At 44.8% G+C, this 144,179-nt stretch overlaps 1 long non-coding RNA gene across 1 annotated transcript; it reads left to right on the forward strand.

The window, feature by feature from the left end:
* Positions 1 to 21,311: 21,311 nt before the first annotated feature.
* On the forward strand, positions 21,312 to 105,150 carry LOC130355640 (uncharacterized). Its single transcript, XR_008888603.1, has 4 exons — positions 21,312 to 21,371; positions 21,498 to 21,626; positions 104,321 to 104,404; positions 104,792 to 105,150. It is a non-coding gene; the product is annotated as an uncharacterized LOC130355640 (long non-coding RNA).
* Positions 105,151 to 144,179: the final 39,029 nt, after the last annotated feature.

Raw genomic sequence — 144,179 nt, forward strand, 5'->3', positions numbered from 1 at the left:
AACACTCTGATTCTCTATTATCAAAGGGACTGTAACAGCTCAGCAACAATTCAATAAAATGATGTATTTGGTTGAGTTATTCCAATCTTCTGTATCCTGAACCATAAAAATCACAGGAATGAGTCTTCTGCCCCCAAGTGTTAAGTATAGGTGCATTGTGGTAATTCTCCTATTACAATCTACAGGGCTATATACAATATAAACAATTTAGAGCGAGAATATTTATCATTATGAAGATTTCTTCAGCTATCCAGCAGCATAAACCATATCTTATAGCCAATCTATCAACTTAGATTGGTGAAAGGAACAGATGTGAGTGAAGATAAGCTCTTTACAGCACGGTAGAGTATGTTGGCACTATACAAATATAGGAATTCTTCTTCTATGTTCTTCTTATATTAATTATTATTATTGATCAACTAGAATAGGGTAGAAAATCAAATACTGTACATACAGTAAACTTCAGTTCAACCCATGAGTGTCCAGACTCCATTTCTTGCATCCACCATCACAGGTCTCTGTGTGTGTGTTTCCATTTATAGACATAAAATAAACAGCTACTGGGTTAGTTTTGTCAGTGTATCACTAATCTTTATCCTAGGTTTTGTTGCATTTATATCATTTTAAAACGACTGTATCACCTACTAGCAGAGTCCCAAAGTTGCCCAGTCTTTCTACCTAAACCTTGTTGGATAGGAAAAGCAACAATGACACTCTTGTCCTCATATCCTTCTTGTCCTCATATCCTGTCCTCATATTCCAAACTCAAATCCTGTTTTCACATCCTGACCTCATATCCCGACCTCATATTCCTTCCTAATATTTAGTTATTTTTCTTTTCTCATATGCCATCCTCACATACCAACCACATATCCAGATTGTAGGCAAAAAATAGAAGGGAGTGTGGCTTTGTGAGTATGGCTTGTAGGAGGAGCATGGCTTGCAAGCTGGATCGACCCATTTACCCAGAGATGCGGAGCATGTAGAGTAAGATGGGACTGAGCTGTGATGAAAAGATTGTGGTTGAAGGACCTGTGATGTGGGTGTATCGGCAAAAAAGTTTTTTTTTTCTGCCTTGAGCTAAAATAAACAAATGGCAAAAATAGAAGGGATGTAGCTTGTGGGAGGGATGTAGCTTGAAGGAGGTGAGTAGTTTGCAAGCAGAACCGACACATTTTACCTGAAGATGCAGAGCGGAGCTTGTGGAGTAAGGTACCAGAGTCCCATAGACTTGCAAGTCCCATAGACTTGCATGAGACTTTAGACCAAAAAAAAAAAAAACACACTTGCAAATGGGGTGGATTAGGGACACGTCTGGCACTGCATGATTTGAGTCCCTGGCAGGTTAGTGTGTTACTGATGATAGCCTTTGTTACTTTGGTCCCAGCTCTTTCCAGGTCATTTATTAGGTCCCTCCGTGTGGTTCTGGGATTTTTGCTCACTGTTCTTGTGATCATTTTGACACCACAGGGTGAGATCTTGTAAGGAGCCCCAAATCGAGGGAGATTATCAGTGGTCTTGTATGTCTTCCATTTTCTAATAATTGGTCCCACAGTTTATTTTTTCACACCAAGCTGCTTGCCTATTGCATATTCAGTCTTCCCAGCCTTTGGTTTTGTCCATAATGTAGTTTGGAGTGTGACTGTTTGAGGTTGTGGACAGGTGTCTTTTATACTGATAACAAGTTCAAACAGGTGCCATTAATACAGATAACGAGTGGAGGACAGAGGAGAGTCTTAAAGAAGTTACAGGTCCAAACCCTCCTTGAGCTGCAGCATCAGAACGGTATCCCCCAACATAGTCTGATTTGTGACATTGCGGCACATTCGAATTCTACCCTCCATATGTTGGGCCGACTGTATGAAGAGAGAAAAGCCATCACCGATTTCTTGATGATCCAAGCGGATAGGGGTACTCCCCTGTATAACTTCAATGTGAACCAGTGGCAGCTCATACGTGACACCTGGTGTTTGCTCAGGCCCTTTGAGGAAGCCACATTATTTGTAAGGCACCAGGATTACAGGATGAACGACCTATTCCACTGATTCATTTCTTACAACACGTGTTTGTCAGGGCACTGGAGACGTGGCGCCTACATCTCATGGCCACATAAGCCCTGTGGGGTCTGAACTGGAGGAGGGGGAGGGGCACAGTGGAGCACAGTTTAGGTTTCGCCAAATGTGTGGTTTTTCTAGTAATCTGACAGGAGAGGAGGAGCAGGAGCAGACAGAGGAGCTAGAGGGTTATTAGGAAGGTGAGACAGAGGACCCAGATACACCATGGCAGTATGCAGTGGAGATGGAGGCAGGGAGTCCCTCCGAGTCACTTGCACATATGGCATGATGCATGCTCACTTGCTTGTGTAGTGACAGCCCAATTGTCACCATTTGGCAACGGGATGACTTCTGGCTCTCCGCCTTATTGGACCCTCGCTACCGCCACAAAATAGGGACATTTTTTACACCCAGTGAGAGGGAGGACAAAGTGACCTACTACAGAGGCATCCTATGTAGTCAGTTGGCCGATGCCTATCAGCGCCATTGTCCATCCTCTCGCAGGTCTGACTCGGGGGCCCCTCTGCGCTCACCTTTCACTGCCGTGGCTGCTGGGGATGGGTGGGGTGGCAGGAGCAGTACCAGCTCCATCAGCAGCAGCGTGAGTATACAGTTGCTGAAGAGTAGCTATTTTCACCCACATAGTGAAGCAACTCATTAGCAGCAGGTAGACATGGAGCAGGACCTGAACCAGCAGGTGGTAGCATACCTTACATGCCCATGCCAACACACCTTGTATATCCGCTGGACTTCTGGGCATCCAAACTGGATTTGTGACTGCAGTTAGCAGAGTTTGCCCTGGAAAAGCTGTCCTGCCCGGCCAGTGGTGTGCCATCAGAGCGGGAGTTTAGTGCGGCAGGGGCCATTGTAACCCCAAGGAGAACTCATCTGTCCACGAAAAATGTGGAGAGACTGACCTCTGTGAAGATTAATCAGGCATAGATCAGCCAGGATTTCCAACCACCAATGCCTGATGCATGAGAGTAGATTGACCATGGTGCCACACCAACACTTCACAAATATGGATAGTGCCAAACAGATTTAACCCCTTAAGGACCAAGGACATACCGGTACGTCCTTGGTCCTGCTCTCCTGATATAATGCGGGGTTACACGGTAACCCCGCATCATATCACGGCGGGCCCGGCGTCATAGTGAAGCCGGGACCCACCACTAATAGCGCGTAGCACCGATCATGGCGCCGCGCGCTATTAACCCTTTAGCCGCGCGCTCAGAGCTGAGCCACGCGGCTAATACCGAAAGTGAAAGCTGCCGGTTAACTCAGTGGGCTGTTCGGGATAGCCGCGGCGAAATCGCAGCATCACGAACAGCTTACAGGACAGTGGGAGGGCCCCTACCTGCCTCCTCGCTGTCCGATAGCCGAATGACTGCTCAACGCCTGAGATCCAGGCATGAGCAGTCATGCGGCAGAATCGTTGATCACTGGTTTCCTATGAGAAACCAGTGATCAATGATGAAGATCAGTGTGTGCAGTGTTATAGGTCCCTATGGGACCTATAACACTGCAAAAAAAAAGTGAAAAAAAAAAGGGAATAAATATCATTTAACTCCTCCCCTATTAAAAGTTTGAATCACCCCCCTTTTCCCATAAAAAAAAACACAGTGTAAATAAAAATAAACATATATGGTATCACCGCGTGCGGAAATGTCAGAATTATAAAAATATATCATTAATTAAACCGCTCGATCAATGGCGTGCGCGCAAAAAAATTCCAAAGTCCAAAATAGTGCATTTTTGGTCACTTTTTATATCATTTAAAAATGAATAAAAAGCGATCAATAAGTCCTATCAATGCAAAAATGGTACCGTTAAAAACTTCAGATCACGGCGCAAAAAAAATGAGCCCTCATACCGCCCATACACGGAAAAATAAAAAAGTTATAGGGGTCAGAAGATGACAATTTTAAACGTATTAATTTTCCTGCATGTAGTTATGATTTTTTCCAGAAGTACGACAAAATCAAACCTATAAAAGTAAGGTATCATTTTAATCGTATGGACCTACAGAATAAAGATACAGTGTCATTTTTACCGAAAAATGTACTACGTAGAAACGGAAGCCCCCAAAATTTACAAAATGGCATTTTTTTTTAATTTTGTCGCACAATGATTTTTTTTTCTGTTTCACCGTAGATTTTTGGGCAAAATGACTGACGTCATTACAAAGAAGAATTGGTGGCGCAAACAATAAGCCATCATATGGATTTTTAGGTGCAAAGTTGAAAGAGTTATGATTTTTTAAAGGCAAGGAGCAAAAAACGAAAATGCAAAAACGGAAAACCCCCCGGTCCTTAAGGGGTTAAGGCGCTGCTTCTCAGTTACAAACATTCCTGCGCATCAGACCTTTTTTCACCCACCTTCACCCACCCACCGCCAACTCCAGGCTGTGCCATTAAGCCACTATATGGTCTCCTTATGTTGATGCCACCTCCAGGCTCTGTCATCGTGCTGCTATGTGACATGTGACAAAATCTTAAATTTCAATTTAAAAATCTTAAATTTCTATTTAAAAATCTTAAATTTCAATGGTCTCCTCATGCTTCAACCAACTCCAGGCTGTGTTATTCAGCCAATATATGGTTTATTGATGCTGCTGGGCCTGGGCCAAAAATTTTTTATTGTAGCACTAGCTACCCTGTATCTTCAATTAAAATTTAACAATTCGTCTTTTAATCATAGGGATTGTGAAACCCTAGTTTCTACTCATGCTGCTGCCAACTCAAGGCTGTGCCATTCAGACACTATATGGTCTCCTGATGATTCAGCCAATTCCAGACTATGTCATTCAGCCAATATATGGTTTACTGATGCTGTTGGGCCTGGGTCTGGGCCTAAATTTTTTTTTATGGTAGCACTAGCTATCCTAAATCTTCAATTTTGAAGCCCAATGCATGGGTCCTCAAACTATGGCCTGTGGGCCACATACGGCCTGCCGAAGACATTTATCCGGCCCGCCACTGCCTAAGGACATCCATGTGTCCCGAAGGATGTTTTCGGGACACAGGGATGCGCTCTCGGCGGTCCCGCGTTTACTTTAAAAACGCATGGACTGCTGGGAGGTAGCGCACGCAGGGACGTCACTGCGTGCCCCCATACTGCACCTAATGTGGGGGAACTGTACTGCACCTAATGTGGGGGAACTGTACTGCACCTAATGTGGGGGAACTATACTCCACCTAATGTGAGGGAAGTGTACTGCACCTAATGTGGGGAACTATACTGCACCAAATGTGGGGGAATTATACTGCACCTAATGTGGGGGAACTGTACTGCACCTAATGTTGGGGAACTGTACTGCACCTAATGTCGGGGAACTGTTCTGCACCTACTGTGGGGGAACTGTACTGCACCTAATGTGGGGGACTATACTGAACCTAATGTGGGGTAACTATACTGCCAACTAAATGTGGGGGAACTACAACCTAATGTGGGGGAACTATACTGCCTACCTAATGTGGGGGGAGCTACAACCTAATGTGGGGGAACTACAACCTAATGTGGGGAACTATACTGCCTACCTAATGTGGGGGAACTATACTGCCAACCTAATGTGGGGGAACTTTACTGCCAACTAAATGTGGGGGAACTACAACTTAATGTGGGGGGATCTATACTGCCAACCTAATGTGGGGGGAACTATACTGCCAACCTAATGTGGGGGAACTATACTGCCAACCTAATGTGGGGGATCTATACTGCCAACCTAATGGGTGGAGAACTACAACCTAATGTGGGGGAACTATACTGCCAACTTAATGTGGGGGGGGGGGACTATATTGCCAGCCTAATGTATGTGGGGGAACTATACTGCCAACCCAAAGGGGGGGAACTACAACCAAATGTGGAGGATCTATACTGCCAACCTAATGTGGAGAACTATACTGCCAATCTAATGTGGGGGGAACTACAACCTTATGTGGGGGGAACTATACTGCCAACCTAATGTGGGGGGAACTATACTGCCATCCTAATGTGGGGGGAGGGGACTATATTGCCAGCCTAATGTGGGGGACTATACTGCACCTAATGTGGGGGAACTATACTGCCAACTAAATGTGGGGGAACTATACTGCCAACTAAATGTGGGGGAACTACAACCTAATGTGGGGGAAACTACACTGTCTACCTAATGTGGGGGAACTAAAACCTAATGTGGGGGACTACAACCTAATGTGGGGGAACTACAACCTAATGTGGGGGGAACTATACTGCCTACCTAATGTTGGGGAACTATACTGCCAACCTAATGTGGGGGAACTTTACTGCCAACTAAATGTGGGGGAACTACAACCTAATGTGGGGGAACTATACTGCCAATCCTAATGTGGTGGAACTACAACCTAATGTGGGGGATCTATACTGCCAACCTAATGTGGGGGGAACTATACTGCCAACCTAATGTGGGGGAACTATACTGCCAACATAATGTGGGGGAACTACAACCTTATGTGGGGGAAACTATACTGCCAACTAAATGTGGGGGAACTATACTGCAAACTGAAGGTGGGGGAACTACAACCTAATGTGGGGGGGAACTATACTGCCTACCTAATATGGGGGAACTAAAACCTAAGTGGGGGAACTACAATCTAATGTGGGGGAACTACAACCTAATGTGGGGGGAACTACACTGCCAACCTAATGTGGGGGAACTTTACTGCCAACTAAATGTGGGGGAACTACAATCTAATGTGGGGGAACTATACTGCCAATCCTAATGTGTGGAACTACAACCTAATGTGGGGGGATCTATACTGCCAACCTAATGTGGGGGACTATACTGCCAACCTAATGTGGGGGGACTATACTGCCAACCTAATGTGGGGGGAACTATACTGCCAACCTAATGTGGGGGGGGGGGGACTATATTGCCAGCCTAATGTGGGGGAACTATACTGCCAACCCTAATGTGGGCGAACTACAACCTAATGTGGGGGATCTATACTGCCAACCTAATGTGGGGGAACTATGCTGCCTACCTAATGTGGGGGGGAAATGTTGTGCGTACTTAAACGGTTTGAGGGACCGTGAACTGGCCCCCCCGTTTAAAAAGTGTCTACTCATGCTGTTGCCAACTCCAGGCTGTGCCATTCAGACACTATATGGTCTCCTCATGCTTCAGCCAACTCCAGGCTGTGTCATTCAGCCAATATTTGGTTTACTGATTCTGGTGGGCCTTGGTCTGGGCCTAAACATTTTTTATGGTAGCACTTCAATTTACATTTCAAAATTCGTCTTTTAATCTTAGGGATTGTGAAGCCCTAGTGTCTACTCATGTTGCTCCCAACTTAAGGCTGTGCCTTTCAGACACTATATGGTCTCCTCATGCTTCAGCCACACTCAAGCGGTGTCATTCAGCCACTATATGGTCTCCTCATGCTGCACACACCTCCACACTGTGTCATTCAGCCACTACTTGGTCTCCTCATACTGCCAACACCTCCACACTTTGTCATTCAGCCACTTTATGGTCTCCTCATGCTTCAGCCACATCCAAGCTGTGTCATTCAGCCACTATATGGTCTTCTCATGCTGCCAACACCTCCACGCTGTGTCATTCAGCCACTGTATGGTCTCCTCATGCAGCTAACACCTCCACGCTGTGTCATTCAGCCACTATATGGTATCTTCATGCTTCTGCCACATCCAAGCTGTGTCATTCAGCCACGATATGGTCTCCTCATGCTGCCAACACCTTTACGCTGTGTCATTTAGCCACTGTATGGTCTCCTAATGCTGCCAACACCTCCACGCTGTGCCAATCAGCCACTATATGGTCTCCTCATACTGATGCCACCTCCAGGCACATTCACTGTGCCGCTCAGCGGCAGTGATTCTAAAAGCGATGCCTGTAATCTGCATGTCTTTCTGAATAACAGTATTATTTCACTACCCCAGCACACTCCATATTCGTGTTAGAACAAAGCAAAGTGTTCTACATCCCTATTGAGGCTCTGTGTAGTCCTGAAATAGCCGTTTTTGATATAGATTCTTTGCAAATAAATTTGGATCGAAACTAATTTTTTTTAAAAATGTTGTAAATTTTTCAAATGTTCGCTCATCTCTAATATCTATTCCATATACGGACCATGTGTGTATAATTTCCCGGCCTGTCATACAGTATGTGTTGGGCTGAAATGTTCTATCGTAAGAGCTGGAAAAGATTCACTAGATTTCATAAGTTGTGGAACCAGGCGATAAAACACATCTGTGGTGAGGCACAACTTTAATATTTGGATAGTTATAGAACATTTCCCCTCTCATTTTAACCATCACTGAGCTGAGCTGATGCAGAAAATAGTAATTACTTTATACATACTGATGAGCAGCTAAGCGGCATCCAATGTTTGCTGTGCCAATAGTGTGAATACACATTTCTTAATAAACTGCAGTATTTTCATTTCATTTATTTTAAAGGGGTATTCTGGCCCTAAGACATCTTATCCTCTTTCCAAAGGATAAGGGATAAGATGCCTGATTGCGGGGGTCCCACCGCTGGGGACCCCCGCAATCTTTCATGCAGCACCCCGCTATCATCAGCCTCTGAAACAAACATTGTACCTTTGCCTGGCCCGGTGGGGTTCCCCTCAGGAGCGGGAGCGGCAGACAGAGCAGCAGGAGCGGTGGCAGCAGCGGCGGGGGTCCCGGCGGTGCAGGTGGCAGGATATTTCAGGAGGTGAGGCCTGTTCACCTCATGCTGTTGCTTAGCAACAACTCTCAGCATGCACAGCCAAAGGGCATGCTGGGAGTTGTCGTTTTGCAACCACTGGAGTTCCAATTACAACTCCCAGCATGCCCTTTGGTAGTCTGTACATGCTGGGGGTTGTAGATATGCAACAGCTAGAGGCACATTTTTTCTATGAAAAAGTGTGCATCCAGCGGTTGCATAACTACAACTCCCAGAATGCACAAACAGCCGAAGGGCATGCTGGGAGTTGTAGTAGTGTGCCTCCAGCTGTTGCAAAACTACAACTCTCAGCATGCCCTTCGGCTGTCAATGCATGCTGTGAGTTGCAGTTTTGCAACAACTGAAAGCGCAATGGTTGTGAAACACAGTTTGTGTCCTAGCTCAGTGTTTCACAACCAGTGTGCCTCCAGCTGTGGCAAAAATACAGCTCACAGTATGCACTGAGAGACCGTACATGCTGGGAGTTGTAGTTTTGCAATAGTTGCGAAACACTGAGTTAAGTAACAAACTCTCAGTGTTTCACAACCAATGTGCCTCCAGCTGTTGCATAACTACAATTCCCAGCATGTATGGTTTGTCAGTGCATGCTGGGAGTTGTAGTTTTGCAACAGCTGAAATTTTGCCCATTCATGTGAATGTACAGGGTACAGAGGGGTTTACAGCGAGTTTTCTGCTGCAAGTTTGAGATGCGGCAAATTTTCCGCCGCAGCTCAAACTCCCAGCTAGAAAATCACTGTAAACCCCCGCCCAGGTGAATACACCCTAAAAACTCTACACTACACCTACACAAAATAAAAAGTAAAACACTACATATACACATACCCCTTACACAGTCCCCATCCCCCCCCCAATAAAAATTAAAAACGTCTTGTACGGCACTATTTCCAAAACAGAGCCTCCAGCTGTTGAAAAACAACAACTCCCAGTATTGCCAGACAGTCACTGACTGTCAAGGCATGCTGGGAGTTTTGCTACAGCTGGAGACAACCTGTATGGGAAACACTGCCATAGGGTATTCTGGTGGCGGATGCAAATCCCCAATCTAGGCCTCAAATGCGCATGGCGCTCTCTCGCTTTGGAGCCCTGTCGTATTTCAAAATAAACAGTTTAGTGCCACATATGGGGTATTTCCGTACTCAGAGAAATTGCATAGGGCTTTTTATAAAAAAGTAAAGTTGGGGTCTACACCAGCATGTTAGTGTAAAAATAATTTTTTTTTACACTAACATGCTGGTGTTGCCCCATACTTTAAATTTTCACAAGCGGTAAAAGGAAAAAAAAGACCCCCAAAATTTGTAATGCAATTATTGAGTACGGAAATACCCCATATGTAGACGCAATGTTCTCTGCGGGTGCACAACATGGCTCAGAAATGAGAGCGCACTAAGTACATTTGAGATCTAAATTGGTGATTTGCACATGGGTGGCTGATTTTACAGTGGTTCTGACATAAACGCAAAACAATAAATACCCACATGTGACCACATTTTGGAAACTAAACCCCTCACAGAACGTAACAAGAGGTATAGTGAGCCTTAACACCCCACAGGTGTTTGACGAATTTTTGTTTAAGTTGGATGTGAAAATGAAAAAATATATGTTTTTCTTTAAAATGATGGTGTTATCCTACATTTTTCCTTTTCACAAGGTTTCCTTCTGAGTATGGAAATACCCCATATGTGGATGTAAAGTGCTCTGCGGGCGAACTACAATGCTCAGAAGAAAAGGAGCGCCATTTGGGCTTTTGGAGAGAGAATGTGTATGAAATTGAAGGCCATGTGTGTTTACAGAGCCCCCATGGTGCCAAAACAGTGGTTCTGTGAGTACTTTACATCCACATATGGGTTTACAAATTTTGGGAGGCTTTTTCTCCTATTACACCTTGTTAAAATGAAAAATTTGTGGTAACACCAGCATTTTAGTGAAAAAAATTATAATTTACACATCCGACTTTAACGAAAAGTCATAAAAAAAACACCTGTGGGGTGTTAAGGCTCACTGGACCCCTTGTTACATTCCTTGAGGGGTGTAGTTTACAAAATAGTATGCCATGTGGTTTTTCTTTTTTTGCTGTTCTGGCACCATAGGAGCTTCCTAAATGTGACATGCCCCCCAAAAACCATTTCAGCAAAATTTGTTTTCCAAAAGCCAAATGTTACTACTTCTCTTCTGAGCATTGTAGTTCGCCCGCAGTGCACTTGAGGTCCACACATGGGGTATCACCATACTCAGAAGAGATAAGGTTACACATTTTGGGGGGACTTTTTTTCCTATTACTCCTTGTAAAAATTAAAAATTTGGGGAAAACCCAGCATTTTTGTGAAAAAAAAATGATTTACACATCCAACTTTAACGAAAAGTCGTGAAACACCTGTGGGGTGTCAAGGCTCACTGTACCCCTCGTTACGTTTCTTGAGGGGTGTAGTTTCCAAAATAGTATGACATGTTGGATTTTTTTTTGCTGTTCTCGCAACATAGGAGCTTCCTAAATGCCCCCCAAAAACCATTTCAGAAAGACTAAGTGGGAGATTTATCAAAACCTGTCCAGAGTAAAAAATGCTGAGTTGCCCAAAGCAACCAGATAGCTTAGTTCATTTTTCACAGTCCTTTAAAAAAAAAAAAAAAAATGAAAGAAGCGATCTGATTGGTTGCTATGGGCAACTCAGCAACTTTTCTTCTGGACAGGTTTTGATAAATATGCCGCTAACTCTCCAAAATCCCATTGTCGCTCCTTCCCTTCTTAGCCCTCTACTGCGCCCGCAGAACATTTTATATACACATGAGGTGTTACCTTACATTTTGGGGGAATTTCTCCCTTTTTACCCCTTGTAAAAATGCAAAAATTGAGTCTACAAGAACATGCGAGTGTAAAAAAATTGGGATTTTGAAATTTCTCCTCCTTGCTGCTATTCCTGTGAAACACCTAAAGGGTTAACACACTTTCTGAATGTCATTTTGAATACTTTGAGGGGTGCAGTTTTTAATAATGGGGTCATTCATGAGGTATTTCTCATATGAAGGCCCTTCAAATCCACTTCAAAACTGAACTGGTCCCTGAAAAATTCAGATTTAGAATATTTTGTGGAAAATTGCTGCTGAACTTTGAAGCCCTCTGGCTAAGTTTCTACTTGTTTTTTTTTTTTTTTTTTCAAAGCCAAGAAAAACGGCAATTCTGCCGCATGGCGTTTTTGCGGCCAAAGAACGCTGCGGCCATATGTTAGCTGTAAATCAATGAGAAATCGCAAAATTCTTATTCCATTTGGCATTTTTCACTTTGGCGTTTTTTAAATCCTTTTGGAGTTTTTTCACTCTTTTTTGGCGTTTTTCAGCTCCTTGGCGGTTTTCCAAAATCGCAGCATGTTGAACCACTGGCGATTTTTATATCAAAATTGTGGAGTATAGTTCAGAGATGGGAGCGCTGTATAGAGCCGCTCTGCATCTCTGCTATATTATGGACGATCGCATTGGGTGTCACGACTGACACCGGGGCGAAATGTCTATTAGTACAGGTACTACTACTCCCAGTAGACATATTGTATATGTTAATCAATATATCATTTATTTGGTATGTCCATTTTCATTACAAGCAGAGAGCTTCGAAGTAAAAAAAAAATGCTAAATTTTCAAACTTTTCCTGACATTTAGGAATTTTCACCAAGAAATTATGCATGTATCAAATTTACCAGTATGTTAAAGTAGAATATGTCACGAAAAAACGATCTTGTAATCAAATTCAGAAGTTAAAGAATCCCAGAGTTATTAGTGCTTAAAGTGACAGTGGTCAGATGTGCAAATATTGCTCTGGTCCTTAAGGTCAAATAATTGGCTGTGTTCTTAAGGGGTTAAAGACATAAAAAGTTAAAAATTAAAAAAAATGTGCAAAGGAAAAATAAAGCAGTTGTCCACATCAAACAATCAGATATATCTTTTAAGGTACAAAAAAGGAATGGTTAAGATATAAGAAATAATATGATTGTTAGCAATGGCCAGCACCTCACAATTTAATTTGCCCAAGTTTGAAAAAATATTCGACAGTGATAATAACATAATAAAAAAAAATAAAATAAAAAAAAGGTGAAAGGTAAAAAAATAAAACCTCCGTCTCTCGAACAATAAAGTTTTTTTTTTTTTCCTGGCCTGCGGCAAGGTAAACCACTATTCAAATGTGAGGGAGACTCTCTTTGCAGACCTTCTTTTAGACATAAATTTGCCTTAAAATTAAAACTAAAACAAATATAGCCAAACAAACAGACAAACAAGCTCCTCAGAAGACAATATGATATATTTGGAGCAGCCCCGTCCCAAAAAAATGCATCTAGACAAACAACAAACATGATCTAGCTAAGACCTTTATTGATAAATAACCCCTGTGTCTTGTGCAAAGAGCTGTAGTTTTAATACATGTACATGGGGAACCAATAAAACGACAGCTCTTTGCATAATACACAGAGTCTTCCATTACTGGTGCTGTGGCCTTGGAACTTTGTTGATACTGGAGCACAGTGGATTGGTCCAGTGCTGTCTTCTACCTTCTTTGTTCTTCAGTGCTATACCTATGCGTAACACTGAACACTATGAGCAATCTAATAATTGCTATAAAAAGTCCCATATGGGGTCATTGAAAAAGGTGAAATGAATGGTAAAAAAAAATATGAATAAGCCCCTCCCCAATTAATATGTAATTGTCCCATTTTATGCAAAAAAGGAAGAAAAAAAAATAATAAACATATTTGGTATTGGCGCATGTGTAAAGGTCCGAACTATCAAAATATAATGTTAAAGGGGTACTCCGCCTGTAGACATCTTAACCCCTATCCAAAGGATAGGCTATAAGATGTCTGATCAAGGGGTCCCGCTGCTGGGAACCCCGCAATCTCTCCTGCAGCTCCCCCTGTCATCTGGTGCACAGAGCGAGCTTCGCTCCATGCCTGATGACTGGCTATGCAGGGTCCGGAGAATTGTAATGTCACGGCCCCCCTGAAGCTTGCTCCATGCATCAAGTGACTGGGGGTGCTGCAGGAGATATCGCAAGGTTCCCAGAGGCAGGACCCCCGCGATCAGACATTTAATCCCCTATCCTTTGGATAAGGGATAAGATGTCTAGGGGTGGAGTACCCCTTTAATGATCCCGTACAGTGAACAGTGTAAACGTTAAAAAAAAAAGTCAAAAATTGCAGCTTTTTGGTGACATCACATTCTAAAACAATTTAATAAAAATCTAATAAATAGTCACAGATAAACCTGTACATTATGGCTCAAAAACTGTACCTCATACAGCCCCCTATACCAAAAAATGAGAAAATGATAGGAGGTGAAAATAGGTCAATTTAAAACATGCTTGTATTGTAAAAAAAAAAAAAAAGTTTGAGTTTTTTTTTAAAGCAGTACAATAATAGAAAAGCATGTAAACATGAAAACATATTGATCCACAGAATAAAGAAAACATGGTAGTCTAATTAACCTCCTGAGCGGTATTCCCGAGCGTGACTCGGGGTTAATTTTCCCTGCCATTCGGGGGAATGTGACAGAGGGGGGGATGTGACAAGGGGCTGGGAATGTGACATGAAGGGGGGGGGGAATGTGACAGGGGGGGGGAATGTGACGACAGGGGGGGAATGTGACAAGAGGGGGGAATGTGACAGGGGAGGGGGAATGTGACAAGAGGGGGGAATGTGACAAGAGGGGAATGTGACAGGGGAGGGGGAATGTGACATGAAGGGGGAATGTGACAAGGGGGGGGGAATGTGACATGAAGGGGGAGGAATGCGACAAGGGGGGGAATGTGACAAGGGGGGAATGTGACAAGGGGGGGAATGTGACAAGGGGGGGAATGTGACAAGGGGGGAATGTGACAAGGGGGGAATGTGACAAGGGGGGGGAATGTGACAAGAGGGGGGAATGTGACAAGAGGGTAATGTGACAGGGGAGGGGGAATGTGACATGAAGGGGGAATGTGACATGAAGGGGGAGGAATGTGACAAGGGGGGGAATGTGACAAGGGGGGGAATGTGACAAGGGGGGAAGAATGTGACAAGGGGGGAAGAATGTGACAAGGAGGGGGGGAGAATGTGACAGGGGGATGTGACAAGGGAGAGGGGGAATGTGACAAGGGAGGGGAAATGTGATGGGGGAGATGTGAAATGGGCGGGGGGAGATGTGAAATTCAGTGCAAAAAATTGTACAGCTTTTGGTACAAAATTTCCAGAAAGAATCATACCGCCAGGGAGGTTAAGCACCATACCGGTGTGAAACAGCCGCTGTAATTACACTTTTGTGAAAATAAAACCCTCCAAAATTTGAAGAATTGCAGTTTTTGTTTCAGTTTGCACACACAAATAATATTTTGTTGGTTTTTCCAAACATTTTATGGTAATATGAGTGATTTTATTACAAAGTACAATTAATCATGCAAAAAACAATCACATGGGTTTGTGGATGGAAATATAAAAGAGTTATGGCAAAAATATAATAGGCTGTGTCCTCAAGGCCAAAATGGGCTGTGTCCTTAAAGGGGTACTCTGGTGGAAAACTTTTTTTTTTGTAAACAGATTTGTAAATTACTTCCATTAAAAAATCTTAATCCTTCAAGTACTTATTAACTGCTGAATACTATAGAGAAAATTATTTTCTTTTTGGGACACTGTGCTCTCTGCTGACATCTCTGTCGATTGTAGGAACTGTCCAGAACAGCATATGTTTTCTATGGGCATTTTATCCTACTGTGGACAGTTCTTAACCCCTTAAGGACCCAGGACATACCTGTACGCCCGTGGGAACTTCTGTCTCCGCTGCGTGCCGAGCAGGGACCGGACAGAGATGACTGATGATATCTATCAGCATGCATCCCGTGCAAATGCCAAGTGGGGTCCTGTCTGCAATCGCCGCAAATCGCCGGTGAATTCAGATGCGATGATTCTGGCTCATTCGAATCTCCAGTGACCCGGAAAATAAGGGGGATCGGGAGTGTCCAAGACACCCACGATCCCCCTGAAGGGATAGGGGTGAGGTGGCAAGGGTGCCACCCCTCCTATCCCTTCTATTGGTCGGTCAGAAGCGACCGACCAATAGAAGATCGGGGGCGGGGAGGTTACATTTTGGTTCCCCGTTTTGCCCACCCACAGTAGTGTTGGCAGAAGGGGGGAACTGTTCGGTTATCAGCACCGGAGGTCCACTTGCCATCGGCGGCAGCAGAGGCGACAATCGGCAGCAGCAGCGGGCAACGATGACGTCCAGCTGGCTCCCTGGTGCAAACTACGGAAGTCGGTGAGTTGCCTAGCAACATCTGGAGGGCAGCAGTTTGGAGACCGTGGTTTCTAAACTGTAGCCCTCCAGATGTTGCAAATCTACAACTCTCAGCCTGCCCAGACAGCTGTTTGGGCATGCTGGGATTTGTAGTTTTGCAAAAGCTGGAGGGCTACAGTTTGGAGATCACTGTACTGTGATCTCTGGCCCTCTAGATCTTGCAAAACTACAACTCCCAGTATGCCCAGAGAGCAGTTTGCTGTCTTGGCATGCTGGGACTTGTAGTTGTGCAACATCTGGAGGGCCACAGTTGGGAGATCACTGTGTGGTGGTTTCTAAACCATGGCCCTCTAAATCTTTCAAAACCACAACTCCCAGCATGCACGAACAGCAAACGGCTGCCTTGCCATGCTGGGAGTTGTGGTTGTGTACCTCCAGCTGTTGTATAACTACATCTCCCAGCATGCACTTCGGCAATCAGAACATGATGGGAGTTGTAGTTTTGCAACAGCTGGAGGCACACTGAAGTTTTTTCAACCAGTGTGCCTCCAGCTGTTGCAAAAGTACAACTCCCAGCATGCACGGTCTGTCAGTGCATGTTGGGAGTTGTAGTTTAACAGCAGCTGGAGGTTTCCCCCCCCCCCCCCATGTGAAAATACAGGGTATATTCACACTGGTGGGTTTACAGTGAGATTCCTGCTTCAAGTTTGAGCTGTGGCAAATTTTTCCGAAACTCACCGTAAAACCCCGCCCCTGTGAATTTACCCTAAAAACACTACACTAACACATAATAAAGGATAAAACACTACATATACACCCCTTACACTGCCCCCCCCTCCAATAAAAACGTATCGTACGGCAGTGTTTTCAAAACGGAGCCTCCAGCTGTTGCAAAACAACAACTCCCAGCATTTCCAGACAGCCACTGACTGTCCAGACATGCTGGGAGACATTGAGGCACCCTGTTTGGGAATCACAGGCATAGAATACCCCTGTGTCCACCCCTATGCAATCCCTAATTTAGTCCTCAAATGCACATGGCGCACACTCCCTTTGGAGCCCTGTCGTATTTCAAGGGAACAGTTTAGGGCCACATATGGGGTATTTCCGTACACGGGAGAAATTGCATTACACATTTTGGGGGGCTTTTTCTCCTTTTACCCCTTATGAAAAGGAAAAGTTGGGGTCTACACCATCCTGTTAGTGTAAAAGGTAAAAGGAAAAAAAATAATAATAATTTGTAACGCATTTTCTCCTGAGTATGGAAATACCCCATATGTGGGTGTAAAATGCTTTGCGGATACACAACAAGGCTCAGGAGTGAGAGCGCACTATGTACATTTGAGGCTTAAATTGGTGATTTGCACAGTGGGTGCTGATTTTACAGCGGTTCTGACAGAAATGCTGACATGTGACCCCATTATGGAAACTACAAAACTCCGCAACGTAACAAGGGGTATAATGAGCCTTAACACCCCATAGGTGTTTGATTAATTTTTGTTAAAGTTGGATGGGAAAACAAAAAAAAAATGTTTTAACTAAAATGCTGTTGTTACCCGAAATTTTTCATTTTCACAAGGGGAAATAGGAAAAAAGCCTCCCGAAATTTGTAACCCCATTTCTTCTGTGTAAGAACATACCCCATATGTGGATGTAAAGTGCTCTGCGGGTGAACTACAATGCTCAGAAGAGAAGGAGCGCCATTGGGCATTGGGCCACGTGTGTTTACAAAGCCCCCATAGTGCCAGAACAATTGACCAACCCCCCACATGTGACCTCATTTTGGAAACTACACCCCTCACGGAATGTTATAAGCGGTACCGTGAGCATTTAGGCCCGACAGGTGTCTGACAGATTTTTTGAACAGTGGTCCATGAAAATTACAAATTAAATTTTTCATTTGCTCAGCCCACTGTTCCAAAGATCTGTCAAACACCAGTGGGGTGTAAATGCTCACTGCACCCGTTATTAAATTCTGTGAGAGGTATAGTTTCCAAAATAGTGTCACATGTTGGGGGGTCCACTGTTCTGGCACCACAAGGGGGCTTTGTATATGCACAAGGCCCCCGACTTCTATTCCAACCAAATTCTCTCTCCAAAAGCTCAATTGTGCTCCTTCTCTTCTGAGTATTGTAGTGCGCCAGCAGAGCACTTGACGTCCACACATGGTGCATTTCCATACTCAGAAGAAATGGGGTTACAAATTTTGGAGGGCATTTTCTCCTGTTACCCCTTGTTAAAATGTAAAAATTGGGGAAAAACCTGCATTTTAGTGGAAATTACACATCCGACTTTAACGAAAAGTTGTCAAACAGCTGTGGGGTGTTAAGGCTCACTGTACCCCTTGCTACGTTCCTTGTGGGGTGTAGTTTCCAAAATAGAATGCCATTTGTTTTTTGTTTTGTTTTTTGCTGTTCTGGCACCATAGGGGCTTCCTAAATGTGACATGCCCCCCAAAAACCATTTCAGCAAAATTTGCTTTCCAAAGGCCAAATGTGACTCCTTCTCTTCTGAGCATTGTAGTATGCCCACAGTGCACTTGACATCCATAAATGGGGTATTTCCATACTCAGAAGAGAAGAGATGGGGTTACAAATTTTGGGGTACATTTTCTCCTATTACCCCTTGTAAAAATGCTACATTTGGGGAAAAACCCGAATTTTTGTGAAAAAAAATTTTCTTTACACATCCAACTTTAACGAAAAGTCGTCAAACATCTGTGGGGTCTTAAGGCTCACTGGACCCGTTATGTTTCCTGAGGGGTTTAGTTTAAAAAATATATATATATATGTATTTTTTTTTTTTTTTTTTTGCTGTTCTGCCACCAAAAACCATTTCAGAAAAACTCACTCTCCAAAATCCCACTGACGCTCCTTCTCTTCTGAGCCCTGACAGAGCACTTGACATACACATATGAGATATTTCCTTACTCGAGAAAAATTGTGTTACAAATTTTAGGGTGATGTTTCTCCTTTTACCCCTTGTAGAAATTCAAAAACTGGGCCTACAAGAACATGTGAGTGGAAAAAAATGAAGATTTTTCTCCTTCACTTTGCTGCTATTTCTGTGAAAAACCTAAAGGGTTAACACACTTACTGAATGTCATTTTGAATACATTGAGGGGTGCAGTTTTTATAATGGGGTCAATTATGGGGTATTTCTAATATGAAGGCCCCTCAAATCCACTTCAAAACTGAACTGGTCCCTGAAAAATTTTGATTTAGAAATTTTGTGAAAAATTGGAAAATTGCTGCTATACTTTGAAGCCCTCTGATGTCTTTCAAAAGTAAAAACATATCAACTTTATGATGCAAATATAAAGTAGACATATTGTATATGTGAATCAATATATAATTTATTTGGGATGTCCATTTTCCTTATAAGCAGAGAGTTGCAAAGGTAAAAAATGCAAAATTTTCAGATTTTTCATAAAATGTTGAAATTTTTCACCAAGAAACGATCACCAAATTTTACTACTAACATAAAGTAGAATATGTCACGAAAAGACAATCTTGGAATCAGAATGAAAAGTAAAAGCATCTAAGAGTTATTAATGCTTAACCCCTTAAGGACTCAGGGTTTTTCCGTTTTTGCACTTTCGTTTTTTCCTCCTTACCTTTTAAAAATCATAACCCTTTCAATTTTCCACCTAAAAATCCATATTATGGCTTATTTTTTGCGTTGCCAATTCTACTTTGCAGTGACATTAGTAATTTTACAAAAAAATGCACGGCGAAACGGAAAAAAAATCATTGTGCGACAAAATCGAAGAAAAAATGCCATTTTGTAACTTTTGAGGGGTTCCGTTTCTACGCTGTGCATATTTCGGTAAAAATTACACCTTATCATTATTCTGTATGTCCATACGGTTAAAATGATACCCTACTTATATAGGTTTTATTTTGTCGTACTTCTGGAAAAAATCATAACTACATGCAGGAAAATTTATACGTTTAAAAATGTCATCTTCTGACCCCTATTACTTTTTTATTTTTCCATGTACAGGGCGGTATGAGGACTCATTTTTTGCGCCGTGATCTGAAGTTTTTATCGGTATGATTTTTGTTTTGATCAGACTTTTTGATCACTTTTTATTCATTTTTTAATGGTATAAAAAGTGACCAAAATACGCTTTTTTGGACTTTGGAATTTTTTTGTGCATACACCATTGACCGTGCGGTTTATTTAATGATATATTTTTATAGTTCGGACATTTACGCACGCGGCGATACCACATATGTTTATTTTTATTTTTTTTTACACTGTTTTATTTTTTTATGGGAAAAGGGGGGTGATTCAAACTTTTATTAGGGAAGGGGTTAAATTACCTTTATTAACACTTTTTAAAACATTTTTTTGCAGTGTTATAGGTCCCATAGGGACCTATAACACTGCACACACTGATCTTTTGCACAGATCACAGGCGTGTATTAACACGCCTGTGATCAGTGTTATCGGCGCTTGACTGCTCCTGCCTGGATCTCAGGCACGGAGCAGTCATTCGCCGATCGGACACCGAAGAGGCAGGTAAGGGCCCTCCCGGTGTCCTGTCAGCTGTTCGGGACGCCGCAATTTCACCGCGGCGGTCCCGAACAGCCCGACTGAGCAGCCGGGTCACTTTCACTTTAGAAGCGGCGGTCAGCTTTGACCGCCGCTTCTAAAGGGTTAATACCGCACATCGGCGCGATTGGCGATGTATGGTATTAGCCGTGGGTCCCGGCCGTTGATGAGCGCCGGGACCGATGCGATATGATGCGGGATCGCGGCGCAATCCCGCTTCATATCGCGGGAGCCGGCGCAGGACATAAATATACGTCCTGCGTCGTTAAGGGGTTAAAGTGACAGAGGTCAGATGTGCAAAAAATGGCCGGGTCCTTAAGGTGAAAATAGGTCCTTAAGGAGTGAACATGGACAGAGATGTCAGCAGAGAGCACTGTGCTTGTGATGTCAGCAGAGAGCTCTGTGTTTCAAAAAGAAAAAGATTTCCTCTGTAGAATTCTGCAGCTAATAAGTACTGTAAGGATTAAGATTTTTAATAGAAGTAATTTACATATCTATTTATTTTTTCTGGCACCAGTTGATTTAAAAAAAAAAAGTTTTCTACCGGAGTACCCCTTTAAGAAGGTAATAAAGCATTGGTACGCTATTATATGGTTGTGTTTTGTTGTGCTCGATGAATATTACTCTTCTACTGTTAGTTTAATAAAATTGTCTGTTTTTTTGCAGCAATTTTTACAAAATTTCCTTTGAATCCACATAAGCAGCTTAATTATTATTAATAATGTATTAACAGGCATGGATATCATCTTGATCTTAGTATTTACATGTCATTGGGTTTGGACTTGTAAACAGAGAAACCTGCTAAGGTAAGTTTACATAACAGGGTTATTAAAAGGTTTGTCCAGTGGAATGTTTTGGTATTGTTCCCAGACTGCCTAAAAAATAAAAAATAAAACTTCAACTTACCTTCCTCTTCTCCCTCGTAACTTTAGGCTCAGGATGCCTCATCTCCATGGCAGATGTGTATCGCCTCGGCCATTGACTAGAGAACAGCACTGTCAGTTCCACAGACTGTAGAAGCTACCCTCTGCAGCTCGGATGGGATGCCTGGATGCCAGAAGGTGAAGTAAAGTTTGTATTATTTATTTAGGCAGGCTGGTGACGATAGAATAATAAATAAAATTCCCAGTACAACCCTTTACAATTCTTTAATTTGAGTTTCCTAAAAACAATTGTGTATATGCAAGATGTCATATATTGAACTAAGTTCATTGCTGATGTCAGGGCCTCTGTGGGAAAGTGAAACCAAGAAAGGGAGACACAGGAAGGAACTAAGTGAACACCTTATTCTTCTCCCAAAAATAACACACTGATGTCAGATTTTAACGCTAAAAAAAGAAGGGAAGGAGTGCCATTTGGATTTTGGAGGGCAGATCTTGCTGAAATAGTTTTTCACCTTTCCAGATCCCATGAGGTACCTGTACAGAGAAGACTACAAAAAAAGTGACTCCATGTTGATAACTACAGAACATCACATCAATTTAATTTTACTATGGATGTAGTGAGCATTTAGACTGTACAGATTTTTAACATGGGGCCATGAAAATGAGTCCATGCAAGTTAAAATAACATTTTATATAATATTGGGATTTACCCCCAAACTTTTTTTTTTCACAAGTGCCAATAAGAAAAAAAAGGCATCCGCAATTTGGTATGAAATTCTTTCTTCCTGAATATATCAATACCTTATTTGTGGACATAACCCACTGTTTGGGTCAATGACAGGCCTCAGAAGGGAAGCCAGTGACATTTGGTTGAAATATCAATGTACTATATGTCTAGATTACACATCCAAAATTTTCAGGTGCTGCTTTTTCCAATAGTTCCCAGGATACAGACACTTTAAGTTAAAGGATAACTCTGGGATATGAAGCTTATTTCCTTTTCTAAGGATAGGGGATACGTTTCAGATTGTGCTGGAGCCACCCGCAATCTCCAGTAAGGGGCCCTCGGCTCTTTGCCGAAATAGCGTGTTTCGACCACCACATGATGCAGTGGCCGACACGCCCCCTCAGTACATTTCTATGGCAGAGGCCGAGACTGGCGTAGAGATGTATTGAGGGGGGCGTGTCACCATGTCACGCGGTGACCGGACATGTCCCTTGGCCGCTTACTGCCGGGGCCCCGTATGAGAGATTGTGGGGGCCCCGGCGGTCGTACCCCCCCCCCCCCACGATCTGAAACTTATCCCCTATCCTTAGGATAGGGCGATACGTTTACTTATCCCAGAGTACTCCTTTGAGATGATAGTAGTACTTACCTGCCAGACAGATATGGACATGCTTAGGAGGGATCCAGGCTTGTCTTGGAGCTTAATGGCTGTATTCTTAGTCTACCATAACATTGCTGATATCTTTTTGTGAACTGGCTATTTTCTGTTGGAGTTCCCTCCCAACTACAAGTCCCATGAGTCCTTGGTTGTAAGTGTGAAGTCCCTTTTCTCCCTTCAACACATTAGCCACTCCACCCATTGAAGCACACCTGAGCTCCCATGCTATGTGGTAAACAATAGACCAGTGTTTTCTGATCAGGGTTCCTTCAGCTGTTGCAAAACTACAATTCACTGCAGAATGTTCTCCTTTCCACCCAACAGTTGCTCCACCCATTGAAGGCTAATTTGAACACCTGACTAGTGGTGTACTGTCTGAGGCTGCACTGCAACCGGAAAAAATTGGAGACAAGACAACACTTATTTTGTGTGCTGTTAAAAATTAACATTGTGGCAAAGATCACATAAGAATTGAGAGACCACTATCAAACACAGGTACAGACACTATACTATGAACTACACTAATTTTACAGCCCTTGTAGCACAGTCAAATTAAACAAATCCCATAAAACCCCTTTAATTTAATTGCACAGAGAATGTATTTAGAACCTGAATTAGAATCATTGTCAGACAAGGCCATTGCTAGGCCTGTAGCTACGCAGCGGGAAATACACTGTGTATGCGCTATGGACAGGCACACAAGGCTTTCCCCGCCAAAGCCCTCTGTGCTATAAGGTGCACAATTATGTTTATGCACTCGAACTGCCTCCGAACCTCACTGCAGACACAGGGCTGTGTTGGGTAAAGCCCTGTGTTTCTGCTCATAGCGCATACGCATCATATTTCCTGCTGCCCAGCAGCTTTATTTGAGTGTCAAGTTGCGTTCTGTGTGATTTTACCCTAAAAGTGATTAAAGCAAGGACAACTGGAGAACCAACCACATGATCATGAGTATCTAATGCCTACTGATGCACATAAGGGAGTAGCAGATGTATCGTAGCACAAATTGTTGAAAAAGTCAATGCTGGCTCTGATAAAAAAATGTCAGAACACACAATGCATTGCAGCTTGCTGTATATTGATGTGGTATCCATGTTTTGAAGGGTATTGACAGCAGGCTATTAGGCAATACAATACAATTATAGGCTTAAATATTCTAAAAGTTTTCAAATATCAAACATGCAGGTATAAAAAATACACTTTAAATGACCTATTTTATACAAAAATACTCTAGAAAGCAATAGTTTACAATATAGGTAATATAAAATGTAAAATAAAGAATTCTTAAATACAGAAGCAGAAGCTTTTTTTTAATTCTCTTTTAAAGTCAGTTAAGACGAATGTGGTTTAAGACAAGACAAGTTAGCAACAGAATTTAAATGAGTCACCATGAAAGGAAACTTTTCACTGTGCATAATTAGTGTAAGGAAAATGCGCATATATTTTCAATGTTCTTTTTTGCTTCCAAAAAATGCTAATTCTGGGTAGTATTAGGGAGGGTAGGATGACAGCAGTGAATTGAATATGTGACTTTGTGTATAATAGTAAAAGCATCTTCTTCAAATATTTATTTTTATGTTACATCTGACGTTACATTTTTTTTAATATTCTCCAATTTTTAGACATTGAACATTTTTGAAAACTATCTATCTATCTGTAAATATATCTCTGAATACTGTTGTTCTCTTTCCATTTTCTTAAAGACTACCTGTCATCAAACCATATTTTCTAAACTAACTCAGATTATATTCCCTAACTACTCCTAACACCCCTCCTGCCCTAAAAAAAAATTCCAAGCTCTTAAAAGCTGTGTATTCTACAGTTAACTTTTCTCATTATGTGAGCTCCCGGCAGGAGAAAGTGGACATTCCCCAGCAGGCGTGACGTCACTGAAACCTGCGAGAGCTGTGCCTCCTCATGCCCTGCATGCACTTCCTGAGTTTGGACTTTTGCAAGTCCGGGTGGAGACCTAACAAACTGTTTGACTTGCACAGGGAAAAGAATAGAGCCACCTATTGGCCATTTTTCAATCACATTAAAAACATATAAAGGTTGTGAATTTTAACAGCAAGTAAAGAGCAAAGTGTTTTATAATAACATAAGGCACAATATATTAAAAGTTTAGTTTGTTGACAAGTACTATTTTTAACCATTTGGCTCAGATGGCCAAGAAGACTTCTGCCAGCCACAAATTGTTGGCAGATGTCTTTGGATACATGCTTTTCCAGCACGAACTCCACCTAATATACCACCCTCTGCACAAGTAGGTAGGCAGCATAGTTCCCCACCCCCAGATAGGCAGCATAGTTCCCCCACACTAGGTAGGCAGCATAGTTCTCCCCACACTAGGTTGTCAGCACAGTTCTCCCCACATTAGGTTGTCAGCATAGTTCCCCCCACACTAGGTTTTCAGCATAGTTCCACCCACATTAGGTTGTCAGCATAGTTCCCCCACACTAGGTTGTCAGCATAGTTCCCCCCACATTAGGTTGTCAATAGAGATGAGAAAACTTTTGAAAAATTCAATTTGGCCGAATCGCCAAATTTTCAGAAAAAATTAGTTTTGGGTCTAATGTATTTGTGGTGAATCTGTATTAAAAATGGCTATTTCTGGCCTACAGGGGTGTAGAACAGATAAGCAGCAAAGAGGCAGAGCGTCAGGCACCACCAGTGTAAATGAGCCCTATGCGTGTAGACGAGTATATAGCCTGGAGTCCCTGCAAGCAGGTAGGTGGTGCTACGAGCAGTAATAAATCCTACAAGGCAATCAATAAGGAAAGAGACTCAGCAACTCCCCATTCCTGCAATTCAACTTCTTTATTCCAAGAAGAGCATAGTACACATCAAGGTAAGGGAGGGCTGGGGAGGAGGCAGGGGGTGCGGGTAGGACTGCACAGTTTTGTGCCGACCTGGCACTTCTTCTGGCTACTTGCACACTGACTCCACCTGAGCTAGCTGCTAATAAGGCAGGTGAGGCAAAGGGAAGGGACAGAAGGCTGATAAACAGGGGGAGGTACAACAGGTTAACCAACAATACATCAAAACGCATCACTTAGAAAAATTATTATAAAAACACACTCAAATCATTTCTATCATTGAGTCCAGCGGCCCCAAGGCACTTAATTTCAGAATCCAATGGGATTCTTTCTGCAAGAGTGTCCAATGATGATCCCCGCCTTGACTCAATACATTAACCGTTTCTAGACCTGCAAACTTAATGGATCTACCATTGCCCCCGTGGACTTCACACATATGGCTAATAAAACGAGGAGCACCGCTTCCCGTGACTAGGGGCCGCAGGTGTTCTCTTACTCTGACGAAAAGACATCTCTTGGTCTTGCCTATGTAGTAAAGTCCACGGGGGCAAATGAGCGCATAAACCACATACGTGGCACAGCAGGTAATAAGACATGGGATGAAGTCTTCTTTCCCTCCAATGAACAGTACTCTGCTGTTAATATTAACTGGGCAGAAGGAACAATTACCACAAGGTTTATTCCCTTTTGGGGTTGCTAGGGACAACCATGTTTCTTGTTTTTGTTCAAACTTTCTGTGCTTAATGTTGATTCTCTCTCCTACTGTGATGTTCTATAGGCTATTAGAGGTTTTTGACTGGTAACTTCTCTAAGGTCAGGGTCGGATTCATATATGTACCAATGTTTGAGCAAAGCCTTGCGTATAACATTGTTCATATTGGTATTGGTAAAGGAGAACGTAGAGCGTGGCGTACTGGAGCTAGACTTTTTCTTTTTGGATGCAACAATTGGTTTCTAGGGACAACGGCAGCTCTCTCAAATCCAGTTTCTATGACTCTATTAGGGTATGCTCGTTCCTGTAACCTGTTTTTAAGGTCTTCTGCTTGTCGTGCATAGTTTGCCTCATCAGAATTATTACGCTTTAAGCGCAGAAACTGCGAATAAGGGATGCCGTTTTTACAATGGTCATGGTGAGAACTAGTATAGCGGAGAAGGGGGTTTTTAGAGGCAGATTTCCGAAAATTAGAGGTAACTAAGGTATTATCTATAATCTTAATGTTTACGTCTAGAAATTCTATGGTTTCCCCACCAAAAGAAATAGTGAATAACATATTTTCTTGATTCTGTTCATTAAGGTACTGAACAAACTGTTGAAATGTCCACTCAGTGCCCTCCCAAATTACCAGTACATCATCAACATAACGGAGGAAACATTTTATATGTCTTATAAAGGGATTACGATCTGAAAAAATCCACTTCCTTTCAAAGACTCGCATACGTGCAGGAGACCGGTGTGCCCATTGCAGTGCCGGTCTCCTGTCGATACCATCTGTTCTCGAATCTGAAGGTGTTATGCTTCAAAATAAACCTCAAAGCATCCGACACAAATGCTGTGAAAAGTGGAGATTTATCGGTGCTCTCAAGGACCTCAGTGACAGCCTGCACACCTATCACTTCACGCAGATCTACTAAGACTTGTCTATCCGTATCACTCAGGTTGTCAAGGTACCCGAAAATGTCATCTGTATGAATTCTTCGAGCATCAAAATCCTTCAGAGAGGTGTGTCCTTCCAGAGGGAGAGAGTCCAGCCATAATAAGCCCACTAGGGTTCAGCCCAACCTGAGTGATACGTATAGACAAGTCTTAGTAGATCTGTGTGAACTGACAGGAACAGAGTTTAACCCTAGTATTGACCCTGATACGCAGAACTCCACATTCAGGGGGTGGTAATTCTTCGAGGTTTGTTCCTCCTTCCCTCCTGGGGAGTCCATTGGGCTTCTTCAAGAGAGCGGTGTTGCAGGATGTCAAGTCCTTGATTTACCCTAAGAAGGTGGACAATCTGCCCAGAGGGGAACTACAAGCCCTAGCATGGCTAGAGAGTAGGATTTGTAAGATTTGTAAAGCGGATAAAGGAGGGGCCACGGTAGTGATGTCTCTTCAGCACTACCGAGATGAAGCCATGAGACAGCTTCACAACCAGATGGTTTACTCCCCCCTTTCCAATAACCCCACATGGGCCACCATTAAAGAACTTAGGTCGCTCCTGCGAAACTACACAGATAAGGGCTTTCTATCCCGTAAGTTTGCAGAAAAATTGATTCCCGATTTTCCAAGGTTCCTCACCTGGTATTATTTTCCCAAGGTACAGAAGTCGCAGAGCCGACCCCCAGGCAGACCTATTGTTGTGGGAATCGGCTCTGCAACCGAACCCTTGTCTAAGTATGCAGAATGGCTGTTGCATCCCATCCTGCCACACACTCCCACCTATGTTAAAGACACCGGGGACCTACTTCGCCAATTGGATGGCATTGCGTGGTAGGATGGGTTTCGATTAGCTTCCCTGGACATTGAGAGCCTGTACACCTGCATCCCGCATGATACGGGTGTGCAGGCTGTCACTGAGGTCCTTGAGAGCACCAATAAATCTCCGCTTTTCACAGTATTTGTGTGGGATGCTTTGAGGTTTATTTTGAAGCATAACACCTTCACATTCGAGAACAGATGGTATCGGCAGGAGACCGGCACTGCAATGGGCAAGCCGGTCTCCTGCACGTATGCCAATCTGTTTCTCGCAGTCTTTGAGAGGAAGTGGATTTTTCCGATTGTAATCCCTTTATAAGACATATAAAATGTTTCCTCCATTATGTTGATGATGTACTGGTAATTTGGGAGGGCACTGAGCGGACATTTCAACAGTTTGTTCAGTACCTTAATGAACAGAATCAAGAAAATATGTTATTCACTTATTCTTTTGGTGGGGACTCCATTGAGTTTCTAGATGTCAACATTAAGATTATAGATAATACCTTGGTTACCTCTAATTTTCGGAAATCTACCTCTAAAAACGCCCTTCTCCACTATACTAGTTCTCACCATGACCATTGTAAAAACGACATCCCTTATTCGCAGTTTCTGCGTTTAAAGCGTAATAATTCTGATGAGGCAAACTATGCACAACAAGCAGAAGACCTGAAAAACAGGTTACAGGAACGAGCATACCCTACTAGAGTCATAGAAACTGCGTTTGAGAGAGCTGCCGTTGTCTCCAGAAACCAATTGTTGCCAGAAACCAATTTGCCCCTGTGGACTTTACTACATAGGCAAGACCAAGAGATGTCTTTTCGTCAGAGTAAGAGAACACCTGCGGTCCCTACTCACGGGATGCGGTGCTCCTCGTTTTATTAGCCATATGTGTGAAGTCCACGGGGGCAATGGTAGATGCATAAAGTTTGCAGGTCTAGAAACGGTTAATGTATTGAGACAAGGCGGGGATCGTCATCGGACACTCTTGCAAAAAGAATCCCGTTGGATTCTGAAGTTAAGTGCCTTGGGGCCGGCTGGCCTCAATGATAGAAATGATTTGAGTGTGTTTTTATAATAATTTTTCCAAGAGATGCGTTTTGATGCATTGTTGGTTAACCTGTTGTACCTCCCCGTGTGTATCAGCCTTCTGTCCCTCCCCTTTGCCTCACCTGCCTTATTAGCAGCTAGCTCAGGTGGAGTCAGTGTGCAAGTAGCCAGAAGAAGTGCCAGGTCGGCATGAAACTGTGCAGTCCTACCCGCACCCCCTGCCTCCTCTCCAGCCCTCCCTTACCTTGATGTGTACTATTCTCTTCTTGGAATAAAGGGGTGTAGAACAATTTGCTTTGTTCTTACACGAATAGGGAGTGTGCTGTGTTAGTGAAATAATACTGTTATTCAGTATGACATGCAGATAACAGGCATTGCAATTAGAATCACTGCTGCAGAGCATCAATGTGGCAGCAGAGAGACCACATGGTGTCAAAATTGAAGAGGATAAAGAGATTTTTCCATGTCATTTTTATTTGCTTTAATTAGAATTTATTTAATTTATTTGAGTACCCATTCTGGTGAGCATTGAGCTGGCGGTCCTAGCGAGATACCACCTGTTCCAGCCCCTGCTTCTCAGTGCCCCCCCCCCCTGACTATGAAAGTGTGAATGTTTCATTTAATCAGTTATGGTTTGTTGTTGTAGCTCCAAGCTGTTTCATTGGATTCATGTGATAATTCCACAGGGAACATGATTACATCGATTTATTTAAATTTAAGATTTATATTAGATTCCGAAGTTTAATGTCCCGGTGTTTTCTTTGAACTTACACTGTATGACTACAAAGCCCAATCTAACAAGTAGTCACATGGCGGCACCATGACAGAGCCTAAAGGTCGCAGCAGCATGAGGTGACCATAATCTGGCAGAATGACACAGCCTGGAATTGGAATTTAGGGTAATGTACCAGGCCCAGCAGCATCAATAAACTATATAGTTGCTGAATGGCACAGCCTGGAGGTGGCTGAAGCACGAGGAGATCATATAGTGGCTGAATCGCACAGCCTGGAGTTTTCAGAAGCATGAGGAGACCATTGAAATTTAAGATTTTGAAATTTAAAATTTTTTCATTGAAATTTAGGATTTTGAAATGGAAATGTAAGTGTCCCGGGCCCCGGCGTGTGGGTACACAGGACCAAATTTAACAAGGAGTCAAATGTCACATGGCTGTATAATGACAGAGCCTGGAAGTGGCATCAGTATGAGGAGACCATATAGTGGCTGAATGACTGCCTGGAGTTTGTGGCAGCATGAGAAGACCATATAGTGTCTGAATGGCAAAGCCTGGAGTTGGAAATTTAAATTTTTGACATTTAAATTTTAGCTAACACTTCCAAGTTTTAGTGTCCTGGGCCCCGGCATGTGGGTTCAAAGGGACTTGAGTTGGCTGAAGTATGAGGATACCATATAGTGGCTGAATGGCAAAGCCTGGAGGTGGCTTAAACATGAGTAGAACATATAGAGGCTGAATGACACAGCCTGGAGTTGGCTGAAGCATGAGGAGACCCTATAGTGGCTGAATGGCATAGCCTGGAGTTGGCTGAAGCATGAGAAGTACATATAGTGGCTGAATGGCACAGCCTGGAGTTAGTGGCAGCTTGAGGAGACCATATAATGTCTGAATGGCACAGCCTGGAGGTGGCTGAAGCATGAGGATACCATATAGTGTCTGAATGGCAGAGCCTGGAGTTGGCAGAAGCAAGAGGAGACCATTGAAATTGAAGATTTTGAAATTGAAATTTTAGCTAACACTCCCAAGTTTAGGTATCCTGGGCCCCAGTGTGTTGGTACAAAGGACCAAACCTAACAAGGAGTCACATGTCACATGGCAGCACAATGACAGAGCCTGGAGGTGGCATCAGTATGAGGAGACCATATAGTGGCTGAATGGCACAGCCTGGAGTTGGCAGAAGCATGAGGAGACCATTAAAATTTAAGATTTTGAACATGACATTTAAGATTTTGAAATAGAAATTTTAGCTAAGACTCCCAAGTTTAAGTGTCCTGGGCCCTGGCTTGTGGGTACAAAGGACCAAATCTAACAAGGAGTCACATATTACATGGCGGCACAATAACAGACCTGGAGGTGGCATCAGTAGGAGGAGACCATATAGTGGCTTAATGGCACAGCCTAGAGTTGATTGAAGCATGAGGATACCATATAGTGGCTGAATGGCACAGCCTGGAGGTGGCTGAAGCATGAGGAGACCATATAGTGGCTGAATGGCACAGCCTGGAGGTGGCTGAAGCATGAGGAAACCATAAAGTGTCTGAATGGCACAGCCTGGAGTTTGTGGCAGCATAAGGAGACCATATAGTGTCTGAATGGCATAGCCTGGGGGTGGCTGAAGCATGAGGATACCATATAGTGGCTGAATGGCACAGCCTGGAGGTGGCTGAAGCATGAGGAGACTATATAGTGGCTGAATGACACAGCCTGGAGGTGGCTGAAGCATGAGGAAACCATAAAGTGTCTGAATGGCACAGCCTGGAGTTTGTGGCAGCATAAGGAGACCATATAGTGTCTGAATGGCATAGCCTGGGGGTGGCTGAAGCATGAGGATACCATATAGTGGCTGAATGGCACAGCTTGGAGGTGGCTGAAGCATGAGGAGACCATATAGTGGCTGAATGGCATAGCCTGGAGTTTGTGGCAGCAAGAGGAGACCATACAGTGTCTGAATGGCACAGCCTGGAGGTGGCTGAAGCATGACAAGACCATATAGTGACTAAATGAGACAGCCTGGAGGTGGCTGAAGCATGAGGAGACCATATAGTGGCTGAATGAGACAGCCTGGAGGTGGCAGCATATGGCAGCACAATGACAGAGCCTGGAGGTGGTAGCATCAGCATGAGGAGACCATATGATGGCACAATAACAGAACGTGGAGGTGGTAGCATAAGCCTAAGGAGACCATAGAGAAGCATAATGACAGAGCCTGGAGGTTGTAGCATTAGCATGAGGAGACCATAGAGCAGCACAACGACAGAGCCTTGAGGTGGCCGCAGCAGCATGAGGGCCATGCCAACTGAGGATTGAGTCTGAGGAACCCACCGACTGTTGACAGGGGGTGTCGGATGTCACTTGGTATGAAGTGGATGACCGAGTGAACAGATTAATCCTGGCTGCTGGGTTGTTGGTTGCGACACGACTGCTAGCTGACACCGGGAGCTCAGACCTCTCGCTGCCATACACCCCTACTCTCCTGCAACCTCTGCCTGCGCCTGATGAATTTAGGCCTCTGCCACTCCTCTGTGCACGTCCTGGCACTACTCTTCCTGACATACTTATTGTATTTATGAGGGGAGTACAATACGCTTCACTATGCTTAAAATAGTATTTGTCTAGAACAGCAGCAGGTGTGTACTTTTGGCTGGCCTTTCATAGTGTCTAGGCCCTTGACAGATTATCAGGTACAACATAGTACACTACTTAGATGTTGGTATGTGGTATTCACTTATGAGGGCAGGAAAATGCTATACAGTATGCTTAAAAATACTTATTTTAATAAAACACCAGCCAGTGATTACTGTTCCTTGGCCTTTCACAGTATCTAGGCCCTTAAGAGTTTACCAGGTATAAAATAGTACACTACTTAGATGTAGGTATGTGGTATGCACTCATGAGGCCAATAAAAATGGGCTACAGTATGCATAAAAAACCATATTGGAGTCAAACTCCAGCCGGGGATTACTTTTGCCTGGAATTTCATAGTATCTAGGCCCTTGACAGATTAACAGGTACAAAATATTACACTACTTAGATGTAGGTATGTGGTATGCACTTATGAGGGCAGAAAAATGCGCTACAGTATGCTTAAAAATACATATTTTAGTAAAACACCAGCTGGTGATTACTTTTGTCTGGACTTTCACAGTATCTAGGCCCTTCACAGATTAACAGGTACAAAATAGTACACTAATTAGATGTAGGTATGTCGTATGTACTTATGAGGGCAGAAAAATGCGCTACAGTACGCTTAAAAATAGGTATTTTTGCACTGCACAACACCAGCAGTACACAGTTGCTGTGTACTAAACCCAAAATTGCACTCTCTCACTGACTATTAGTAATGGACTGCTGGGTATTATACCATCTACAGACTAGAATAACCATCAGATTTGTTATGGAACAAAGACACAGAATTGCGCTGAAAATGTATTCTGACCTCCTCTGCTAAGGTTTATGAAATTGAGGCAGCTTGTTGAAATGTATGAGGCAACACACAGCTTTCTGCCCTTCTCTGTAATACAATGCTGTAGAAAGTGACTGGGATGTTAATGGCTGCAGTAAAAATCCTTCTCAGTGAAAAAAAAGCACTGCTCTCTGGTGTGACTAAGAGGTGAAACGCTGTTGTAATAAGCTTTTCTGTGTAACACACACAGGCTGTCCGTTCTATCTCTCTGCAGTGTAATGAATGAAGTGACGAGCGCCAATATGGCTGCCGATTATATAGGGCTGTGACACAGGGGTAACTGGCTGCTGATAGGCTGCATCCTGCATGTGATTCAGGGTCATCCCGCCTATCTTCCTTCCCACCTTCCCAGCGTTCCTTGCCCATGTACTGACATATGGATCCGCCAGATGCCCTGGAGCCTGGACTTCACTAAATTAAGTTTAATGAAGTGATTTGCGCAATAGAATCGCAGTGATATTCGCATTCATTGCAAATAGAATTTTTCATTTTCATTCAAAATATATTTTTCAATCTGTTTTAGGCTATTTTCTGCTGAAATTTACTACACATTGTATTCAATAGGGATTCCACTGTCCCATTCACACGGTGGAAATTCCGCATTCTGGATTCTGCAAAAGATATAACACCTGTGTTTTGAATGCACAGAAATTCCGCCGGAAATCTGTCCAAATCCAAAACAGAATTTGAGCAGAATGGCAGAACTTCCACCGTGTGAAGATAAAAGAGCCTTAAAAGAATAAAGGAAAAACCCACATAACTCAACGTGTAGAAAATTCCTTGATGCCAGGTTATATCTTATCCAAAGCTATGTCCCCAAAACCATACTCTCTTTTCACACATTAATGCTAGATTCCAATTTCCAAGTAGCATACTGTTTTGAAATTCTGCTCAGATATTCGGTGCAGCAGAATCTTATTGCTCTCAATGGAATTCTAAAGCACAGTGCACACTACATAATTTTAGCAGAGGAGCTTCTGCCACTGAAATTCTGCCGTAAAAACAATGATCTTACTCATTCTTTCGGTATAATTTGCATGGGATACATTGCGGTTTATGCGGATGGCATGTATATGTGGTCCTATTGGAATCTCTAGCCGGAGATTTTGCGGTATGCGACCTGCCTAAATCTGCCTAAATATTTTTGGCTCAAAAAGGTGACAACCCTAAGGCTATGTTCACACAGTGTTTTTCAGGCATATTACATTTGTAAAAATGCATTTTTATTGGTCTGTATTTTTACCATTTATGTTCTCAAATGTAAGTCTATGTAGGTGTTATGTGCACACAATATGTAAAAAATTTGGATGCATTTTTACAGCCACGCAAATATCACATATTTACACATTGGTTACACTTATTTACACATTAGTAAAAATGTGTCTGCATTTTTACATATTCTGGGTTATTTACTAATGTGTTTCCAATGTTTTTTGTTGGGTTTTGCAGCTGAATTTAGGCGCACATCATGTGCACTAAAATTTTTGCCCCCAAAAAACTTCAAACCCAACATCACTCATTAAAAAAAATAAAAAAAATCGGCGTGCCCGCCCAGGGAAAGGAGTGTGTGCCTGACAAAAAGGAAATGGCCCTGACAAAAGGGGCATGTTCCTGGCAAAGGGAGCATGTTTTCACATAATATGCGGAGGATTTGAACTCTGGAAAACCTGACAGTGTAGAAATGTTGTAAAAAAACACACAGAAAACTCCACTCCACTCTTAGTAAATTAACCACATTGGGGGGGATTTATCAGTTTTATCAAAAATTTACCAGTTGCCCATAGCAACCAATCAGATTCCTTATTTCATTTTTGAAAAGCCCTTTGAAACATGAAAGAAACATCTGATTTGTTACTATGGGCTGCTTGTCAACTCTTCCTCTATATAAGTTTTGATAAATCTCCATCATTGTGTGCACATACATCCTCTTTCTTATAGATTCAAATTCAAAGTAATAAGACAGGTTTTCAACAGACAATAAGAGACAATGCCGTTACTTCTTCATATGTCAGATTCACATCTGCTTTTTGTAGCAACATCCTTCTCTCCTGGATCAGCTGATGTAATGTACTTCAATTCCCTTTGCCTCAGCTATCAAAACATCTTCACCTGATGGCAGTGTGTCAGGAGGGCTATGGGATTTTATGTCAGGTACACATATGCTCTGTCACTGTATGATCACGTAAAACCAGAAATGAATACATAAAAGCAATAAAAAATGTATATTGAGATTAATAAGCCTCATCCATGTTCTTTGTGAGCATGCTCAGATACTCAGATTGCCAAGTGTATTTATATTCACTTATTCTATTCTAACATTTAACCTTCAAAACAAACAAAGGGAAGCATCATACTATGTCCGCTCCTAATCCCTATTAAAGCATCCTGGGTACAGTTTCTATAATGTCAGCAAAGATCAGTCTTGACATTTGCATAGCACACACATGAAAGATTTTGTACGCTTCTGCGTTGAGCTGTAAAAGTCATGCTGGGTTTCCCTCTGTGAAATAAAATGATCCCACAGCAGTAGGTGAGGTACTTGTTCAGCAAAGTGCTGCAAAATGTACAATACTGAAATGCTAGTTTAAGCTCAATCTTAAGGCTTTTACGCTGTATTTCTTTTTTGAATTGGCACATTATTATTGCTGGGACCCCCCGCGATCTCCCTGCAGCACCCGCATTATGTGCGGAGCTGAGTCTCCAGGCTCGGAAACCGGAAATTTTCGGCACTGGAGACGTGATGTCATGCCACGCACCCCCCACCCCCACCCCCATGACTTCATGTCACACCACCTTCATTCAGGTCTATGGGAGGGGGCGTAACAGCTGTTACACCCCCTCCCATGGACATGAAGGGAGGGGGCGTGACGAGGGGGTGAAGAGGGGGTGTTGTGTCATGTCTCCAGTCCCGAAAATTTCCGGTTTCTGAGCCTGGAGATGAAGCTCCGCACATAATGCGGGTGCTGAAAGGAGATCGCGGGGGGTCCCGGCGGTGGGCCCTTTTTTCCCTTTTTTTTGTTTAACTGTTTCCATTTTTATACTTGTATAGGAATCTCAAGACATAAAGACAAAGGCAAATATCTTATACAATAGACAATTATACATTTATTGTTTTTTTACAATAATATTCTTTTGTACTTTATCTACCACTGCTACCAAAGACTCTCTGTGAATGCTGGGAGTTATCGTTTTGCAACATAGTTTTTCTCTTAATACATCTTTTAACATGTCTCTTTTAAACAAAAGAGCAGGTTATAAATCCTTCTCTAGTGATCTCATTATTAAAGGTGGAGCTACACTGGACCAGGCCATATCAGGAAAGAGGAGGTTGAGTGAACTTTTGCTCACTGTATTACAGAATACAGCAATCTGTAGAGATGCCTGTATACTCTCTCCCCCCCCCCCCCCCAGGACTTAACCAGCACAGGGTTACAGTATACCAGTCATCTATACAGATCGCTGCTTTACTGTATGTTCTTGCTGTGCAGGAGGTTTGCAATGTATATTTCTTGCCCAGAGTTGTACCCACACTTGTATAGCTGTATGCAGGTACAGCTCAGCCCTGATAGGAGCCTGGACTCCAGCTGGCAGAGGTAAGTAGTGAAGCTATACTTTATAGATGCACAGGAGTAAACAATCCTGAGGCTGTTTTCACTTTGCATTTATATTGTCTTTTTTTAATGCATTTATTTGACTGAAGCATGTTTTACAGTGGCTTTCTACAAAGAATCTAAAAACAAATAATACATTTACTAAAACTAAACTTAGAGACTCGCCCCACGGTAACCAATGACAACTCAGCTTGTATTGTACTAGTGCTGGTTACGATATGGAAGCTGAGCTGTGATTTGTTGTTATGGACAAAATCAAACAGTTTTTGTTTCAGACTAGAGAGACTTAGACTGTCTAACCACTTAATGGCTTTATTTACGTTAGAATCTTGCATCAGAATTCTGGTGTAATTTTGGTGCACAGTATATAAGTATGGAAAACACATGATAAATGCGATTCACAACTTGTATGCCAGTTTTGTTGCAAATTATGCCAGAATTTTAGAACATTTTCCATAGTGATTCTATTCCATTTCGTGTATTTTATGAAGCAACTCACCATCAATTCTGTTCAAGTAACACATCTTAGTTGCGATATTCTAATTAATTAAGAGATTCAATGTTGTTGCCTGTTTTTATTTCAGTCAGTCAAAAACACATGCTTTTTTTTTCAATGTAGTACCTGATGCAGTAAAATTCTAGAGCTCAATACTCTGAAATGGAAACTAGGTCAAGTGGATGCTACTATGTCAATTGCTCTGACAACAAGTCAATTGGATTAGGATGTTGGGGAGCCTAACATTTCAAAGCCAGTGAACTTGAGCTCAGAGCAATTGGCATAGTGGAAACTGAGCCTTAGTGAAATAGGGACAGCAGGAAGATTACAGATCACAGACACCCCTCCTCTTCCAGCACAATGTCTTCTCACCCCTACCGGGGGTCGAACATTCTCTGCATAAAGGCAGTAGTGAGATCTGCAGTCATATGTAGCTCCCACTTAAACTTGCTCTAGCTCAGGCTAGGTTGCAACTAGAGTCATTAACCCCTTAAGAACCAGGGGGTTTTCCGTTTTTTTTCTCCTTACCTTTTCTGTTTTTTCCTCCTTACCTTTAAAAAATCATAACATAATCATAATTTGTAATGACATCAGTCATTTTACCCAAAAATGTACGACAAAATGGAAAAAAAAATAATTGTGTGACAAAATTGAAGAAAAAACACCATTTTGTAATTTGGGGGCTTCCATTTCTACGCAGTAAATTTTTTGGTAAAAATGACATCTTATCTTTATTCTATAGGTCCATAAGATGATACCCTACTTATATAGGTTTGATTTTGTCGTACTTCTGGAAAAAATCATAACTAAATGCAGGAAAATGTATACGTTTAAAATTGTCATCTTCTGACCCCTATAACTTTTTTAGTTTTTCACGTACGGGGCGGTATTTGGGCTAATTTTTTGCACCGTGATCTGAAGTTTTTAGCATTGATCAGACTTTTTGATCAACTTTTATTCTTTTTTTCATGATTTAAAAAGTGACCAAAAATATACTATTTTGGACTTTGGAATTTTTTTGCACGTACGCCATTAACCGTGCTTTTTAATTAATGATATATTTTTCTAATTCAGACATTTCCGCATGTAATGATACCACATGTTTATTTTTATTTACACAGTTTTTTTTTTTAATGGGAAAAGGGGGGTAATTCAAACTTTTATTAGGGAAGGGGTTAAATGATCTTTATTCATTTTTTTTCCACTTTTTTTTTTTTGCAATGTTATAGCTCCCAGGGGGCTATAACACTGCTCACACTGATCTTTTACATTGATCAATGGTTTCTCATAGGAAATCATTGATCAATGATTCTGCCCCACTGAGCAGTGATTCGGCAATCGAACAACAGGAGGCAGGTAAGGGGACCCTCCCGCTGTCCTACAGCTGTTCGGGATCCTGCGATTTCACTGCAGCGATCCCGAAGAGCTCCCTGAGCTAACCAGCATTGGTTTACTTTCACTTTAGATGCGGTGTTTAACTTGGAACGCTGCATCTAAAGGGTTAATAGCACGCAGTACCGCGATCAGTGCCGCACGCTATTAGCCACAGGTCCGGGCTGTTGTTAGAGGGCGGGCCCGACCCGCTATGATGCTGTGGCCTCGCGTTATAGAAAGGGAAAGGACCCAGGATGTACGGGTACGTCCTTGGTCCTTAAGGGGTTAAGCAATGGGTAGAGCCTTTAAAAGCAGCTCCTTCTGTAGTCACACACAACTACATATTCTCTGTTCAGGTTAAGCAATATTTTTCTTTTTCATTAGGAAATAAATCTATTTCTAGCAATATTTGAAGACAGGTACATATACACATCAAGCAATCCATGTTTACAACATATTAAAACCTACGCCAGATACGTAGATGACATTTTGGTCATCTGGTCAGGGTCCGAACAACAATTCATTGATTTTGTTAGAATTAATGCATTAATACATTAAACATGACATATTCACATCAATATGGGGGAGACTCAGTGGAGTTCTTAGATAAAAAATTACTAATCAAGAATAACACACTTATTACAGAAGGCTACAGGAAAGAAGTTGCTAGGAATACTTTTACTCCGTTTCAATAGTTCACATCAAAGGACAGTTAAAAAAGGAATACTGTATGGACAATTAATCAGATTAAAAAGGAAAAATACTACAGACAAATCCAGAAGCATTATGCAGAAGCATTAATTTTAAAAAAGTAGGCAAAGGGCTAATAAGAAAAAAAAACAAGATTTACTACAACCCAAATCTAAATATACACAAGAGAAATGTTTTACGTTTGTATTGAAAAATTCACCCATGAATCGCATCATGTGATAGAAGCAGACGAAGATCCAAAAGACATAGGTATCAGGAAGCCTTTAACCTCTTAATGACCACAGACGTAAATGTACGTCCTGGTTTGGCGGTACTTCCCGCAGCAGGACGTACATTTACATCCTGTGTATCACCGCGAGCATCAGAACGGTGCTCGCGTCATACACAGCAGGTTCTGGCTGCTAGCAGCAGCCGGGGACCTGCCCGTAATGGCTGACATCCGTGATCGCACGGATGTCCGCCATTATCCCCTCAGATGCCGTGATCAATAAAGATCCGATCATCCAGCATGGCGGCCAGAAGTCTCCTCACCTGGCTCCGGCCGTCTCCCGGGGTCTTCTGCTCTGGTCTGAGATCGAGCAGACCACAGCAGAAGATCACTGATAATACTGATCGGTGCTATGTCCTATGCATAGCACTGAACAGTATTAGCAATCAAAGGATTGCTATAGATAGTCCCCTATGTGGACATAAAAAGTGTTAAAAAAAAAAAGTAGAAAATTGTAAAAATAAAAAGTGAAAAAAAAGTGAAAAATCCCCTCCCCCAATAAAAATTATAGTTGTCCGTTTTTCCCCATTTTACCCCCAAAAAGCGTACATGTTTTTTTTAATAAACATATTTGGTATCACCGCGTGCATAAATGTCCGAACTATCAAAGTATAATGTTCATGATCCCGTGAGGTGAATGGCGTAAACGTAAACAATAAAAAATGCTGCTTTTTTGTCACATTTTATAAAAAAAAATTTTTAATAAAAAATCATCTAAAAGTGCAGATGACAGCACAAAAAATGAGCCCTCATACCACCCTATAGACGGAAAAAGTTATAGGTGGTCAAAATAGGGTGATTTTAGATTACTGATGTCACGATGCCGGCTGGCAGGTAGTGGATCCTCTGTGCCAGAGAGGGATTGGCGTGGACCGTGCTAGTGGACCGGTTCTAAGCCACTACTGGTTTTCACCAGAGCCCGCCGCAAAGCGGGATGGTCTTGCTGCGGCGGTAGTGACCAGGTCATATCCACTAGCAACGGCTCACCTCTCTGGCTGCTGAAGATAGGCGCGGTACAAGGGAGTAGGCAAAAGCAAGGTCGGACGTAGCAGAAGGTCGGGGCAGGCAGCAAGGATCGTAGTCAGGGGCAACGGCAGAAGGTCTGGAAACACAGGCAAGGAACACACAAGGAACGCTTTCACTGGCACTAAGGCAACAAGATCCGGCAAGGGAGTGCAGGGGAAGTGAGGTGATATAGGGAAGTGCACAGGTGAACACACTAATTGGGACCACTGCGCCAATCAGCGGCGCAGTGGCCCTTTAAATCGCAGAGACCCGGCGCGCGCGCGCCCTAGGGAGCGGGGCCGCGCGCGCCGGGACAGAACAGACGGAGAGCGAGTCAGGTAGGGGAGCCGGGGTGCGCATCGCGAGCGGGCGCTACCCGCATCGCGAATCGCATCCCGGCTGGCAGCGGAATCGCAGCGCCCCGGGTCAGAGGACGTGACCGGAGCGCTGCCGCGGGGAGAGTGAAGCGAGCGCTCCGGGGAGGAGCGGGGACCCGGAGCGCTCGGCGTAACAACTGATTTTGTACAAAAAGTTTTAGATTTATTTTAAGCGGTACAAAAATATTAAAATATCTAGCCATGGGTATCATTTTAATCATATTGATCCACAGAATAAAGAACACATGTCATTTTTACCATATAGTGTACAGTGTGAAAACAAAACCCTCCAAAATGTGCAATATTGTGGTTTTCATTTAAATTTCCTCCCTAAAAAGTTTTTTTTGGGGGGTTCGCTGTACATTTTATGGTAAAATGAGAGGTTTCATTACAAATTAAAATTGGTCACGCAAAAAATAAGCCCTTATATGGGTCTTTAGATGGAAATATAAAAGAGTTATGGATTTTAGAAGGTGAGGAGGAAAAAACGAAAATGCAAAAATAAAATTGGTCTGGTCCTTAAGGTTAAAATGGGCGGGGTTAATAACATATAGAATAAACAGAAAGATAGGGGACAATCTAAGAAAGAAAGATCATGCAATTTAAAAAACAAAATGGTTAGGTGACCTAACACCACAAGGAAATTTCAGCTGCAGGAATTGCAATTTTTGCAAATACAATATGGCAACTAGAAATATGCAAATTGGTCCGATTTTTCATACAGTAAACAATCTAATCACTTGTAGATCTAAAAACATAGTCTATGCCCTGTTGGACTATGGTGAATGTCCGGCTTTTCTTTTCTTTATATGAATTTCACTGCTACATATCACTTATAGCTAGAGCACCACCACTATCTATTTGCAAGAACCACTTTAGCCCGGGGATCGGTTTTCCTACATTGGCGTAGTGCCGTAGGTGCATTCCTATCGCTTACAACTTCAGTCTGTTGTTGCTATGTCCATAGAACTTGTGGCAGACCCCATAAGTTTGTACAAAAGTTAAATAATAAAAATGAATTCAGAAAATAGAAACAGATTAGATAAAAATAACACGTTTTAGTACCTGGGTTTAATCAATAATAATAAAAAATAGTCAATACAGTACCTTTAAGTTAGACATAGAACCGTGAAGAGAGTAGTGCTGGCATATGGAATTTCTTCAGCTCCATTTTTTAGGTTGTTCCATTGGGTAGTAAATTTTATCTCTATAGACTATCTGTGCATGAACCTATGCATTGACTTATTGGCCGTTTATTTGTTCAGCACTTTATCTGTTTATTTGTTCAGCACTATATTGTGAGTAAAAATCTTGTAAATTGCTTAGGGGATACAATCCCGACTAATTGCTCTATATTTTTTGGAGAGCTACTAAGTTCTGCAGTGGATGACTGAGCTTCTTATATTATCATGAATCTCACACCCTCTCTGAAAAACACCTTAGCTAAGAGTAGTCTAGAAGAGCTATCAATTTTATATGTAGTCCCAAACTATATTTAGTTAAATGTGTTCTTTTCAATAACATTCCTTTATTCCAAGAAAGCAGCTCAAAACATCTAGCAGTCATGAACGCATAGTCATATCTTAACCCCTTCAGGACCAAGCCCATTTTGGCCTTATGGACCGGAGCGTTTTTTGCACATCTGACCACTGTCACTTTAAACATTAATAACTCTGGAATGCTTTTAGTTATCATTCTGATTCCGAGATAGTTTTTTCGTGACATATTCTACTTTAACATAGTGGTACATTTTTGTTGATACTTGCATCCTTTCTTGGTGAAAAATCCATAAATTTTATGAAAAATTTGAAAATTTAGCATTTTTCTAACTTTGAAGCTTTCTGCTTGTAAGGAAAATGGATATTACGAATACTTTTTTTTTAGTTCACATATACAATATGTCTACTTTATGTTTGAATCATTAAATTGATGAGTTTATACTTTTGAAAGACACCAGAGGGCTTCAAAGTTCAGCAGCAATTTTCCAATTTTTCACAAAATTTTCAAACCCGATATTTTTCAGGGACCAGTTCAGGTTTGAAGTGGATTTGAAGGGTCTTAATATTAGAAATACCCCATAAATGACCCCATTGTAAAAACTACACCCCCCAAAGTATTCAAAATGACATTCAGTCAGCGTTTTAACCCTTTAGGTGTTTCACAGGAATAGCAGCAAAGTGAAGGAGAAAATTCACAATCTTCATTTTTTACACTCAAATGTTCTTGTAGACCCAATTTTTGAATTTTTACGAGGGGTAAAAGGAGAACATTTTTACTTGTATTTGTAGCCCAATTTCTCTCGAGTAAGCACATACCTCATATACCTATGTAAAGTGTTCATGGGCGCAGTAGAGGGCTCAGAAGGGAAGGAGCGACAAGGGGATTTTGGAGAGTACGTTTTTCTGAAATGTTTTTTTGGGGGCATATTGCATTTAGGAAGCCCTTATGGTGCCAGAACAGCAAAAAAAAAAAAAAACACATGGCAAACCATTTTGGAAACTAGACCCCTCGGGGAATGTAACATTGGATAAAGTGAGCCTTTATACCCCACAGGTGTTTCACGACTTTTGCAAATGTAAAAAAAAAAATAATTACCTAAAATGCTTGTTTTCCCAAAAATTTTACATTTTTAAAAAAGGGTAATAGCAGAATATACCCCTAAAAATTTGAAGCCCAATTTCTCCCGATTCAGAAAACATGCCATATGGGGGTGAAAAGTGCTCTGCTGGCGCACTACAGGTCTCAGAAGAGAAGGAGTCACATTTGGCTTTTTGAAAGCAAATTTTGCTCTGGGGGCATGTCGCATTTAGGAAGCCCCTAGGGTGCCAGGACAGCAAAAAAAACAAACCACATGGCATACCATTTTGGAAACTAGACCCCTCGGGGAACGTAACAAGGGGTTAAGTGAACCTTTATACCCCACAGGTGTTTCACGACTTTTGCATATGTAAAAAAAAAATATTTTTTTTACCTAAAATGCTTGTTTTCCCAAAAATTTTACATTTTTAAAAAGGGTAAAAGCAGAAAATACCCCCCAAAATTTGTAACACAATTTCTCCTGAGTACAGCGATACCCCATATGTGACCCTAAACTGTTGCCTTGAAATACGACAGGGCTCCAAAGTGAGAGCGCCATGCGCATTTGAGGCCTAAATTAGGGATTTGCATAGGGGTGGACATAGGGGAATTCTATGCCAGTGATTCCCAAACAGGGTGCCTCCAGCTGGTGCAAAACTCCCAGCATGCATGGACAGTCAACGGCTGTCCGACAATACTGGGAGTTGTTGTTTTGCAACAGCTGGAGGCTCCGTTTTGGAAACAGTAGCGTACCAGACACTTTCATTTTTATTGGGGAGGGGAGGGGGGCTGTGTAGGGGTATGTGTACATGTAGTGTTTTTTACTTTTTATTTTATTTTTTGTTCGTGTAGTGTAGTGTTTTTAGGGTACAGTCGCACGGGTGGGGGTTCACAGTAGTTTCTCGCTGGCAGTTTGAGCTGCGGCAGAAAATTTGCCGCAGCTCAAACTTGCAACCAGAAACTTGCTGTAAACCTCCGCCCATGTGAGTGTACCCTGTACGTTCACATTGGGGGGGGAACATCCAGCTGTTGCAAAACTACAACTCCCAGCATGCGCTGACAGACTGTACATGCTGAGAGTTTTAGTCTTGCAACAGCTGTAGGCACACTGGTTATGTATCACTGAGTTTGTGACCTAACTCAGTGTTTCACAACCAGTGTGCCTTCAGCTGTTGCAAAACTACAACTCTCAGCAGTCACCGACAGCCAACGGGCATGCTGGGAGTTTTAGTTATGCAACCAGCAGATGCACCACTACAACTCCCAGCATGCACTTTAGCTGTTTGTGCAAGCTGGGAGTTGTAGTTATACAACAGCTGAAGGTACACTTTTCCATAGAAAAAATGTGCCTCCAGCTGTTGCAAAACCATAAGTCCCAGCATGCCCATAAGGGAATGCTGGGAGTAGTGGTGGTCTGCCTCCTGCTGTTGCATAACTACAGCTCCCAACATGCCCTTTTTGCATGCTGGGAGCTGTTGCTAAGCAACAGCAGGAGGCTGTCACTCACCTCCTGCTGCTGCTCCGGGACCCAGGTCAGTCCCTCGTCGTCGTCGTCGTCGTCGCCGCCGCCACTCCTGGGGCCCCGATCCCATCATTGACGCCGGGGATCGGGGTCCCCAGCACCCGGGGTGCACGTCCCGCACCCGCTCACGTCCTCCGGAAGAGGGGCGGAGCGGGTTGCGGGAGTGATACCCGCAGCAGGCGCCCTGATTGGTCGGCCGGTAATCCGGCCGACGAATCAGGGCGATCGTGAGGTGGCACCAGTGCCACCTCACCCCTGCAGGCTCTGGCTGTTCGGGGCCGTCAGAGACAGCCCCGATCAGCCAGTAATTCCGGGTCACCGGGTCACTGGAGATCCGATTGACCCGGAATCGCTGCAGATTGCTGGACTGAATTGTCCAGCGATCTGCAGCCATCGCCGACATGGGGGGTCATGACCCTCTGGGCGATATGCCGCGATGCCTGCTGAACGATTTCAGTAGGCATCCGGCTCTGGTCCCCAACCGGCTAGCGGTGGGGACCGGAATTCCCACGGCGTATGGATACGCCCTCGGTCCTTAAGGACTCGGAATGCAGGGCGTATCCATACGCCCTATGTCCTGAAGAGGTTAATAATAGATTTTTCTATTTATTTACCATGGAACGCGTTAATAGAACACATTCTCATCTGAGATACTGTAATCTAATGACTATTCCTCTCCTCGAGTAATTAACTGTAAACCAGTGATAGATAATGTGGAGCCTTAAGGTATTTCAGAATATTGCTATCGTAAAAAGAAAATGAAATTATATAAAACGTAGCAGCAGGCAGAGCTATGAATGTGGCTCAGTGGAAGAGAAATAGATGTAAAAGAAGTAGGGGGAAAAAACTGTAAAAAGCATTGACAGTAAGCATACAAAGCTATGGATAGAGATGTCTAGAAAGTGAACCACAAGGGAGACAAGGAAATAAGAGACAAGAAAAACTTGAAAATTGTGAGATAACTAAATGACTTTTCCATCATAAAATCCCCTGCAGTCAGAGTATAAACAGCTGCTGTCCAAGTGTGAAAAGTTAATGGAAGTGGAGTGTAATATTGCTGAACATGCTTCCTTACACATTCTAAAGAAAAGTATTGTTAAACTGGTTATAGATGTAGCAATAATCACGAGCAATCTGACTGTCACCATTGATTGGTATGTCTATGGTACTAAAATGCTCGGTTCTGGAAAATAAATGTTACTATTACTCTGTTTAGAACAGAAGACCATTCCTATAATTTCAGATATCTTTCTATGCATGTTTCTTTACAAATAGAAAGCATGATAGTAAAGATAATATTAGAAATAAATAGCAGAAATAATTAGCATTCCATTGTGTCTTGTCTTAAAAAAGTATTTGTGTATTTGTTGATGCATTCTGCATATTTCTTCTATATGTCATTAAAATTTCCTCTATTTCTTTACATTTATGTTGCTGATGTTCTTTCTCTATATTAACCTCTTAAGGACTCTTAAGGATTTGAAGGCCTCTTAAAGGGGTACTCCACTAGAAAACATTTTCTTTTAAATCAACTGGTGCCAGAAAGTTAAGCAGATTTGTAAATTACTTCTATTAAAAAATCCCAATCCTTTCAGTACTTATCAGCTGCTGTATGATACACAGGAAGTTCTTTTCTTTTAGATTTCCTTTCTGTCTGACCACAGTGCTCTCTGCTGACACCTCTGCCCTTGTCAAGAACTGTCCAGAGTAGGAGCAAATCCCCATAGCAAACCTCTGCAGAGAGCACTTGTGGTCAGGCAGAAAGAAAATTCAAAAAGAAAAAACTTCCTGTGTATAATACAGCAGCTCATAAGTACTGGAAGGATTGGGATTTTTTAATAGAAGTAATCGCAAATCTGTAATTTTGGCCTTGAGGACACAGCCAATTTAAGTTTTTGCATTTTTTTCCTCCTTGCCTTAACTCTTTTAGTTCTTTATTTTCTATCTACAGAGCCATATGAGAGCTTGTTTTTGTGCAACTAATTATACTTTGTAATGATACCTTTCATTTTATCATAAATTGTGCAGCAACAACAAAAAAATATTATTTGTATAGGGGATTGAAAAATGCTATTTTGCTAATTTTTAGGGGGCTTTGTTCTTACACAGTGCTTTTTACAATAAAATTGCCCCTTTTTTTTTTTTTGCGGTTAAAAGGATTTCAATGATACCCATCCTTACATACTTGCCTGTTACTGTACTGCTTTATTGTGAAAAAAAAATAAGTGTGCTTAAAATTGCCCTATTTTGACACCTATAAATAACTTATTTTTGCATATATTGAGCTGTATGGGGGCTTATTTGCTGCGCTGTGGTCTGTTGGTTTTATCGGTACCACTTTTGCATATATGTGACTTTTCAATCACTTTTAACTCCATTTTTTCTGGGTTGTGATGTGACCAAAGATCTGCAATTTTGGATTTTTTTTATTTATTTTTATTTATGCTGTTTAATTTACACAGTTTTATTTATGATGATCACTAACATTATAGTTTAGTAGTTTTGACATTTCCGCATATGGCGATACCAAATATTTTTTTATTGTTCAATTTCATTATATGAGCCCTCCGCAAAGCGGGATGGACCAGGTCGTTTCCGCCAGTAGCGACTCAACCTCTCTGGCAGCTGAGACTGGAGCGGTACACAAGGACTAGACAGAGGAGAGGTCAGACGTAGCAGAAGGTCAAGGCAGGCGGCAATGGTTCGTAGTCAGGGGCGACAGCAGAAGATCTGGATACACGGGCAAGGGAACACACTAAACGCTTTCTCAGGACACAAGGCAACAAGATCCGGCAAGGACAGGAAGGGGAAGTGGGTTTTTATGTGTAGGGAGTGATTAGGAACTGATTGGATCAGGCACCAATTAATGGTGCACTGGCCCTTTAAATCTGAGACACCCGGCGTGCGCGCGCCCTAGAGAGCGGGGCCGCACTCGGGACTGAGCAGGAGGAAGGGGCAGGTAAGATGATCGGGATGCGACCCGCGGGCAGGCACGTCCCACCGCGCGGATCGCATCCCCGCCGGGGGACACAGAGCAGCGCTCCTGGTCAGTCAGTCTGACCGGGGCGCTGCAAGCATGAACAGAACGCCGCGAGCGCTCCGGGTCCCGCTCCTCCCTCGGCGTTACAGGCGGACCGACCAGCCAATCTGTTTGGATGTGGTCCGAGGGCCCGGCTGGCTAAAGGACCTGCCGCCACTACTGGGGGATCCAGGACACTTGTTCCAGAACAAGCGAGCACTGCTTTTTGCTGTATACAGAGCTGAAAGCCTCCTCTCTGTGTGACCCGTATCTGTGGCCTACACAGAGAGGAGATGTGTCCTCTGCCCCCACGCAGCATGCAGTGCAGGCGCCGATGATGTCACTCATTGGCTCCTGCACTGTGGAGGCTGAAGAACGTGGCAGGCGGTGGAGCTGAGAAGATAGCTGTGTGGGACAGGTGAATATCTCTTTTTGTTTTACTTTTTTTTTCCAACTTGGCAGGGAGGGGAGGGAAACCCCACATACCTGGCTGCCCCCCCCCCCCCCACATACCTTGCCCACAAACCTGGCTGCCCCCTTATACCTGGCTCACATACCTGGCTGCCCCCTACATACCTGGTCCCCATACCTGGCTTCACCCCACCTACTTGAGCCACATACCTGGCTGCCCCCCACATACCTGGTCCATATACCCGTCTGCCCCCACATACCTGGCTATCCCCACATTCCTGGCCAACATACCTGGCTGCCGCTCAAACCTGGCTGCATAACCTGGCCCACATACCTGGCTTGCTAACCTGGCTCACATACCTGGCTTTCTAACCTGGTCCATATACCTGGCTGGCTAACTTGGCCCACATACCTGGCTGCCTAACTACATACCTGTCTACTTAACTAGGTTGCCACATACCTGGCTGCCTAATTACCTACTTACATACCTGGCTACAGAACTGCCTACTTAAATATCTGGCTATCTAACTACCTGCCTAGCTACCAACCTACATGCATGGCTGTGACTGTAATCACTTTTATGTTGTGTATATCCTGTGTACAGATGGTATCTTCCTCTACATGGTCCTATATATAATCACTTATATGGTATACAGATCCTGTGTACAACTGGTATCTACCACCATATGGTCCTGTATATAATCACTTATATCATATACAGATCCTGTGTACAGCTGGTATCTACCTCTACATGGGCACTTTAAGGAGGAATACTGGTCTGTGTATAGTGGTTTTATTCAGTGCAGTATGATGGTATTATTCAGTTATTGTGTGGTGGTATATATTTCCTGCTTGCATACTGGTATACAAGGAGGAAGGGGCATGACAGAGGTGTTGTCAGGGGTGGAGTCTCATAGGGGGCTGTTTCTTTAATTGGACTGGGGGCCCTTATTGCTGTCCATCCACCCCTGAAGTATGGTAAAGTTAGTTTATGGGTTTTAATTGCATTTTTGCATCCTGAGATTGGTGTGTTTATTTGGCATCAATAGACAATATTGTATTTAAGTAGGTATTTGTGTTTAGCTTGTCATTCACATACCTAAAGCAGAATCCAGTGCAGGCCTGAGACACGTGTTGTTCGTGCATTTTTATTATAATAAATACATGTTTTTAGGCTGAAACATGTTTGTGGTAACAGTTTGGGAGAAGCTACATCTGCAGAATCGTTTCAGTTTTGCAATTCACATTTTGCATTGAGGCCCAGTTTCTTCAACTTATTCCACTATGCAGGATCTGGCTAGTCTGTAGGCTAGTCTATGCAGGATCTGTTTGTAGTCTGTAGCCAAGGAGACTGAAAGACCACTTATCTAAAGGTAAAATATCAGCTTATATCTATACAATAAAGTGTATGAATTATGAAAGAAAACTTTGAATGCACAAGTAAAGGCAGACACATTGGACATACATTAAAAGCTCCAAAGTGAATCTCCTGTTTGCTAGGCATACTAGATAGTGTCAGTCAATGAGGATTTAATCAGGGGGAAAAGCAGCTTTATGTATGGAGTTTGGAGTTACAAGTATGGTACAGACAAAACACTGAGCGTATTCTTTCACTGTTTAACATGGACTTATGTTTTAAGCATAAGTTCAGTTTAATGGCACCCCTACTGTTATGTAAACTCTTCTCTATCAGGAAGAGATGTTAAAAGGGTTGTCTAGAAATATGAAAACAGTACTAATTTATTTTAAAAACAGCTCCACGTCTGTGTAAGTGATGTAAAGAAAAATAGAATAAAACTTTTATATGATGTTTTTATTGCAAATGGCACCTTTAAGTATTAAAACCGAACTTTACTGTGGTGATTACATGACTTCTTGAAGTCATCAGTTAAAATATTCTGTGGTCTGCTACTTCAGATTAGTCACCATTTGCGTATGAACTAATGAACTATATAAAAAAAAGCAATGACAAGAGAAATTACTAACATTGAGTATTCTATGACAAGGGCACTTGTCAAGTGCTGGGAAACATTAGTCAGCAAGCAAATAGTCAGTTTGGGGAATTGATGTGTTGGAAAAATGAAAACCTGGCCAGTGTACGGATTTGAGAGGCTTGGGCAAATGGTCAAATTATAATGGGGTCAGAGCAGTTCTGAAATGGCAGATGTTGTGGGATGTTTCTGACTTGTCGTGGTTCGTATCTACTAAAAGTGGTCTAAAGAAGATTATCATTTATCTGACCACAGGGCAATAAGCATTTAAAGGGGTACTCCGGTGCTTAGACATCTTATCCCTTATCCAAAGGATAGAGGATAAGATGCCTGATCGCGGGAGTCCCGCCGCTGGGGACCCCCGTGATCTTGCACGCGGCACCTTGTTTGTAATCAGTCCCCGGAGCGTGTTTGCTCCGGGACTGATTACCGGCGACTACAGGGCGGGCAAGGCGTGACATCACGCCCCCGCCCCTGTGTGATCTCACGCTCCGCCCCTGAATGCAAGCCTACGGGAGGGGGCGTGACAGCTATCACGCCCCCTCCCGTAGGCTTGCATTGAGAGGCGGAGCGTGACATCATACGGGGCGGGGCGTGACGTCACAGGGGCGGGGGCGTGACGGGGACTGATTACAAACGGGGTGCCACGTGCAAGATCACAGGGGTCCCCAGCGGCAGGACTCCCGCGGTCAGGCATCTTATCCCCTATCCTTTGGATAGGGGATAAGATGTCTAAGCACCGGAGTACCCCTTTAAGACCCCTTAGTGTAAAGTGCTACCATAACACAAATTGCTGAAAAAGTTGATACTAGCCATGATAGAATGGTGCCAGGCTCCATACAGTGCATTGCAGCTTCCTGGATATAGGATTGGATAGCAGAAGAAAAGTTAGAGTACCTGCACTGACCTGTGTACACTGCCAAAAACATCTACAATCATTTATGGCTGATCAGTGTATGTAACTCAATGCACTGAAACAGTAAGACATTAAGGGCATATAAAAGATTTTGTGAATGCCATGAGAGAGGAATATGGATGTACACAATAACTCATACACACTAGCAGACTGTCAGTATTTAACAGTGCCATCTAAAATGTTAAATTAGCACCTCCTAACACAATAAAATGAACATAAATGTGCTAATCTGCTGTGACTGAAATAAAATATTCAAACCATATAATTGCATAGAATCCTGTAGGCACTGAGATATATAAGTATATATTACTGTGAGACAGAGATTAAATGATGGTCGGGGAACGCTATATTTCCCCAAGCTACCTGTTGAATGTATTTACCAGGTTTCTGGAAGTGCATATGTCATTCAGGAAAAGCTGGATGAGATTTGGGAAATACAGGAAATAGTTAAATCCCTGGCAAGAACCTGGTAAGTCCTGTTGTAAGGCCTGGATTTTTATGGGATGAAAGGCAGACTTGGTAGGGGGATTCTTCCTCTTTCTGGGCCATGCCACATTTTCAGAGTAACCCAGATCAGCACAGGTGCCTTTAATAGCTGTGTGAGGAACTTGTCCTGAAGTTCTGAGGTGTTAACCTCTCCTAGGACATCTGCCACTTGTGTAAGGTCAGACATGTAAAGTTTTGTCTTTATCGGGTAACTGGTAGTGTGCCACCATTATAGTAACGGCAAGTTAACCTGTTTAGTTAATGCTGCACATGCAGATTTTGTGTCGATGTGAATACAGCTGTATTTTGTGTTTGATAAAATAAAGAGATGGGGAAATCCGCGTCTAAATTTGATAATTTTGGTTTCCAGCTAGCTCATTCGGCTGACAAAATCATAGGGTCCTGATCAGCTGAGAGGACAGTGGGAGGTTTCTTTACCTGTCTTCTTGCGATCCTATCACTGCTCCTATGCTCCAGGAAGCAATGGAGCACTGATGACACTGATCAATGAATGCTGTTGTTACGCCTAGCGCTCCGGGTCCCCGCTCCTCCCCGGAGCGCGTACGGCGTCTCTCTCTCCGCAGCGCCCCGGTCGGTCCCGCTGACCGGGAGCGCTGCACTGTCATGGCCGTCGGGGATGCGATTCGCACAGCGGGACGCGCCCGCTCGCGAATCGCATCCCAGGTCACTTACCCGTTTCCGTCTCCTGCTGTCATGTGCTGGCGCGCGCGGCTCCGCTCTCTAGGGCGCGCGCGCGCCAGCTCCCTGAGACTTAAAGGGCCAGTGCACCAATGATTGGTGCCTGGCCCAATTAGCTTAATTGGCTCCCACCTGCTCCCTGGCTATATCTGAGTTCCTCCCTTGCACTCCCTTGCCGGATCTTGTTGCCCTTGTGCCTAGTGAAAGCGTTTTGTGTGTCTAAAGCCTGTGTACCAGAACTTCTGCTATCCACCCTGACTACGACCCTTGCCGCCTGCCCCCGACCTTCTGCTACGTCCGACCTTGCTTCTGTCTACTCCCTTGTACCGCGTCTATCTTCAGCAGTCAGAGAGGTTGAGCCGTTGCTAGTGGATACGACCTGGTCACTACCGCCGCAGCAAGACCATCCCGCTTTGCGGCGGGCTCTGGTGAAATCCAGTAGTGACTTAGAACCGGTCCACTAGCACGGTCCCCGCCAATCCCTCTCTGGCACAGAGGATCCACCTCCTGCCAGCCGGAATCGTGACAGTAGATCCGGCCATGGATCCCGCTGAAGTTCCTCTGCCAGTTGTCGCCGACCTTCCTACACTGGTCGCCCAGCAAGCCCGACAAGAGCACCAGCTGTCGTACTTGACCACCATGACACAGCAACTCCAGTCGCAGCTACAGCAGCAACAGTCACAGCTACAGCAAGTTCAGTCACAGCTACAGCAGCAACAACCATCTCCTCCGCCAGCTCCTGCACCCCTTCCGCAGCGAGTGGCCACTCCTAGCCTCCGCCTGTCCTTGCCGGACAAATTTAATGGGGACTAAGTTTTGCCGTGGCTTTCTTTCGCAATGTTCCCTGCACTTGGAGATGATGTCGGACCAGTTTCCTACTGAAAGGTCTAAGGTGGCTTTCGTAGTCAGCCTTCTGTCTGGAAAAGCCCTGTCATGGGCCACACCGCTCTGGGACCGCAATGACCCCGTCACTGCCTCTGTACACTCCTTCTTCTCGGAAATTCAAAGTGTCTTTGAGGAACCTGCCCGAGCCTCTTCTGCTGAGACTGCCCTGCTGAACCTGGTCCAGGGTAATTCTTCCGTTGGCGAGTACGCCATACAATTCCGTACTCTTGCTTCAGAACTATCCTGGAATAATGAGGCCCTCTGCGCGACCTTTAAAAAAGGCCTATCCAGCAACATTAAAGATGTTCTGGCCGCACGAGAAACTCCTGCTAACCTGCATGAACTCATTCTTCTTGCCACTCGCATTGACATGCGTTTTTCTGAGAGGCATCAAGAGCTCCGCCAGGAAAAAGACTTAGATCTCTGGACACCTCTCCCACACTCTCCATTGCAATCTGCGCCTAGGCCTCCCGCCGAGGAGGCCATGCAAGTGGATCGGTCTCGCCTGACCCTGGAAGAGAGGAATCGCCGTAAGGAAGAGAATCTTTGTCTGTACTGTGCCAGTACCGAACATTTTTTGGTGGATTGCCCTATCCGTCCTCCACGTCTAGGAAACGCACGCTCGCACCCAGCTCTCGTGGGTGTGGCGTCTCTTGATGCTAAGTCGGCTTCTCCACGTCTCACGGTGCCTGTACGGATTTCTACTCCAGCCAGCTCTTCCCTCTCAGCCGTGGCCTGCCTGGACTCTGGTGCCTCTGGGAATTTTATTCGGGAGTCCTTGGTGAATAAATTACGCATCCCGGTGACCCGTCTTGTCAAGCCACTCCACATTTCCGCGGTCAACGGAGCCAGGTTGGATTGCACCGTGCGTTACCGCACGGAGCCCCTCCTAATGTGCATCGGAAATCATCACGAAAAAATTTAGTTTTTTGTCCTCTCCAATTGCACGTCCGAAATTCTCCTTGGACTACCCTGGCTTCAACACCATTCCCCAACCCTGGATTGGTCCACAGGGGAGATCAAGAGCTGGGGTACCTCTTGCTTCAAGGACTGCCTTAAACCGGTTCCCAGTACTCCCTGCCGTGACCCTGTGGTTCCTCCTGTAGCCGGTCTCCCTAAGGTCGTTATGGACTCTGCCTACCTTAAGAAGTGCCTCTCCCTCCCTCCCAGTCCAGTCAGGCAAGCCTCGGTGCCTCCTCATGGCCCTCGTCCTGGTGTCACACTGCCCCGTGCCAGGCCTCGCCCTCTGCCCTCCCTCCCCATTCCCACTCCTGCTGTTCTGCCTGCCGTTGAGGAATCCCTCCATCCTTTCCCGGTGTCCTCATCCCAGGGGAGGCAGTTACCGGACAAAGAGAAGGGGAGACCTAAGGGGGGGGTACTGTTACGCCTAGCGCTCCGGGTCCCCACTCCTCCCCGGAGCGCGTACGGCGTCTCTCTCTCCGCAGCGCCCCGGTCGGTCCCGCTGACCGGGAGCGCTGCACTGTCATGGCCGTCGGGGATGCGATTCGCACAGCGGGACGCGCCCGCTCGCGAATCGCATCCCAGGTCACTTACCCGTTCCCGTCTCCTGCTGTCATGTGCTGGCGCGCGCGGCCACGCTCTCTAGGGCGCGCGCGCGCCAGCTCCCTGAGACTTAAAGGGCCAGTGCACCAATGATTGGTGCCTGGCCCAATTAGCTTAATTGGCTCCCACCTGCTCCCTGGCTATATCTGAGTTCCTCCCTTGCACTCCCTTGCCGGATCTTGTTGCCCTTGTGCCTAGTGAAAGCGTTTTGTGTGTCTAAAGCCTGTGTACCAGAACTTCTGCTATCCACCCTGACTACGACCCTTGCCGCCTGCCCCCGACCTTCTGCTACGTCCGACCTTGCTTCTGTCTACTCCTTTGTACCGCGTCTATCTTCAGCAGTCAGAGAGGTTGAGCCGTTGCTAGTGGATACGACCTGGTCACTACCGCCGCAGCAAGACCATCCCGCTTTGCGGCGGGCTCTGGTGAAATCCAGTAGTGACTTAGAACCGGTCCACTAGCACGGTCCCCGCCAATCCCTCTCTGGCACAGAGGATCCACCTCCTGCCAGCCGGAATCGTGACAGCTGTGCTATGGCACAGCATTGAATAGTAGATGTAATCCAGATATTGTGCGTAATCGTCCCCTATAGGCACTGAAAAAGGTGGTAAAAGGAAAAATTAAATATTGTGCATTAACCCCTTTCCCAATAAAAGTTTTAATCACTCCGTTTTCCCATTTCTCAATTAAAATAATGTAAACAAAAATAAACATAAACATATTTGGTATCACCATGTCCGTGAGTGTTCGAACATTAAAATAAAATGTTAATATATCAGCATGGTCAATGCGTAAACGTAAAAAAAGTCCAGAAATATGTGTTTTGGTCACTTCATATACCAGAAAAAAAAAATTAGAAAAATTGATCAAAAACTACTATCAAAAATACAGTACAATTAAGCCCTCATATATGCCTGTATTCTGAAAAACATTAACAATATAGGCGTAAGAAGACAATTTTAAGCATTCTGATTTTTGGACACAAAGTAGTAAAATAAAACAAAACCTTTATAAACTAGGTAATATTTTAATTACATGGACCTACATAATAAAGAAATAATCTGATTGGTTTCTATGGACAACTGGTCAACTATACCTCTGTGCAGGTTTTGATAAATCTCCCTCAGTCTTTTGAACCTATAAAATGATACAGTACCATGTCTAGGCTAGCCCTGTTTATGAGGGGGCTCTGTAATGTTCTACATTGTTTGCCATATTCTTAGCAAGTGTATGAGAACTGGCCAAAACATAAGTAACACGTCAACTGCTACACAGACGAGCCTCATTTAATATGCAGACAACAATCTGCTGAGTTTGAAGCAGCATAAACATCTTGTAGAAACAAGGGCCTGATATATGTAAAACACGAATATTAACATGGCGTGCATTCTACATGACTAGATGTCTGCAGCTAATTGTGAAAATGAACTAGGTAGAATAAAAGTCTGACCAGCAGGAATGTAGGAGGCTCTGGCACTGCAGAGAGGATGAGATATATGTGGCTGGGCCAGAAGAAAGAAGAGTGGGCAGATGCATAATAAATGAATAATGGGCACAATTTCAGATTTCCTCTGTAATGCATTAAATCACTTCCATTCCAGCAAACCACAAAATGTACAAAGAGCAGGTGAATACTTAGCGCTCAAATAAGGAGATTAAGTGTGTCTTCATTATAAGCTTTTAAAGGGATGGATTGTTCCATGAGGTTGAAGGAAATTACAGATGTGGCGATCACATAATTAAACAAAATAATCAACTTGTGGTTGTCAAATGCAGAGTAAAAGGCTGAGAGTAAAATCCACGCCCCCAGAGCTGATAACTAGAAAAATAAAATTACAGCTGTTTTTCAAATAAAAGTGCTCATGATAGCTATAAGGTGTGTCTAGATAGCAGTCATGCCTTGGTCCTGGTGCCCAGGCGTCCCTTTTCTCTAAGAACTCCTTTAATGGGGGTCGATACATATCCTTCTTCTAGATAAAGAGAATGCTTTTTCAGAGACAGATTCACTATTCAAGGGACTATTCACCTGGCAAGAAATTGTCCATTGCATTATTGGTAAAGTCAATTATAAATATTATATGCATGTATCTGTTATGTTATATGTTTGTGATTAGGGCTACAATAATTAATCGATATTATTGAATAAAATCGATAAAGGAAATCACTGTCAACGATGTCCATTATAAAATCATTGTTTGTTAGGGGGCGTGGTCATTAGGTGGTGCAGCCTAGCAAGACTAGTAAATCTTCTATTATTACTAGGGATGAGCGAATCGAATCTGACAAATCCAAATTCATTACAATACAAATACTGTTTTAAGAGTAGTTGAACGTATTGTACTCCCCTCATAAGTGCATACCACGTACGTACATCTACGTGGTGTACCATTTTGTTCCTTATATAGTCCTAAGGGCCTAGTTACTGTGAAAGGCCAGCCAAAAGTACACACCTGCTGCTGTTCTAGACAAATACTGTTTTAAGAGTAGTGGAGTGTATTATACTCCCCTCATAAGTGCATACCATGTATGTACATCTGTGTGGTGTACCATTTTGTTCCTGTTATAGTCCTAAGGGCCAAGTTACTGTGAAAGGCCAGCCAAAAGTACACACCTGCTGCTGTTGTAGATAAATACAGTTTTAAGCATAGTGGAGTGAATTGTCCTCCTTTCATATACGCACTAAGAATGTCAGGCAGATAAGTGCCAGGGCATGCACAGAGCAGTGGTAGAGGCCTAAATTAATCAGGTGCAGGCAGAGGTCACAGCAGACTAGAGGTGAGTGGCAGCAGGAGTCACAGCGAGAGGCCTGAGCTAGTGACATCTAACAACCCAGTCAACAGTCGGTGGGTTCCTCAGACACAACCCTCAGTTGGCATGGCCCGGGAACAGTCCCTGTCTTCCAATTGCCTCTGTCCTATCCTGTTTCTTCCCCCCATAGAAGTATCCTATGCTGTGGGTGCAGCTCCACTTTTTATTCAGGAGGATCTACTAGAGGACAGTCAGCAGCTACTGCCCAGTTAAGAAAAGGAGGAGACATCCTCCGCTTCCTTCACTATGCATGCAAGTAGTGATGAGGAGAATGGTGTGGTAGGTGGTGTTGGGAGTGTTCAGGCTCCAGAAGCACACACTGTTGAGGAACCTGAGGAGGACATCAGTGACGTGCAGACACAATTTGATGATGATAAAGCTGATCGCACTTGGAAGCGGGGTGCAGAAGGGGGTACATCATCATCATCAGGAGTAGAGGGTGGCATGTTGCCCGTGAGGCAGCAATTGAACCAGCAAGGTGGTAGCATGGTTGGGAGTCAGCATGGTGGCAGCAGTGGGGAGTCTGGAGCCAATCATGCCCAGTGTAGACAACCTGGTTCGTGGCAGCCTACCTTCCTGAGAGGTAGTGGAACAGGGGTTACAAGACCACATTGCTTCCTATGGTCGTATGGAATCACCTATTGATATGATAGACCTGAGTCAGTTGAGAATAGACGGCAACAGCTTAAACAGGCAACCATTATGCCCATCCTCAAAAAAACATCTTTTCACCTATCCTCTTTGTCCAGCTACTGCTCCATCTTGCTTTTCCCCTTTGTCTCAAAAATTCTTGAACAACATGTCTATCCTAAACTGTCCCCCCACCTCTCATACAACTTCCTCTTCAACCACCTGAAATCTGATTTTGGCCCCCACCGCTCTACTGAAACCGCCCTAACCAAGGCGGCCTATAATCTGCTGACCGTCAAAGCCTCATGCCATTACTCTGTGCTCCTTCTCCTTAACATTTTCTATACCTTTGACACACTCAATCACTCCTCTCCTGCTACAAACTTTCTCATTTTTAGGCATCACAAATTTAGCCTACTCCTGGATCTCCTGATTAACCTCACATTTAGTGTATCTAACTCACACGTCACCTCTCTATCTGTTGGAGCCTCCCAAGGCTCTGTCCTCAGGCCCCTACCCTTCTCCATCTATTATTTTGACCTGGGACAGATCATAAAATTCCATGGCTTCAAGTACCACTTCTACACCTCCAATGGGCAGAGCTGTTTTATCCCCGCTTTGTTTTCCCATCTTTGCTTCTATTTCCTGTTTCTTGCTGTGCTGAAAACTACAAATCCCAGCATGCCACATGCCTTGCTGGTTTGGGGCGGCTCCTTTTTTTTTTTGTTCCACCCTTTACCCACCCAACTATTTTCCTGGGTCGGCCCCCTTATACACAGCACACTAATATAATCAGCCCTGGTTGGGATACACTGGCATGCACACACAAAATTGACTACAATTCCAAGCAGGTGTCATTCAGGAGTCTTCAGTCTGTGGTATAACTCCAGCATGCTGCCTCTGTAGTCTCCTCCTACTGAATAGGCTAGGCCAGTGTTTCCCAATCAGTGTGCCTCCAGTTGTTGCAAAACTACAACTCCTAGCATGCCCAAAGTCTTTCCAGGTATGCTGGGAATTGTAGTTTTGCAACAGCTGGAGGCACACTGGTTTGTAAACACTAGCGTACACACACATAACAGGGACTACAACTCCCATCATGTGCCATTCAGGAGTCGTCCCCCCATTTACACATAGAAATCATCCCCAGTCCGAGATTTATTCCCCTGCAGTCTTTACATCTCCAGCCCATGCACTTTGTTATCCTCCCCTTCAGATAACACTCTTATCTGTCTTCTTTCAGTGCAGAACTGTGTCCTCAGAAGACAGAGCAGGGGGAGGGGAGATGAGGAGCTGTGTATGTCCTCTCTAGCTTTGGGAGGGGGAGATGAGGGGGCGTGGCTTATTTCTCTCATGCAGTTCTGAAAGAATGTTGTCCACAGCCTAATCCTAACATGGCCGATATTGTGGACAACAATAAGAGATCCAACACAGAACAACTGAACTTCCTGGCCCACATACAGGTAAGAAAAAAAGACACATGCCACACAAACATATAAAACATGTCAATTGCAAAAAACATGAACATTAAAAGAAGATGCAATATAGCCAAAAATCTTAACCCACGGAGTAGTGTTTAGAGAAATCCTGAATAGGTAAACATTTTAAAGACTGAGCTAAAATTTTTCACACAACTAAAATCAGTCAGAAACATTTCGACTGTTGGGTCAAAGTGCGCAGGAAAACAATCTTTGAAAGTTGGAGGGAAATGTAGAAATGAAAAAAGTAAAGAATGTTATAAGCATATCCCCTAAGTCCATATAGGTTAAGTAGCAGTGTAATGTATTAAGCCACGGCACTGGTCGTCAGGGCTTAATCTATCACACTGCTGAGGTGGATCATCGCTTTGGCCGGTGATTTGCGGGGCCTCAGTGTGCCGCGTTGACACAGTCAAACCAGGAAGAAGACGGAGAGGTTTATTGTTTTATATGCTGGCAGTCTGGACTTAATACTGCAATACAATTGAGCATGGGACTTCTTCTTTAAGGGGTTGATAGATGTAATGTAAATATTATGTAATTGTAATGTAATCATATGGAACGTAATAATGGGGAGAAATACTTAAAAATATATATATGTATCTATAAAATATAAAATATATGTATCTATACATACATTAATTTACCATGTTTGTTAAAAGATATAATTACATTACAGTTACATAATATTACATTACATGGGACATAATAATGGTGAGAAATACTTATTAGTGAAATAAAAAAAAAATAATGTATATAGTTATGTATATATTTAAAAAGGTCTAAGCTGATTGGAAAAAATGAAGCAAGAAAGTGTCATTTTCCTTTATTTTCAGTAAAACCTGACAATTTCTCTGTTTTATTAGTAGAAGACAAGATAATATGCCCTGTGCTATTTTGTCTGTATTTTTAATACTTCTTCCTCATTTAAGACACTATAAAACATTGCAGAAGTTGTTCAGGGAATAAATGCAGCTTAGTGAGCATGTGCCAAATTTCATTTTGCAGTGGTGCAGATCAAAGACTATAAAACATGACTCTGAGGGGATCAAGTAGGATTTCAATAAAAGCCTATCTTCAAACTTTCACAGTGGTTTTAAGTTTGTTACAGTTTTAAAATAATAGTCTCTTCTCTCATGGTGTAGTATATAGTGATCATGCTGGGAAAACAGATTAGAGAAAAAAGCGTTTCTATTCTACTGACACTCGAATGTCTCTTCCAGGTACAGATGTGCCATTTCTTCCCTTTGCTTTTGACCCAACATATCCTAAAATGAATGGCACAAGATGACCAAGATGACCTTGATTTTCCAACACTTTGTTGGGAAATTTGGCTGAATATATACAGTATATTTGATGGTATTTTTTTGTAGGCTGTCATGGGTTTTGCTAGCCTGTCATCATTTATTGAATTTGTATTATGAGAAACTAGAGTTCCTTAACCCCTTAAAGGAAAAAAAAACATTTTTTAAATCAACTTGTGCCAGAAAATCATAAATATTTGTAAATTAATTCTATCAAAAAATCCCAATCCTTTCAGTACTTATCAGCTGCTGTATGATCCACAGGAAGTTCATTTTTTAAATTTCCTTTCTGCTTGACCACAGTGCTCTCTGCTGACACCTCTTTCCATTTTAGGAACTGTCCAAAGTAGGAGCAAATCTGCATAGGAAACCTATCCTGCTCCAGACAGTTCCTAAAATGGACAGAGGTGTCAGCCGAGAGCACTGTGGTTAGGCAGAAAGGAAATTCAAAAAGAAAAGAACTTCCTGTGGACCATAGCAGCAGCTAATAAGTACTGGAAGGATTAAGATTTTTTAATAGAAGTAATTTGAAAATCTGTTTAACTTTCTGGCACCAGTTGATTTAGAAAAAAATGTTTTCCAGTGGAGTACCACTTTAACCCCTTCCCGCTACAGGACGTATGCATACGTCATAAGCGGGCTCCCGCGATATGACGCGGGGTCACGTGCTGACCCCGCGTCATATCGCGTTGGTCCTGGCGGCTATCAATGGCCGGGGACCGCGGCTAATACCGGACATCACCGATCGCGGTGATGCCCGGTATTAACCCTTCAGACGCGGCGATCAAAGTTGATCGCCGCGTCTAAAGTGAAAGTAAACTGTGCCGGTTAACTCAGTGGAGCTGTTCGGGACCGCCGCGATGAAATCGCGGTGTCCCCAACAGCTTGCTGAACAGCTGGAGGGTCCCTACCTGCCTCCATGCTGTCTGATCGCCGAATGACTGCTCCGTGCCTGAGATCCAGGCAGGAGCAGTCGAGCGGCGATAACACCGATCAATGCCCGGCTGTTGCCAGGCAATGATCTGTGTAGAAGATCAGTGTGTGCAATGTTATAGCCCCTTATGGGAGCTATAACATTGCAAAAAAAAAAAAAATGTGAAAATAAAATGTTAATAAAGATCATTTAACCCCTTCCATAATAAAAGTCAGAATCACCCCCCTTTTCCCAATAAAAAAATAAAACAGTGTAAATAAAAATAAACATATTTGGTATAGCCGCATGCGTAAATGTCTGAACTATAAAAATATTATAGTAATTAAACCACACGGTCTATGGCGTACACATAAAAAAATTCCAAAGTCCAAAATAGCGTATTTTTGGTCACTTTTTATACCATAAAAAAGTGAATGAAAAGTGATCAAAAAGTCCGATCAAAACAAAAATGATACCAATAAAAACATCAGATCACTGGGCAAAAAATTAGTCCTCATACTTCCCCATATGCAGAAAAATAAAAAAGTTATAGGGGTCAGAAGGATATTTTTAAGCATATACATTTTCCTGCATGTAGTTATGATTTTTTCCAGAAGTACGACAAAATCAAACCTACATAAGTAGGGTATCATTTTAACCGTAAGGATCTACAGAATAAAGAGAAGGTAGCATTTTTACCGGAAAATGCACTGCATAGAAATGGAAGTCCCCAAAAGTTACAAAATGGCATTTTTTCTTCAGTTTTGTCGCACAATGATTTTTTTTCCATTTTGCCATGGATTTGTGGGTAAAATGACTAATGTCACTGCAAAGTAGAATTGGTGGCGCAAAAAATAAGCCATAATATGGATTTTTAGTTGCAAAATTGAAAGCGTTATGATTTTTAGAAGGTGATGAGGAAAAAATGAAAATGCAAAAACGGAAAATACCCTGCGTCATTAAGGGGTTAAGGACCAAGCCCATTATAACCTTAAGGACCAGAGCATTTTTTGCACATCTGACCACTTTCACTTTAAGCATTAATATCTCTGGGATGCTTTTACTTATGAATTTGATTTTGAGACTGATTCAAAATCAGAATCTTTCAGGGACCAGTTCAGTTTAAAGTGGATTTGAGGGGCATTCTTATTAGAAATACCCCATAAATTACCCCATTATAACAACTACACTGCTCAAAGCATTCAAAATGACATAAAGAAAGTTTGTTAACCCTTTAGGTGTTTCACAGGAATAGCAGCAAAGTGAAGAACATTCAAAATCTTAATTTTTTACACTTGCATGTTCTTGAAGACCCATTTTTTTTATTTATACAAGGGGTAAAAGGAGACAAATTCCCTAAAAATTTGTAACCCAATTTCTCTCGAGGAGGAAATACCTCATATGTGGATGTGCTCTGTGTGTGGACTAGAAGGCTCAGAAGAGAAGGAGCAACAATGGGATTTTGAAGAGTGAATTTTGCTGAAATGGTCTTTGGGAGGAATGTCACATTTAGGAAGCCCCTATGGAGCCAGAACAGCAAAAAAAAAAAAAAACACATGGCATAATATTTTGGAAACGACACCCCTCAAAGCATGTAACAAGGGGTGCAGTGAGCCTTAACACCCCACATGTGTTTGACAACTTTTTATTAAAGTCGGATGCATAAATGAATTTTTTATTCACTAAAATGCATTATTTCCCCAAATTTGTCATTTTTACAAAAGGTAATTGGAGAAAATGCCCCCAAAAATTTGTAACCCCATTGGGAGTATGGAAATACCCCATGTGTGGACGTAAAGTGCTCTGTGTATGCACTACAATGCTCAGAAGAGAAGGAGACACATTTGGCTTTTTGAAAGCAAATTTTGCTGAAATTATTTTTGGGGGGCATGTCACATTTAGGAAGCCCCTATGGTGTCTGAACAGCAAAAAAACTAAACAAAAAAAGAAAAAACACATAGCACGCTATTTCGGAAACACCCTCAAGGAAGGTAACAAGGGGTACAATGAGCCTTAACACCCCACAGGTGTTTGACAATGTTTCTTGGCCATAACAATTACATATAATGTCATGACTGACTGGGGGGACAGGGAGAGTGAGCCCTAAACTGACCCTAAAACATCTCTCCCTGCCTACTTGCCCATCCATCCTAAACAATGGATCGACAACTGGGCGCCGGTCCCTTCCTGTGCTAAAGTGCAGTGGTGTAAAACCACATAATATACATAGTCGGTCACAAACCAGAAAAGAAACAGAAAACTACTAGACAACCAGATATATCAGACAGAATACAAATACTAACAGGGCAGAACATAAACTCACAAACAGACCAGAATATAGTGAATTAACAAACAGTTCACAAACCGGATATCAGATAAACGGCAGACATGATAAAATGAACAAGACTAGGCATGATATGAGTATACAGCCGAATCCAGGAGATGAAGGGGATAAACAGAAGAACTGAGAGCCAAAACACTAAACTGAACAGGTAAAATTGAACACAGTTCACAAACAGGTACAAGTACAAAGGACAAAGATCAGATCAACCAAACAGGATATAAATATAGGACACTGTTCACACAGGGACACAGAATATACAAACTGGACTCCCCACTCCACTAACGAAGTAGCCATTAATAATAAATCCAAATAGAATACTGGCCAGCGGCACACTACACAGTGTGGTCAGAAGCTGACCAAGTAGGAAAACAGAAATATAATACACGAAACACTAGACTAGAACCGGATGAGTCTAAATAGACTCCAGAATACTGGATAAGAATATAACATACGGAGCACAGGGTACAAGCTTGACTCAGACACAGTGTGAACACAGACTGAGCAGAACGAGCAAACATAATCCTAAAACCGATTGATGTAACACAGACTAAAATACAAGGAGCATGCTATATAACCATAGCTAAAAACCCAGATAAAATGGCAAGATAAATACAAGGTAAATGCTTAAGCAGACATAGTCAGAATATAGCACAAACTTACATAGTAGTATTTCACTCAATAACCAGCACCAGAATGCAGGAGAACTCTGGCTAAAATAGACACACCCGAGTTTCTCATTCGTTCAGAGCATTCCCTTCCCAGGTAGAATAGCAAACTGCTTTGAACAAACTAGTGCGTGAATGCACACCTAAACAGACAAAAAATACAAAAACAAATAAACGGACTTTACATAAAATGTTTAATTTTCATGGACCACTGTTCCGTGAGGGGTGTAGTTTTTTAAAATGGGGTCCCATGTTGGTGGTCCACTGTTCTGGCACCATGGGCGCTTTGTAAATGCACATGGTCTTCAATTCTAGCCAAATTCTCTCTTCAAAAGCCCAATGGCGCTCCTTCCCTTCTGAGCCCTGTAGTGTGCCTGCAGAGCACTTTACATCCACATATGGGGTATTTCCATACTCATGAGAAATTGCATTCCAAATTTTGGGGGTATTTTTTCCTTTTACCTCTTGTGAAAATGAAAAGCATGGGGCAACACCAACTGTCTGTGCTTGCTGGAAGTTGTAGTTATGCAACAGCTGGGGGCACACTACTACAACTCCCAGCATGCCCTTTTTGCTGTCTGTGCATGCTGTTTTTTTTTAGTTACGCAACAGCTGGAAGAACACTTTTTCATAGCGAAAATATGCCTCCAGCTGTTGCATAACTACAACCCCCAGCATGCACAAACTACCAAAGGGCATGCTGGGAGTTGTGGTTGTGCCTTCTGCTGTTGCATAACAACAACTCCCAGCATGACCTTTTATGCATGCTGGGATACTGCTGCGCTCAATCCTCCTGCCTGCCACCGCCGACTCCGGTCCTGGGGCCCCGATCCCACCACCGATGCCGGGGATCGGGGGCCTCTGCTCCAGGTACCAACTCCCGGTACCCGCTCATGCCCTTTGGAATAGGGGCAGAGCAGGTGCCATTAGTGACACCCCCAGAAGGGGTTCTGACACCAGTGCACCTCATTCCTGCTGGTAAAGGGTGATAGGTGAAATCCCAGACAGTACCTATCACCCTTTTTTTCTGGGTCACCAGGGAACCAATTGACCCTGAATTGCAGCAAATCACTGATCCTGAGTCTCAGGACCCCCCCAGGGGTTTGCACGGGGGGCCTGCGGAATGATTTCAGCAGGCAACCTGTTACATTCACCGCCTGTTTACCGGTGGTGAACGGAAACGTCCATGGTGTACAGATACGCCCTGGGTCCTTAAGTCCCAGGACGCCAGGGCAGACCTGTACGACCTATGTCCTGGACGGGTTAAAGGGGTACTCAGGTGGAAAACTATTTTTTTCATCAACTTGTGTCAGAAAGTTATACACATTTGCAAATTACTTCTATTTAAAAATCTTAAAGGGGTACTCCAGTGGGGTACTCCATTTCTTTCTAATGAACTGGTGCCAGAAAGTTAAACAGATATGTAAAAATCTTAATCCTTCCAGTACTTATTAGCAGAGGAAATTGTATTTCTTTCTTGAGTTCTTTTAAGTCTGACCACAGTGCTATCTGCTGACACCTGTCCGTATCAGGAAGGAGCAGGCGAGGTTTGCTATGGGGATTTGTTTATTCTCTGGACAGTTTCTGACATGGACAGAGGTGTCAGCAGCGAGCACTGTGGTCAGACTGGAAAAAACTCCAGAAAGAAATACAACTTCCTGTGCAGCATACAGCAGCTGATAAGTACTGGAAGGATTAAGATTTTTAAATAGAAGTGATTTACAATTCTGTTTAACTTCCTGGCACCTGTTCATTTGAAAAAAAAAATAGTTTTCCACTGGAGTACCCCTTTAATCCTTCCAGTACTTATCAGCTGCTGTATGCTCCAGAGAAAGTTGTGCATTTCTTTTCAGTCTGACTACAGTGCTCTCTGCTGACACCTCTGTCCATGTCAGAAACTGTCCGGAGCAGGATTGTTTTGCTATGGGGATTACTTCTGTTCTGGACAGTTCCTGACATAGGTCTCAGCAGAGAACACTGTGGTCATACTGAAAAGATGTATATAAAAAAAAAAAAAAATTCCTGTAGAGCATACAGCAGCTGATAAGTACTGTAAGGATTAAGCTTTTTAAATAGAAGCAAGTTACAAATCTGTTTAACTTTCTGGTACCAGTTTGGTACCAATAACCCCCCCCCCCCCCTCCATAGTTTGGGCAACTTAACCTTACTGTGACAGGGGTGTGTGAATATTAATTGTGCAGGGGGGTGCATTTGCCACGCTCAGTGGCCCCCGACTGCTCCCCCCCTCCCCAATGACTGAGTAACCCATTTCCTTCCCATCTGTGTATAGGAAGAGATGTGTGACTTAGCACTTGCAGGGCGGTGAGCAGGGGCCCACCCCAATAACTACTTACCTAGGTCCTGGTGGCATTGTTAAACTATGATTTCTCTAAAATGCCCAGGCGTTTAATAGTAAATTGTGGCTTTTTGTAATCGCTCCTCCTGCACCAGTTTGTATGTTGCTTTCGCTTTGGGCAGCATAAAACTAATGATAGGTTCCCTTTGAAAAGTCTAGGTAAAGTCATTGTTTGAACTTGTCAGCAAAAACGATTAATAAAATCTGAAAGGAATCACAAAACGTTTGCAATTTCCATGACTAATTGATGAGTCACTGGATGCACCGACACCCACTACGTGGCCTCCCAGCAGGGTGATTTTGTGGACCAAGCCTGGTTCCATGATTTTAAAAAAGAGAATAAAACCAAACTGTACCTTTTTCCTATAGTTGTAGTTTCACTTATAGACTTGTTTAGGTTTTGGTACTTTGCAGGATTTAAGTATTTGTTGATTACCCGAGTAACATTGGTGAAATGGACACAAAAATATTAGTGGATTAAGTGGTTGAGCCAAAAAACACAGTTTTTTTTTCAGGTGTTTTTTTTTTTTTTTTAAACTACCACTGCAGTTTTTGAGCCAAAACCAGAAGTGTATTGAAATGGAATTGGAAATATAAAGGAAGGACTTATACTTCTCCTTCCTACTGGATCCACTTCTGACTTTGGCTCAAAAACTGCAGTGACAGAAAAACCTGTGTGGAAACATCACCTTCTGTCTACAAGGGGGTCCCTGTCCATAAGGCGGGGGCTGCTGTCTACAAGGGAGGTCCCTGTCCAAAAGGGGGGGGGGCTTGCTGTCTACAAGGGGGGTCCCTGTCTACAAGGGGGACAAGAGGGAGCACTGTCTTCAAGGGGGACCTGCTGTCTTCAAGGGGGGCTGCTGTCTTCAACGGGGACAAGGGGGGTGCTGTCTACAAGGGGACAAGAGGGGGTGCTGTCTACAAGGTGAAAAGAGGGGGTGCTGTCTACAAGGGGGGTGCTGTCTAGAAGGGAGACAAGGGTTGGCTGTCTACAAGGGGGACAATGGGGTGCATTGTCTAGAAGGGGGACAAGTGGGGGGCCTGCTGCCTACAAGGGTGGGGCCTGCTGTCCAAAGGTATGAAGAAGAGAGGAAGGGTGGGAATAACTGTTAAAAATAAATAATCTGCAGCACCCCTAAACCCCCCCCCCCCACACACACAGCACCCCTAGCCCCATACACACAGCACCTATCCCACACAGCACCCATCCCCCAAATGCCCACATAAACACAGCAGACCCCCACACAGCAGCCATAGCACCCCCCACACACAGCACCCCTCAAACACGCACACAGCACCCCTCAAACACACACACAGCACCCCACAGAAAAACACATAGCACCCCACAGACAAACACACACACATCACCTCCACACACAGCACCCCTCAAACACACACACACAGTACCCCACAGACAAACACAAAGCACCCCACAGACAAACACACAGCACCCCTCAAACACACACACAGCACCCCCACACACAGCACCTTTAGACACACAGCACCTCCACACACACAGCAACTTCAGACACACAGAACCCCTCAAACACACACACATCACCCCCACAGTTGTTTTTTCTAAACTTAAACCTCAGTATTCTGATTTAATTGCTGTGCTGGCACTTTGAGGGGAAAAAAAGTTGGCGTGCATTACGGTTAGGGCACTCGGGCTCAAAAAGGTTCGCCATCACTGGGATAGAGCCTTTTGTTATCGCATAAACGCATAGACCATGATTTTAACATTTACCTAAAATTGCAAGCAAGAGAATACATGCATGTGCTTCCATTTGTGGTATTTCATTTGTTGACTCACACATTAGAACAGTAAAAGCATTGCATAATTTCCCTTCACTTCAAAGTAATCCATGTTAGACAATAAAGCCTTGCTTTCAGCAGCACAGCAACGATATACTTATTTTTAGACAATTTCCAGCTTTTACACGGATTGATTTTGTATGTTGTTCTTCTTTAATTGGCACATTTCACACAGTTCCATTATGCATTTTAATCCCAGCCATTATTTCAAGTTTAATTACTGTTAATAGCTCCTTACCTTCATCCCACGCAATATCAATTTGAATACATACTTGGGCAAAGAGCCATAGTTTCTTCAAGCCAATGCGACCAATTCAAATTGAACGTAAATATTTGTAAGAATATATTTTTAGAAGGTAGAACTGTAAGCCACACTACTCAGCATTTATACATATTCATGTAGTAAAAGCATTCATTTGATATAGAAACTATCAGAAGATAGTTCTGAATGTGTTTGAACTTGGTAAATATTTATTTGTAACTCCTAAATTTGTTCACTTTCTGGTTTGTTCTGTAGATAAACATTCCTTTTCATAGTCTCGGTCTGTTGGAGATGGTTAAATAGCAATCTATTTTTCTTTATAGAAAGTCCTTTATTATTAATTTTAATATAAAATGTATATTCTATAACAACTGCACTACAGGAACTAATGGTACAGCATAACAAAAACATGAAAGGTTACAGTGAAGGAAAACATTATTTCATCCCCTGCTGGTTTTGCATGTTTGCCCATAGACAAAGAAATGAAATAGTCTATGATTTTGATGGTAGGTTTATTCGTACTGTGAGAGACAGAATAACAAAAAAGTATCCAGAAAAATCCATTTCAAATAAGTTATGAATTAATTTGTATTTTACTGAAATAAGCATTTGATCCCCTATCAATCAGCGATATTTCTGGCTCCCAGGTGTCTTTTATACAGGTAACGAGATGAGATTAGGAGCACTCTCTTAAGGCTGTGTAATGTTCACACATTACTGCTAATTAACGATACCACAACTAAATACCAAATTTGTTTTTGCTGATAAAATGGCTGAAGAAAATTATGCTTTTACAGGGATTTACATGATTAGTATAATTATGGTAAAATGTACCATTTTCACCACAAAACTTGGGATGAGCAAATCGAATCTGACAAAGCTGAATTCATTACGAATTTCAGTATAATTTTGATTCGCAACAAATGCGAATATCGACGCGATTAGATCGCGCAAATTGCTTAATTAAACTCCATTTAGTGCGGTCCAGGCTCCAGGGCATCTAAAATGGCGGATCCACATGTGAGGACATGGGGCAAAGAATCCTGGGAAGGTGGGAACAAGGGTAGGCGGGATGACCCTAAATCACATGCAGCATGCAGCCTATAAGCAGCCTGCCACCCCTGTAACGTCACAGCCCTATATCATCGGAAGCCATCTTGCGGCCAGTCACATCAGCGTTCTATTGCAGAGAGAGAGGGACCGACAGAGCTGGGTGTTGAACAGAAAAGCATTTTTCCAGCAGCGATCCATTTCCCAGTCAGTTCAGCATTTGTTGCACAGAGAGAGGGACAGAGAGCAGTGTGTTGCAGTGTGTTGCACAGAACAGCAGCTATTCACCTAAAGCCCAAATCCTGCCTAGAAGCACTGCCTGTTAAAGTCTTAAGGGCCTAGATAAAGTACACACCAGCTGGTGTTGTACACAAATACTGTTTTAAGCGTACTGGAGCGCATTGTCCTCCCCTCATAAGTGCATACCACATACATACATCTAATTGGTGTACTATTTTGTTCCTGTTAAAGTCATAAGGGCCTAGATGCTGTGAAAGGCAAGTCAAAAGTATACACCGGCTGGTGTTGTACACAAATACTGTTTTAAGCATACTTGAGAGCATTGTCCCCCCCCCTCATAAGTGCATACCAAATACGTACATCTAAGTGGTGTACTATATAGTTCCTGTTAAAGTCTTAGGGGCCTAGATACTGTGAAAGGCCAGCCAAAAGTACACACCAGCTGGTGTTGTACAAAAATACTGTTTTAAGCGTACTGGGGCATATAGTCCTCCTCTCATAAGTGCATACCACATTTGTACATCTAAGTGGTGTACTATTTTGTTCCTGTTAAAGTCTTAAGGCCCTAGATACTGTGAAAGGCCAGCCAAAAGTACACACCAGCTGGTGTTGTACACAAATAATATTTTAAGTGTAGTGAAGCGTATTGTACTCCCTTCATATGCGCTAAGTATGTCAGGCAGAGAAGTGCCAGAGCGTGCACAGAGGAGTGGCAGAGGCTTAAATTCATCAGGCAGAGGTAGCAGTAGAATGATGATGAAAACAATCGCACTTGGGATCCAGGTGCAAAAGGGGCTTCATCATCATCAGGAGAAGAGGGTTGCAGGTTGCCCCTAAGGCAGCATCTGAGCCAGCAAGGTGGTAGCATGGTTGGCAGTCAACATGGTGGCAAAAGTGAAAAGTCTGAAGCCAAACGTGTTTGGAGTAGACCACCTGCTTCACAGCAGCCTATCTTCCCGGAAGGTAGTAGAACAGGGGTTCCTGGAGTTGGCGGCAGTAGCAGTCAATCAATGTGGACTGTTGGTGGGAAAATAAGCTACTCACGCCGCTCCCTTTTTCAGCCAGCCAAGGCTCCACCACCTCAGTTGAAGGGAGCTGTGTGTCATACCCTTCTTCTGTCGCTCCAAATGCTCCTGCTCCTCCTACTTTGAGTCAGTCATTCCGCCAGCAATCCATTGGCGTAGCCATGTCTAAGAGACAACAGTATGTGCCCACTCATCCAATGGCACAGAAGCTGAATGTGCTCCTGTCCAAGTTGCTGGTGCTGCAGTCCCTCCCTTTTCAAGTAGTGGACTCTGCATCTTTCAGAGAACTGATGGCTTGTGCCAAGCCGAGGTGGAGAGTTCCAAGCCGGAATTTCTTTGCGAAGAAGGCAGTACCAGCCCTTCATAATTTTGTGAACAGAAAGTGGGCCAATTGGTGTGTACTAAAGTGTATGGCAGAGCCGACATGTGGAGCTGTAACTACGGTCAGGGACAATACATGTCCTTTACGGCCCACTGGGTGAATGTGGTTCCTGCACAGCCACAACAGCAACTTGGACAGATCATGACGCTTCCGTCTCCACGCTCTCAGGCCGTTGGTCCTGTGACAGTGTGCAACTTCGCCTCCTCATCCTCCACCGTGTCCTCAGCCTCTACTGCACGGACAAGTCTCAGTTCCCTACCAGCATACCATGTGTGCAGGGCACAACGGTGTCACGCTGTTCTTCACATGGTTTGCCTTAGTGAACGGAGTCACACAGGGGAGGAACTGCTAAAAGTAATTCATGAAGAAATCGAATCATGGCTTACTCCACAAAAACTGGAAATGGAAACCATGGTGACCGACAACGGGAAGAACATCTTGTCTGCACAGCGACAAGGAAGCCTGAGCCATGCGACCTGCATGGCACACATGTTCAATCAGGTTGTCAAGCGGTTCCAGAAGTGTTCCCCCCCCCCATCTGCAAGACATCCTAACAATGGGAAGTAAACTTTGCATGCACTTCAGTACACCAAAAAGCACACCCTCCTTGAGCTGCAGCGTCAGAACGGCATCCCCCAACATAATCTGATTTGTGACGTTTCCACAGGTTGGAATTCCACCCTCCATATGTTGGACCGACTATACAAACAGAAAAAAGCCATAACAAATTTCTTGATGATCCAAGCAGATGGGGTACTCCCCTGTGTAACTTAAATGTCTACCAGTTGCAGCTCATACGTGACACCTGCTGTTTGCTCAGGCCTTTGAGGAAGCCACATTATTAGTCAGTCACCAGGATTATGGGAGGAACAACGTCATCCCACTGCTTCATCTACTACAACATCTGTTGAAAACGATGGCTGGTCAGGGCACTAGAGAAGTGGCGCCTACATCTCATGGCCACATGAGCCCTGTGGGGGCTGAACTGAAAAAAAAGGAGGAAGGGGAGGGGCACAGTGGAGCACAGTTTAGGCTTTGCAAGACGAGCGTTTTTTCTAGTCATCAAACAGGAGAAGAGGAGCAGGAGAAGCTAGATGAGCTAAAGGGTTATGAGGAACGCGAGGGTTATGAGGAACCACACCGTGGTAGTAAATAGTGGAGATGGAGGCAGGGAGTCCCTCCAAGTCACTTGCACAAATAGCACGATGCATGCTAACTTGCTTACGTAGTAACCGCCGAATTGTCCCCATTCGGCAGTGGGATGACGTCTGCCCTTTTTTACACCCACTGAGAAGGAGGACAAATTTACCTACTATAGAGACATCCTACGTGGTCAGTTGGCCGATGCCTATCTGCGCCATTGTCCATCCACAGGTCTGACTATGGGGGACCTCTGTGCTCACCTTCCACTGCTATGGCTGCTGGGGACTGATGGGGTGGCAGGAGCAGTACCAGCTCCATCAGCAGAAGCCTGAGTCTACAGTCGCTGATGAGTAGCTTTCTTCACCCGCACATTGAAGCAACTTATCAACAGCAGGTAGACCTGAAGCAGGACCTGAACCAGCAGGTGGTGGCATACCTTGACATTACCATGCCAACACACCATGAATATCTGCTGAACTTCTGGGCAGCCAAACTTGATTTGTGGCCGCAACTAGCAGAGTTTGCCCTGGAAAAGCTGTCCTGCCCGGCCAGTAGTGTGCCATCAGAGCGGGTGTTTAGTGCGGCGAGGGCCATAATAACCCCATGGAGGACTCGTCTGTCCACGAAAAATGTGGAGAGACTGACCTTTGTGACGATGAATCAGGCATGGATCAGCCAGGATTTCCACCCACTTCACAAATATGGATAGTGCTAAACATATTTAATATGTTGCTCCCCAGTTACAGACATTACTCCGCATCAGACGACAAGTATTGAGGATATGTATTACATAAAGCTTAACTTTTAATGATATGCTTATGATAAAATATATGGACCCCAATTTTTTTTTTTAAATCAAAGAAAAGGAAAGGTGGTAAAAAACACCATGTGCCACCCACACCACCAAGTATTGATGTGATGCAAAGACCTCTAAAAGGTGGAAGGGAACAACGTATGGTCCATTGTAACTGGTGGGGGTAAAATCTTCCCCTGTAAGGCCCTACTCTCGCATTATTAATTCCCTTTTTGGAAAGTGTTACTCGCCCTAAAAAGGGCGGCCCCACAAAGGAACCTCTTCCTATTTCCCCCTACAAACACTGCCATTTCCCAGGGTCCATAGGTGGAAATAGAGAGTTTCCTTTGTGGAGCCGCCCTTTTTAGGGTGAATAACAATTGCCAAGAAGGGAATAAATAGGGCGAGAGTAGGGCCTTACAGGGGAAGTTTTTACTCCCACCTGTTACAATGGACAATACATTGTTCCCTTCCACCTTTTCGAGGAAAGTATTACTCCTCTTAAAAAGTGCAGCCTCACACAGGAACCAATCCCTATTTCCACCTAAAGTCCCTGGGAATCGGCAGTGATTTTAGGTGGAAATAGGGAGAGGTTCCTTTGTGGGGCTACCCTTTTTAGCGCGAATAACACTTTCCAAGAAGGGAATTAATAAAGCAAGAGTAGGGCCTTACAGGGGAAGTATTTACCCCCTGCGGTTACAATGGACCATACATTGTTCCGTTCCACCTTTTAGAGGTCTTTGCATCACATCAATACTTGGTGATGAAGATGGCACATGGTGTATTTTGCACACCTTTCATTTTGTTTGATTTAAAAAAAATATTTGGGGTCCTCAGGGTTGTGTTGTTCAGCAACTATATGGTCTCCTCATGCTGCCTTCAACTCCAGGCTGTGTCATTAACGCACTATACAGTCTCCTCATGCTGCCGCCAGCTCCAGGCTGTGTCATTAGGCCACTATATGGTCTCCTCATGCTGAATGACATAGTCTGGAGTTTGTGGAAGCATGAGGAGAACACATAGGGGCTGAATGATACAGCCTGGAGGTAGCAGAAGCATGGGGAGACCATATAGTGGTTGAATGACACAGCGAGGAGGTGGAGGCAGCATGAGGAGAACATATAGTGGCTGAATAACACAGCCTGGAGTTGGTGGCAGCATGAGGAGACCATATAGTGGCTTAATGATACAGCCTGGAATTGACGGCCGCATAAGGAGACTATATAGTGGCTGAATGACACAGCCTGGAGGTGGCAGAAGCATGAGGAGACCATGTAGTGGCTGAATGACAAGGCCTGGTGTTGGCGGCAGCATGAGGAAATTATATAGTGGCTTAATGACACAGCCTGGAGTTGGCAGTAGCATGAGGAGAACATATAGTGTCTGAATGACACAGCCTGGAGTTGGCAGCAGCATGAGGAGATCATATAGTGGCCTGATGACACAGCCTGGAGTTGACGGCAGCATAAGGAGACCATATAGTGGCTGAATGACACAGTCTGGAGGTGGCAGTAGCATGAGGAGAACATATGGTGGCAGTATGAGACAGCTTGGAGCATGCATCAGCATATGGAGAATGTATGGTGGCAGAATGAGACAGCCTGGAGCTGGCATAAGCATGAGGAATACATATGGTGGCAGAATGAGACAGCCTTGAGTTGGCAGCAGCAGAGTCCTGAAAGTGACCCAGTGACAGAGTGGTGCGGTGGGTGGCAATACCAGTACCCGGTGATGAAGGTGGGTGAAAAAAGGAGAACTTGGCATCAGATGTGTGGCATCAGGCGGGTGGCAGGATGAGAATAATAGCTGAGGCAGGTAGGCAGAAGAAAACGGTCTCTTTTGTAAAAGTGTTAGTGTGCATAAGTAAGTATTGATGATATGCATTACGTAAAACATAACTTTTTTTTAAACGGTGGCCCTACACAGGAACCTCTCCCTATTTCCACCTACAAACACTACCATTTCTCAGGGTTTTTAGGTGGAAATAGGGATTGGTTCCTGTGTGGGGACACGCTTTTTAAGACGAGTAACACTTTACTCGAAAAGGTGGAAGGGAACACCGTATTGTCCATTGTAGCAGGTGGGGGGAAAACTTCCCTTGTAATGCCCTACTCAGGCCCTACTCTTGCCCTATTAATTTTCTTCTTGGCAATTGTTACTCACCCTAAAAAGGGCAGCCCCACAGAGGAAACTCTGGGAAATGACAGTGTTTGTAGGGGGAAATAGGGAGACGTTCCTGTGTGGGGCTGCCCTTTTTAAAGTGCGTAACACTTGCCAAGAAGGGAATTACAAAAATACCCCATATGTGCCACTAAACTATTGCCTTGAAATAAGACAGGGCTCCAAAGCAAGAGAGCATCATGCGCATTTGAGGCCTATTTTGGGGATTTGCATCCGCCACCAAAATACCCCACATCAGTGTTTCCAAAACAGGGTGCCTCCAGCTGTTGCAAAGCTCCCAGCATGCCTTGACAGTCAGTGGCTGTGCGGCAATACTGGGAGTTGTTGTTTTTCTTGTTTTTTTTTTTATTTTTTTTTTTATAGTATAGTATAGTATAGTGTAGTGTTTTTAGGGTACATTCACATGGGTGGGGGTTTACAGTGATTTTCCCGCTGGGAGTTTGAGCTGTGGCGGAAAATTTGCCGCATCTCAAACTTGCCACAGATATCTCGATGTAAACCCCCTCCAGTGTGAATGTACCTTGTACATTCACATGGGGGGGAAAACCTCGAGCTGTTGCATAACTACAACTACAACTCTAGAATTAGTTATTATGGCCCCCTGCGGCACTAAACACCCGGAGACCCGTATGACCCAAAATCGCCGCAAATTGCCGGTCTGAATTGACCAGGGGTTTGCACGGGGTGCCTGCTGAGAGATATCATCAGTCATCCCAGTCCGGTCCCCGTCCGGCACGATGCGGGGACCGAACAGTACTCTGACGCAGGGACCGAAATTCCCACATATTGTGAAAGTCCAAGCAACAGTACTCCGAAGCGGGGACCGAAATTTCCACAAGTGTATAGGTACGCCCTGGGTCTTTCAGATCTCCCTTCCATCTTTTAGAGGTCTTTGCATCACATCAATACTTGGTGGTATAGATGGCACATGGTGACATATGAGTTCTCCTTGGGTTATTATGAACTCTGGACCGGAGCGCCCGCTGCCTCTGTCCTCCACTCCGGCATCTCCTGGTCAGACGCACTGATCGGGAGCGCCGGTCTCACTGTGGCAGGGACGTGGCTAGCGTGGCGGCTGGTCCCCGCTCATGCGCCGCGTCCCCGTTCAACTTACCTTCTCCCCGCGCTCTGTGCTCCTGGATACCGGCGTGCGCAGCCCCGCTCTCTAGGGCGCGCGTGCACCGGCTTCAGTAAATTTAAAGGGCCAGCGCACCGGTAATTGGTGCGCTGGTTCCTCACCTCCCACTGTGTTCCCCCAATAAAAGGCACCTGCCCCTTCCTGCCCTTTCCGGATCTTTGTGCCTAGTGCCTTTGAGAAAGCGTTCCCTACTGTGATATTGCCTTGCCAGTGGCCAAACCCATTGCTACCGTATACTCGCCTATGAACCCTTGCTGCCTGCTCTGACCTCTGCTACATCCGACTATGCTCTTGCCTGCTCCCTGTGTACCACGCTATATCAGCTGCCAGAGAGGTCAAGTTGTTACTGGGGGATACGACCGGGTAGTTACCGCCGCAGCAAGTCAATCCCACCTTGCGGCGGGCTCTGGTGAAAATCAGTAACTGCTTAGAACCGGTCCTCCAGTACAACCCGTGCCATTGCCTCTCTGGTCCAGAGGATCCACTACCTATCCTGCCGGTATGTGACAGCTTGTTCTGACTGAGAAGAATTTTTATGCCATAAACCTCCCATTCACTTTTTTGAGCATTTTATCAGAGAGGGGCAGATAGCTTTTTGTTGCCTCATACATATCAACAAGCTGCCTGAACTTCATAAACCTTATCACATGAGGCAGGAAAGATTTTCAACGCAATTCTGTGTATTTTTTCCACAAGAAATCATCTGCTGCTTATAATAGTCTGTAGATGGTATAAAAACCAGTTCACACCATTCTTAACACTCTGTGACAGAGTGCAATTTAGGGTTTAACCCCTTAAAGGACAACTGCAGCGCAATATACACTTATCCCATGAGTGTTTGATCGCAGGGGTCCGACCGCTGGGACCCCCCACGATCTCCTGTACGGGGCCGCGGCTGTGCCTGCCGCAGAATGATGTTGCAGCCGGCAGGCCTCCTCCATGCATTTCTATGGGAGAGGCGGGGAGGCAGTGTTCGTTCCTCCCCGGCTCCCCCATAGAACTGTATGGGGACGGAGAGGAGACGGGGCATCACCGTCGACCCCTAGGTTGACGCTACGCGCGTTAGCGCTCACTATGAGCGCTAATGGCGGCGCCCCGTTAGGGAGATCTCGGGGAGTCCCAGAGGTCGGACCCCCCGCGATCAAACACTTATTCCCTATCTTGTATATAAGGTATAAGTGTATATTGCGCTGCAGTTGTCCTTTAAGGACTCAGCTTTTTTCCGTTTTTACATTTTAATTTTTTCCTCATCACCTTCTAAAAATCATAATGCTTTCAATTTTGCACCTAAAAATCCATCTTATGGCTTATTTTTTGCGCCACCAATTCTACTTAGCAGTGACATTAGTCGTTTTACCAAAAAATCCACGGCTAAACAGAAAAAAATATCATTGTGCGACAAAATTGAAGAAAAAATTTCATTTTGTAAATTTTGGGGGCTTCCGTTTCTACGCAGTGCATTTTTGGGTCAAAATTATACCTTATCTTTATTCTGTAGGTCCATACGGTTAAAATGTTACCCTACTTATATAGGTTTGATTTTGTCGCACTTCTGAAAAAAATCTTAACTACATGCAGGAAAATTTATACGTTTAAAATTGGCATCTTCTGACCCCTCTAACTTTTTTATTTTTCCGCGTACGGGCCGGTATGGGAAAAGGGGGTCATTCAAACTTTTATTAGGGAAGGGGTTAAATGACTTTTTTCACTTTTAAAAAAAAAATGTTTTTGCAGTTTTGCAGTGCTATAGCTCCCATAGGGACCTATAACACGGCACACACTGATCTCCTATGCTTATCCCTGCAAAGCCATAGCTTTGCAGGGATCAGTCAGATAGGGGCTTGATTGCTCAAGCCTGTAGCTCAGGCTTGGAGCAATCAATCGACGTTCGGACGCCGCGGAGAGAGGTAAGGATACCTCCGCCTGCGTCCCAGCTGATCGGAATATCGCGATTTTCTCGCAATGTTCCGATCAGCCCGACTGGGCTTCCGGAAAGCGTTTACTATCGTTTTCAGATGCGGTGATCAACTTTGATCGCTGCGTCTGAAGGGTTAACATTGCGCAGCACAACGATCGGTGCCGCACGCTGTTAGCCCAGGGTCCCGGCAATCGTTAGCAGCCGGGACCCACCAGGTGTGATGCGGGGTCACGGCGTGACCCTGTTTTTCACACCGAGACCGGGCTCAGGTACGCCCTGAGTCCTTAAGAGGTTAATCCCCGCTTTTCTTTTTTTTGTGGTGCTGCACAGTTGTGTCCTGCTGCTGTGCAAAAATACTTTTTTTCAGCGAACTGTAGTGCATTTGTCTGTCCTCATATGTGCATACCACATACCTACATCAAAGCAGTCTACTATTTTGTATCTGTAACAAGTCTAGATACTGGGAAAGTCCTGGCAAAAGTAATAAAAAAGTTTTTTGGCGTATTGTTGCGCATTTTTTTGCCCTGATACGTGCATACCACATATGTACATCTAATAAGTGTACCATTTTGTACCTGTTAATTTGTCAAGGGCCTACATACTGTGAAAGTCCATGCAACAGTACTCACCGGCTGGTGTTTTACAGAAATACAGAGTTTTTTGGTGTATTGTTGCGCATTTTTCTGCCCTCATCAGTGCATACCACATAGCTACATCTAAGCAGTGTACTATTTTTTACCTGTTAATCTGTCAAGGGCCTACATACTGTGAAAGTCCAAGCAACAGTATTCACTGGCTGGTGTTTTACAAAAATACTGAGTTTTTTGGCGTATTGTTGCCCATTTTTCTGCCCTCATCAGTGCATACCGCATATGTACATCTAATTAGTTGTCAGGATTCGGCAGGCTGGTGGTGGATCCTCTGTGTCAGAGAGGGATTGGCGTGGACCGTACCGGAGGACCAGTTCTAAGTTGCTACTGGTTTTCACCAGAGCCCGCCGCAAAGCGGGATGGTCTTGCTGCAGCGGTAGCAACCAGATCCTGTCCACCGGTAGCGGCTCAACCTTACTAGACTGGCGTGGTACAGGAGGACAAGACAGAGGCGAGGTCAGACGTAGCAGCAGGTCAGGGCAGGCGGCAAGGGTTCGTAGTCAAGGGCAACAGCAGAAGGTCTGGAAACACTGGTAATGGCACACACAAAACGCTTTCACTAGGCAGCAAGATCCGGCAAGGACAGAAAGGGGAAGTGGGTTTATATATGCCTGGAGCAGATGGAAGCTAATTGACACTGATTGGGCCAGGCACCAATTAATGGTGCACTGGCCCTTTAAATCTCAGAGAGCCGGAGCGCGCGTGCCCTAGAGAGCAGGGCAGCATGCGCCGGGACGTGACAGCTGGGGAACGGGACAGGTGAGTAGATTGGGATGCGACCCGTGGGCTGGCGCATCCCACTACGCGGATCGCATCCCCGCCGGCAGTGACAGTGCAGCGCTCCGTGTCAGGAGAACGCCGTGAGCGCTCCGGGGAGGAGCAGGGACCCGGAGCTCTAGGTGTAACATTAGTGCACCATTTTGTACCTGTTAATCTGTGAAAGGCCTACATACTGTGAAAGTCCAAGCAACAGTACTCACTGGCTGTTGTTTTACAAAAATACTAAGTTTTTTTTGCGTATTGTTGCATATTTTTTTTGCCCTCATACGTGCATACCACATACGTACATCTAATAAGTGTACCATTTTGCACCTGTTAATCTGTCAAGGGCCTACATACTGCGAAGGTCCAAGCAACAGTACTCACCGGCTGGTGTTTTACAAAAATACTCAGTTGTTTGGTGTATTGTAGAGCATTTTTGCCCTCATACGTGCGTACCACATACCTACATCTAAATAGTGTACTATTTTTTACCTTTTAATCTGTCAAGGGCCTACATATTGTGAAAGTCCAAGCTAAATTACTCACCGGCTGGTGTTTTACAAAAAGACAGAGTTTTTTTGGCGTATTGTAGCGCATTTTTCTGCCCTCATCAGTGCATTCCGCATACGCACATTTAAGTTGTGTACCATTTTGTACCTTTTAATCTGTCAAGGGTCTACATACTGTGAAAGTCCAAGCAAAGTTACTCACCGGCTGACGTTTTACAAAAAGACAGAGTTTTTAGGTGCATTGTAACGTATTTTTCTGCCCTCATCAGTGCATACCGCATACGTACATCTAAGTAGTGTATCATTTTGTACCTGTTAATCTGTCAAGTGCCTACATACTGTGAAAGTCCAACCAATAGTACTCACCGGCTGGTGTTTTACAAAACTTACAGAAATGTTAGGCTCATTGTAGCGCATTTTTCTGCCCTCATCAGTGCATACAATATACCTACATCAAAGCAGTCTACTATTTTGTATCTGTGAATCTGTAACAAGTCTAGATACTGTAAAAGTCCAGGCAAAAGTAATCACCGGTTGGTGTTTTACGAAAATACATTTTCCAAGTGTACTATAGAGCCTCATTTTTTCTGTCATATGTGCATACCACATAGCTACATCTAAGTAGTGTACTTTTTTTTAAACCTGTTAATCTGCAACAAGCCCACATACAGTGCAAGGTGTGTAGTGAAGCGTATTTTACTCCCCTTATATACGCACTAAGTATGTCAGGCCGAGAAGTGCCAGGACGTGCTCAGAGGAGTGGCAGAGGCCTAAATTTATCAGGCAGAGGTCGTAGCAGACTAGGTGTGAGTGGCAGCAGGAGTTGCAGTGAGAGGCCTGAGCTCCCGGTACCAGCTACCGGTCGTGTCTCTACCGACAACCCATCTGTCATCGTCGATTGGTTGACACGGTCATCCACTTCATCACAAGTAACATCTGATACCCCCAGTCAACAGTGGGTTCCTCAGACACAACCCTCAGTTGGCATTGCCCGGGAGCAGTCCCTGTCCTTCCATTGCCTATGTCCTATGCTGTTCCCACCCCTAAAGAATTATCTTACGCAGTGGGTTCAGCTCCACTATTCAGTGAGGAAGATGTATTAGATGACAGTCAGCAGCTACTGCCCAGCCAAGAAGTGGAGGAGAAATCTGCCGCTTCCTACGCTAGGCGGGCAATTATTGATGAGGAGGGTGACGTGGGAGGTGGTGTTTCCAGCATTCAGGGTCCTGAATCATACACTGTTGAGGAACCCGAGGAGGACATCAGTGACGTGCAGAAAGAACTCGATGATGATGATGAAGCCGATCGCACTTGGGAGCCGGGTGCAGAGGGGGCTTCATCATCATCATCAGAAGAGGATTGCAGGCTGCCCGTGAGGCAGCAGATGAGCCAGCAAGGTGGCAGCATGGTTGGCAGTCAGCATAGTGGCAGAAGTGGAAATTCAGGAGCCAGTGTGCAATAATTGGCTGCTACTGCTGCCCGGGGTAGGCAGCCACCTGCATTGCGGCAGCCTACCTTTCCGGAAGGTAGTGGAACAGGGGTTCCTGGAGACGGCAGCAGTAGCAGCCAATTATTGCACACTGTTTGTGGTAAAATCAGATACTCGGCGGTCTGGCAGTTATTCATCAAGCATCCGGAGGAAGTTAACACAGCCATTTGCAAGATATGTTGGCAGAAGGTGAAGCATGGACAGGGTAGCAATGTTGGCACCACGGCCCTGCGTCAACATTAGATGCGCCACCATAAAGCGACCTGGAACAACCTTGGCTCAGATGTGGTGGTCCAGCCTTCGGCATCACCCAGTGGCACGCCACTCCCTCTTTCAGTCAGCCAAGGGTCCACCACCTCAGGCGAAGGGAGCTGTTTCATACCCTCCTTCTGTTGCTACAGATGCTTCTGCTCCTCCTACTTGTAGTCAGCCATTCCGCCAACAGTCCATAGGTGAAGCCATGTCCAAGTGACAACAGTATGTGCCCATTCATCCAATGGCGCAGAAGCTGAATGTCCTCCTTTCCGAGTTGCTGGTGCTGCAGTCCCTCCCATTTCAAGTGGTGGACTCTGCCCTTTTCAGAGAATTGATGGATTGTGCCGAGCCGAGGTGGAGAGTCCCAAGCCGTAATTTCTTTGTGAAGAAGGCAGTACCAGCCATGCATACGTTTTTACAAGAGAAGGTGTGCCAGTCCTTGAGCCTGTTGGTGTGTTCAAAAGTGCACGGCAGTGCTGACGTGTGGAACTGTAACTACGGGCAGGGACAATACATGTCTTTTATGGCCCACTGGGTGAATGTGGTTCCTGCACAGCCACAACAGCAACTAGGACAGGTCACACCTCTTCCTCCTCCATGCTCTCGCTCTCAGGCAGTTGGTCCTGTGACAGTGTGCGACTCCGCCTCCTCAGCCTCCACCGTGTCCTCGTCCTCCACTGCACATTCAAATCTCAGTGACCCTTCATTGTACCTTGTGTGTAGGGCACGGCGGTGTTATGCTGTTCTTCACATGGTTTGCCTTGGCGAACGGAGTCACACAGGGGAGGAACTGCGAAAGTTCATTCATAAAGAAATTCGAGTATGGCTTACTTCACGAAATCTGTAAATGGAAACCATGGTGACCGACAATGGGAAGAACATCGTGTCCGTGCTGCGACAAGGAAGTGTGAAACATACCGCCCTGCATGGCAAATGTGTTGAATCTGGTTGTCAAACACTTCCTCAAGTCTTCACCCCATTTGCAAAACATCCTGAAAATGGCAAGGAAACTGTGCAGGCACTTCAGCCACTCGTACACCGCAAAGCACACTCTCCTTGAGCTGCAACATCAGAACGGTATCCCACAACATAGTCTTATTTGTTACGTTGCCACACATTGGAATTCCACCCTCCATATGTTGGACAGACTATACGAACAAAGAAATGCCATCACCGATTTCTTGATGATCCAAGCAGATAGGGGTACTCCCATGTGTAACTTCAATGTGAACCAGTGGCAGCTCATACATGACACCTGCTCTTTGCTGAGGCCCTTTGTGGAAGCCACATTATTTGTAAATCACCTGGATTACGGGATGAGCGATGTAATTCCACTCCTACATTGCATACAACAAATGATTGTAATGATGGCTGGTCACGGCAATGGAGACGTTGCGCCTACATCTCACGGCTACATGAGCCCTGTGGGGGCTGAACAGAAGGAGGAGAATGAGGGGCATAGTGGAGCACAGTTTAGGTTGGATGAGATGGGCAGTGTTTCTAGTAATCAGACAGGAGTGGAGGAGCATGATCAGCTAGAGGAGTTAGAGGGTTATTATGAGGAACGCGAGACAGAGGACCCAGACACACTGTGGCAGTATGCAGCGGAGATGGAGGCAAGGAGTCCCTCCGAGTCACTGGCACAAATGCCACAATGCATGCTCAGTTGCTTGCGTAGGGACCCCCGAATTATCATAATTCGTTAGCGGGATGACTTCTGGCTCTCCACCTTATTGGACCCTCATTACCATCACTGAATGGGGGCCTTTTTTACACCCACTGAGAGGAAGGACTAACTGGCCTACTACAGAGAGATCCTACGTAGTCAGTTGGATGATGCCTATCGGCGACATGGTCCATCCACTCGCAGGTCTGACTTGGGGGGCCCTCTGCGCTCACATTCCACTGTCATGGCTGCTGGGGAGGGGTGGCAGGAGCAGTACCAGCTCCATTATCAACAGCCTAAGTCTACAGTCGATGATGAGTAGCTTTCTTCACCCACATAGTGAAGCAACTCGTCAGCAGCAGGTAGACTTGGAGCAGGACCTGAATTAGCAGGTAGTGGCCTACCTTTACATGGCCATGCCAACAAACCTTGAAGATCCGCTGGAATTCTGGGCAGCCAAACTTGATTTATGGCCGCAGCTAGCAGAGTTTCCCCTGAAAAAGCTGTCCTGCCCGGCCAGTAGTGTGCCATCAGAGCAGGTGTTTAGTGCGGCCGGGGCCGTAGTCACCCCAAGGCGAACTCGTCTGTCCACGAAAAATGTGGAGAGATTGACCTTTGTGAAGATGAATCAGGCAGATTGACCATGCTGCTACACCAACATTTCACAATTATGGTTATGAAACCCTCTTGGGTTATCAATTAGGGTTATGAAACCCTCTCGGATCCTGTGCCTTTCTGGAACTAATTGCCTCACTGATGCTTATGGCCTTGGGCCTTTATTTTTTGGATGTTTAGCAGTAGCTAAACACATGTTTAATGCAAATTTCAACATTGATCTTTAAATGTAAAGGGTTATGAAACCCTCTTGGTGTGCGATAGAGATGTCGCGAATTGTTCGCCGGCGAACAGTTCCCGGCGAATTTAGCATATTCGCGTTCGCCTCGCCCGGCGAATATGTGTGAAGTCCGATCCGCCCCCTATACTTTAACATTGCAGTAAACTTTGACCCTGTGAGTCAGAGTCAGCAGACACATTACAGCCAATCAGCAGCAGTCCCTCCCTTCCAGACCCTCCTACCTCTTGCACGGATGCCATTTTACCCTCATTCAGCATGCTGCAGGCTTAGGAAGTGGAGCTTCAGAGAAGCTACTCCTGCTGTATAGGGAAAGCGATAGCTAGGTTGCTGCTAGGTGGTGTATTCAGGGTCCAGTTTACTTCTAAAGCACTAGTGTAATATCTGCTTTAAGGACAGCACCCAAAAAAGCCCTTTTTAGGGCTGAAAGTTATCAGTCCTGGTTGGGAGGGAACCGCTGGTTAAAAGGGGTACTCCAGAATCAAACTTAAGTTCCTTCAAGCAACTAACTACCACAGTATTCAAAGGGGTGAAAGATATCAGTCCTTGTGTCTTGCAACAGCTGGAGGCACCCTGGTAGGGGACCACTGCATAAAAGGGGAACTCCGCTGGTAAGCTTTTTTTCTTTAAAGCAACTAACTACTACAGTATTCAAAGGGCTGAAATATATCAGTCCATGTGTTTTGCAACAGCTGGAGGCACCCTGGTAGGGGACCACTGCATAAAAGGGGAACTCCGCTGGCAAGCTTTTTTTCTTTAAAGCAACTAACTACCACAGTATTCAAAGGGCTGAAATACATCAGTCCGTGTGTTTTGCAACAGCTGGAGGCACCCTGGTTGGGGACCACTGCTTAAAAGGGGAACTCCGCTGGCAAGCTTTTTTGCTCATTGTCACACTAGTGCAAATCACATTTGGTGTGACAGTTGTGCAAATAAAAAAATAAAAAACCTTTTTTGGCTGTTAAATAAAATCAGTCGTCACTGTCAGTTCACGTCACAGTTGCCATTTTTATTGCATGCATGGCAAATTGTGTCACCCTAGTGCAAATCACATTAGGTGTGACAGTTGTGCAAATTAAAAAAAAAAACTCTTTTGGCTGTTAAATAAAATCAGTCGTCACTGTCAGTTCACGTCACAGTTGCCATTTTTTTTTGCCTGCAGGGCAAATTGTGTCACCATAGTGCAAATCACATTAGGTGTGACAGTTGTGCAAATTAAAAAAAAAATACCTTTTTTGGCTGTTAAATAAAATCAGTCGTCACTGTCAGTTCACGTCACAGTTGCTATTTTTGTTGCCTGCAGGGCAAATTGTGTCATCCTAGTGCAAATCACATTAGGTGTGACAGTTGTGCAAATTAAAAAAAAAAAAAACTCTTTTGGCTGTTAAATAAAATCAGTCGTCACTGTCAGTTCACGTCACAGTTGCCATTTTTTTTGCCTGCAGGGCAAATTGTGTCACCATAGTGCAAATCACATTAGGAGTGACAGTTGTGCAAATTAAAAAAAAAATACCTTTTTCGGCTGTTAAATAAAATCAGTCGTCACTGTCAGTTCACGTCACAGTTGCCATTTTTTTTTGCCTGCAGGGCAAATTGTGTCACCATAGTGCAAATCACATTAGGTGTGACAGTTGTGCAAATTAAAAAAAAATAAAAATTTTTGGCTGTTAAATAAAACCAGTCGTCACTGTCAGTTCACGTCACAGTTGCCAGTTTTTTTTGCCTGCAGGGCAAATTGTGTCACCCTAGTGCAAATCACATTTGGTGTGACACTTGTGCAAATTTAACCAACAAAAATGACAGGCAGAGGAAGGCCACCCGGCAGGGGCCGTCGTGGTGCTGGGATTCTCTTTGGCCCTAGAATGGCCAGTGTTCAGAGGCCACGTAAAGTTCTGAGGACTTAGTTGACTGGCTATCACAAGACACCCAATCTACTACAGCTTCCGCTCGGAACCTTGATGCACCATCCTTCTCCTCCTCTAGCTTAGCTTCGGGCAACTCTCATGCTACCACTTGTCCGCCTGCCGCCACCACCAACACTAGCACCACAGCAGCTTTACTTGAGCCATCAGAGGAGTTATTTACACATCAGTTTGAAGACATGAGTGATGCACAACCATTATTGCCAGAGGATGTAGTTAACAGGGATATGTCTCAGTCAGGCAGCATTACACACATGGACATACGGTGTGATGATGATGTTGTACCCGCTGCTGCTTCCTTTTTTGAGGTGTCAGCGGTGAAGGTGTTGATAAAGACGATGTGTCCGTGGATGCCAAGTGGGTGCCCGCTAGAAGAGAAGAAGAGGGGGAAAGTTCAGATGGGGAGACAGAGAGGAGGAGGAGACGAGTTGTAAGCAGGGGGAGGTCGTCGCAAGGAGCTAGTGGCACAGTCAGACCGCATGCATCGGCACCCGGGGTCAGCCAGACGGGACGCCAATCAACGCATGCTGTTGCCACCACCAAAATGCCGTCAACGCAGAGCTCAGCAGTGTGGCATTTTTTTGTGTGTCTGCCTCTGACAACAGCGAGGCCATTTGCAACCTGTGCCAGAAGAAACTGAGTCATGGGAGGTCCAACACCCACCTAGGCACAACTGCTTTGCGAAGGCACATGATGTCACATCACAAACGCCTATGGGATCAACACGTCATTACAAGCAGCACACAAAGTCAAAGCCGCCATCCTCCTCCTGGTCCAGCATCTTCAGACAGGTCAACCACTGCTGCCCTCCTTGCTCCCTCTCAACCATCCGCCTCTCCGTCTCTCACGTTGAGAAGTTACTGCTCATCTGCCCACAGTCAGGTGTCTGTCAAGGAGATGTTTGAGCGCAAGAAGACAATGTCTCAGTCCCCCCCCTAGCCCCTAGCCCGGCATCTGACAGCTGGCTTGTCGGGACTGCTAGCCCGCCAGCTTTTACAATACAAGCTGGTGGAGTCTGAGGCCTTTGAAAAATGTGTAGCCATTGGGACACCGCAGTGGAAGGTACCCGGCTGAAATTTTTTTGCACAATAGACAATCCCAAACCTTTACTCCATTGTGCAAAAGGAAATTATGGCATGTCTGGCACACAGTGTAGGGGCAAGGGTCCATCTGACCACTGATACCTGGTCTGCAAAGCATGGTCAGGGCAGGTATATCACCTACACTGCGCAATGGGTAAACTTGGTGACGGCTGCCAAGCATGGAATGCGTGGCTCTGCAGAGGAGTTGGTGACACCGCCAGGACTTGCAGGCAGGCCTGCTGCCACCTCCTCTAATCCTCCTACTCCATCCTCTTCCATAACTTCCTCGGCCAAGTCCTCTTCCACTGCTGTGTCTTGCTCCACATCACCGGCACCCCCCAAGCTCCCCAGGTGCTATTCCACATCCCGGATACGGCAGTGTCACGCCATCTTGGGGTTGACTTGCCTCAAAGTGGAGAGTCACACAGCACCAGCGCTCCTATCGGCCCTGAACGCACAGGTGGACGAGTGGCTGACTCCGCACCAACTGGGGATCGGCAAGGTGGTTTGTGACAACGGAACAAATTTGTTGGCGGCATTGATGTTGGGCAAGTTGACACGTGCCGTGCATGGCACATGAATGTAATCTGATTGTACAACGCTTTGTGCTCAAGTACCCAGGCTTGCAGGATGTCCTGAAGCAGTCCAGGAAGGTGTGTGGCCATTTCAGGCGTTCCTACATGGCCATGGCGCACTTGTCAGATATCCAGCGGCGAAACAACATGCCAGTGAGGCGCTTGATTTGCGACAGCCCGACACGTTGGAATTCAACACTCCTAATGTTTGACCGCCTGCTCCAACAAGAAAAAGCCGTCAACGAATATTTGTATGACCGGGGTGCTAGGACATCATCTGCGGAGCTGGGAATTTTTTTGCCACGTTACTGGAGGCTCATGAGCAATGCCTGTCGGCTCATGTGTCCTTTTGAGGAGGTGACAAACCTGGTCAATCGCACCGAAGGCACCATCAGCGACATCATACCATTTGTTTTCTTCCTGGAGCGTGCCCTGCGAAGAGTGCTGGATCAGGCAGTAGATGAGCGTGAATAGGAAGAGTTGTGGACACCATCACCACCAGAAACAGCCTTATCAGCATCGCTTGCTGGACCTGCGGCAACGCTGGAAGAGGATTGTGAGGAAGAGGAGTCAGAGGAGGAATATGGCTCTGAAGAGGAGGAGGAAGACCAACCACAGCAGGCATCCCAGGTTGCTCCTTGTCACCTATCTGGTTCCCGTGGTGTTGTACGTGGCTGGGGGGAAGAATATTATACCTTCCCTGACATCACTGAGGACAAGGAACGGGACATGAGTAGCTCGGCATCCGTCCTTGTGCAAATGGGGTCTTTCATGCTGTCGTGCCTGTTGAGGGACCCTCGTATAAAAAGGATGAAGGAGAACGACCTGTACTGGGTGTCCACGCTACTAGACCCCCGGTATAAACATAAAGTGCCTGACATGTTACCGCATTACAGCAAGGCGGAAAGGATTCAGCAGGTCCAAAATAAATTAAGAAGTATGCTGTACACAGCGTGTAAGGGTCATGTCACAGCACAACAGGGATCTAACAGGGGAATAGGTGAAAGTAATTCTCCTCCTCCTCCTCCCACAAACACGCCGGCAAGGACAGGATGCTGTACAGACATGCTGTTGATGGAGGACATGCAGAGCTTTTTAAGTCCTATGCATTGCCACAGCCCTTCGGGGTCCACCATCAGAGAACGACTTGACAGTCAGGTAGCAGACTACCTGGCCTTAACCACAGATATCGACACTCTGAAGAGCAATGAACCCCTTGACTTCTGGGTGAGCCGGCTTGACCTGTGGCCTGAGCTATCCCAATTTGCGCTCGAACTTCTGGCCTGTCCCGCTTCAAGTGTCCTGTCAGAAAGGACCTTCAGTGCAGCAGGAGGTATTGTCACTGAGAAGAGGAGTCGCCTTGGTCAAAAAAGTCTGGATTACCTCACCCTTCCTAAGATGAATGAGGGATGGATCCCGAAGGGACTGACACTGGGCGATACATTTGACTGAACAAGGCCTGATCAGATGAGCTGCCTTGTGCTAAAAGTGGTCCATACGCTGCTGTATTTGAACTCTGAATGCCGGATGACTTGCGTGACTTATTCGTCACCAACTAGGGTTCAAGCCGCAATGTTTTAGGGCACTTTCTGCCTGGCGAAACAAACAGAAATTTTTCTGGCCGCTGGTACAGCAGCGGCTGCGACAATACCAAATTTTCCAGCCAGGTGTACATGCCTAATTTTTCGGAACTCTGCTGTTGCACTTGTTATGGTGCTGCAATTTTTCTGGCCACTGCTACAGCTGCGGCTGCAACAATACCCAATTTTTCATCCATGTGTACATGCCTAATTATTCTGGCCTCTGCTGCTGCACTTGTTATGGTGCTGCAATTTTTATGGCCGATGCTACAGCTGCGACAATACCAAATTTTCCAGCCAAGTGTACATGCCTAATTTTTATGGCCTCTGCTGCTGCACCTTTTCTGGTGTTGCAATTTTTCTGGCTGCTGCTACAGCTGCGGCTGCGACAATACCCACTTTTTCATCCATGTGTACATGCCTAATTTTTCAGGCCTCTGCTGCTGCACTTGTTATGGTGCTGCAATTTTTCTGGCCGCTGCTACAGAAGCGACTGCAACAATACCAAATTTTTCAGGCATGTGTACATGCCTAATTTTTCTGGTGCTCTCTGCTGACATATCTGTCCATTTTAGCAACCGTGGATATTAGATGTATGCTAAGGGTAGCATGGTGGCTCAGAGGTTAGCACTGCTGCCTTGCAACACTGGGGCCTTGGGTTCAAATCCCACTATGCGCTGCCTTAAGGGGGGCTCTAACCATGTGCTGCCTAATATGGGGGAATCTAACTATGATGCCTAAAGGGGGGCTCTATGTGTTGCCTAAAGGGGGCTAAAGCATTCCAAACCACTTAGGAATAATAGGTGATTTCTCATGCTTCAGCCAACTCCAGGCTGTGTCATTCAGGCAATATATGGTTTACTGATACTGCTGCTGGGCCTTGGTCTGGGAATAAAAATGTTGTTATGGTAGTAGCTCCAGCTATCCAAAATCTTCATTTTAAATTTCAAAAATTCTTATGTTTTTTGGGGGGATTGTGAAGCCCTGGGGTCTCCTCATGCTTCAACCAACTCCAGGCTGTGTCGTTCAGGCAATATATGGTTTAATGATACTGCTACTGGGCCTGGGTCTGGAAATAAACATTTTGTTATGGTAGGTAGCACTATCTATCCAAAATCTTCATTTTAAATTTCAAAAATTCTTGTGTTTTTTCTTGGGGATTGTGAAGCCCTGGGGTCTCCTCATGCTTCAGCCAACTCCAGGCTGTGTCATTCAGGCAATTTATGGTTTACTGATACTGCTGCTGGGCCTGGGAATAAAAATTTTGTTATGGTAGGTAGCACCAGCTATCCAAAATCTTCGGTTTACATTTCTGAATTCATCTTTTAATCTTAGGGAATGTGAAGGCCTAGTGTCTACTTATGCTGCTGCAAACTCCTGGCTGTGCCATTCAGCCACTATATGGTCTCCTCATGCTGCCAACACCTCCATGCTGTTTCATTCAGCCACTATATGGTCTCCTCATGCTGCGAACACCTCCACGCTGTTTCATTCAGCCACCATATGGTCTCCTCATGCTGCCAACACCTCCACGCTGTGTTATTTAGCCACTATATGGTCTCCTCATGCTGCCAATGTAGGTATGTGGTTTGCACGTATGAGGGCAGAAAAATGCGCTACAGTACACTTGGAAAACTTATTTTCGTAAAACACCAGCCGGTGATTACTTTTGCCTGAACTTTCTCAGTCTCTAGACTTGTTACAGATTTACAGATACAAAATAGTAGACTGCTTTGATGTATGAATAGTAGACTGCTTTGATGTATGAGGGCAGACAAATGCACTACAGTCTGCTGAAAAAAACATATTTTCGCACAGCAACAGGACACAAAAGTGCAGCACCACACAAAAAAGGGGGTTTAAACCCTAAATTGCACTCTGTCACAGAGTGTTATGAATGGTGTGAACTGGTTTTTATAACGTCTACAGACAAGTATAAGCAGCAGATGAATTCTTGTGGAAAAATACGCAGAATTCCTGCCTCCTGTGATAAGGTTCATGAAGTTCTTGATATATATAAGGCAACAAAAAGCTATCTGCCCCTCTCTTATAAAATGCTGAATGAAGTGACTGGGAGCTTAATGGCTGGCGTCAAAATCCTTCTCAGTGACAACAAGCACTGCACTTCTCGCTGATGTAACTAGCAGTTGGCAGTGGAACACTGCGGTATAATCAATTCAGCGTCTCTGTGTAACACACACAGACACGCAGTTTGTCCTATCTCTGCAGTGTATATGGCATGAAATGAGCAGCTGCAAAATGGCTGCCGATGATATAGGGCTGTAACATCACAGGAGTCAATGAATGCTGATAGGCTGGATCCCGCATGTGATTCAGGGTCATCACACCTACCTCGCTTCCCGCCTTGGTTTCCCGCCTTCCCAGCATCCCCTGCCCCATGTAATGACATGTGGATCCGCCATTTTAGGTGTCCTGGAGCCTGGAATGCTGTAAAATGGCGTTTAATGAAGCGATAGATTCGAGGCAATATTCGCATTCGTTGTGAATTGAATAAATCCTGAAATTTGTAATGAATTCGGGTTTGTCTGCTTCGATTCGCTCATCTCTAATTGTGGTTTTCTTTTTAATTTCCCCACACAAATAGTATTTTTTTTGTTGCGCCATACATTTTATGGTATAATGAGTGATGTCATTATGCAGGACAACTGGTCACACAAAAAACAAGCCCTCATACTAGACTGTGGATGAAAAATATAAAAGTTAAAATTTTTAGAAGACGAGGAGAAAAAAACAAAAATGCAAAAATAAAATTGGCCTGGTCCTTAACCCCTTAAGGACCCAGCCAATTTTCACTGTAGGACCCGGCCATTTTTTGAACATCTAACCACTTTCACTTTAAGCATGAATAACTCTGGGAGGCTTTTACCTTTCATTCTGATTCCGAGATTGTTTTTTCATGACATATTCTACTTTATGTTAGTGGTAAAATTTTGTCGATTCTTGCATCATTTCTTGGTGAAAAATTCCAAAATTTGATGAAAAAATTTAAAATTTTGCATTTTTTTTACTTTGAAGCTCTCTGCTTATAAGGAAAATGAATATTCCAAATAAATTATATAATGATTCACATATACAACATGTCTACTTTATGATTGCATCATAAAGTTGAAATGTTTTAACTTTTGGAAGACCCCAGAGGGCTTCAAATTATAGCTGCAATTTTCCAATTTTTCACAAAATTTTCAAAATCTAAATTTTTCAGGGACCAGTTCTGTTTTGAAGTGGATTTGAATTGCCTTCTTATTAGAAATTCCCCACAAATGACCCCATTATAAAAACTGCACCCCTCAAAGTATTCAAAATGAGATTCAAATGGTTTGTTAACCCTTTGGGTGTTTCACAGGAATAGCAGCAAATTGAAGGAGAAAATTCAAAATCTTCATTTTTTACACTCGCATGTTCTTGTAGACCCTGTTTTTGCATTTTTACAAGGGGTAAAAGGAGAGAAATCTTCCTAAAATGTGTAACCCAATTTCTCTCGAGTAAGGAAATACCTCATATGTGTATGTCAAGTGTTTGGTGGGTGCACTAGAGGGCTCAGAAGGGAAGGAGCGACAGTGGGATTTTGGATAGTGAGTTTTTCTGAAATGGTTTTTGGGGGGCATATCGCATTTAGGAAGCCCCTATGGTGCCAGAACAGCAAAAAAATAAAAACACATGGCATACTATTTTGGAAACTACACCCCTCATGGAATGTAACAAGGGGTACAGTGAGCCTTAACACCCCACAGGTGTTTGACGACTTTTCGTTAAAAGTTGGATGTGTAAATTATTTTTTCTTTTTTTTCACTAAAATGCTAGTTTTCCCCCAAATATTCAATTTTTGCAAAGGGTAATAGGAGAAAATGCCCCCCAACATTTGTAACCCCATCTCTTCTGAGTATGGAAACACCCCATATGTGGACGTCAAGTGCACTGCGGGCGCACTACAATGCTCAGAAGAGAAGGAGTCACATCTGGCTTTTGCAAAGCAATTTTTCCTGAAATCGTTTTTGGGGGGCATGTCGCATTTAGGAAGCCCCTATGGTGCCAGGACAGCTAAAAAAAATAACACATGGCATACTATTTTGGAAACTACACCCCTCAAGGAACGTAACAAGGGGTACAGTGAGCCTTAACACCCCACAGGTGTTTGACGACTTTTCGTTAAAAGTTGGATGTGTAAATTATTTTTTCTTTTTTTTTTTACTAAAATGCTAGTTTTCCCCCAAATTTTAAATTTTTGAAAGGGGTAATAGGAGAAAATGCCCCCCAAAATTTGTAACCCCATCTCTTCTGAGTATGGAAACACCTCATATGTGGATGTCAAGTGCACTGCGGGCGCACTACAATGCTCAGAAGAGAAGGAGTCACATCTGGCTTTTGCAAAGCAATTTTTCCTGAAATGGTTTTTGGGGGGCATGTCCCATTTAGGAAGCCTCTATGGTGCCAGGACAGCAAAAAAAAAAAAAACACATGGCATACTATTTTGGAAACTACACCCCTCAAGGAACGTAACAAGGGGTACAGTGAGCCTTAACACTCCACAGGTGTTTGACGACTTTTCGTTAAAAGTTGGATGTGTAAATTATTTTTTCTTTTTTTCACCCCATCTCTTCTGAGTATGGAAACACCCCATATGTGGACGTCAAGTGCACTGCAGGCGCACTACAATGTTTAGAAGAGAAGGAGTCACGTTTGCTAATTTTCCTGAAATGGGGGGGGGGGGCATGTCGCATTTAGGAAGCCCCTATGGTGCCAGGACAGCAAAAAAAAAAAAAAAACACATGGCATACTATTTTGGAAACTACACCCCACAAGGAATGTAACAAGGGGTACAGTGAGCCTAGTGGGATGTGAAAAGGAAAAATTTTTTTTTTTTACACTAAAATGCTGGAGTTACCCCAAATTTTTCATTTTCACAAGTGGTAAAAGGAGAAAATGTCATTGTAAATTTGTAAGTACATTTTTTTGGAGTAAGGACATACCTCATGTCTGGGCGTAAACAGCATGCACACCGGTCTCAGAGGTGCCGGAGATCAGTCAGGGTCCTTGAGCTGTGTATTTCTCCTATGGAGCCAGAACAGTGGGACCCCCCCTCAAGGGGCATTACATGGGGTAAATAACTGGGGTACACTAAATAACTAAAATGGGGTACAGTGGGACATAAAATTATAAAACAGGTTATGTTCCCAGAATGATGATCCAGAGCATAGCCAAAACTAAAAAATATGCCCACCCCAAACCCTATGCTCTGAATCATCATTCTGGGAATGTGATGTGTGTGGCCGTCCCTAACCTGTTGCCTCAAATGCGCACCCGGCTCAGGTGGAGAGAGCGCTGCACATTTGAGGCAACGTAAAAAGTCCCTGATGATAGTGACTCAGTGACCCATGACCCATTTTTTATAAAAAAAATACCCCCAGAGGTCTTATCAGTTTTTATTTATTGTTTTTTTTTTTTTATTAAACATTTTTTTGGGCAATTTAGTGGTTTTATGGGGTTAAAACTTGGAATGTACTCTGGACTTGGTACATTGGGGTCAAATTGTGGAAAATGTAAATGAAGAGGGAAAATTTAGTACTCCATGGAAGTGTGATACTCCCTGAAGCAATCCTTAATGCAGAGGCCCGGCTGATCGGGGCAAGTGTCACATTGAGTGATGGTGTCCTTCCGAATCCCCCTCTTGTAACACACTCTGCATCTTTTCTGGGCTCGTCCCTTCTTTCCAGTGTGGGGACCTCACCTGGAAAGTGTTGGCCTGGGACGATCCTGGCACCTATATTTCCAGTTCCTTGGGAAGTCCGGCCTGCTCTTTCCCGGTCGCCAAAGATCAGGACCTTTAGGACTTCTTCTTGTAACTGGAGGAATGTCCCTGTGTTGCCAGCGTACTGGGACAGTACAAAAGAGTTGTACATGGCAACCTGTACCATGTAGACCGCAACTTTCTTTTACCATACCCGTGTTTTCCGCATGGCGTTATATGGCTTGAGGACTTGATCAGAAAGATCAACTCCCCCCATATACCGATTGTAGTCCAGAATACAATCGGCTTGAGGACCGTTGTTGTGGTACCTCGCACAGGGACAGGTGAGCTGCCGTTACCATGAATAGTGGTCAGCATAAGGACATCCCTCTTATCCTTATACTTGACCAGCAACAGGTTTTCATGGGTAAGGGCACGGGACTCACCCTTGGGAATAGGTGTCTTAACAAAATTTAGAGGGAGGCCTCTCTGGTTTTTCCGCACGGTCCCACAAGCGGACGTCGATCTGGCGGCAAGGGATGTGAAGAGAGGGATGCTGGTATAAAAGTTGTCCATGTACACGTGGTAACCCTTATCCAGCAATGGGTGCACAAGCTCCCAAACGATTTTCCTGCTAACACCCAGAGTGGGGGAACAATCTGGGGGTTCAATACGGGAATCTCGTCCCTCATACACTCTAAACTTGAGAGTGTACCCGGAGGTACTCTCACAAAGTTTATAGAGCTTCACGCCATATCGCACCCGCTTCGAGGGAATATACTGGCGGAAGATGAGTCTCCCCTTAAAATTGATAAGAGACTCATCAACCGAGAGCTCCCTAAGCGGTACGTAGGCCTCCAAAAATTTGGCCCCAAAGTGATCGATGACCGGCCTCACTTTGTAAAGCCGGTCATGGGCGGGATCACCTCGGGGTGGACATGCCGCATTATCTGCATAATGCAGGCATTTCATAATGGCCTCGAAACGCTTCCGTGTCATGACCATACTGTAAAGCGGGGTCTGGTATAGGACATCCCTGCTACAGTACTGCCTGACACTTGGCTTTTTGACCAGGCCCATATGCAGTAAGAGGCCCCAAAATGTCCTCATTTCTGCTGCACTGATGGCGTACCATTCATTGGACCTGGCCACAAAAGAATCCGGGTGGTGGGCGATGAACTGCCTGGCGTACAGATTCGTCTGCTCCACCATCAGATTGACAAAACTGTCACTGAAAAAATAACTGAAATAGTCAATTTCAGTGAATCCAGAATTGTCAATACGGATTCCGGAGTCGCCAACAAACTCCGCAATCCGTGGATGATAAGCCTCTGGGGGTCTCCAGACAGGTTCACCGGAAGGGGGCTCTGGTAAACTTGTCTGGGGGGTCGGACTCCTAGTACGAGCAGCATCACCACTCGCACTAGTGCCGGCCACTGGGCCACTATCATGGTGGTTGCGTGGCCTAAAAAGTACTGGAAGGATTAAGATTTTTAATAGAAGTAATTTACAAATCTGTTTAACTTTCTGCCACCAGTTGATAAAAAAAAAAAAAGTTTACCCCTTTAACCCCTTGACCCCTTAAGGTTGCCGGACACCCCCATTTTAAAGTCCTTAAGTACTGAGGGCATATGGATGGGAATTCCGGTCCCTGCCGCTCGCCGGGCAGGGACCAGACCGAGGTGACTCCTGTTATTTATCAGCAGGCACCCTGTGCAAACCCCTGGGGGGGTCCCGAGACCCCCCATTTCGGCCAACTATTTGAGGCTTTTCCGGGTCAATCGGGTCTCTGGTGACCCAGTGACCCAGAAAAAAAGGGTGAATGGGGCTGTCCGAGACAGCCCCATTCACCCTTACCCAGCAGGAGTGAGGTGGCACGGGTGCCGCCTCACGATCACGTGATTGATCAGTCGGAACAACCGATCAATCATGACCCTGCTGGGTGGCGATGGGGATGGTGAAGATGGTGGAGATCGGCACCGGCAGGGGTCTCCTACCTTGCCCTGGTCGGGGAGGGGTCCCCTCGGGATCGGTGGCGGTGGCCGGAGCAGCAGGATCGGTGGCAGCAGCGGTGGCGGTTCCGGTGGAAGGATACAGCAGGAGGTGAGGCCTGTTCACCTCCTGCTGATTCTAAGCAACAACGGGCATGCTGGGAGTTGTAATTTTGCAAAAGCTGGAGTTCCAACTACAACGCCCAGCATGCCCTTTGGTAGTCTGTGCATGCTGGGGGTTGTAGTTTTGCAACAGCTGGAGGCACATTTTTTCAATGAAAAAGTGTGCAGCCAGCTGTTGCATAACTGCAACGCCCAGCATGCAAAGACTATTAAAGGGCATGCTGGGAGTTGTAGCAGTGTCCCTCCAGCTGTTGCACAACTACAACTCACAGCATGCCCTTCGACTGTCAATGCATGCTGATTGTTGCAGTTTTGCAACAGCTGGAGACACATTGGTTGCAAAACAGAGTTTGTTACCTAACTCAGTGTTTTGCAACCAGTGTGCCTCCAGCTGTTGCCAAAATACAACTCCCAACATGCACTGTGAGACTGTATGTGCTGGAAGTTCTAGCTTTGCAACAGCTGGAGGCACGCTGGTTGCGAAACACTGAGTTAAGTAACACATTCTGTGTTTTGCAAGCAGTGTGCCTCCAGCTGTTTCATAACTACAACTCCCAGCTTGCATGGTCTGTCAGTGCATGCTGGTAGTTGTAGTTTTGCAACAGCTGGAGGTTTGCCCCTGCCATGTGAATGTACAGGGTACAGGGTACGGGCGGGTTTACACTGAGTTCTGCTGCAAGTTTGAGATGCGGCAAATTTTCCGCCGCAGCTCAATCTCCCAGCGAGAAACTCATTGTAAACCTCCGCCTGTGTGAATGTACCCTAAAAACACTACATTACACTAAAACATAATAAAGGGTAAAACACTACATATACACATACCCCTACACAGTCCCACCCCCCTCCAATAAAAAAAAACAACGTATTGTACGGCAGTGTTTCCAAAACAGAGCTTCCAGCTGTTGAAAAACAACAACTCACAGTATTGCCGGACAGCCACTGACTGTCAAGGCCAGGAGTTTTCCAACAGCTGGAGACACCCTGTTTGGGAAACACTGCCGTAGGGTATTTTTGTGGCAGATTCAAATCCCCAATTTAGTCCTTAACCTCTTCAGGACACAGGGCGTATGGATATGCCCTGCATTCCGAGTCCTTAAGGACCGAGGGCGTATCCATACGCCCGTGGGAAATCCGGTCCCCACCGCTAGCCGGTTGGGGACCGGAGCCGGATGCCTGCTGAAATCATTCAGCAGGCACCCTGGCACATCGCCCAGGGGGGTCCTGAGACCCCTCCATGTCGGCGATCGGAGAAAATCGCATGTGAATTCAGACATGCGATTTTCTCCAATTCCAGGCTGATCGGGTCTCTGGTGACCCGATCACCCGGAAAATAGGGCTGATCGGAGTTGTCAGCAACAGCCCCGATCACCCTAAAGGATAGGAGTGAGGTCGCAAAGCTGCGGTCTACTCCTATCCCCTGCCATTACTCAGAACGGAGTTCTGACCAATGGCAGCGCAGGACAGGGGTTGCCATTGCAACCCCCCGTTCTGCCCGCCCCTGGATGTCGAGGGGCTCTGGGAAGAAGATGGAGGCCGTACCTGCAGGAGAAGATGCCTGGGGACCTGGGATCTTCGCTGGAGCCTGCAGGATCCTGATCAGGTAGGGAATCGACAGTGGGGGGGAATTGAAAGTGAAAGTAAATCGATCTTTACTGTGGCAACCACTAGGGGGGCCAAACTGCAACTCCCAGCATGCCCAGACAGCCAAAGGCTGTCTGGGCATGCTGGGAGTTGTAGTTTTGCAACATCTGGAGGGTCACAGTTTGGAGACCACTGTTACAGTGGTGCCCAAACAGTAGCCCTCCAGATGTTGCCAAACTACAACTCTCAGCATGCCTTGACTGCCCAGGCATGCTGGGAGTTGTAGTTCTGTAACATCTGTCCCTTCAGATTTAGCAATTTTCATGACATTTTTGAAAATTGCTGCTCTACTTTGAAGCCCTCTAATTTTTTCAAAAAGCAAAAGTATGTCCATTTTATAATGCCAACATAAAGTGGACATATTGTGTTTGTGAAGAAAAATAAAATTTATTTGGAATATCCATTTTCCTTACAATTAGAGAGCTTCAAAGTTAGAAAAATGCAAAATTTTCAAATTTTTCATGAAATTTGGGGATTTTTCACCAAAAAAGGATGCAATTAACACCGAACATTTACCACCAAAATAAAGTAGAATATGTCACGAAAAAACAATCTCAGAATAAGAATATTCGGTAAAAGCATTTTCGCGTTATTAATTAGTAAAATGACGGTAGTCATAATTGTGAAAAGGGCTCAGTCCTTAAGGTGAAAAAGGGCTGCGTCCTTAAGGGGTTAAGGGGTTAGAGTCTTTCACTTTGGAGCCCTGTCGTATTTCAAGGAAACAGTTTAGGGCCACATATGGGGTATCTCCGTACTCGGAAGAAATTTGGTTACAAATTTTGGGGGGCTTTTTCTCCTTTTACCCCTTATGAAAAGGTAAAGTTGGGGTCTACACCATGTTAGTGTAAAAAAATATATACTTTTACACTAACATGCTGGTGTTGCCCCATACTTTTAATTTTCACAAGCGGTAAAAGGAAAAAAAGACCCCCAAAATTGTAACCCATGGAACTACCCCATATGTGGGCGTAAAGTGCTCTGCAGGTGCACAACATGGCTCAAAAGTGAAAGCGTGCCATGTACATTTGAGGTCTAAATTGGTGATTTGCACAGGGGTGGCTGATTTTACAGCGGTTCTGACATAAACGCAAAACAATAAATACCCAGATGTGACCCCATTTTGAAAACTATACCCCTCACGGAATGTAACAAGGGGTAAAGTGAGCCTTAACACCCCACAGGTGTTTGACAAATTTCCGTTAAATTTGGATGTGAAATGGAAAAAAAAAATGTTTTAACTAAAATGCTTGTGTTACCCTATATTTTTCATTTTCACAAGGGAGAATAGAAAAAAAGCCCCCCATGTGTAGCCCCATTTCTTCTGAGTAAGAACATACCCCATATGTGGATGTAAAGTGCTCTGCAGGCGAGCTACAATGCTCAGAAGAGAAGGAGCGCCATTGGGCTTCTGGAGAGGGAATGTGTCCGAAATTGAAGGCCATGTGTGTTTACAAAGCCCCCATAGTGCCAGAACAGTGGATCCCCCCACATGTGACCCCATTTTAGAAACTACACCCCTCATGTATTGTAATAAGGGGTACAGTGAGCATTTACACCCTGCAGGTGTCTGACAGATTTTTGGAACAGTGGTCTGTGAAAATGAAAAATAATTTTTTTAAATTTGCACAGCCCACTGTTCCAAAGATCTGTCAAACGCCAGTGGGGTGTAAATGTTCATTGCACCCCTTATTAAATTCTTGTGGGGGGTCCACGGGTCCACGGTTCTGGCACCACGGGGGGGCTTTGTAAACGCACATGGCCCCTGACTTCCATTCCAAACAAATTCTCTCGCCATAAGCTCAATGTAGCTCCTTCTCTTCTGAGCATTGTAGTTTGCCCACAGAACACTTTACATCCATATATGGGGTGTTTCCATACTCAGAAGAAATGGGGTTACACATTTTGGGAGGCTTTTTCTCCAATTACAACTTGTGAAAATGAAAAATTTGGGGTAAAACCAGCATTTTAGTGAAAAAAATCTAATTTTTTCTTTTCACGTCCAAATTTAGCGGAAATTTGTCAAGCACCTGTGGGGTGTTAAGGCTCACTCTACCCCTTGTTACATTCCTTGAGGGGTGTAGTTTCTAACATAGTATGCCATGTGTTGTTTTTTTTTTTTTTTTTTTTTTTGCTGTTCTGGCAACATAAGGGCTTCCGAAATGCGACATGCCCCCCAAAAACCATTTCATCAAAATTTGCTTTCCAACAGCCAAATGTGACTCATTCTCTTCTGAGCATTGTAGTGCACCTGCAGTTCACTTGACATCCACACATGTGGTATTTCCATACTCAGAAGAGAGGGGGTTACACATTTTGGGGGGTATTTTCTACTATAACCTCTTGTAAAAATGTAAAATTTGGGGGAAAACCAGCATTTTAGTGAAAAAAAAATTAATTCATTTACACATCCAACTTTAATGAAAAGTCGTCAAACACCTGTGGGCTATTAAGGCTCAGCGGACCCCTTGTTACATTCCTTGAGGGCTGTAGTTTCCAAATCGCTATGCCATGTTGTTGTTTTTTGCTGTTCTTGCACTATAGGGGCTTCCTAAATGGGACATGCCCCCCAAAAAGCCATTTCAGAAAATCTCACTCTCCAAAATCAAATTGTCGCTGCTTCCCTTCTGAGCTCCTTCCCTTCTATGGTCCCCTGCACTGATGTATATATACACCTATTCATATTTCCCACCAAGTTGTGATTGGCTGGAATCATCTGGCCAACCACAGCTCTTTTCGGGAACTATGAATAGGTGTATATATAAGGCAGTGCAGGGGATCATAGAAGAGCGGCCGCCCACATCTATACATTATACAGGAGGATCACAACGGACCCAGGGCGATCTGTCCATTAGAACAGGTTCTACTACTCCCATCATGGAACAGTGTGTCCAATGCTGGGAGTAGTAGAACTACCTAAAGAAATAAATAAATAAAAAACACACACACTACATTTTTATTATTGTCGGCTACATTTTTAGTGCCCTACCCGCCCACATAAATTGTTATAAAAAAGATACATTTTGTTAAATACATTTTTTTCCATCACTACTGTATCTTTTTTATAATTTTTTTTTAATGGTACCCTAAAAAATTTTAATAAAAAAGGTATCTCCATCACTTTTTTGGATCACTAAAGTCCAAAAAAGAATTAAAACCTCCTGCAAAAACACCAAAGTTAAAACCCACATGGCATTTTTCTTGGCGTGTTTTAACTTGCATAGACTTCTATTGGAGGAAAATACCAAGATTTTCCAGAAAAAACGCCAAAGTCTCAAAAAGAGATCATTTTTTAAAAACTGCCAAGGAGCTCAGAATAGCAGAAAAACACCAAAAGGATAAAAAAAAAAGCCAAACTGAAAAACATCAAGTGGATATGGCATTTTGCAGTTCCCTATTGACTTGCAGCTAACATCTGGCTGCAGCGTTTTTTCACAAAAAAAAAAAAAAAACGTCATGTGGCAGAACAAGTGGAAAGCTAGCCTAAAGGTACATGAAAAATAAGCGATTTGAACAAAAACCTAATAGTAGAAATAAGACAATATCATTACTTTACGCAAGACAAGTATTGTATTCTCACAAAAAGTATAACTTCCTTAAAATGCAATTGTTTTAGCCTTGCTAATAACAGATCTTTTTATCTGTCATGTAGTTTACGGATCTGTCACTTATTTCATACTTTATTAAATTTAACAAGTTGCTGTTTCAATATTCTGCTTTGAAGATTTCATCACCGTAGCCTGACCTGACTTTATTACTTCACCATAGATAAATGTTCTTAACAAAGATGTTCCCTACGGCCATTCAAGTAATGAAGTTGCACCAGTATAACATGGAAGTTGATGAAAGCAGGTGAGCTCAGCTGAAACTTCTATGAACAATTCTTGACAGAGAATCCACCTCTTACCAAATTATATTTTTATGCAAAAATATACAAATATATTTTAGTAATGTTATAACTCCAAGTAAAATAAAAGCCAAGTTCTATTGAGAAAGGTTATGCATTTTTTAATATCATATTTTTCGGACTATAAGGCGCACTTTAAATTCTTAAATTTTCTCACAAATCGACAGTGCGCCTTGTAATGCAGTGCGCCTAATATATGGCTGTGTTTTCTGACCTAGAACTGATATGTGGTACACAGCGCTCAAAAATCTGTCAAAATGTTTTAGCACGGCCAGCATGTTGTACTGCATGACTGACAGCGTTGAGTTTGAAATCCGCTTGTCTCTTAACAGGAGCCATTTTTGGGGCAGCGGGTATAGAAAATGAATGAATGCACACACCTCCTGACTACGATGGTCGTAATGCTCAATCCAAGCAGTGCAGCTTCGTAGCTTTGGTAAGCTCATTTGCCAGTGGATCGTGGATGCCTGGGCGAAGGTATGAGACTCCAATGTCATCCGATTTTTCAGGAAGGCCGGAATTATCACTGAACAGCTAAGTACTGGTAACAGCAACGAGATTGACTCGGATAATGATGAGAATGATGAGAGGGATCTGGGCATGCTTGATGCCGAAATCGCCCAACTGTTAAACTCAGACAGAAGATGAAGAATTTTATGGATTTGTGGGAGAGGAATAAAATGAAAAAGTGAGTGTATTGTTTTGTATTTTATTTTACTTAACAATGTTGAGAATTATTGTTAAAGATCATTTTATGGTTATTGTGAAAGAGTTGAATTAAGAGTTGAATAAAATTTGACTTACCGTATCAGAGTTTTGTTTCATTTAATGCGCCTTATAACCCGGTGCGCCTTATGTATGAAAATAAACCGATTAGCAGTCGATCATTGATAGTGCGCCTTATAACCCGAAGCCTTATGGTCCAAAAAATACGGTAATCTACTTTAAACAAAAGGTTTGTTTGAAATATTACTCACATACTCACATAATAATCTGAAACATTTAATAATATCATAACATTGTATGTTGTAAATACCAGAATGAATATTTCAGCAGAAAAATATCAGCAAATTTTATTCAAAAAGGCAGTTTAAAGTATAAAACGCATTATGGCTGACAATTACTAAAGCAGTGCATCTGTAAAGATAGCGCACATTGGTCATTTTGACTGGCGAATATGCACATACCACATTTACCATGTGACTTTAAATGGTGCAAATGCGATCTTAGCACTGATGAACCAGAAGATGTGTTAAGATAAAAAACAGTGGGTGTGGTTTCTCTGCCCAGAAAACCACTGAAATTACATAGTGTGCACTGTGCAGTGGAATCAGTTGACAGCAATGGGACTCCACTTGGAAATTCTGCAGTGTGAACCCAGCCTTAGAATTCCTGATTCTGCTAATTAAGTGTGAATGGGTTTTAGGGTTAATTGTAAACATTCTTTCTCTAGTGTGGAGCCTTACACCACTGTTTAGTCAACCGAACTTCCTCTTTTGTATCTAGGAAATTTTAGATTAACCCCTTAAGGACCAAGCCCATTATGACCTTAAGGACCAGAGCATTTTTTGCACATCTGACCACTGTCACTTTTAGCATTAATGAATCTGGGAAGCTTATACTTATGATACATGTGCATTTGAGGCCTAAATTAGGGATTTGAATAGGGATGAAGCAGTGTTCCCCAAACAGGGTGCTTCAACCTGTTGCAAGTCTCCCAGCATGCCTGGACAGTCAATGGCTGTCCGGCAATACTGGGAGTTGTTGTTTGGCAACAGGTGGAGACTCCGTTTTGTAAGCAGTGCCATACGAGATGTATTTTATTTTTATTGGGGGGGGGAGGAGGTAACTGTGTAAGGGGGTGTATGTGTAGTGTTTTATTTTTTATTTTGTGAAGTGTAGTGCAGTGTTTTTAGGGTACATTCACACAGAAGGGGGTTCTTCAGCTAGTTCCCCACTGGGAGTTTGAGCTGCAGCGGAAAATTTGCCGCAGCTCAATCTTGCATTGGGAAACTCACTGTAAACCCCTGTACCCTGTACATTCACATGGGAGGGGGACAAACCTCCAGCTGTTGCAAAACTACAACTCCCAGCATGCCCTTTGGCAGGCACACTGGTTGCAAAACACTGACAGTTGTTACTTAACCTCTTAAGGACGCAGGGTGTATGGATACGCCCTGCATCCCGAGTCCTTAAGGACGCAGGGCGTATCCATACGCCCGTGGGAATTCCGGTCCCCACCGCTAGCCGGTTGGGGACCGGAGCTGGATGCCTGCTGCGTTCAGCAGGCATCCCAGCATATCGCCCAGGGGGGTCATTATGCCCCCCCATGTCGGTAATCGCCGCAGATCGCTGGACAATTCAGTCCAGCGATCTGCGGCGATTCCGGGTCAATCGGGTCTCCAGTGACCCGGTGACCCGGAATTACTGGCTGTTCGGGGCCATCTCTGACGGCCCCGAACAGCCAGAGCCTGCAGGGGTGAGGTGGCACTGGTGCCACCTCACGATCGCCCTGATTCGTCGGCCGGATTACCGGCCGACCAATCAGGGCGCCTGCTGCGGGTGTCACTCCCGCACCCGCTTCGCCCCTCTTCCGGAGGGCGTGAGCGGGTGCGGGAAGACGACCCCGGGTGCTGGGGACCCCGATCCCCGGCGTCCATGTTGGGATCGGGGCCCCAGGAGCGACGGCGGTGGCGAGGGACAGCCTGCGATGGAGCAGCAGCAGGAGGTGAGTTACAGCCTCCTGCTGTTGCTTAGCAACAGCTCCCAGCATGCAAAAAGGGCATGCTGGGAGCTGTAGTTATGCAACAGCAGGAGGCAGACCACCACCATTCCCTTATGGGCATGCTGGGACTTATGGTTTTGCAACAGCTGGAGGCACATTTTTTCTATGGAAAAGTGTACCTTCAGCTGTTGTATAACTACAACTCCCAGCTTGCACAAATAGCTAAAGTGCATGCTGGGAGTTGTAGTGGTGCATCTGCTGGTTGCATAACTACAACTCCCAGCATGCCCGTTGGCTGTCGGTGACTGCTGAGAGTTGTAGTTTTGCAACAACTGAAGGCACACTGGTTGTGAAACAGAGTTTTTTTTTTTTACCTAACTCAGTGTTTCACGACCGGTGTGCCTCCAGCTGTTGCAAACTACAACTTCCAGCAGTCACCTTACACCATGCACCGTAAATGCTGGGAGTTGTAGTTTTGCAACAGCTGGAGGCACACTGGTTTTGAAACACTGAGTAAGGTCACGTGATATATAACTCTGTGATACATAACCAGTGTGCCTTCAGCTGTTGCAAAACTAAAACTCTCAGCATGTACAGTCTGTCAGCGCATGCTGGGAGTTGTAGTTTTGCAACAGCTGGATGTCCCCCCCAATGTGAATGTACAGGGTACATTCACATGGGCGGAGGCTTACAGTAAGTATCGGGCTGCAAGTTTGAGCTGCAGCAAATTTTCTGCAACAGCTCAAACTGCCAGCGAGAAACTACTGTGAACCCCCGCCCGTGCGACTGTGCCCTAAAAACATTACACTACACTACCACAAAAAATAAAATAAAAAGTAAAAAACACTACGTATACACATACCCCTACACAGCCCCCCTCCCCTCCCCAATAAAAATGAAAAACGTCTGGTACGCCACGGTTTCCAAAACGGAGCCTCCAGCTGTTGCAAAACAACAACTCCCAGTATTGCTGGACAGCCGTTGACTGTCCAGGCATGCTGGGAGTTTTGCAACAGCTGGAGGCACCCTGTTTGGGAATCACTGGCGTAGAATACCCCTATGTCCACCCCTATGCAATCCCTAATTTAGGCCTCAAATGCGCTTGGCGCTCTCACTTTGGAGCCCTGTCGTATTTCAAGGCAACAGTTAAGGGTCACATATGGGGTATCGCCGTACTCGGGAGAAATTGGGCTTCAAATTTTGGGAGGTATTTTCTGCTTTTACCCTTTCTAAAAATGTTAAGTTTTAGGTAAAATTTTTTTTATTTTTTTTACATATGCAATAGTCGTGAAACGCCTGTGGGGTATTAAGGTTCACTTAACCCCTTGTTACATTCCCCGAGGGCTCTAGTTTCCAAAATGGTATGCCATGTGGGGTTATTTTGCGGTCCTGGCACCATAGGGGCTTCCTAAATGCGGCTTGCCCCCAGAGCAAAATTTGCTTTCAAAAAGCCAAATGTGACTCCTCTTCTGAGACCTGTAGTGCGCCAACAGAGCACTTTTCACCCCCATATGGGGTGTTTTCTGAATCGGGAGAAATTGGGCTTCAAATTTTGGGGGGTATTTTCTGCTTTAACCCTTTGTATAAATGTAAACTTTTTGGGAAACCAAGCATTTTAGGTAAATTTTTTTATTTTTTTTTTACATATGCAAAAGTCGTGAAACACCTGTAGGGTATTAAGGTTCACTTTACCCCTTGTTACGTTCCCCGAGGGGTCTAGTTTCCAAAATGGTATGCCATGTGGTTTTTTTTTTGCTGTCCTGGCACCATAGGGGCTTCCTAAATGCGGCATGCCCCCAGAGCAAAATTTCCTTCAAAAAAGCCAAATGTGACTCCTTCTCTTCTGAGACCTGTAGTGCGCCAGCAGAGCACTTTTCACCCCCATATGGGGTGTTTTCTGAATCGGGAGAAATTGGGCTTCAAATTTTGGGGAGTATTTTCTGCTATTACCCTTTTTAAAAATGTAAAACTTTAGGGAAACCAAGCATTTTAGGTAAAAAAAATTTAATTTTTTTTTACATATGCAAAAGTCGTGAATCACCTGTGGGGTATTAAGGTTCACTTTACCCCTTGTTACGTTCCCTGAGGGGTCTAGTTTCCAAAATGGTATGCCATGTGTTTTTTTTTGCTGTTCTGGCACCATAGGGGCTTCCTAAAAGTGACATGCCCCCCAAAAACCATTTGACGCTCCTTCCCTTCTGAGCCCTCTACTGCGCCCGCTGAACAATTAACATAGACATATGAGGTATGTGCTTACTCGAGAGAAATTGGGTTTCAAATACAACTAAAAATTTTCTCCTTTTTACCCCTTGAAAAAATTCAAAAATTGGGTCTACAAGAACATGCGAGTGTAAAAAATTAAGATTGTGAATTTTCTCCTTCACTTTGCTGCTATTCCTGTGAAACCCGTAAAGGGTTAAAACGCTTACTGATTGTCATTTTGAATACTTTCGGGGGTGCAGTTTTTATAATGGGGTCATTTATGGGGTATTTCTAATATGAAGACCCTTCAAATCCACTTCAAACCTGAACTGGTCCCTGAAAAAAAGCGAGTTTCAAAATTTTGTGAAAAATTGGAAAATTGCTGCGGAACTTTGAAGCCCTCTGGTGTCTTCCAAAACTAAAAACTCATCAATTTTATGATGCAAATATAAAGTAGACATATTGTATATGTGAATAAAAAAAAAATTATTTGGAATATCCATTTTCCTTACAAGCAGAGAGCTTCAAAGTTAGAAAAATGCAAAATTTTCAAATTTTTCATCAAATTTTGGGATTTTTCACCAAGAAAGGATGCAAGTTACCAAAAAATGTTACCACTACGTTAAAGTAGAATATGTCACGAAAAAACGATCTCGGAATCAGAGTGATAACTAAAAGCATTCCAGAGTTATTAATGTTTAAAGTGACAGTGGTCAGAATTGCAAAAAACGCTCCGGTCCTTAAAGAAGAAGTATCATGGACCAAGTCACAAATTTTTTTTTCTATCATGTGAAAGTGCATCAGCTCACCATTCTGACAATCTGCTCCTCATGTATCTCACCCTCTCCCTTCTCCTGCAATCCCCTCTGAAAGATCAGTACTTCCTGGTCCATGGAGGTCCCTGACTTCCTGTCTCCCATAATGCCTTTCAGTTCATCACAGAAGTAGCCCAGCCTAGACCAGTGCTTCCTAACCAGGGTGCCTCCAGCTGTTGTGAAACTACAACTCCCAGCATGCCTGGGAGTTTTAGTTTTGCAACAGCTGAAGGCACCCTGGCTGGGATACACTGACCTAGACACTGATCACTTTCCTAACAGCAGGCTCAGTGTTTCCCCTCCCCCTGCTTCTATTCTCAGGATCAGATTTCTCAGGATCAGTGGTCAGATTTGCAAAAAATGGCCGAGTCCTTAAGGTGAAAAAGGGCTCAGTCCTTAAGGGGTTAACTCAGTGTTTTGCAACCAGTGTGCCTCCAGCTGTTGCAAAACTACAACTCCCAGGATGTATGGTCTGTCAGTGCATGTTGGAAGTTGTAGTTTACAACACTGAGTTAGGCAACAAACTCTCAGTGTTTCGCAACCAGTGAGCCTTCAGCTGTTGCAAAACTACTACTCTCAGCATGCATTGACAGCAGAAGGGCATGCTGGGAGCTGTAGTTATGCAACAGCTAGAGGCACACTACTACAACTCTCAGCATGTCCTTTTGGCTGTCTGTGGATGCTGGGAGTTGCAGTTATGCAACAGCTGGAGGCACACTTTTTCATAGAAAAAATGTGCCTCCAGCTGTTGCATAACTACAAGTCCCAACATGCACAAACAGCCAAAGGGCATGCTGGGAGTCGTAGTTTTGCCACCAGCTGTTGCAAAACTACAACTCCCAGCATGCCCTTTGGCTGTGCATAATGGGAGTTGTTGCTTAGCAACAGCAGGAGGCAAACAACTCCCCTCTTGCTGTATCCTGCTGCCACTGAAGACGCTGCTGCCGCCACCGGTGTACTCCGCCGACATTGCCGATTTCAGGGACGCTCAACGCCGATGCCAGGGACCTCCCGCCTGCCCTGATAGACAAGTAAAGAACCCTTGACTGCTCTGATCGTGGCCTGATCATTGCCAAACAGGCTAGGTGATTGATCGTTCGTCCCCTCACTCCTGCTGGGTAAAGTTGATTAGGGCTGTCTCGGACAGCCCTAATAACTTTTTTTTTCCGGGTCACTGGGTCCCCGGAGACCCAATTGACCTGACATCACTGCACATCGCCGATCTGAATTGACATTGGGGGGGGGGGTCTCATGGGGGGGTCCCCTAGGGGTTTCTACGGGATGCGAGATGTGCTTGGGATGTGACAGCGGAGAACGGAAACGTTCAGGGCATACAGGTATGCCCTGGGTCCTTAAGTCCGAGGACGCCAGGACGTACCTGCACACCCTGTGTCCATGACGGGTTAAAATAAAAGAGAGAAATAGATTTATACCGAATTTAAACTACTTCAAACATGAATATATCATTGTATTTCCCCACTACTAATGATTGAACGAATGGTTAGACAGTATGTTTACAATTCAATTATTTGTAGCATTATTTTCCATGATATTTTGCATTAGCTTGTTAGCTTAATTTTTATTATTGTGTTTTAACTTATTGTCAGTCAGTTATGTGGGAATATTTACTATGCTTGTCTGAAGAAGGTTAGGTTCACATGGTGACCTCATCATGCAATATCAAGTCTTAGACACAGTGTGCGACCAAAAAATTCCTTTAAGATTTGCATTTTGGCAGTTAAAGAAAACTGCAGCAAAATATCAGGCAGATCACATGCAAGTTATAATGTCACATGCCCTATATTGTGGCCTATGATGGCATACTTATATGAAAAAAATAAACAGTGATGATGATGATGATCATTTCCAGATTCAAGCGGCAGAAATGATCAATCGGTTACAATTGAGAGGATATCCAAATAAACTGTTAAACTCTGTGTTAGAAAAAGTTAAAGGGGTTCTCCACCATAAGGTGATTTTAGCACGTACCTGGCAGACAGTAATGGACATGCTTAGGAAGCATTTGCGCTTGTCTTGGGGCTAAATGGCTATGTCATGAGATTACCATAACACTGTGGCTAGCTTTTTGTGAACTCGTATTTCCTGTTTGACTTTTCTTTTTTTTTTACTGCCAATCCCACAATTCCATTTTCCACATCAGACACCCCACCCATTGAAACATAAATGAGCTGTGGTTTTCAATCAGGGTACCTACAGCTGTTGCATTAGTTGCAGATTGATCTCTCCCCCACCAAGCGATCCAACCACCTATTGAAGCAGACAGGCTCCCTGTCATCAGCTGACTAGTGATGTCAGGTCTCTGCTGCATTGCAACCTGGGAAAAATCTGAGACAACAGTCATTTTGTATGCTGATAAAAATACATATTGAGGTGAAAATCACAGAAGAATTGTGAGAAAACCGTCACACACAGATACAGACACTATATTATGAACTACACTAACTTTACAGGCCCTGTAGCATTCTCAAATAAAAAAAAATTCCTGGAATACCCCTTTAAAAAAATATCATGTAATGACTTTGTTTATAAAAAGCATAGAAAAGCGAGAAAGAAAAATAACGTAGGCGAAAGAGAAAAATAAAGAAAGATTTTTGCTTTCTTTCAAATACAGTCTTTTCTCTGAAACTATAAAAAAAAAGCCCTGTTTAAGAATTGGCACATTATTGAAAGAGACACTATCTTTCAAAATACTGCAGCTGAAAAACCTTTGGTGGCGTTCCAAGATAGCCTTAAAAGTAAATATTGCACACTGAGGCACTGAGTAGATTGGGATTAAATGATCGTTTTTTATACTTACCAAGGAAAATTATCTTTTTCAATCATGCCTTGATATTTTAAAAATATTTGTTGTGTTTACCTCTCATGATTGCTCTGCTCAGTGAGATAGTCTCCTCCCAATTGGAGACATTATTCAGGTTAAGGGTCCCAAAAATGACGAAAGGTGAGGCCAGAGGAAGCGGGTAACTATAAAACAGCCTGTTGTCACCACCCTGCTCAGTCTCGGCTGATGCGGTTTCTGTTTCTTTGAACTAACCTGCAGCCAGCCATTTTTTAAATAAAGAAATGGAGTTACAAGTTTTTATGGGTGAGTGCCATTGCCATATTTTCACAGGTTTTGTGATTGATACATTACCTTTTTCTAAGTCACATGCACCCCCTAGTATGACAGGTTTTTCCTCTTTTTTTTTTTACATATATTGGGTATTTTATTGGACAGTTTGCTATTTAGTAGTGGTGCCATCCAGATGTCTTCCTTATTGTGCATTAATACTTAAATGTGACCTGCAACCTGTGATAAAAAAAATCCAGCATGTTTGGATTTTTGACAACAGTAGTGTCACAGTCATGTAGCCATGTCAAGTTGCCATGTAGCCATAGACTAATTTGTTACATAATAAAAGAAGCTTGGAGTCACAAGAAGAGAAAAACTGTTTTAGACATTCAACTGTACCAGGCATTGTGCCAGTCATACATTTTTTTCTGCAGGCTGAGCTGAAGAAAAACCAGAATAATTCAGGTTGTCATGGAAATTATGACGAAGAACTTATGGTTCAAAACACAATTTAATGTTCAAAGTGCAAGAAACAATAACTTATAAACATGAGTGGTTTGGGGCTATAAAAGCATCTAAAATCCTAGTTCTTTGATCGTATAGCGGGCCCCCCATTGACGTGAAGGAAGTGTCCTCTCTATACAAAACAAAATGAGAGTTATATATGTAGGTCAGTGTATGAAGTGTGGCAGAAAGTGTAAAGATGGGTCTGATGGGGAAAGAGGGGTCTGGAGGCGGGCAGCACACTGTCCCTCAGTACCTGCACCGCTGATCCTGACCATGCAGCCTGGCATCCCACATTCACTGACAGCAAGAAACCTATATTACTGAGTGTGGACCACTATACTGTAATCTGCCTTACTTTAATTAAGTGTCCCTATCATTATTTCAAACTTTTGTCATGTCACAGAGGTATGTCAATAGCTTAGACCAGTCGGGATCTGAGTGCTTGGACCTTATCCGATATTTATATCTCCATTTAGTAGCAGAAGACGGCTTATAAGGAAGGTTTTTGGGCGCCATCTCCTTCCACTTGATGGATCTAAAAATCAGTGTAAACACTCAAGGGGAAATTTATCATTGGTTTTACCCGGTTTTAAGTTGTTGATTTGCTGCAGTTGCTGTTTATAGACTTTTTAGGGCAACTTTTTCTTTAGATGCTTTTTCTAAAATTGTGTAGCTATGCCTTAGTCTGGTTGACTTGTCACATAATTTGTTACAAAGCTACACAAGCCATGAACTTGCTAACAAAACTCACTGTGGACAGCAAATCCAGCAAGGCGGGGTTGCCACTTGGGTAGGAGGGGCGGGAACATGGAGAGTAGGGGGCCAGGCAACATGGGGAGGTGGATGGACGTCTGTTTGTGGATAGTGTCAAGGACATGGGACCAGAAGGGAGTTAGACTCGAACAAGTCAGCCAGATGTGTGTCATGGTGCCTCCAGATTCATCACACCTCCAGTAGGTATCAGGCACTCCTGGGTAGAATTTAGCCAAAAGAGAGGGGACCCTATGTCACCTAGATAATATTTTGTAGTTTGTTTCCTGGGCTTTACAAGAGATGGATAATTTATGACAGAGGCGTAGACCTTTCCCCCATTCCTCGTCAGAGAAGCATTTGCCCAGTTCTCTCTCCTAGCCACATTTGTAAGGTAGAGGGTCTGTTCGGAGAGAGTCGAGAAGGAGCGCGTATACTGAGCTTATCGGACGGAATGTCCGAGAAGAAACAACACAGCCTCTCAAACGGGGACAGGGGGCGGTGCAATTTCAGTCTGTCTTTGGACGCCTTGTAAAAGTGACTCAATTGGGAATACTGGAAAACTTGTGTGAAGGAGGCAGGGGAATCCCTGCAAAGATCACTTAACAGTTTCAGGGAAGTTGGTGTGAGGAAGTTTGAAAAAGTGGGAGAGTCAGTCCCGGACAGCCCCAGAAAATGGGAAGTAGTCAATGCCGGAGGGAAGAGGGAGTTGCCAAACACAGGTGTCAGCGGGCCGCCGGGAGTGTAAATCACAAGGGAGGGGAGGTATGAGCGTTGTATGTGCGCTATTGTGGCTGCTACTGGGGGCAAGTTAGCTGTAAAGCGGGCGGTGAGCATCCTGCCAGGCAGCGGCAGAAGTGTTTTGGGATCTAGGGAGGAAGCATCCCGTTCTAGTAAAGAGCCATAATGCAGGCCTTCATCAGGGCACCCAAGCCAATCTGGGACAGGGTGGCATCCAGGAAGCCCCAATCCACATGATCAAACGACTTCTCAGCGTCAAGGGATAACAGGAAGAGAGGGTGTTGATGCCTTTGGGCGTAATGGATGGCAAAGAAAGTACAAAGAGTATTATCCCTAGCCTCCCTACCTCGCACAAATCCAACTTGATCCATTTGGTTGAACTTGATGGACGTATGTCTTTTTTCGACCGTACTAACTATGTAACTATGTAACTATGTGAACAGCCAGCCTGTTTGCAATCAGTTTAGCAAGAAGCTTATCGTCAGAGTTGAGCAGCGAGATGGGTCTATAGTTTTGACATTGTGTGGGATCTTTGCCATCCTTTGGGATCACCATGATGAAGGTCCTTAAGAAAGAATTGTGGACAGGGGAGGAACCAGAAATAGAGTTAAAGGCAGAAAGAAGGGAGATAGACAGTTAGAGAGATAGATTTATAAAACTTGGCCGTGTAGCCATCCGGACCGGGGCTTTTCCCAGCAGGGAGGGCCGAAATAGCCGATGCTAATTGGTTCGGGGAGAACGGGGACTTTAGAAAGGCGATTGTGTCATCAGTGAGAGTTGGGAGGGCAGTGGAGGAGATGTAGTGCATTAATGATGGGCGGGGGGGGGGGGGGTAGATGGGTGAAGAGGTGCGGGAAGGTTATATAAGGCCAAGTAATATTGTCTGAAGGACGATAAGATGTCTTGTGTCAAATGGGACAGGGCCCCTGAGGGAGTCTGAATGGACTGGACAAAGAGTGAGGAACACTTTTCCATTAACCCCTTAAAGACGAAGCCCATTTGGGCCTTAAGGACGAAGACAATTTTATTTTTACGTTTTTGTTTTTTCCTCCTCGCCTTCAAAAAATCATAACTATTTTATATTTTCATCCACAAACTAGTATGGGGCTTGTTTTTTGCGTGACCTGTTGTCCGTTGTAATGCCATCACTCACTTTACCATAAAATGTATGGCGCAACCAAAAAAATACTATTTGTGTGGGGAAATTGAAAAGAAAACCGCAATTTAGCAAATTTTGGAAGGTTTTGTTTTCACGCCGTACAATTTATGGTAAAAATGACATGTGTTCTTTATTCTTTGGGTCAATACGGTTAAAATAATACCCAAGAAAATATACTTTTCTATTACTGTTGCGCTTAAAAAAATCTCAAACTGTTTAACCCGATAACGACCATGGACGAGTATAGACGTCCAGGTTGGCGGGCGTTACCGCACCTGGACGTCTATACTCGTCCATTATTCTCGTGGGTGCTGCCCAGTGCACCCACGAGATCGCGGCAGGGACTCGGCTGTATCACACAGCCGGGACCCTGCTGCACTGCCAGGACCAAAGTAAACTTCGGTCCCGGCAGTTTTAACCCTTACAGCCGCGGTCGGAAGTGACCGCGGGCTGTAAGTGTTATGACAGAGGGAGGGAGCTCCCTCTGTCTCCTCTGCAGCACCCCGCATCGCGATCGCGGGGTGCTGTGTGTGGCCGCGGCTGGCCGGGACCTGCCGCACTGCCGGGAGTGCAGTTCACTTCACTCCCAACAGTTTAACTCTTACAGCTGCGGTCAGAAGTGACCGCGCGCTGTAAGGAGTTCTGACAGAGGGAGGGGGCTCCCTCTGTCTCTCCTGCAGCACCCCGCAGCGCGATCGCGGGGTGCTGTGTGTGGCCGCACTGCCGGGAGTGAAGTTCACTTCACTCCTGACAGTTTAACCCCTACAGCCACGGTCAGAAGTGACCGCGCGCTGTAAGGAGTTCTGACAGAGGGAGAGGGCTCCCTCTGTCTCTCCTGCAGCACCCCGGAGCATCGCGGGGTGCTGCTGCATACCTGGGCAGCCGGGGGTCCTACAAAGACCCCCAGGTCTGCCCTGGGTATTGCCTGCTAGTAAAATATGCTGCCTGCTAGTGAAAACTGGCAGGCAGCATATAACTGCAATGCTTTGGAATACTAAGTATTCCAAAGCATTAAAAAGTGTAAAAATAAATAAATAAAATAAAAGTGTAAAAATAAATAAAAATGTAATAAAAGTGTAAAAAAAATATATATATTAAAAATACATTTATTAAATTAATCTAATTTAAAAAAAAAGCATAATGTGTAGGATCGCATTGGCGGACATCCGCAGCATGTAATATGCTGCGGATGTCCGCCACGTGATCCTACACATTATACAGCAGTCACGGTAATGAGCTCGCTGCTGCGGCTGGGTAGCTTTGTGCGTCCACTCATAGCGGCGGATTTTCCGCCAGCAGTCATGAGCGGACACACTGAGCTACCCAGCCGCAGCAGTAATGGATATATTCGCCATGAGCGGGTGCTTATTCCCACAACATGGCGGATATATCCATCAGGAGCCTTAACTGTCACATACAGACGCGTTATACTGCCAGCCGACCAGCCAATTACTTGTAGGGGTGCGGTATATAAATGGGGTCACTTGTGGGGGTGGGGGTACAGAAAGCCAAATGGCGCTCCTCTCCTTCTGAGTCCTATCACGCGGCCAAGGAACCATATATGGCCAAAGCGGGGGTATTTCCGAACATGGGACAAGCAGCTAAATAAAATATAGGGTGCATTTCTTTCAATATCAGAAGTGATGTACAAAAAATATGCCCCCCAAATGATGCATTTGTGAAAAATTGCAATTTTCGAATTTTTAACACTGACTTTGTAATAATTCCTGCCAAAAAACTATGCTGTTAAAATACTCACTGTACCCCCTAGCGAATACCTTGAGGGGTCTAGTTTTTAAAATTGGGTCATTTGGGGGGGGGTGTTCCTATGTTCTACTACCTTTTAATTTCTGCAAACCTTGCATAGCACATAAAAAAATATGTACTTTTCAAATTTTCAAAATTTTCAAAATTTCAAGTTAAATTGTTAGGCTTCTAACTAATTTAAAATGTTAATTAAAAACTAAAAAATGACGTCAAAATAAAGTAGACATCTGAAAGTATAAGTTTCATAAACTATTTGGTCAGTAAGTATAAATATATGCAGCCAATTAGTGTTAAAATGGCAAAAAATCGTAATTTTTTGTAAAAATTTCATGATTTTTTGCATTGTAAAAAAAAACTACAAATGATATCGGCTTACTTTTACTATGTACATGAAGGACAACTTGTGACAAAAAAACAATGTCAGAATTATTGTGATTGGCAAAACGTTACCAGAGTTATTCTATAATAAAGACAGACATCCTGGATTTGAAAAAACAGGCCTGGTCTTTCAGGGGCGTACAGGTTTATTTGCATTGGTCCTTAAGGGGTTAACCAAATTAGTACTTTTAAAATCCCCCTATTTTGAAGACCTATAACTTTTTCATTTTTCCGTATAAGCGGCGGTATGAGGGCTCATGTTTTGCGCCGTGATCTGTACTTTTTATTGATACCATATTTTCTTATATAAAACTTTTAATACTTTTTTAATACATTTTTTTGGGAATAAAATGTTATAAAAAAAGCAGTTATTTTGGATTTTTTTTTTTACGTTTACGCCGTTCACCGTACGGTATCATTAACATTTTATTTTAATAGTTGGGATATTTATGCGCGCGGCGATACAAAATATGTATATTAAAAATGTTTTACACTTTTTGGGGGTGAAATAGGGAAAATGGGACAATTTACGTTTTTCAAATTTTTTTACTTTTATTTTTTACTTTTATTTTTACACTTTAATAGTCCCCATAGGGGACTATTTATAGCAATCATTCGATTGCTAATACTGTTCAGTGCTATGTATAGAACATAGCGCTGATGATCAGCATTATCGGTCATCTTCTGCTCTGGTCTGCTTGATCGCCGACCAGAGCAGAAGACCCCAGGAGATGGCCGGAGCAAGGTGAGGGGACCTCCGTCCGCCATGCTGGATGATCGGATCGCCGCGGCAGCGATGCGTGCGATCCGATCATTTATTCAAAGTACCGCGATGCTGCAGATGCCGTGACCTGTATTGATCACGGCATCTGAGGGGTTAATGGCGGACATCCGCACGATTGAGGATGTCCGACATTACGGGCGGGCCCCTGGCTGCTATCAGCAGCCGGGACCTGACGCGCATGACGCGGTCATGCAAAAGACGTAAATGTACGTCCTGGTGCGTTAAAGGGGTACTCCGGTGCTTAGACATCTTATCCCCTATCCCGCCGCTGGGGACCCCCGTGATCTTGCATGCGGCACCCCGTTTGTAATTAGTCCCCGGATCATGTTCGCTCCGGGACTGATTACCGGCGACTACAGGGCGGGCGGCGTGTGACGTCATGCCCCCACCCCCGTGTGATGTCATGCTCCGCCCTCAATGCAAGCCTACGGGAAGGGGTGTAATAGCTGTCACGCCCCCTCCCATAGGCTTGCATTGAGGGGCCGAGCTTGACATCACACGGGGGCAGGGGCGTGACGTCACACGCCGCCCGCCCTGTAGTCGCCGGTAATCAGTTCCCGGAGCGAACACACTCTTGGGACTGATTACGAACGGGGTGCCGTGTGCAAGATCCCGGGGGTCCCCAGTGGCGGGACTCCCGCGATCAGACATCTTATCCCCTATCCTATATATTGGATAGGGGATAAGATGTCTGTTACGCCTAGCGCTCCGGGTCCCCGCTCCTCCCCGGAGCGCTCACGGCGTCTTTCTCCCTGCAGCGCCCCGGTCAGTCCCGCTGACCGGGAGCGCTGCACTGTTTTGGCCGTTGGGGATGCGATTCGCACAGCGGGACGCACCCGCTCGCGAATCGCATCCCAGGTCACTTACCCGTCCCGGTCCCCTGCTGTCATGTGCTGGCGCGCGCGGCTCCGCTCTCTAGGGCGCGCGCGCGCCAGCTCTCTGAGACTTAAAGGGCCAGTGCACCAATGATTGGTGCCTGGCCCAATTAGCTTAATTGGCTCCCACCTGCTCCCTGCCTTTATCTAGTCTCCTCCCTTGCACTCCCTTGCCGGATCTTGTTGCCTTGTGCCAGTGAAAGCGTTTAGTGTGTCCAAAGCCTGTGTACCTGAACTTCTGCTACCCATCCTGACTACGAACCTTGCCGCCTGCCCCCGACCTTCTGCTACGTCTGACCTTGCTTCTGCCTACTCCCTTGTACCGCGCCCATCTTCAGCAGCCAGAGAGGTGAGCCGTTGCTAGTGGATACGACCTGGTCACTACTGCTACAGCAGCAACCATCTCCTCCGCCAGCTCCTGCACCTCCTCCGCAGCGAGTGGCCGCTCCTAACCTCCGCTTGTCCCTGCCGGACAAATTTGATGGGGACTCCAGACTCTGCCGTGGATTTTTGTCTCAGTGTTCCCTGCATATGGAGATGTTGTCAGACTTGTTTCCTACAGAACGGTCTAAGGTGGCGTTCGTAGTAAGCCTTCTTTCAGGAAAGGCCTTGTCTTGGGCCACACCGCTCTGGGACCGCAATGATCCTGCCACAGCCACAGTCCAGTCCTTTTTTGCTGAAGTCCGAAGTGTCTTTGAGGAACCTGCCCGAGCCTCTTCTGCTGAGACTGCCCTGCTGAACCTGGTCCAGGGTAATTCTTCCGTTGGCGAGTACGCCATACAATTCCGTACTTTTGCATCTGAACTATCCTGGAATAATGAGGCTCTCTGCGCGACCTTTAAAAAAGGCCTATCCAGTCGCATCAAGGATGTGCTGGCCGCACGAGAGATTCCTGCCAACCTCCAAGAACTCATCCATTTGGCTACCCGCATTGACATGCGTTTTTCTGAGCGACACCAAGAGCTCCGCCAGGAAAAAGACTTAGATCTCTGGGCACCTCTCCCACAGCATCCTTTGCAGTCTATGCCTGGGCCTCCCGCCGAGGAGGCCATGCAAGTGGATCGGTCTCGCCTGACCCAGGAAGAGAGGAATCGCCGTAGAGAAGAAAATCTCTGTCTGTACTGTGCCAGTACCGAGCATTTCTTGGTGGATTGCCCTATCCGTCCTCCACGCCTGGGAAACGCACGCACGCACCCAGCTCACGTGGGTGTGGCATCTCTTGGTTCTAAATCTTCTTCTCCACGTCTCACGGTGCCCGTGCGGATTTCTCCTACAGCCAACTCCTCCCTCTCAGCCTTGGCCTGCTTGGACTCTGGTGCCTCCGGGAATTTTATTTTGGAGTCCTTTGTCAATAAATTCAGCATCCCGGTGACCCGTCTCGCCAAACCGCTCTACATTTCCGCGGTCAACGGAGCCAGATTGGACTGCACCGTGCGTTACCGCACAGAACCCCTCCTGATGTCTATCGGACCCCACCACGAAAGGATTGAGTTCTTCATTCTCCCCAGTTGTACCTCTGAGGTCCTCCTCGGTCTGCCATGGCTCCGGCTTCATTCCCCCACCCTTGATTGGACCACCGGGGAGATAAAGAACTGGGACTCTGCCTGCCATAGGAAGTGCCTCTCCCCCCCTCCCAGTCCCGTCAGGCAAACCTCTGTGCCTCCTCATGGCCCCCGTCCTGGTGTCACACTGCCCCGTGCCAGGCTTCGCCCTCTGCCCTCCCTCCCCATTCCCACTCCTGCTGTACTGCCTGCCGTTGAGGAAACCCTCCATTCTTTCCCGGTGTCCTCATCCCAGGGGAGGCAGTTGCCGGTCAAAGAAAAGGGGAGACCTAAGGGGGGGGGTACTGTTACGCCTAGCGCTCCGGGTCCCCGCTCCTCCCCGGAGCGCTCACGGCGTCTTTCTCCCTGCAGCGCCCCGGTCAGTCCCGCTGACCGGGAGCGCTGCACTGTTTTGGCCGTTGGGGATGCGATTCGCACAGCGGGACGCACCCGCTCGCGAATCGCATCCCAGGTCACTTACCCGTCCCGGTCCCCTGCTGTCATGTGCTGGCGCGCGCGGCTCCGCTCTCTAGGGCGCGCGCGCGCCAGCTCTCTGAGACTTAAAGGGCCAGTGCACCAATGATTGGTGCCTGGCCCAATTAGCTTAATTGGCTCCCACCTGCTCCCTGCCTTTATCTAGTCTCCTCCCTTGCACTCCCTTGCCGGATCTTGTTGCCTTGTGCCAGTGAAAGCGTTTAGTGTGTCCAAAGCCTGTGTACCTGAACTTCTGCTACCCATCCTGACTACGAACCTTGCCGCCTGCCCCCGACCTTCTGCTACGTCTGACCTTGCTTCTGCCTACTCCCTTGTACCGCGCCCATCTTCAGCAGCCAGAGAGGTGAGCCGTTGCTAGTGGATACGACCTGGTCACTACCGCCGCAGCAAGACCATCCCGCTTTGCGGCGGGCTCTGGTGAAAACCAGTAGTGGCTTAGAACCGGTCCACTAGCACGGTCCACGCCAATCCCTCTCTGGCACAGAGGATCCACTACCTGGAAGCCGAATCGTGACAATGTCTAAGCACCGGAGTACCCCTTTAAATACCACCTCACCAAGACGTACATTTACTTCCTTTGTCGTTAAGGGGTTAAAGCCCTTGCTAATAACCTATTTGATTTTCTGCCCCATTCATAGAACTGACGTCCCGTTAATTGTTTATAGTATTTGTATTTCAATAGTAGTTCAATAATGTCAACAAGTCCTGCCACACTCTTATTATGTCTCTGAGAGTCTGTTCTTGCAGCGTCCGCTTGTGTTGGGATTCTAGGGTGTTAAGCTCGGTAAGCAAGGAGGACAATTTGGCTGTGTTTACCTTTTTTTAGCCGGGCCCCATGTTTCACCAGCACATACTTCATCACCTTCCATTTGGTAAGTGGGGGAAAGTCATCTTGCACATGCTCGGTTTGGAAATTAGAGACCATATCCTTGACTTCTTGGAAGCATAGGGGATCCAAGAGAAGAGATTCATTAAGACTCCAGGTGGCATGGGGCTTGGCAAATGAGGAAAGCCTAAAGGAGAAGTGGACAGGGGCATGATCTGAGAATGTGATGAGACCAATGGAGGCCGAGGTAACTGAGGGGAGGAGCTGGTGGGAACAGAGGGTGTAATCAATGCAACTGTATACTTTTCTAGGATGAGAGAAAAACGTGAAGTCTCTGCCCTGGGAGTACATTGTGCGCAAGACATCACTGAGTTGAAGGGAGTGCAGTTTTTGTCTAATGGCCCTGAGGTGACGATAAGATACACAAGAATGTCCTGAGGAGGTGTCTGTGAGAGGGGAAAGCGGGATATTAAAGTCACCACAGAGAATGATATGTCCCATTGCGAATGAGGACAGGTCTTCCAGAGTGTCGCATATAAATGCTGTCTGGCCCTGATTAGGGATGTATATGGAGGCAATAGTAAGTTTATGACCAGACAGTTCACAATTGAAAAAAACAAAACGGGCATTAGGGTCTGTGACAGTGTCTACGATCTTGATGGGCAGGGATCTATGGAAGGCAAGTGACACCCCTTTCGTTTTTGATTCCGGGTTGGTACTGTGAATCCAGGTCGGCAAGTAGCGGTTATGAAACTTGGGGACATGAACCTCCCAGAAGTGTTTTTCCTGGAGAGCCAAGACGTGAGTTCTCTTCCTGTGAAAGGTGTATAAGACTTGAGCACATTTCTCGGGCGTGTTGAGACCTTTGACATTGAGGGAAGTTACATTAATGTCAACCACCATAGAGGGGGAGAGGGGAGCAGTCAAACTCACCGCCATGCAGAGATCTTACCTGTGGCACCACACATCGAGACTGTTGCAAGTGGAGAAAGGCAAGCCTGTATGGAGAAAAAAGGGGAGAGGTGAGAGGGTGGAAAATCTTGGGAGAGGAGAGAGAGATACAGAGAGGGGGAGGAGAGGGTACAGAAGCAAGGTAGGAAAACGTACGCCCAGACACGTTAGCCAAGGGACTACAGGTGGTGGCTATAAGGGCCAAGTAGAGGGCCAGGACCAGCTGGACCATTAACCTAGTGGGGGTAACATAGAAGGCGCACCAGCCGGAGGGCTCACTAACATACACCATAAGCCCATGTATAAATATCGGGGGGCCAGTGCCTTAGTATCACTAATGTAGCCTCTAATCCCATGTACCATGGAGAGGGCTCGTAACAGGTGGGCTATGACATATACTTTCAGGTATAAAAACCCTAAAGTATCTAAATGTTGGGAGGCAAAGTTTTGCACCAAAATATAACACTATGAGAAAAACATAATGAGTAAATAGGCACAGGGGAATAAGACAGCAGTGGATGGGAGTCCACTGTCCTGTAGGAGAGTAGGTGAGTACTATTGTAGTAATTAAACTGGGGCTATGGAACAATTATATGCCATACTACACGTAAAGAACTTGTGGTAGTCCAAAGGAGGGCCAGCAGCACTAGGCTCATGGGCTGGACCTCTGGAGTGGATCATCCAGAGGTGGGAGTAGATTGTCAAGCAGCCACTCAGGTCTTCCTCTTCTGTCTCTGCGGGAGAGGGCCCGGGGAAGGCCCATCACAGCTCCTGTGTGAGTGTGAGGTGCTCGAACCCGGAGACAGGGGGACGTCTTGGTTGAATAAGCTTTCCCAGTCCGACAAGGCCATTGACGGGAGATTGAAGGTATGCAGGAACTGGCGGAAGGCACTCGGGTTCCTCAGGGTTTCAGAGGTTTATCCATATCTTGCTGTCAGTGAGAAGGGGAAGATCTGTACAGGATTTTGGCATTTTGGAGCACCTGTAGCAGGGGTTTCAGCACCGATCTCAGGCATAATGTGCGGAGGGAAAGGTCTGGGTAGAGTTGTATCACAGTCCCATTAAAGGTAAGGCTCTTGAGGGTGCAGGCTTTCCACATGATTTCATCCTTCTGAATGAAATGGTATACCCGACAGATGACATCACACGTTTTTTGGGATCTGGTTTCTTGGGCTTCAAAGCTCGGTGTGCCCTGTCCATTTCGATCACGTTGTCAGGCGGCTTCTGTAGGACTTCAGTGAAGAGTCTCTGCAGTGTAGCTGCTAGGTCTTGGGGTAGAACAGTTTCAGGCAGGCCTTTGATTCTTATATTGTTCCTGCGATTCCTGTTGTCCATGTCATCCAGGTGGTCTTCCGTCGCGGCCTGTTGCAAGGATAATTTCCTGGTGGAGTCCTGCAGGGACTGTATCTGTAGGGTGGTAGACTTTTGAAAGTCCTCAAGCTGTTGAACCCGGGATTGGAGCTGCGAGACTTCCGCCTTAACCGGTTGGAGATCTTTTTTCCACACATCTTTCACATCTGTTGCAAGAGAGAGCATGTCTGTCTTAGTCAGCAGTGGGGCCAGCAGGGCTTGGAGTTCAGGGTAGCCCTTGAGCATGCAGACTGCCATTTCAGGTGAAGGCAGCAATTGGTCAGAGCATTGCTTGGCCGAGGAGACAAATGTACTATCCGACCGGCTCAAGGCCTGGGCCTTGGAGGATTTAGGCGCACATTTCACGCTGCCCTGCGAGTCATCAGAAGAAGATCTACTGGACATGTTGGCCCTGCGGGCAGACACTTTCAGCGGGGTCTTTAACAGTTTCTTTTTGGCAGGGAGACTCGCTCCCCAGTAGTCTGGTGTGTCTGTATCTTCAGATGATTCAGCAGAACCTCTATCAGACTTGGAATCCGTCACCTCCATTTCAGCGGCCCAGTCCAAGACATTTCTAGGCGGCGGGCCTGGGGCTTGAAGAGTACAAGGATATAGAATGGCGGAACAAACCTCAGGGTCCGTACATTGGCAATCAGTCTGGTGATGTAGCACCATACCAGGGTCCACATCCGGCTGAACTGATGCCACTTGGGAAGAAGGTGAAGGTCTCGGTGGTGTCATGCTCGAGGTAATAGGAGAAATCTGACAGTCCTTGTCACTGGAGATGGCTGGAGATCCTCGGACAGCAGGAGAGGTTTGCAACAGTAAGGGGCTGTGTAGTGGAGGGAAGTCAGCTTGGCTCCACTGTAGCTGAATATGCGGGGGCACTGTCACCATGGCTGGATGGCGGGTCTGCAGCAGCAGGGTCCACATAGGACATCAGGGGTGACCGCTGGGAAGCCCAGGGTAGCTGCAATGATGTATCTGTGCCATGTTGTGAGGGAGTAGGAGGGAGCAGGGGCTCTGTTTCTACTTGTGGTCAGTGGTCGCAGCACAGGACCGCGGACCGCGGTCTCCGGGTCGGGTCCCTCCATCCCCCGTCTGCCTCATCAGGAGCACTTGCGGAGGGAGCTACAGTCTCCGGCCAGGCAGCAGTGCCGTTCTGGGCTTGCACTTCACTTCTGGTGGGACTTTAAGCTGAGGAGGAGGCCGTGTGTCGCTGCTGGGGCTGGAAAAATGCGGTAATTGGGCGTGAGGGGTCCACAGGGTGTTCCACAAGCTGTTGGGCATGTTTGTTCTTGTTCTTGCCTCCCATTTTATAGCGAATTAGCCCGTAGTGTAGTGGCCCAAGCAGAAGCCCTCAGAGATCACGTCCTCCCGCCAGCGCGTCAAGCCATGCCCCCCCAGGATAATTGTTTTATTGTTTAAATATATGTTATAGTTTTTTTCTTTGTTCTTTTTTTTTTTGCATATTCTCTAATTAGACTATCATAAAGGAGAGAAGCATTCTCATTGGTCTCGCCGCTGGGACCCCCACGATCTCAGTGCAGCACTGTGCTGGGCGCTGCCTCTGGGATTGAGATGTGATGTCACACCCCCTCGTGACGTCACGTCACACGCCCCCTCCATTCATGTCTATGGGAGGGGGCGTGAGGGCGCTATTCAGTATGGGATAATTAACCCCTTAAGGACACTGCCCATTTTGGCCCTGAGGACACAACCAATTTTTGTGTTTTAGTTTTTTCCTCTTCATCTTTTAAGAGGCATAAGTTATTTTTTCATCCACAGTCTCATATGAGGGCTTGTTTTTTTGCATGACCAATTGTATTATCTAATGGCACCTTTCATTATACCATAAAATGTACGGAGCAATGGTAAAATTGGGGGAGGGGGGTGTAGATTGTGAAGGGGGAGATTAAAAAACTAGAAACAATTATGCATGCTATGGGGGTCTTAATTTTACGCAGTGCACTATAACTAGGGATGAGCGAATTGAATCTGACAAATCCTAATTCATTACAAATTTCAGGAAAGATTAAACTCGCAATGAATGCATTGCTTCATTAAACTCCATTTAGTGCAGTCCAGGCTCCAGGGCATCTAAAATGGCAGACCCACATGTGAGGACATGGGGCCAGGAATCCTGGGAAGGCAGGAACAAGGGTAGGCGGGATGACCCTTAATCACATGCAGCATGCAGCATGCAGCCTATCAGCAGCCAGTCACCCCTGTGATGTCACAGCCCTATATAATCGGCAGCCATATTGCGGCCAGTCACTTCAGCCTTTCACTGCAGAGAGATAGATAGGGACAGACAGCGTTGTATGTTGCACAGAAAAGCTCTTTTCCAGCAGCGATTCACCTCCTATTCAAGTCAGCGTTCTGTTGCACAGAGAGAGGGACAGAGAGCAGTGTGTTTTGCACAGAAAAGCATTCTTACTGCAGCGATTCACCTCCCAGACACTGTCTACAGCGTTCTATTACAGAGAGTGACAGAGAGCAGTGTGTTGCACAGTGTGTTGCACAGAACCGCAGCGATTCAGCTCAAGCACAAATCCTGCCTAGAGACACTGATAGGGAAGGGAGTGAGATTGAGAGAGACAGAGTGCAATTTTGGGTGCAGTACACAGTGACTGTTTGCTGCAGCACTGGTGTGTACTGCTGGTATTGTGCACAAATACTTTTTTAAGCGTACTGTAGCGCATTGTCCTCCCCTCATAAGTGCATACCACATACGTACATCTAAGTGGTGTACTATTTTGTTCCTATTAAAGTCTCAAGGGCCTAGATACTGTGAAAAGAAACAAATAAGGGTCGGCACTCGAGTCACTTAGTAGTGCATGTGGAATAAATGGCAATAGTAGAAAGAACAATCCCGGCATTCACTATAATCTTCTGCCAAGTGAAATGTGTTTATTGAAAAACATGGTGCAAATACAATTGGACGCTTTTCGGCCAAAGCCTTTATCAGACTGTCAGTCTGATAAAAGCTTTGGCTGAAACGCGTCCAATTGTATTTGCACCATGTTTTTCAATAAACGCATTTCACTTGGCAGAAGATTATAGTGAGTGCCGGGATTGTTCTTTCTACTAGATACTGTGAAAGGCCAGGCAAAAGTACTCACTGGCTTGTGTTGTACACAAATACTTTTTTAAGCGTACTATAGCCCATTGTCCTCCCCTCAGAAGTGCATACCACATACATCTAAGTGGTGTACTATTTTGTTCCTGTTAAAGTCTCCAGGACCTAGATACTGTGAAAGGCCAGGCAAAAGTACTCACTGGCTGGTGTTGTACACAAAAACTTTTTTAAGCGTAGTGGAGCGTATTGTACTCCCCTCATATACGCACTAAGTATGTTAGGCAAAGAAGTGCCAGGACGTGCACAGAGGAGTGGCAGAGGCCTAAATTCATCATGCAGAGGTCACAGCAGACTAGGGGCGAGTGGCAGTAGGAGTCACAGCGAGAGGCCTGAGCTACCAGTATCAGCTAGCGGTCATGTCTCGACCAGCAACCCATCTGCCGTCATCAATTGGTTAACACGGTTATCCACTTCATCACAAGTGACATCTGATACCCCCAGTATAGCAATAAAGAAGAAAAAGGAAAACACTGAATGTACATCAGCACACCAACACACCAATATTAAATAAGTATGCAAATTTTATTAAATATACACATTGCAGAAAAAGGGAAGGAAGAAAAAAGAAGTAAAACCATTTAAAATACTGGGCTGGAAACATAAGCCCAAACACTCACCTAGGGAGGTGCCATGAACCCCCTCACCTAGAAACAGGCACCCGTCCTATTAATTAAATAATGCGTCACACCATATATAAGACCATTATGCATCATAGATATAGGCTATGCAGAAAGGTGTCTGCGTATATAACAATAGACAATGATTCAAAATACTGACACAACCTATAGTACTTGCAAGTCACAGGCATGAATAAACCATATCAAGAGATGGAGGACTAGACCAGATTTTTTATTTTTTTTTATTTAAGTGCTGGACCTTACCTACTCATTAAATGAGGTGGGGAATAATGATGATGGGACATCACATATATCTTTTGCCTGTTGGCTCATGTATATTTCCTGATGTCTGGACACATGGAGAGTGGTGGACGCAGACGGGAACTTGGCTGGTTCTGAATAGTGGTGACAATAAGTGTACTTATGTCTATCAAACTAACATGTAAATAGTATTGCCACTTGTACATAGAAGGATTTATTTTCATTATTGTTTTTTCATTATTGTATTTTCACTATGTAGAGATTATGATTCTTCGATATACAATACCTACTTTGTAGAAATTGATGACTTCTTTTAGATGTCTTGTGCCTTGCGGATGATATGCGCCATGCTCGGACACTTCCCTCCCCGCTCCCCCCTTTTACTTAGTGAGTGCTAGGAGTGTATGATCTAAGGGAAAATGATCCACTATGGTAATATTGTTGAGCTTGTAATTGTCCCTCTTGGTACTTTGTCGCATGCAAGCACCATGAGTGCTGAGGTGTGCAACTACCCGTCGTAATTCTATGCGTGTGATATATGAGCCTCTATACCTTGTACTTAATGACTATTATACTGGGGATTGGAATTCTGGTCTCTGGGATTTCACGACCATGTAGTATTGAAGTTCGATATGATATTCAACTATTGGTGTTTGGGACATGTCATAACTGGGCATGCAATAAAACTATTAAATGATATATACTATCTTTTCATTTATTAATTTTTCTTTTCTTACATGTACAGTCACATTTTCACTCTATTATATTTACTATATTCACATTTTCACGTACCACAAATAAATATATATTTCTTTATGTAGATATTTAATTTATTTTATTTTATTTTATATGTTGTTTTGTATATTAATATAAACAATTAGTAAAAAGATGATATAAAAAATAAATAAAAAAATAATTTTCATATATATACACTCTATATCATTATAGTTTTTGTCATCCTCAGCAAATAATTAATGATACAATATGAGCTCGCAAATAGTGTAATTTTATCTAGTGGCAAATAGGGGGCAACATGATTGTATAATGGTGAATGATGGTGATGTGGTGGACAACAGTAGATAATGGTAAATAACATGACTGTATGTATTATATAGAAGAATGGTAAATGATGGTAATATGACTGCATGCCACCTCATGATCTCAGTAAACTTGTGGGATATGCATTTCCGGCTATAAATTGATATTGTGAAACTCTGGAGGTGCGCACGCGTGATATTTATGTATCACGTGGTGCGCACTCCTGAGTATGGAATCTGGTTTGTGTAAGGGGCGCATGCGCGAAATGTAGCGACCATGTGACATCCACTCTTGATCATATGATTAGACTTTATGCACTGACCACGTCAGATATAGGTGGAATGCACAAGCACGTTGCGTGGTGCGCACGTACATGTTTTTCACCCGGTGGAACGCACACGCACACTGCGTAGTGCGCACGTAAATGTTTCTAACCCGGATTCTACCCTTGAACCGGAAGTGATACATACCGGAACAGTACGCGGCCGCACGAGGGGTCTGAGCATGGCGCATCTCATCACCTGCAAGGTATTTCTTAATCTCGTTGTAATATCAGTGTGTATATAATGGGGAGGAAGTGAACTAGCACTCAACCCCTGAGGAAGTCGCCCTTTTGAGCGACGGAACGCGTGGGGCTTCCTGTGGCCCCGTCCTTTCATTGACCTCGTACATCTGGTCTAGTCCTCAATCTCTTGATATGGTTTATTCATGCCTGTGACTTGCAAGTACTATAGGTTGTGTCAGTATTTTGAATCATTGTCTATTGTTATATACGCAGACACCTTTCTGCATAGCCTATATCTATGATGCATAATGGTCTTATATGTATGGTGTGACGCATTATTTAATTAAAAGGACGGGTGCCTGTTTCTAGGTGAGGGGGTTCATGGCACCTCCCTAGGTGAGTGTTTGGGCTTATGTTTCCAGCCCAGTATTTTAAATGGTTTTACTTCTTTTTTCTTCCTTCCCCTTTTTCTGCAATGTGTATATTTAATAAAATTTGCATACTTATTTAATATTGGTGTGTTGGTGTGCTGATGTACATTCAGTGTTTTCCTTTTTCTTCTTTATTGCTATACTGCATACTCTTTGATACACTGATCAGCACCCACAATTGTTTACTAGATTGAGCCCCCAGCTTCTTACACATGCATCTGAGACCCCCAGTCAACAGTCAGTGGGTTCCTCAGACACAACTCTCAGTTGGCATTGCCCGAGAACAATCCCTGCCCTCCCATTGCCTCTGTCCTATGCTGTTCCCTCCACCACAGAAGTATCTTATGCTGTGGTTTCAGCTCCACTATTTAGTGAGGATGATCTAGAGGACAGTCAGCAGTTACTGCGCAGCCAAGAAGTGTAGGAGACATCCGCCACTTTCTCCGCTAGGCGGGCAAGTAGTGATGAGGAGAGTGGCATGGGAGGTGAAGTTGCAAGCATTCAGGTTCCTGAAGCAGACACTGTTGAGGAAGCTGAGGAGGACATCAGTAACGAGAAGACACAACACGATGATGATGATGAAGCCGATCGCACTTGGGAGCCAGGTGCAGAAGGGGCTTCCACATCATTAGGAGAAGAGGGTTGCAGGTTTCCCGTGAGGCAGCAGCCGAGCCAGCAAGGTGGTAGCATGGTTGGCAGTCAGCATGGTGGCAAAAGTGGAAAGTCTGGAGCCAAATGTGCCCGGGGTAGACCACCTGCTTTGCGGCAGCGTACCTTCCCGGGAGGTAGTAAAACAGGGGTTCCTGGAGTTGGCGGCAGTAGCAGGCAATCAGTGCGGACTGTTGGTGGGAAAATAAGCTACTCGGCGGTGTGGCAGTTTTTCATCAAGCATCCGGAGGAGTTTACCTGGCCACATGCAAGATGTGTAGGCAGAAGGTGAAGCATGGCCAGGGTCCCAATGATGGCACCACGGCCCTGAGTCAACATATGCAGTGTCACCATATAGCGGCCTGGGAGAACCGTGGCTCCGATGTGGTGCTCCAGCCTGCTGCATCACCCAGCGGCACGCCGCTCCCTGTTTCAGCCAGCCAAGGCTCCACCACTTTAGCCAAAGGGAGCTGTGTGTCATACACATCTTTTGTCGCTCCAGATGCTCCTGCTACTCCTAATTTGAGTCATTCTGTCAGCAATCAACCGGCGAAGCCATGTCCAAGAGACAAAAGTATGCGCCTACTCATCCAATGGCACAGAAGCTAAATGTGCTCCTGTCCAAGTTACTGGTGCTGCAGTCCCTCCCTTTTCAAGTGGTGGACTCTGCACCTTTCAGAGAACTGATGGCTTGTGCCGAGCCGAGGTGGAGAGTGCCAAGCGGTCATTTCTTTGCGAACAAGGCAGTACCAGCCCAGCACAATTTTGTGGAACAGAAGATGGGCCAGTCCTTGAGCCTGTCGGTGTGTAGCAAAGTGCACAACAGCGCCAACATGTGGAGCTGTAACTACGGTCACTGAAAATACATGTCCTTTAAAGCCTACTAGGTGAATGTGGTTCCTGCACAGCCTCAACAACAGAAACTTGGACAGGTCATGCCGCTTCTGCTTCCACACTCTCAGGCCGTTGGTCCTGTGACAGTGTGCGACTCCGCCTCCTCAGCCTTCATTGTCTCAGTACCCCTCCAGCATAATATGTGTGCAGGGCATAGCAGTGTCACGCTGTTCTTCACATGGTTTACCTTGGCGAACAGAGTCACACAGGGGAGGAACTGCTAAAAGTCATTCATGAAGAAATCGAATCATGGCTTAATCCACAAAAACTGGAAATGGGAACCATGGTGACCGACAACGGGAAGAATATCTTGTCTGCGCTGCGACAAGGAAGCCTGAGACAAGCGCCCGGCATGACACACATGTTTAATTTGATTGTCAAGCGGTTCCTGAAGTGTTCCCCCATCTGCAAGATATCCTAACAATGGGAAGAAAACTTTGCATGCACTTCAGCCACTCGTACACCGCAAAGCACACCCTCCTTGAGCTGCAGCGTCAGAACGTCAGTCGTCATTCCACTGCTTCATCTACTACAACATGTGTTGGAAACAATGGCTGGTCAGGGCACTAGAGACATGGCGCTTAAATCTAATTACCACCTGAGCCCTGTGGGGGCTGAACTCGAGGGGGAGGGGCACAGTGGAGCACAGTTTAGGTTTCGTGAGATGGGCAGTTTTTCTAGTCATCTAACAGGAGAGGAGGAGCAGCAGCAACTAGAGGAGCTAGTGGGTTATGAGGAAGGTGAGACAGAGGACCCAGACACACCTTGGCAGTATGCAGTGGAGATGGGGGCAGGGAGTACCTCCAAGTCACTTGCACAAATGACACAATGCATGCTAGCTTGCTTAGTGACCGCCGAATTAGCACCATTCGGCAGTGGGATGACTTCTGGCTCTCCACCTTATTGGACCCTCGCTACCGGCACAAAATGGGTGCCTTTTTTACACCCACTGAGAGGGAGGACAAACTTACCTACTACAGAGACACCTTACGTAGTCAGTTGGCCGATGCCTGGATTCAAGAAAAAAGCAACACTGAAACATAGTAGCATACTAATAAATGTTCTATATACTCTTTATTAACAAAAAAGACAAAAGATCCAATATACATAACAATGGATAATGACAAGGACACATATAAAACTAATTAAAATAGTGGCTCACAAGAGCCTATAGCACAACCCTGGAGAGGGGCCATGAACCCCCTCACCTGATATTGACCACCGTCCTCTAGGCTATTTTGTACAAACAATTGTATAACCAATATAAACTCTCTCCAGTCAAATATTAGATTTGCATCACAGTTCTTGGATATCTGCTATGAGGTGCTTAGGTAGTTAGTGCAACATCCAAATAAAGTGGCAGGTGCCTGGTGAAATGCATAAAAAGTCACCATAATAGAATAAAATATACCATACCAATGGCAGCCGCACATATCCAATACAAATATCAATATACTTGCATGTAGAATTTCCTATAATGGGAAACAAGCATCTCAGACTGGAGAGAGGAAAGTTAAAGCCATGAGCAGGAGGACGGGGTCACAGAGAACCCCAGACATTCCGTTGCCAAGCTGGCAACTTCCTCAGGGGTGTTGTTATTTATCACTGAGTTGCACCCGGCTTTGTTGATTGGGTTGAGCCTCCCTCACTCTTCTTTTCTGTAGTTGGTTGATGCCTATTTGCGCCATCGTCCATCGTAGGTCTGACTCAGGGTGGCTCTCAGCACTCACCTTCCACTGCCATGGCTGCTGGGGAGAGGTGGGATGGAAGGAGCAGTACCAGCTCCATCAGCAGCAGCCTGAGTTCATAGTCACTGATGAGTAGCTGTCTTCACCCATATAGTGAAGCAACTCATCAGCAGCAAGTAGACCTGGAGCAAGACCTGAACATGCAGGTGATGGCATACCTTGACATGCCCATGACAACACTCCTTGAAGATCCGCTGGACTTCTGGCAAGCCAAACTTTATTTGTGGCCGCAACCAGCAGAGTTTGCCCTGGAAATGCTGTCCTGCCCGGCCAGTAGTGTGCCATCAGAGCAGGTGTATAGTGCGGCGGGGGCCATAGTCACTCCCAAGGAGAACTCCTCAGTCCACGAAAAATGTGGAGAGACTGACCTTTGTAACGATGAATCAGCTAGGATTTCCAGCCATGAATCAGCCAGGATTTCCACCCACCAATGCCTGATGCATCAGAGTAGATTGACTAAGGTGCGACACCAGCACTTCACAAAGTGGATAGTGCAAAACATGTTTAACCCCTTAAGGACACATGACGTTCTCATACGTCTCCATTTCCGAGTCCTTAAGGACACATGACGTATGAGAACGTCATGTGTTTTACCGGCCCCCCGCAACCATCTGGAGCAGGCATCGGGGCATATCGCCCAGGGGGGTCATGATGACCCCCCATGTCGGCGATGGCCGCAGATCGCTGGACAATTCAGTCCAGCGATCTGCGGCGGATTCCGGGTCAATCGGGTCTCCAGTGACCCGGTGACCCGGAATTTTTGGCTGATCGGGGCCGTCTCTGAACAGCCAGAGCCAGCAGGGGTGAGGTGGCACTGGTGCCACCTCACGATCGCCCTGATTCGTCGGCCGGATTACCGGCCGACCAATCAGGGCGCCTGCTGCGGGTGTCACTCCCGCAACCCGCTCCGCCCCTCTTCCGGAGGACGTGAGCGGGTGCGGGACGTGCACCCCGGGTGCTGGGGACCCCGATCCCCGGCGCCCCTGTTGGGATCGGGGCCCCAGGAGCAGCGGGGGCGGCGGAGACGACGAGGGACTGACCTGGTGCAGCGAGGATCGTTGGAGGTGAGTGACAGCCTCCTGCTGTTAATTAGCAACAGCTCCCAGCATGCAAAAAGGGCATGCTGGGAGCTGTAGTTATGCAACAGCAGGAGGCAGACCACCACAACTCCCAGCATGCCCTTATGGGCATGCTGGGACTTGTAGTTTTGCAACAGCTGGAGGCACATTCTTTCTATGGAAAAATGTACCTTCAGCTGTTGTGTAACTACAACTCCCAGCTTGCACAATCAGCTAAAGTGCATGCTGGGAGTTGTAGTGGTGCATCTGGTGGTTGCATAACTACAACTCCCAGCATGCCCGTTGGCTGTCGGTGACTGCTGAGAGTTGTAGTTTTGCAACAGCTGAAGGCACACTGAGTTTAGTAGCAAACCAGTGTGTCTCCAGCTGTTGCATAACTACAATCCCCAGCATCCCCAGCCAAAGTAGTATGCCTCCAGCTGTTGCATAACTACAACACCCAGCATGCCCTTCCGCTGTCCGTACATGCTGGGGGTTGTAGCTTTTGCAACAGCTGAAGGCACACTGGTTGCAAAACACTGAGTTTGTTACCAAACTCGGTGTTTCACAACCAGTGTGCCTCCAGCTGTTGCAAAACTACAACTCACAGCATGCACTGATAGACCGTACATGCTGGGAGTTGTAGTTTTGCAACAGCTGGATGTTCCCCCCCCCCCCAATGTGAACATACAGGGTACACTCACATGGGCGGAGGATTACAGTAAGTATCCGGCTGCAAGTTTGAGGTGCGGCAAAATTTCTGCCGCAGCTCAAACTGCCAGCGAGAAACTGCTGTGAACCCCCCGCCCGTGTGACTGTACCCTAAAAACATTACACTACACTAACACACAATAAAATAAAAAGTAAAAAACACTACATATACACATACCCCTACACAGCCCCCCTCCCCAATAAAAATGAAAAACATCTGGTACGCCACTGTTTCCAAAACGGAGCCTCCAGCGGTTGCAAAACTACAACTCCCAGCATGCACTGATAGACCGTACATGCTGGGAGTTGTAGTTTTGCAACAGCTGGATTCCCCCCCCCCCCCCCAATGTGAACGTACAGGGTACACTCACATGGGCGGAGGATTACAGTAAGTATCCGGCTGCAAGTTTGAGCTGCGTCAAATTTTCTGCCGTAGCTCAAACTGCCAGCGAGAAACTACTGTGAACCCCCGCCCGTGCGACTGTACCCTAAAAACACTACACTACACTAACACAAAATAAAATAAAAAGTAAAAAACACTACATATACACATACCCCTACACAGCCCCCCTCCCCAATAAAAATGAAAAACGTCTGGTAGGCCACTGTTTCCAAAACGGAGCCTCCAGCTGTTGCAAAACAACTACTCCCAGTATTGCCAGATAGCCGTTGACTGTCCAGGCATGCTGGGAGTTTTACAACAGCTGGAGGCACCCTGTTTGGGAATCACTGGCGTAGAATACCCCTATGCAAGTCCCTAATTTAGGCCTCAAATGCGCATGGCGCTCTCACTTTGGAGCCCTGTCGTATTTCAAGGCAACAGTTTAGGGCCACATATGGGGTATCGCTGTACTCGGGAGAAATTGGGCTTCAAATTTTGGGGGGTATTTTCTGCTATTACCCTTTTAAAAAATGTAAAATTTTGGGGAAAACAGGCATTTTAGGTAAAAAAAAAAATATATTTTTTTACATATGCAAAAGTCGTGAAACACCTGTAGGGTATTAAGGTTCAAATTACCCCTTGTTACGTTCCCCGAGGGGTCTAGTTTCCAAAATGGTATGCCATGTGTTTTTTTTTTTGCTGTCCTGGCACCATAGGGGCTTCCTAAATGCGGCATGCCCACAGAGCAAAATTCGCTTTCAAAAAGCCAAATGTGACTCCTTCTCTTCTGAGACCTGTAGTGCGCCAGCAGAGCACTTTTCACACCCATATGGGGTGTTTTCTGAATCGGGAGAAATTGGAATTAAAATTTTGGGGGGTATTTTCTGCTATTACCCTTTTTAAAATTGTAAAAATTTTGGGAAACCAAGCATTTTAGGTAAAAAAAATATATATTTTTTTACATATGCAAAAGTCGTGAAACACCTGTAGGGTATTAAGGTTCACATTACCCCTTGTTACGTTCCCCGAGGGGGCTAGTTTCCAAAATGGTATGCCATGTGTTTTTTTTTTTTTGCTGTTCTGGCACCATAGGGGCTTCCTAAATGCGGCATGCCCCCAGAGCAAAATTTGCTTTCAAAAAGCCAAATGTTACTCCTTCTCTTCTGAGACCTGTAGTGCGCCAGCAGAGCACTTTTCACACCCATATGGGGTGTTTTCTGAATCGGGAGAAATTGGGCTTCAAATTTTGGGGGGTATTTTCCGCCATTACCCTTTTTAAAAATGTAAACAATTTGGGAAAACAAGCATTTTAGGTAAAAAAAAAAATTTTTTTTTTACATATGCAAAAGTCGTGAAACACCTGTAGGGCATTTAGGTTCACGTTACCCCTTGTTACGTTCCCCGAGGGGTCTAGTTTCCAAAATGGTATGCCATGTGGGTTTTTTTTCTGTCCTGGCACCATAGGGGCTTCCTAAATGCGGCATGCCCCCAGAGCAAAATTTGCTTTCAAAAAGCCAAATGTGACTCCTTCTCTTCTGAGACCTGTAGTGCACCAGCAGAGCAGATCACCCCCATGCGAGGTGTTTTCTGTATCGGGAGAAATTGGGCTTCAAATTTTGGGGGGTATTTTCTGCTATTACCCTTTTTAAAAATGTAAAATTTTTGGGAAACCAAGCATTTTAGGTAAAAAAAATATATATATTTTTTACATATGCAAAAGTCGTGAATCACCTGTAGGGTATTAAGGTTCACTTTACCCCTTGTTACGTTCCCTGACGGGTCTAGTTTCCAAAATGGTATGCCATGTGCTTTTTTTTGCTGTCCTGGCACCATAGGGGCTTCCTAAATGCGGCATGCCCCCCAAAAACCATTTGCCGCTCCTTCCCTTCTGAGCCCTCTACTGCGCCCGCCGAACAATTAACATAGACATATGAGGTATGTCCTTACTCGAGAGAAATTGGGTTTCAAATACAAGTAAAGATTTTCTCCTTTTTATCCCTTGCAAAAATTCAAAAATTGGGTCTACAAGAACATGCGAGTGTAAAAAATGAAGATTTAGAATTTTCTCCTTCACTTTGCTGCTATTCCTGTGAAACATCTAAAGGGTTAATACACTTACTGAATGTTTTTTTGAATACTTTAGGGGGTGTAGTTTTTATAATGGGGTCTTTTATGGGGTATTTCTAATATGAAGACCCTTCAAATCCACTTCAAAACTGAACTGGTCCCTGAAAAATAGTGAGTTTGAAAATTTTGTGAAAAATTTCAAAATTGCTACTGAACTTTGAAGCCCTATGGTGTCTTCCAAAAGTAAAAACTCATAAATTTTATGATGCAAACATAAAGTAGACATATTGTATATGTGAACCCAAAAAATTTATATTTTGAATATCCATTTTCCTTACAAGCAGAGAGCTTCAAAGTTAGAAAAATGCAAAATTTTCATTTTTTTCATCAAATTTTGGGATTTTTCACCAAGAAAGGATGCAAGTTACCATAAAATTTTACCACTAAGTTAAAGTAGAATATGTCACGAAAAAACAATCTCGGAATCAGAGTGATAACTAAAAGCATTCCAGAGTTATTAATGTTTAAAGTGACAGTGGTCAGAATTGCAAAAAACGCTCCGGTCCTTAAAGAAGAAGTATCATGGACCAAGTCACAAATTTTTTTTTCTATCATGTGAAAGTGCATCAGCTCACCATTCTGACAATCTGCTCCTCATGTATCTCACCCTCTCCCTTCTCCTGCAATCCCCTCTGAAAGATCAGTACTTCCTGGTCCATGGAGGTCCCTGACTTCCTGTCTCCCATAATGCCTTTCAGTTCATCACAGAAGTAGCCCAGCCTAGACCAGTGCTTCCTAACCAGGGTGCCTCCAGCTGTTGTGAAACTACAACTCCCAGCATGCCTGGGAGTTTTAGTTTTGCAACAGCTGAAGGCACCCTGGCTGGGATACACTGACCTAGACACTGATCACTTTCCTAACAGCAGGCTCAGTGTTTCCCCTCCCCCTGCTTCTATTCTCAGGACATCGTTCTTTCAGACTGACCTGCTGTCAGATTGTGATCAGTGCAGGGGAAAGCAGGGATCTCCCCCTCCCCCTCCCCCGCTGCTTCTTCTCGGGACATTGGGACATCGTTCTTGCTCTTATAAACACTGAGCTGGCTGTCAGATGCTTCCCTGCCGAGGAGATGAAGACAAGTGAGCTCAGCTCACTGGGGCTTCTATGATTGGCTGAAGCTGCACATGGGAGGTTCCCTTGCCGTGCACAGAGCTGGCTAAGCTGCAGAACTATGGGAAATTGTGACATCACGGCCCCCAGCATAATGCAGCTCAATGGGGGGTCGCAAGTCATCAGAACAGGGAGCTGCTGAACTTCCTCTCTGAACAAAGAAGCTAGAAAAACAGGTTTTATATACAAGATGGGTGAAGTCAGTGATTTACAAAGTGATAGAACTTTTGCTTCTGCATTTAAAACACAATACTTTTTCTACATGGGACTTCTCCTTTAAGGTATAAAATGGCCTGGTCCTTAAGGGGTTAAGGTGCTGCTCCCCAGTTACAGACATTTCTCGCCATCAGACCAAAAGTAAGTATTGAGGATATGCATTAGCTAAAACTTAACTTTTCTTAGGATAAAATATATGCACAAATTTCTTTTTTAAAATCAAACAAATGAAAAGATGTGCAAAAAACACCATGTGCCACCTACACCAAGTATTTTTTATTATTTCTTTTTTAACTTCTCTTTTATTATTTTTCATAAACATAACATATATACATATAACAATTACATAAAGACTACATATAACATATATGAAGAAAGAAGGTATGGAGGGTCCAGCACTTCGTTGCAAGCAGCTTTATTGAAGATACATCACACCACAAAAAGGACAGTCAGTCAGACATGTTTCGAGCGCAAGCGCTCTTCTTTGGTGACATCAGCAAGCATTCAGGTGAGGTTTGAATACCTGCTATGATGGTGTGATGTATCTTCAATAAAGCTGCTTGCAACGAAGTGCTGGACCCTCTGTACCTTCTTTCTTCAATATTAGATGCCTTGCCAGGCACCAGTCCGAGCACCGTACATCAGGGAAAGTGAGCTGGATCACTCACTTGTTTGTTGCATATAACATATATACCTACACCAAATACATATTCCTTCCTCATAAACTCTTCCCAAAGCCTCCATCTTTGTTCATATAAGTTAGTGGCTAACAATTTTTGTGCAACTAACCCTTCCATCTTATAATTCCTATGTACGATGGTTATTAACTCAAGGATGGTAGGTATTACATCCGATTTTCATCTCTTTGCTATTTGCAACCTGGCCACAAACAAGATGTGTGTTATTACTGTAAGCTCAGAATCTGGTAAAGTATTGGTTGTTAGGGATAATAATGCCACATCAGGGCTCCCGTCTATATAGCGTCCCACAATAGTGCCAAGTAAAATAAATATGTACTAATTTAAAAAATGGAAAAATAGCAGTCCTACTAGGCTAGGAAGAAAATTTAGAATAAGGCAGAATAAATAGAGATAAATAAGAAAGAAATGAAGTGTCTGATAATAAGATATAAAATATAATTACAAGATTGAAGGGCAGCAGATGTTGGGCAATAACCCTTGCCAGGGGCCCGCGCCGGTCCCCGGAGGGGGGGGGATAGGGCACCGTGCGTTCAAATGCTTCGGCAAGCAATGGCTGGCACCAGACGGCAGTGGAGGATGTAGAGGAGGGTGCAGAGGAGGAAGAGGGTCTGGCTGCCGGTACCAGTACCTCTACAAGAGGGCGCAGATGAGTGGGAATGCATGTCTGGAAGGGGTTGGGATGTCTGCAGCACAGTGACAGGAGCTGCTGTCCCCTGTACACTGCTGGTGGTTCTGCTACCACAACCCTGCATCTGTTCCCACTCCCCCCAGTGGTTGACTCTCAGGTGCTGGGTAAGGGCAGTGGTACCCAGCAGAGCCAAAGACCTCCGTCTCCTCACCCTGGCATGGCACAGCTGACAAATGCCTACAGCAGCATCATCTGCTACCAGGATGAAATAAGCCCAAACAGGTGACTTAAGCACAAACCTCCTGTCAGATGGGGTGGTGCTGACTTGCACCTGTTCGGGCTCAGTGTGCACAGGTGGTGCTGGATGTTGCTGCCTTCTCCTGCTGCCATTACCAGTAGATCCCCTGACGCTGGTCTCCCTGGTGACCTGGCGCACCGTTTCCCTAGGGTGCCTACCTTCCTCGTCACTTCTGCTTTGAACTGACAAGGGAGGTGGCACCCATTCTGGGTCACTCTCCTCTTCGCCCCCAGATATGTCAGACCCAGGGCCAAACTGTGGTGAATTGAGGGGAACAGCAGACATGGAGCCCCTGACCTTGCTCTGCTGTCCCCCCCGCTGATGCCTGAGTGTGACTAGGTGCGGGGGTTTGTTGGCTAAAATCACCCGCACCAGTTGGAAGGGATGTCACTGGGGTACTGACAGCTGTTACCCCCTCCTCCTCCATCATCCCTTCCATAAGGTCCTGAGCATCAGCACTGAGATGGAGATCAGCCTGATGCAGGACCTACCCCAAGAGGTCCCTCTCACTGTCACTTTCAAACAGGAGAAGGCTAGATTCTTGGGGGCTGGGGGCTTGTCCTACAGGAACCGGAGTGCTGCTGCTGCTCGGAGATGAGGCAGAGTAATCCGTGGCACTGGCTTGTGCCACAAGAGCCACTACTTCCTCGGCATCCTGTGAGGTAACGGGGCAACTGCCACTACCAAAAAAGTCTCTAATGAGATGGATGCTCCTGCCACCTGCGCCTGACCCTCTAGAGGACCTGCCCATACCCCTGTTGCCTGAACAGCCACAAGAACTACTCATTGTATCGAGGAAAAACTTTATTGGGATGGGGACTCTGGGGCAAAAATTACCTTACCTAAGAAAAGACACAGACACTGACAAAGAGACTAATACTTAAAGGGGTACTCCGGTGCTTAAACATCAGATGCCTTATCGCGGATAAGATGCCTGATCGCGGGAGTCCCGCCGCTGGGGACCCCTGGGATCATGCACGCGGCACCCCGTTTGTAATCAGTCCCCGGAGCGTGTTCGCTCCGGGACTGATTACCGGCGACCGCAGGGCCGTCGGCGTGTGATGTCACGCCTCCGCCCCCGTGTGACGTCACGCTCCGCCCCTCAATGCAAGCCTACGGGAGGGGGCGTGATAGCTATCACGTCCCCTTCCTTAGGCTTGCATTGAGGGGCGGAGCGTGACGTCACACGGGGGCGGAGGCGTGACGTCACACGCCGCCCGCCCTGCGGTCGACCATAATCAGACCCGGGGCGAACACGCTCCGGGTCTGATTACAAACGGGGTGCCGCGTGCATGATCCTGGGCGGGACTCCAAAGGATAGGGGATAAGATGTTTAAGCAACGGAGTACCCTTTAAACTTAATGCTAATAAACTTTTTTTTTTATATATATATTTATTTTTTTACACACCAAAGACAAAGACAATTATGCAGACAGGGACAAAGACACTATTAACTACACCAACTAAACAATAAAAAAAACTAACTAAAAACTAAAGCTAATAAACATTTTTTTTTTATGAATTATTTTTTTTTTTTTTTACACACCAAAGACAATCACGCAGACACGGAGGTAGACACTACTAACTACACCAACTAAACAATAAAAAATCTAACTAAAAACTAAAGCTAATAAACTTTTTTTCTTTTACACAGACTCTAAGCTAAAACAATAAAACACACCTAAATCCTACATTATACTATACCTAAACTAACGAACTCTATACCCTTCACTAAATCCTATCTGCTAAACTAACCTACTCTAGATGATTTGCTTTTAAAAAAAGCAAAGCACTGACTCTATACCTTACACTAGAAACTATCTGCTAAGCTAACCTTCTCTATCTAACACTATAAATTTACTAGATGATTTGCTTTGCTTTTAAAAAGCAAAGCTCTAACTCTATTCCCTACACTAGTACCTATCTGCTAAGCTAACCTACGCTAACACTATCTAATTCGCTGGATAATTTGCTTTTAAAAGAGCACTTGAAAGCATACAAACAGTATTCTAGCTCCCATCACATTATCCACCACAAGAAACTGCAGGGAGCTGCTGCTGGGAGGAATCTTATATAGTGAAGGGGTGGGATACTTTCCTATTGGTTGCTAGGGATGTTGCTAACCTCTCACAACAGTATCTGCAGCATTCTCATTGGCCCACAAACTAAAAGAAGGGAGGGATCAATATTCGCGAATATTCGCATTGCGAGTCACAGTAAATAGTATTGGAGCCTTCTTTAGACCGCTGGGAGCAGGGAGGGATGATCA

The sequence above is a fragment of the Hyla sarda genome, chromosome 2 (genome assembly GCF_029499605.1).
Source record: "Hyla sarda isolate aHylSar1 chromosome 2, aHylSar1.hap1, whole genome shotgun sequence".
NCBI classification, from domain to species: domain Eukaryota; kingdom Metazoa; phylum Chordata; class Amphibia; order Anura; family Hylidae; genus Hyla; species Hyla sarda.